This window comes from Anomalospiza imberbis, chromosome 26 (assembly GCF_031753505.1).
Source record: "Anomalospiza imberbis isolate Cuckoo-Finch-1a 21T00152 chromosome 26, ASM3175350v1, whole genome shotgun sequence".
NCBI classification, from domain to species: Eukaryota; Metazoa; Chordata; class Aves; order Passeriformes; family Viduidae; genus Anomalospiza; species Anomalospiza imberbis.
The window spans coordinates 5,190,919-5,292,521 of record NC_089706.1 but is presented as its reverse complement, the minus strand read 5'-3'; the positions used below and the strand labels follow the sequence as shown (position 1 = coordinate 5,292,521).

Sequence of the window (101,603 nt, the reverse complement as noted above, 5' to 3'; positions counted from 1 at the left end):
GACACACGGACACAGACACACGGACACACGGACACAGACACACGGACACACGGACACACGGACACAGAGACACACGGACACACGGACACACAGGGACACACGGACACACGGACATAGACACAGGGACACACGGACACACAGACACACGGACACACGGACACACGGACATAGACACAGGGACACACAGACACACGGACACACGGACACACGGACATAGACACAGGGACACACGGACACACAGACACACGGACACACGGACACAGAGACACACGGACACAGACACACGGACACACGGACACAGAGACACACGGACACAGACACACGGACACACAGACACAGGGACACAGACACACGGACACAGACACACGGACACACGGACACAGACACATGGACACACGGACACAGGGACACACGGACAGGGACACACGGACACAGACACACGGACACACAGACACATGGACACAGACACACGGATAGGGACACACGGACACACAGATAGGGACACACGGACACATGGACACACGGACAGGGACACACGGACACACAGACAGGGACACGGGGACACAGACACAGGGACAGGGACACACAGACAGATAGGGACACATGGACACACGGACAGGGACACACGGACACACAATGGGGACACATGGACACAGACACACGGACACAGGGACACATGGACACACGGACAGGGACACAGGGACAAGAACACATGGACACACAGACACACGGACACAGACACAGGGATACACGGACATACGGACACACGGACACACGGATAGGAACACAGACACACGGACACATGGGCAGGGTCACACGGACACACGGACACACGGACAGGGACACACGGACACAGACACACATACACACAGACAGGGACACACGGACATGGACACACGGATACACGGATACACGGACAGGGACACACGGACAGGGACACACGGGTACAGGGGCATGCGGACAGGGACACGGGGACACGGGGACACACGGACAGGGACACACGGACACCGCTCGCATCCACACTCGCACTCGCCAGCCCCTGCTGCCCTCTGCCGGGTCAGGGCCCCGCTGCCGCCGCTGCGGGATGTTCCGGGGCTGTGCCCGCGCTTCTCCGGGCTGTTCCGAGCGCTGTTCCGGGCTGCACCGCGTGTCTCCCCGGGCTGGCACCACTCCGACACCTCCTTGGCTCCACTGGATCCTCTCCCCTCTGGTGCTGGGGGGTGGCACCATGGAGCAGCAGGATACAGAGCAGGGCAGGGACTGACAGAGCCACCGGGACTGGGGCCTGGCAGCCCTTTGGGCTGTCCGAGGCTGTGGTGAGTCTATCCTAAGAGGACGTGGCATGCCAGGATGGTGTCCGGGTGCCAGAACAGCTCCCCAGCCTTCACAGTCCGTACGGCAGGGCTGGGGTCTGCACAGCAGGCTGGGCACTCGTGCAGCAGAGGGCAGTGCCCACAGAGCTGTGCCCACAGGGCCATTGGCTCCATCCTCGGAGCTGGTCTCGCAGGCTGGGGAGGGAAACACATCCAGAGGCCATCAGAAAGCAGGGCTGGAGACAGACAAGCACTGGGGAGCTGAAGGACTCCCTGTTCTGGCTTTCCTGAGTTGCACTCACGTTGCTGGGGCTGATGGCAGCTGGACACAGCCAGGCCCTGGCTCTGCAGGGGAAAGCATCCTTCAGCAGGGGTGGGACCTACAGGGGACTCCCAGCTCTGCAGGCTGGCGTCAAAGTCAGGGCAAATAGCAACGGAGCACAAGGGCAAACTGAGGCACTCAGAGGTTTCTTTTGAGGAGTCCAGGCTGTATCCTGGGAAAGGGATAGCCAGAACATGCCAGCACTGGTGGCTAGCAGCTGGTGGCCGATGGCTAGTGAGGCAGTGCTGTGCCCAGCACAGAGTCCAGCACCTGCCCTCTGCTCTGCAGTGTGGGTACCTTCACCTCAGCAGCACTGTCCCTTCAGCCCATCCCCATGTTTGCCTCTCCCAAGGCGCCAGGACCACGGGCCATATGTGCACAGGACTCTGCATCCTGCAGGAGCTCCTCAGCTCTGCTGGCATGGGTAAATCCCAGGACACTGTACGCTGGTACAAAATCATGGGGGTCAGCAGGACATGGCCTGTCTGGCTTCCTGCAAGGATGTGAGGAGCTGGTATTCCTCTTTCTTTGTCCCACACCTGCAAGGACACCTGGTGCATGGTGCAGGTCCCACCTGACCTGATGGCTTTCCTGAGGCTGGACTCTTCCCCACTGAAGATCCAGGCAGAGAGGGGCAGTGACTGTGCCATGATGTTTCTCTCTTCCTACTCCCACCCACATGCCAGCTATACCACAAATCACACCTGTCCCCAGTTCAGCTAGGACCAGCTTAAGAAAGACACACCACACATCTGACAGATGGAGCAAATCATCCCCTGTGCAGCCCCAGACAGCAGCAGAGGGTGCAGAGCACCCACCACAGTGCTGTTGTCCCCACCACAGTGTCACCCTTTATGTTTAGAGCCTCCAATGACCACCCCCGTGTCTTGGCAAGTCCTGCAGTCTTGCATCTCCCTAAATGCAGTCCTGCATCTCCCTAAACCCACCAGGAGACCACGACCACTCACCCCGTGGTGTCCTTGACATCCCCTGGCAGAGCAGCTGAACTGCCAGCTCTGTGCACCTCCACCAGTGTGTGTGTGTGAGGGTGAGAATGTCAAGGGGTAGCTCCTGCCCCAGGGCAAAGGAGCAAGAGATGCAGCAGTTTCCCCCACATAATCCATCCCTGCTGGCTGCATGCTGTGGGGAAAGCTGTGCTGCCACGGGCAGGCACCAGACGGGCTCTGGTGCTCAGGCTGCAGCTGGAACTCAGGCAGTTCCCTTCAGTGAGGCAATAAAAGCCATGCTGGGGAGCAGGCTGGCTCATTGATCGGCTCCTCCCCTGGGAGCCATCCACTCTCTGCATTTTAATATATATTAGGTGATCAAGAGCCCCCCAGTTCCCAGTTAGGCTGGGCTGGGGGCCCTGGGGAGCCAGATCCCACTGAAGAGCTGGGCTGGGAGATGGGGCTGCCCCAGAGCTCAGCACCCCAATCCCATGGGGGGCACTGTGAGGAACAACCTCGGCTGCTGCTCAGCACCAGCGCAGGCAGTGCTGGGAGCACGGCAGAAACAGCTCCACACCTGCCTGGCCCGTGCCCCACTGAGCTGTGGGATGGATGTGATGGGCTGAACGAGGCCTTCCCTGGGACTGGGATGGATGCCTGACCCCAAGAGCGCAGTGTGGAGATAGTGGAAGGGGCAGAAATGGCATCACAGTATCCAGCTCTCCTCTTGGCCAGCCCCAGGGCTGCTGCCTCAGCCTGAACATGCTTTCACACCTCTGCCCCATCCCCAGTTTCACACACAGTTGGGACAGGGAGCCAAGAAGGCCCCAGGCCCCATTCTGCTGCCCAGCCCCCGCACATCTCTTCACAGGCCAGAGTTAGCTGCAGGCAGGAGGCTGCAGGCTCCAGCAGAGACATGAGGATGCAGGGTCCAGCTGCTGGGATTTCAGGAGATCCCCAGAGCCTGGCAACCTCAAAATGACTGGACTGGAGGCTGCCACGTGAATCACTTCCAGCTCTGGTTACACCCTGGCTGTGCAGGCAGGGTGGCAGAGGAAGGACGGCAGGGACACCCAGAGTCACACAGCAGGAACACTTTAATGACCTGTCCAGCTCTTGCAAGACCCCACTGGAACAGCATTGTCCTGGTCTGCACCAGCATCCCAGAGACCTGTCCCAAAAGTAATGCCACAGCTGGCCAGAGTACCTCAGGACCCCGGGCAGAAGCAGGAACAGTGTGGCTCTGCTCCTGCAGCCCCTGTGACAGAACCCTGGGCACTGCAGTGGGCAGCTCAAAGGCGAGTGGCAGTGATGCTCTTCCGTGAGGGAGCTGCACCGAGCCCTGGGGATCTGCCCGGTGGCACAGCTGAGCTGTCCAGAGGGGCAGAGCCAGTTTTTGTGCCCTGCAGTGTTTCTCTTCCCTTTAGCAGCTCCACGGCTGCTTTCTCCACTTCATCCATCTCCAGCTGGCTGCTGGCCGCCATCTCATCCCTGGTCACGGCTAGGAACGACGAGTCCTGGGCCAGAGCCCCGAGGCCTCCGGAGATCAGAGCCTGTGCAGAGGATGAGAGTGCAGCCTGGGTGCTCAGCCTGGGGAGCTGCCCTGGCTGCAGGCACCCACCCACCCTCTTCTCCTCCCTTCTGCCCTCTGTGCTGGCACACACCTGCTGCTTGTCCTGGTGGCTAAGCTGTGCCCCCCAGTCTCCAATCATGGCACAGGCATGGTATCCCTGGAACTTCCTGCCATCCCTGCTGTCCCCTCTGCCAAGCTGTGCCCTTGCCTTACCTCCTGAATGAGGAAGGTGATGGCTGGGGTGGAGGATGTTCCTGGCTCACCAGTTTCTCTCTGCTGGAACCTTGAGCTGGATGCTGTTCCTGTCACAGTGCCATCCTCCATGGGCAGCTGGGTGAGAGTAGCACAGAGGTGCAACATGTGCTGGGACAGTGCCCAGGGAAGATCTCTCCCATGTTAGTGTGGGGGCTGCAGGTTCTGTCCCCTGTCCAGTGCCTGGACAGGCAATGCCATCCTGCTGGAGCTCCTGGGTCCAGGGCACCCCCAAAATGGGACCAGCAGGGCCACGTGAACAGAGAGCTGGGAACCAGCCCTGGCCCCCCACCCTGGCACGTGCCAGGCAAAGGGCAGCAAAGGGAGCATGGGGGCAAATCTGATGCACCCCTTCTGCCTGCCCTGGCTCTGGAGGCAGATGGGCAGCCAGAGGAATGTGCTTCCAGCTGTTCCAGCTTCGAGGAGCTCCCCATGGCTGTTACAGCAGCAGGGTGGGAGCCCAGCTCCACCTCCAGGCTGATCCAAGAGAAAAGCTCCAGCAAGGCTGGATTCACACAATGAGCCTGGAGAGGGGCTCCTTCCCAGCACGGCTGTGCCAGGATGGCAGGGAGGATTCCCAGGATGGGAGGGAGGTTCACCTGTGTTCCCCACATTACACTGTGTCCCCTCTGACATGCACTGTCCCTTTTACCTGCTGGGGGAGGAGTGGCCCTGGTGATGAGAGACCCCCAGAGGAGGCCCCTCGCCTCCTGTTCAGCCTCTCCATGGGTATGGGGCGGTTGTGCTCTGTGGGAGAAAAAGGTAGGGACATCACAGAATTCACAGAATTCACAGAATCTCTGGGTTGGAAGAGACCTTCAAGATCATCGAGTCCAACCCAGCCCCAACACCTCAACTCAACCCTGGCACCCAGTGCCACATCCAGTCTGTTTTAAACACACCCAGGGATGGTGACTCCACCACCTTCCCAGGCAGCCATTCCAGAACTTTATCACCCTTTCTGTAAAAAACTTTTTCCTAATATCCAACCTTAGCATAGCTTGAGACTGTGTCCTGTGGTTCTGTCAGTTCCTGGAGACAAAGCCCAACCCCACCTGGCCACAGCCACCTTTCAGGAGCTGTAGAGAGTGATGAGGTCACCCCTGAGTCTCCTTTTCTCCAGGCTGAGCACCCCCAGGTCCCTCAGTCATTCCTCACAGGGCTCGTGTTCCAAACACCCCTCATCAGCCCTGTTGTGCTCCTCTGGACTCACTCAAGCAGCTCAACATCCATCAGATGGGTACAAGAGCAAGGACACCATCTCTGCCAAACAGAGATGGGACCGGGCTTGCTGGACTGGGGGAAACAGGATTTAGGAGTTCAGCAGCACCCAAGGTCCCTTTTTAAGGAAATTAACATGGTCTTGTGGCCCTGGTGCCCTGGGATGGCCAGTGCTCCCCTAACCTGAGGCACTGTCTCCATGTTTCATCACCTCAAAGGGTGGAAGGAGGGAGAAGGGTCTCCTGGAGCTTTCCAGAGAGATCCTGCTGTGCTCAGTGCTCTCAGCAAACCTCCAACTTACTGGGGCCAGCATCTCCTCCTTCCACCCACCACCATCAGCCCTTTCCCCTGCCCTGATCCCTGGGCTGGTCCCAGTCCCCCAGAAGAACCACAAAGCCCAGACTCACCCCATGCCGGGCGCCTGTGTGCTGCTGGTAGCGTCCTCCTCAGCACCTCATCCTCATACTGCACCCTGGCAAGGGCAGGCAGGTGGGTCAGCCTGGCTGGGGACCACACACAGAGCCCAGCTCCTCCTGGGGGTGCAGCCCTCCTCCCCTTCCCCAGCCTGGGGGGACAGACTTGTAGGATGGATGAACAGGGTGGAGACCCCAAGAAGCAGGACTAAGTACCTCCTCTTACACTGGTAATTTTTGTCCCTTCTACCTGTGCCCAGGCACGTGCTGGTGGCCCCAACCTGGGCCTTGGCCCTCAGAGATTGACAGGTGAGGGGGAGGGGAGATTCCTGCAATCCCTGGAGCCCTGCTGCCCACCTCCATGCTCATGGCACTGAGATGAAGGATGATGGGATGGGAGCCCTGGGTGCAGCCAGCTGCCAGGACAGCCCCAGGGCAGAGAGTGGCAGGTCCAGCAGTGCCCTCCTCGCCTGCACACCGAGGCTGAGCGCCCTTACCCCTGCAGCCAGCTGCTGCTGTTGGCATTGTTGATGTTGGTGTTGCCTTCCTGGGGGAAGTCATCAAGGAACACAGGAGAGTCGAGGTCCTCACTGCCCACCTCGGTGAACTGCAGGGGCCTCTGGCTGGCCACCTGGGGCTGCAGTGGGCTGCTGGGCTCCATGAAGCTGTCCACCTGGCCAAACAAGCCACCTGTTCTCTGCAACCAACAGGGAGGGCATCAGGGGAAGCCTGGAGCTCCAGGCTGCTCTGGGGCCATTCCCATATCAAAACAGTGATTGCTCTGCTCAGGCCTTGCAGACCACGTGGTCCTAAAAGCTCCACTGCCCAGGTGGGGAAACTGAGGCACTGAGGGTTAATGGCCATGCAGCAGTTTCTTAGGTGGGAAATGGGGGTGTGCATTCTATTCCCACCTGTCAGAGGTGGGGCAGGTATCTGCTGTTCATTGGGACTTTTCTTTATCTCTCTCACAGCCAATCCTCCCTCCAGGAGATCTCTGCTGGTCATGGCCAGTGAGTGTCCCTGCATGGCTGAGAAAATTCCATCATCCCATGGGGAGAGGCTCCGCCCAGGGGAGGAGCCAAGCATTCCTACCTGGATACAATCTGAGATCTTGGGACACCACAGCAGCCTTTGCCCACTGCATTCCCAGAGGAGCAGCTTTCTTCCCCACTGCATTCCCAGAGGAAGCCCAGGCCCATCTCCAGCAGCCCTGGAGCTTCAGAGGAAAACTCCACCCTTTTCCAGGATCCCTGCACCAGCAGAGCCACAGCTGGCACTGCAGGAGGGCTGAGCCACCATGGGATGGGACTGCTGCCACCTCCCTGACCCACAGGCTGCCAGGGCCTGCTCTGACTCTGGCACTGGTTTGTTTTGGTTTTTTTTTTTTTTTTTTTTTGTACTATTGCATTTGAATTTTTTTATTTTCCTAGTAAATAACTGTTATTCCTATTCCCATATCTTTGCATGAGCGCCCCTAATTTCAAAATTATAATAATTTGGAGGGAAGGGGATTGCATTTTCCATTTCAGGGGAGGCTCCTGCCTTCCTTAGCAGACACCTGGCTTTTCCAATCAAGACAAGCAGCACTGGGATAAGCCATCCCATGACAAATCCTGTCATCTCTGTGGGACAGCCTGAGGTGGTGGCACCTCTGGACACAGAAGGAACTCTGCAACCCCTCAGGTTGCCCAGGCTGTCTCTGAGGCTCCCAGGGAGTGGGAAGTGAATCAGTTCCTGTGACACCAGAGCTGTCCCGCCTGAGCCTGGCAGAAGGTGTGATTGGGAACCTCCAAAACAGCAGGTAAATATCCAGTACAGCCCTGCCAGCCACATGGGCTGGGTCCTTTCACAGAGGGGAAACTGAGGCAGGGAGCAGCTTGCCCAAGATGACACAACCAGGATGTCCTGATGTTCACAGAAAGGACAGAAGTGCTGCTCATCCTTGTGGCCCATACCCTGCAGACTGTCCCCCAGTGCCAGCAGCCAAGCTGACCTGTCGGAGTCCAGGACATCCCTCTGGCTGCCCTGGCTGTCTCGAGATCCTGGCAGGGGTCTCAGAGACCCTGGCATGAAGTCAAAAGCACCTGTGGCTTTGATTTTAGCCTGTGGAAAAAACTGTCAATTTTGTGTGAGGAATTACAAGCCACAAGGGTTTGAGTAGTGTGGTATTTGAATTAACACAGGATGGAAAAGTAGAATTTTGGGATTTTTGGAATAGGGTTCAAGGGGGTACAAGATGGAGGAATTTGGGCGTGTCCTGACCTTCTTCTCCTTCTTCCTGTCCTCCATGTCTTGGTGTGATGGTGGCACTTTTCTATTGGTTCAAGGTAGAGATTCACAGTCTAACATGGGTGATGGGAATTGGTAATAAACTGTAAACACAGACACGTAGTTTTGAGTATATAAGGTGGGAGCTGCTCGAGGCTCAGGGGCAGATGGCCATGGCTTCCATGCTGGGCAGAGCTCGGCAGGTCAGAGAAAGAATGTTACAGATAAGAAAAAATAAACAATCTTGAAAGCGCTATCAGAAGCATTTTTGGCTCCTTCTTTGGCTGCATTGGGCTAGGGAAGCAAAGACTCTTTACGATCTCTTGGCGTCACCCTGACCTTCAGAACCCCGAGAGAAATCGACACTGACCCACCACCAGCACTCTGAAATCAGGGCTGGTGGGACACCAGACTCTGTTGTGCCCTGAGGGCTGAACTCACCCTGTATATCCCCTCCTCCAGGGCAGCCTCCACCATGGCTCTTTCCAGCTCCTCCTCTGCAGTCAAGTCCCCAGAAATGGCCCGATGGATTTCGGGAGCAGCTTCTTCTTCAATGCTCCTCAGCCCAGCCTGGAGGGGACAGGAAGGCAGGGCTGGGGTGACCACACCACCCTCACCTTGGTCTTTGGAGAGGAAAGCATGGTGAGGCACGCTGCCCCTGCCAGGTGTCCTGCCAAGGACAGGCCACGGGTCACAGCCTGCAGCTGGCTGTGCTTGGTGACACTGCTCCTGAGCTGCTGTCCCACAGTTTCTGGGCTCATGCTGTCCCACAAAAGGGAGTACCCTGATGGAGGGTCGGGCTGGTGACATCCAAGGGCAGGCTGGGCCTCCATCCCTGATCTGGGATCTGGCTCTTTTCCTTGCTTTGCACCTTTGGGGCCTGGTCTTTTATCTCTACAGGTGATTTCCTTCCTACAAAGTCAGGAGAGGCTAGGGACATCCCAGCCTTCTGGCCAGGCACAGAAATCCTCTACCAGCACCCTGTGGGCCTGCTGTGCAGGCTTCTCTGACTGCAGCGGTCCCACTCAAAGTCAGCCACGTTGACCCCACCTCCACCTGCTGCTCTGTAAGGCTGAGAGAACACCTTCACATGGAGCTGTCCAGACACTGCTAAGGGCAGAGGAGGGACAAGACCCTGGGATTGGAGCAGAGCAGGTGGGTAAGGGCTTGGATGAGCAGCATTTGGCACAGACAGTGGTCTGGGGTGGGACTTCCCAGGTGTTAAAACTACTTGGTGAGGCACCAGATCCTGCCAAGTGTAGAGATCCTCTCCCAAGTGCAGATCCTCTACCCAGTGTAGAGAGCTACACTGGAGTGAGTGGAGCAGAGAGTCAAAACCCTCCTCTGCTTTCTGAGTCACCTGCAGCCTGCACACCAAGGTCCCACTCAGTGCTGGGACTCATGGCCAGTTCAGTGCTGGTTTACCTGGGGCACCTCACCTCCAGAGGCCTGAGGCACAGGCTGCCTGCATCTGTCTGAGTCCCCTGGACCCCCCAGGCTGGGGGAAGCCTCTTCCCTTCCCTGCCTGCCTCCAGGAAGAATCTCCCCTCCAGCACCACCCACACACCAACCTGGATCTCCACAGGGTTTTTCTTGGGCCGGTACCCATAATACTCCTCCTGGCGCTTCATGAACTTCCTGAAATGCTCTTGGATCAGGAAAGTAGCGTAGAACTTGCCCACTGTCACCTCATCATCTGGAGGGAGGAAACCAACATGATGGTTCTGTCTGTCACAAGATCCCTGTGGCTGGAGAAGTGGGACCCTGGCCAGGAGCAGCTCTGTGCCTCTGGAAGGGACACCCGGTGACATACCTCCGATAGGTGGGATGACCTGGTCCAAAAGCTTCATACTTGTTCGCTTCCAGATTTTTTTGATAATAGCTCTGAGCTCCTCATTGGCCTGTTCAAAATTACCTGTGGGGAAAGCAGGCAGGACAGAGCAGTTCATTCCCAGGGATGTGAGCAGCAGTGAAGACAAAGCTTGTGAACACCTGGCCAGTCTCCTGGAGGGTGTGACAGCTCTTCTCTGTCTCCCCACCCAAAAAAGATGAGCTTAGTAAGAGCAAGGCTTTGATTTTAGCCAGAACACTTTACAGATTTTGACCTCCCCTTTGGTGCTCCCGCATTCCTGAAATCCCAGTTTACCTCCAAGACCTCCTGTGCTCCTCCCAGGCTGCCATGTTCCCACCCCAGCCGGAGGGAAGCACCATGGCACCCTGCTGGAAGACACTGATCCCAGGAGCCCACCACTGCCTGGCCTTGGCTCCTGCCACAGCTGCCCAGCCCAGAGCTGCTCACAGCACAGGCACAGAACGAAGTGTTGCAGTAAGGTAGAAAAATCATAAAGGCTTCATAAAATCAGGCCTGCTCTCCTGAGATCACTGTCTGGCCTTGTCAGGCTAGCCCTATGCAAGTTCCCATGTGAAAGCAATCCTGGCGTGAGCAGTTCATTAACATAACAGTCAAAAAACAACTGGGTAAAAAGCAACTTTCACCTGTATAAACTGGTTTTACACCGTCAGATAATTTTAATTTTTCTGTCTCTCACAACTAACTTTCCCTGCACACACACCCTGGGGCTTTGAGTGACCAGTCAATACAGAATAACAACTTGTTACTAACCAATAAAAGTAACTGGCAAGAAAGCTCCTGACCAATTGGAGTCCCACACGAGGTGTGTAAAACTGTATAAAAACCAGTTCTGTGAATAAAGAATGGGCTTTTTCCTCCGTGAGGAAAATGGAGTCCCGTGTGATTTATTCCCATAACAAGCTGGAGGGGGGACACCTTCCCACAGCAAAGCTCAGCAAACTATGCTGCTGGCAAGGGAGGGGTAAAGGAAAGCAACTCCTCCCCAGCACAGCTAAATTCAGGGGCCTGCAAGTCCCCTGCAATGAGGGCCCTGGGCAGAGCCAGCCCATCGGTGCCACACCTTTGAAGTAGGAGGTGAGCACAGGTACGTCCTGATCTTCAGGAGATGAACCACCCCAGCTCTGTGCAGGTCAGCAGCACCTCCCCTAAGCCAAATTCAAAGGATGGGAGCTGGACCAGCCCCACTCCTAAGCTGTTCAGGGTGGCACTGGTGGCACTGGTTCACCCCTCAGGGCTGCCACACGTGGGCCATCAGCTGATCACATCCTCCAGGGCCATGCAGGCACCCAGGGGCTCTGGCCCTGGCGTGGGCAATAACAACAGGGTTCGTCCACAGGGTCTGATCCCACAGACAAGTGCCTGAGTCCCCTGGCCAGTGGGGAATGGTGTGTAACCACACCCAGTTATAGAAAGAGGGCTTTTCTAAGTGAAGGAACTGCACCATACCTGCTCCTATACAATAGAGGACAGTTGTAATATTATGGTATTGAGAATTGTAAAAACAAGCTGTGGACAGAGGCAGTAACCACAATTTGTCCTCCCATCTGTTTTAAACCAGAGGTTTTTTCCTGAATCTCAACATCTTTGCTCCCAATACTCAGCTGCTGGAAGAATGAAGCACTCTTTTTAGCTCTTTTATCTAAACATCATTAGATTTCCATTAAAAGGTGTCATGTGGCTGGTTTTCATGCACAGTGGAAAATTTTCATCATGCTCTATCGCTCTGTCCTTCTTTCCAAACCTAATGTGCACTTTCTCCTGTCTGAGGCAACACAAGAATGTTGACACTGAATGTCTTCTATTTGAATTTCATGTCAGATTGCTGCCTGGTCGTTATTCAAGTGGTCCTAGACAACAGCAAAACTCAATCTATGTGAAGGTCAACCAAGGGAAATCCAAGAGGAAGGTTCCCTGTCAGGCTGTAGAGGCAGCCAGGATCACTGCTTACCTTCTGTCTTGATCTTGAGGGCTGTCCTCACCAGGGCAAAGAGGGTGGCATTGAAGGTGACGGTGCCGTCGCTGTTCAGGGGCATGTTCATGCACACCAGGCGCTGCACAGCAAACCAACTCCTGTGACCCAGGGGACAGAGCAGCCCGGCAGCCCCCAGGCTCAGAGCCTGGCCTGGCCAGGGGTCTGCTCAGGGCATGGAGCCCTCCCAGCCCACCCGCCCTGCCCAGCAGTGGCACTGGTGGCACTGGTTCACCCCTCGAGGCTGCCACAGGTGGGCCATCAGCTGATCACATCCTCCAGGCTCGGGCTGAGCAGGGCCATGCAGGCACCCAGGGGCTCTGGCCCAAAGAGATAACAGCAATAACAGCAGGGCTGAGGGGTTGTCCACAGGGTCTGATCCCACAGACAAGTGCCTGAGTTCCCAGGCCTATCAGCCCTGGTACCACAGCTGCCAGAGGCAGTGACATCCCTGGTCCCAACCAGCTGAACCACAGCAAGTGATGGCTAGAGCTGGGGGAAATAACCTACAGGGGCATGGGTGCCATGGGAGAAAATCATGGAATCACGGAATTGTTTAGGTCAGAAGAGAATCATCAGGTCTAGGTTTAGGTGAGATCATCAGGTCTAACCATTCCCCCAGCACTGCTAAGGCCACCAGAAAACCATGTACACAAGCACCCCATCCACATGGCTTTTAAATCCCTCCAGGGTGGAAACCCACCACTGCCTTGGACAGCCTGTCCCAGGGCCCAACCAATCTTTTATTGAAAGTTTTCCCCAATATCCATCCTAAACCCCTCATGGTGCAATTTGAGACTGTTTCCACTTGTTTCTTGAGAGAAGAGACCCACTCCCACCTGGCTTCAGCCTCCTGTCAGGGACTTGTAAGAGAGCAAGGAGGTCCCCCTGAGCCTCCTCTTCTCCAGGCTGAACCCCCCCAGTTGCTTTCAAAGAGAGGGGAGTAATTTTGCATTGCACTCCCCACTCCAAAACATGTCCCAGGCTGCTGTGAGGAGTCTGGGGATCAAATCTCCTGATGTGTATGCCCAAACCCCAGGAGGGATTATACCAGTGCCCGAGCTCCTGCCATGCATGTTACACAAGAGCCTCACACAGGCTCACAGAGATTCGTTCAGAATGAGCTAAGCCAGGAAAAGTGCCTAAGAAAGTTGGGGTTTCCTTCTCCCTAAGCACCATCAGCTCTTGGGAACAAGTCCTACAGCCCAGCTGGCATGGCCACATGCTCAGCCCTGCACTGCCCTCCTGTACCAGCTGCACTGTGGCCTGGAAGTCCCCTGCAATGAGGGCTCTGGGCAGAGCCAGCCCATCCTTTTGAAGAAGGAGGTGAGCACAGGTAAGTCCTGATCTTGAGGAGCTGAACCACCTCAGCTCTGTCAGTAGCACCTCTCCTTGCCCCCCGAATACACCCCCCATTAAAAAGGAGAGGTCAGAGCAGGGTATAAGCTGGCTGGACTGTCACTCTCAGCCTGCCAGGAGGACACAGTGACAGCTTGGGGAAGGTGTCCCTGTGCTCACACACCTTGTCACCACCTTGGCTCTTACCTTACATGCTACACGGTGTGGGCAGAACTTCCCAAAGCCCAGGGGAGGGTTGATACGCCTCAGCAGAGTCACCACATCCAGGTGTTTGATTCTCCCCCTGCACAGGAAACTCCAGCTCAGCAGTGAGGCTGCAGACCTGCCTGACAGTGCCTTGGGGAGCTGCTCTGGGGGTTGATCCCTGGGATCTGCCCCATGCTCCTGTGCTGGGCAAATCCTTACTCTTCCCTCTGCTCCTCCTGGGGAAAGCAGCTGCTCCCCGTGGCCCTGGGGAGCAGGTGAAGGTGTGCAGTGGCATGGGAAGGGTCGGCAGCCTCACTACAGCTGGATGAAGAGGGAACTGAAAGTCTTATGTTCCCAAATCTCCTGATGGCTTTTATCAGACCTGCATCAACTCTGGCAAGTCCACATCGACCTCTGAGATGCTGGAACCTGGCTCGTAGGCAGTGGCACAGCTCACCCTGCTGTGCCTGTGTCCCCCTCCATGGAACACCCTCTCCATGCTGCCCACCCACCCTCACTCCACACTCACTTGGCCTCGGGGTCGTACTCAGCCCAGATCCGCTTGAACTCGTCCAGGTGATGGGGCCCCAGGATGGACCAGTCCCGCGTCAGGTAGTCAAAGTTGTCCATGATGACAGCCACGAAGAGGTTAATGATCTGAGGGCAGAGAAAGGGATGGGAAGGACCCAGGCAGGGGAGAGAGACCAGCACTATGAAAACAGGGGCAGATGTGTTCTGGGATCTCCTGGAGTCAGAGGATGCTGGTGATGTCTTCCCATGCAGAGAGGAGCCTCCTGCTCAAGCGGGTCACACGAAAGGACAAGCACATCAGCATCTTGTCCCTCTCCACCCTTGCCAAGGCCGACACAAACACTCTGGAAGGCAGCGCACAGAGGCTGTGGGAAGAAAGTAAAAGGAGATCCTGGGTCCCCCGGGAGTGCAGTGTCAGTTTACAGCATGGCTGGGTAGGTGGGCAGGGGGTGATGTCCCCAGGAGGAGGTTCAGGGGCTCACCCCATGAGACACACAGCTACCAACACCGTGGCTGCCCAGGCAGGACAGGGGTGCCGAGGGGGCCCTGTGGGAGCCAGCAGACTGTGGGAAATGGGTTTGTAGAGAAATCTCAAAGCTTGACAGAAGGCTCACATAGTGTGTATCTGTATGCGAACCTTGAGATAAGAAATGTAAACCTTGAGATAAGAAATGCTGACTTAGAAATGCCATGGAATAGGACAGACATTGTTGAGAGAGAAATGGAATTAGAAACAAGTTTCAAAGGACGGCCTTGCAAATAAGACTAGATACTTTGGAGAAACAGAACTATGAAAGATGCATACCAGGAAGGCACAGAGCATGTAGAAGCTGATGAAGTAGAAATAGGCAAAGCCAGTGCCACAGGTGTACTCCTCTCCCTCAGCATAGTCGGACTCGGGGTCACAGCGCCGGCCGTAGCTGCAGTCCAGCAGGATCTCCTGCCACGCCTCGCCGGTTGCACACCTGGGAAGAGGGGACACCTGCTGGACCCTGCCTCTTCAGGGCATGCGGGGAGGGCTGAGGCCAGCCCAGCACACAGGGGAATGGGAAACATAAGCTTTTGTAAGGAAATCCAAACCCTCCACTGATGTGATGTACTAAAATTCTCAAAAATCAAGGAAATAAGATTCCCACCTCACCACAACACTAGGTAGAGAGCAGAACTAGTAACTATCAGCTGCTTTTGGTGAAACAATGCCTAAGAATGTCAGTTAAAGTCCAGCTTTGATTCATAACACTGCCCATAAAATGTTCATGTTATCAGAAGCACATGGGCAGCCCCTCGGAGCAAACCAATGGCAGATCCACTCCAGGAAGAGTGGAGGAAGAGCTGCTATCTTGTAAGGGCATGAGGTATCAATGCAACACAAGAACAGCTAGTGCTAGGTGGAGGCCACCCAGGTTTACATTAGTAATTGGTGTATTGACTGAATCACTGCAAAAGGCTGTTTGTGAACAAAAAAAAGGAGCAGTCAGGATTCTGGGGTTGCGGCTACAGGGCCACTGAAAGCTTCAGAAAGTGTCTGGAGTCAAGGAAAGCCTTGGGCTGAGCTCCTGCTTCCCATGAGTTTCCTCACAATTCACAAATTAAAATCCAGTCTGGGAAGGAAATACTGAGAATAGCAACCCCAAAATGCCTTTATCTCCAGCAGCCCAGACACACCAAGAAAACCCACAGCCTCTCCTGAAATGCTCCCACTGCTGCAGGAGATCTTTCTGTGGGACAAAAAAGAAATCAGCTACTGAAATGTTGGTCCTCCCTCACTCCAAGCTGAGCTTTCCCACAGGCTCAGAGCCTTCTGGAGCTGCTGACATGACAGGACAAGACTGACCTGAAGAGCAGCAGCACAGCCTGTGGAAAGGTCTGGAAGTTGTTGTTTCGGTTGATCTGGGTCCCATCCACCATGGCAATCTTCCCAAACATCTGAAAGTTACAGTGGCAGGTCTGCAGTGTGCCATCCTTTCTTTGGCACCAACTACCCTCTGGTGCCTGAGCTCCACTTCCTCTTGTTTATTTGGCTTTGGGCATCCCCAAAAGAGATTGAGATTGGGATTGGGTGCTCTGGGGCTTGGAAGCTACTTGGACATTCCTGCCAGTGCTGAAAGCACCCCTGACTACAACTGCACTTCATCTGGAGACAAGGTCTGAACCAGCACAAGCACTGGTGCCTGTGGGTCTAGGTTGTGCCACTGACTCCCAAAGTGCTCTTTGCCATGTGCCTCAGCTGCCCTGGCTGAAGCCCAGGGACAGGAGGCTGCTGGGGTGTCAAACACCCTTGAAGACCAGGGTAAACAGGTCCCATCATGTGCAAAGTCCCAGAGAGGCTCTAACAGAGGAACCAGTCCCTCCCTGTCCCACCTCCCCAGGTGCCATCAGGCTCAGGGCATCTGATGAAGACCAGTTCCCACCCCCCTGCGCCATTGCCCCTCACCTGCATCCCAATCACAGCATAGATGAAGAAAAGCATCACAATCAGCAGGGCCACGTACGGCAGAGCCTGTGACAAAAGGACCATGGCTTGTGTGAGACACAGCCCAGGGACAGGGCTTGGGCTCTGGAGGTGCTGCAGGAGCCGTACCTGTCCCTGTGTGGGGAGAGGACAGCTTACCTGTTCCTCTCACACCCTCCTGCTGGCCCCTTCTCTGTGGTGCTCACACATGGGAGGCTGATGCCAGCCCCCATGGGAGCACTGGCCTCTGTGGCTGGGGCAGAGGCTCAGCACAGCCCAGGGCAGCCCAGGGCTGAGGGCAGTGCCCCGGGCAGGCTGTGAGCAGATGCTGCAGCATGCCCTGAGGTACCCACCTGGTGCAGATCCCAGCCAGACCAGGACAAATGGGCCCAGCAGGTACTGCCAGCACCTGGCCAGCTCTGACACTCAGTGCTGTCACCTTCCCACCCACGTGGGCCATGTTCTACACACCACAAGCCCCCGGCCCAGCCTGAGGTCAGCAGGGGCACTGGAGCTTTCTCCTCTGCCTGGTGAGGACAGGCTGCACATGCCACCAGCCTGAGGGTCAGCCACTGCTGCCAGCCCTGGGCATGTGTGTGTTTGGGAGGGGAGCAGTGCTCCTGACAGACCTGAAAGGACTTGATGAAGGTCCACAGGAGGGTCCTGACACCTTCCCCCCGGCTCAGCAGCTTCACCAGACGCATCACCCGGAACAGCCGGAAAAAAGTGATGGAGACGCGGGAGTTGTCATCAGAGTCCTGCAGGCAGAGCACAACAGCTGCAGGACAGAGAGTGCTGAAGCCTCCAGGCCTTCAGGGCAGAGGGTCCAGGTCCTGGGGGGAGGAAGGGTAACGAGATCCCACCCCCAGGCATCAGCCACGATGCCCTTGCCTGCCCCCAGGATCAGACTGCAAAGGCATGCTGGCACTTTTCCCCCTGGCTCTTCTCCCCCAGCCTTCCCAGGGATCTCATCTCCCCAGGGGCCCACGCTCACACTTTTGACACTGGGATAATGCAGGAAGGAAGGCATGCTGCCACATGGACTGGGAGAGCTGTGAGGGTCATAGGGCCACCACAGACAGGCTTAGCCCCACCAGGCTTTTGCCCAGCACGTCCTGTATTTGTAGGGTGAGGTGTCGGGTGGGCACCAGGCACAGGAAGGGCTAACGAGAGCTGTTTAAGCAGGGAAGGGCTGTTTTGAGAATGTTACAGCAGGACTTTAACCAAAGGAGGGACTGAAGAGATCAGGAGAGATCTCTGCAGGGTGCTGCCCATGTCACCTGGCCAGGCAGTGATGCCTGCTCTCTGTGGGTATCCCCCTTGAAGGGGTGAACAGCCAGGGGTTCAGGGCAGAGTGGGCAGGCAGGAGGTGAGGCAGGAGGCACAGCTCCTGGCCTGAAAGGACTGGTTTTGTCTGGAAGCCCCTAACAGTGGTGGCTGGAGATGCTTGGGGCTTGGTCACCTGTGCCCTTGATAGCCCCAGCATGGCACAGCCTCAGGCACAGTCTCTGCCACCAGGAGCCATGAACAGACCCTGCTGGCACTGCCTACCTGGACTCCATCACAGCTTGGGATGCTTTTCCCACTGCCCCCTTAGCCTGCCAGAGCTTTACAGCTGGCACTGGATCCCTCTCACTCCCATCACCCAGGCCACTCACTCCCAGCTACTTCAGGGCAACAAAATCCAGCTGTAAATAGCCCTCCCAGCAGATCCACCTTCCTCAGCATCACACTTCCGAGTTCCCAGGGCTGCACTGAAAACTCCATCTCCTCTACCACCTCGTTCTTTTCCACTCTCCCGGTTTCTCATGCCCATCCAGTGAGTGCAGTGGTCAGGAGCACCCCACCAGCCCCAGGGCAGCCCACCCCCATCCCCATGCCCATCCCTGGGCTCTGGGCAGTGGCCTGTGGAGAGCAGCTTGCACTCTGCAGCTCCCAGCACCAGGGCCCCGGGCAGAGGCTCTGGCACGTGGTACCCTGCAGTCAGCTCCCTCCACATTTTCACACCAGCCCAGGCCACCCCACTGCCACTGCACCCCCTTGGTGCTCTGTTGGATCAGGTCTTTTCCTGACTTAGAGATGGGGTAACTGAGAGGTGTTTTAAGAACTTTTATCCTATTTTTAGTCTCACGTGAAGGGTGAGACAATATAGAAGTTATAATTCACACCATCACAATTAGAAGCTATTTTCTAATTACAATTAATTTTAAGCGTTTCTTGGCCTATCAGTTTTAGCTGCACCATGCTGTGAATGAACCTTCTGTCAAGCTTTGAAAATTCTCTACAAATCTATTTCCCACCAGTGCTCTTTGGCCACCAGTGCAGTGCTTGGCCCACTCAGCCTCCCAGGACACTGGGCTGCCCCCAGGTGACACAGCCAGCCCTGGGGGAGAGCACAGGGCAGGGACTGCCCCTCTCACCATTTCTCTGGCTGTCAGAGGCTGCATCCCTTCAGGAATCCCTTCTGGCATCCCTTCAGGCCTTAGGCAGCCAGGGTGATGGGCAGAAGGACCAAGGCCAGCTTTCCTGCCCTACAGCTGGAAAGCTCCTCTGACATGGCAGTTCCAGGGGATGGGGTGGTGAAGGGCAGGGCTGGGCTTTCAGATGGGCCCAGGAGGGCTGGGGAAGAGCCTTGCACCTCTCAGGGTGGGAAGGGGTGTCTGTGTGTGCGGTGTGTCACCCCAAATCCCCCTCAGCGAGGGCAGAGTTACAGCCCAGAGGGAGCAGCGGGTGTGGTGGCCTCGGTGACATGCAGGGCACATGCAGAGGCTGGCCAGAGGCAGGGAGGGATGCAGGCAGGCACACTCAGCTGGTATTTACAGTGCCATCACAGCCCCCGCCGAGGCAGTACAATCCACCACTGGGTGCCAGAATAGTCTGTGGAGAGAACAAGAGAGTCAGCAGAAGGGAGGAGGAGGGACAGGGAGGAACACAAGGAGATAACACAGACACAGAAGAAAGCGTAAGATGGAAGCTGGGGAGAAGAGGAGGGGCATAGGGAATGTCAGGCAGAGCCCTGCCATCCCTTAGGCTCAGGGACAAGGTGATGTGACTGTTAAGAGGCAGAGGCAGCATCTGGGTGAGCAAGGAAGCACACAGACCACGAGACTCCTCCCGGTGCCTGGGATGTGTCCTGGGCATCCCCACCCTCAAGGACACAGACACAGGTAAAAGGACCTAGGAAGCTCAGGCCACAGAGAACATTCCCCAAATTCTGCCTTGCCTTCTGCACAGCCCTGCTGCTGGCAACAGTGCTGCAGCACACAGAGCACAGCGCCTGGGTCAGTCCCTGCCAGCCCTGTCAGGGCACCAGACTCCTCCTGGTGCCTGTGATGCGTCCTGGGCATCCCCACCCTCAAGGACAGCAGGATTTTGGTACGTGTGCCAAGTGATCTCTTGCTACAGAGGGACTGAAAACCACTGTTGAGTCCAGGGCCTTGAGCACGCCTTGAACTTCAGTTCTGAGTGACAGCAGGCTGGGGAAGGACACCCGACAGGCAGTGGGAAACCAAGGCACAGGTGCAGAGAGATGGTGGGCAAGGATGAGGAGGAGCTGACGCCAGATGAAAGCTGTTGGCACTGGCACGAAATCTGGGAGATCAAGAAGGTTGAGAAGCCCAGGGGCCAGAGGATGGCCGCACTGATGGGCAGGGCTGTGCAGAGAGGGACACAGGGCTCTCACAGGAGAGGAAGGTGGGTGGGTTTTGCTCATCCCAGCTCTGTGAGGCATGGAATACCCTACAGAGAAGAAAGTGACTGCTCTCAAGGGTCTCTGGAAACCTCACTTTCCTGCACAGAGAACATGGAAGGTGACCCTGTGCAGGGGTGGTAGAGGCAGCAGCAGTGCCAGAGCCAGCCCTGCAGCGCACAGGAGCTGGCAAGCCCTGACCCTTTGAGGAGACGCTGCCAAGCCACTGGAGAGGGTCAATCCATCATCTCCCCCATTCCACAGCTGCCTCTGGAGCCCCCTCAGGTCTGCTGAACGAAGCACACACCTCCCGCAGCAGGGCCAGACTCAGGTGTGATGTGCCAGGGCTAGGGAAGGCAGGGGCATGCTGACTTCCTAGCACTGCTTTGGAAATGCTCCCAGCAGAGCACTCACCAAACAGGCACTGCCTGAGGCACCAGCCCCACAGCTCACAGCCTGCAGAGCTCCTGCAGGGATGGCTGGAGCTCACACAGGCACACACACCACCAGAGTGTGTGTGTATGTGTAGGGGCTGCTGTGCAAAGGGACACACACAAAGCAAATGTCTGCAAATCTGATGGGTCTGATGGTTCTCCTGGGCCAGCAGAGTCCTGTTGTCCTCCCAGGGGACAGAGAGCTGTGGGAACCCTTTTACTCCCACCTGCATTGATCTGAGGCTGAATGTGTGGATGACTGTCCAGACATGCACAGGGGGAGTGGGGCAGGGGCTGGCACACAGCCTGCTGCTGATTTCCACAGGACTCCAGTGCCTACGGATTCAGGAGACCAGAGGGGAGGGGGCAATGTGACATGCTGGGCAGTTGGGGATGCCTAAATTGTGCTTTAATGCTCAAAGGGCCACAGCTGTGCTCTCCATGAGCTCATGTTATGTGCTGATCCTTGCCTGATCCTTCTCAGAACCAAGCAGAGCAGGGAGAGAGGAGAGGACACCGTCCCCCTGCAGGGCTGGACACATCCCAGCACTCCTGCCCCATGCCAGGGCAGGTCCCAGCGCAGCCTTGGGAGGACAGCGCCGTGCCTGAGCCCCCGACACTTACGTCGATCTCGCTGAGGATGACATCGATGATGCTGCCAATCACTATGAGGAAGTCAAAGACATTCCAGGGGTCTCCGAAGTAGCCCTGTCAGGGAGGAGCCAAAGAAGAGTGAACATGCAAGGGTATATGTCAAGGAGGACACAGAGGCTGGAGCTCAGAGGAAGGGGTACCAGAAGGTTCTTCACTGACTGTGACCTGCAGAAGAAGGGCTGGTGGTCAGAGCTTGCACCCTCTGCTCAGTTATTTGGTCCTGTCTTGCTGTGCAGTGAAGTGAGCAGGGTGGATCAGCATGGCTGGAGCTATGACCCCACTATGGCCATGACACTGAAGATGATGGCCAACTGAACTGGGTGGGATTTGGCTAGCAAGGGTAACCCTGACAAGCAGTAGTCCCTCCAGAAACCCCAAGGTCCTGTGCATGGGGATCCTTAAGGGTCTTGTAAGGAGAAGTTCTGTGGAGCAGCAGGGCTGGGGGTGCTTGTACGCAAGAGATGCCCAGTGCAGGATAAATGGACTCCCTGGTCTGGCCTGCTTTCCATGCTGATCATGCTCTTCTCTCACCTTGGCTTTGAAAGCCATGAGCTTGAGGACCATCTCCAGGGTGAAGAGGATGGTGAAGGCCACGTTGAGGATGTCTGAGATATGGTTCATTTCTGCAGACTGGTTGTAATGCTGAGGATAAGGCAGAAGGAGCCATTAGCTGATGGCAGATCCAGCCTCCACTGTGAGCTGGAGATGTGGCAGAGCCCCCTCCCACAGCCAGGCCTATGGCTCAGCACAAAGGAAATTTCCCCCCTGCAGCCCCATCTCTGGGCTCCCCACATCCCACCAGTCCCGTTTTGGTCAAGAGGCCCTGACCCAGACATCATTCCATAAGCAAACACCCCCTATCCAGAGTCTCTCTTGGGGATGGCAGGGCTGAGCCAGCCTGGGCACTCCCACAGACACCCCTCCACCAGCCCTGTGCCCTCACCTGCATGCCCAGGCAGATGGTGTTCAGCAGGATCAGGAAGAACATGAGGTACTCGAAGTAGGAGGAGGTGACCACGTACCAGATCTGGTACTGGTAGGGGTTCTTGGGGATGTAGCGGCGCAGTGGACGAGCCTTCAGTGCGTACTGCACGCACTGGCGCTGGGGAGGCAGGGAGGGCAGGTGTGACCCCACTGCAGGGCTCACACTCAGCACCACCAGCCTCACTGCACATCCCCACAGGCCTGGGCTGGAGCGCCCTTCTCTCCCAGCCCAACCACAGAGGCCAGGCACAGCAGTGGGGAATGGAACCGCTGTGCTTCCTGCGCAAACACCCTAGAGCACCCACGTGGGACAAGCTTCCAAAGTCAACTTTAGCCTCCAAAGATGGCCATGCTGCCCTTGGCCTGACCCCTCCAGCCCAGAGCCTGCCTGCTTGACCCAGCACTTCCCCAGGCTCTCTCAGGACCAGCTTAGAGCACCCTGACGGTGTGGTTGGGCAGTGCCCAGGCAGAAAGGGACCTGGGGGTACTGGTCAACAGCCAGCTGAACATGAGCCAGCAGTGTGCCCTGGCGGCCAAGGACGCCAATAGCTCCTGGCCTGAATCAGGAATGGTGTGGCCAGCAGGAGCAGGGAGCTCATTCTGCCCCTGTACTCGGCACTGGTGACGGCACACCTTGAGTGCTGTGTCCAGTTCTGAGCTCTCAGTTTAGGAAGGACATTGAGACGCTTGAATGTGTCCAGAGGAGGCAACGAGACCGGTGAGTGGCTTGGAACACAAACCCTGTGAGGAACCACTGAGGGAGCTGGGGGTGCTCAGCCTGGAGAAAAGGAGACCCAGGGTGACCTCATCACTCTCCACAGCTCCTGAAAGGTGGCTGTGGCCAGGTGGGGTTGGGCTTTGTCTCCAGGCAGCACTGACAGAACCAGAGGACACAGTCTCAAGCTGCATCAAGGGAAATTTAGGTTGGATATTAGGAAAAAGTTTTTCATGGAAAGAGAAATAAAGTTCTGGAATGGCTGCCCAGGGAGGTGGTGCAATCACCATCCTGGATATGTTTAAAACAAGCCTGGATGTGGCACTGGGTGCCAGGGTTTAGTTGAGGTGTTGGGGCTCGATGATCTTTCAACCCAGTAATTCCAACCCAGGTCTCTTCCAACCCAGTAATTCCATGAATTCTGTGAAAACACTACATGAACCAGGAGTGAAGGGGGCACTGAGATGGCTGCACAGGCCTGTGCCTCCCCAGCAGCCCAGGGCCATCTCTGCTGGGTTTCTGTGTGGTTCACATCACCCTGGCACCCCCAGCTTGAGCTGCCTGTGCTGCCTCAGTGCAGAAGTATGACAGCACTCTGGGGCCAGCAGTTGGCCCTGGTTGCCCCAGTGTCTTCCCCAGCATGTCCCACATCCTCTGCCAATGCTTCTGCTGCCTTCAGCCTTGCTGTCCCCGACCAGAATGACAGCATGACAGCATCACAGAACGGCTGGTTTAGTCACAGTTTCCTGCCCAAAGCAGGGCCAACTGGAGCATGCTGCCCCGGGCAGTTGGCTTTTGAAAAGCTCCAAAGAAGGAGGCTTCACAGCCACTCTGGGCAACATGTTCCAGTGCTTGGCCACCATCACCATTAAAAAAAAAAAAAAAAAAAAAAAAAAAAACCCCACAAAAACGCTTTTTTAATATTTAAATGGAATTTCTTGTTTTCTTCAGTTCGTGTCCACTGCATTTTTCCTGTCACTGGACACAACTGAAAAGAGCCTAGCTCGGTCTCCTCTATGCCTTCCCATTGCTGTCTATACACATAGGTCAGATTCCTATGAGCCTTCTCTTCTCACCACCAGACTTGACTCCCAGACCCTCCACCATCTCAGTGGCCCTTTGCTGGACTCACTCCAGTAAATCCATGTTGCTTTTATACTGGGGATCCCAGAGCTGGGCACAGCCCTCTGCTCCAGCTCACTCTGGGCACCCCAGCTGTCCAGGGAGGCCCACTCCCTGTTCCTGGTCCCCTCTCCCCTTCCCTCAGGCTTGTTTTGTGCCAGACATGGGTCAAGCTGGCCCTGCCCCAGCAGCAAACAGGCCTGGGGCAGGTTCAACTCATCTGTGTCAGCAGTGTCACCACAAAGAAGGGCTGATCCAAATCAGCCAGCCCCAGCAGTGCCAGATGCAGGGCTGGTCCTCCTTGTCCTGTCCCAGCAGCCCCATTACCTGATTCTTGTCCAGCTCACAGTTCTTGTATTCATTCTCCCCTTGCTCCTGGAAGGTGACGATGACAAAGCCCACAAAGATGTTCATCATGAAGAAGGCAATGAGGATGATGTAGATGATGAAGAACATTGCAATCTCCACCCGGTAGTTGTAGATAGGGCCTGCATCCTCAGCATTGGTGTCAATGGCCATGTACAGCAGCCTACAGGAGGGAAATCGAGGCAACAGAAACCCTAATTGGGGTGGAAAGACATGTCTCCTCTTGAAAGTTACAGAGAGCTTTGGGGACATCCAACAACAGTGGGACAGGACTGCCTGGGTAACCTTGCCAGCTCCACAGCCACTGCCAGGGTGATTGGTCCTGCTTCTCACCCTGGATAGCTCTTCTTTCTTTACCCTGGCCAAGGCCCATGTGTCTCAGGTTAGCTGGGGGTGTGCATTCTATCCCCACCTGTCAGAGCTGGGGCAGTTCTCTGCTGTTCATTGGGACTTTTCTTTATCTCTCCCACAGCCAATCCTCCCTCCAGGAGATCTCTGCTGGTCATGGCCAGTGAGTGTCCCTGCATGGCTGAGAAAATTCCATCACCCCATGGGGAGAGGCTCCGCCCAGGGGAGGAGCCAAGCATTCCTACCTGGATACAATCTGACCTTGGAACACCACAGCAGCCTTTGCCCTCTGCATTCCCAGAGGAGCAGCTTTCTTCCCCACTGCATTCCCAGAGGAGCAGCTTTCTTCCCCACTGCATTCCCAGAGGAAGCCCAGGCCCATCTCCACCAGCCCTGGAGCTTCAGAGGAAAACTCCACCCTTGTCCAGGATCCCTGCTCCAGCAGAGCCACAGCTGGCACTGCAGGAGGGCTGAGCCACCATGGGATGGGACTGCTGCCACCTCCCTGACCCACAGGCTGCCAGGGCCTGCTCTGACTCTGGCAGCGTTGTTTTGTGTTACTGCATTTTTAAATTTTATTTTTATTTTCTTCTCTAGTAAAGAACTGTTATTCGTACTCCCATATTTTTGCCTGAAAGCCCCTTAATTTCAAAATTATAATAATTTGTGAGGAGCGGGTTTACATTTTCCATTTCAGGGGAGGCTCCTGCCCTCCTTAGCAGACCCCTGGCTTTTCAAACCAAGACACCACAGCAGTGCCCTGCTCCCAGCACAGACCTTCCCTCAGCAAAGACTCACTCTGGCCAGCCCTCGAAGGTGGAGACGGTGAAGAGTGACATCATGGCTGAGAAGACATTGTTGAAGTGGAAGTCGCTGTGCAGCCAGACACGGTCCTGGACCTCAATCTGCGTGGGGTCTGCGTCCACGTAGTTGATGAACTGACCCCTGCAGCAGAGGGGACACAGAGCTCACAGGCAGGGCCCCCTCAGCCTACAGGCTGCAGCACTGGCCCGGCCCTCCTTGGTCCCTGGGAGGGGAGCACAGCCCTGTGCTTGTTCCTGATTTACCCCAGGGAGAACAGGATGACACCTCAGGTCCACATTTTGGATGCAACATTCCCACACAGGAACACAAGCGTTCCCCACCACATCCCCCAGCTCCCATCCCTGGCCACTGCCCAGCTGGGAGCTGCAGAGAGCTCTTACCTGCACTCCTTCTCCGTCAGCTTGGATGGGTCTGTGCACCTGTAGAACTTGCCCTGCATTCAACAGACACCAGAAGTGGCCATGGCATTGCTTTGACCTTAGAAGCCCTGGGGAGTTTTGACTTTTCCCAGCCCTCGGTCAGTCCTCCCCTCACCACCTCGATGCAGACTCTGGCCCTGGCCTCCCCACCGTGCCTGCCAACACCAGCCAGTTCACAAGGCATTTCCAGAGTCAGGGCAGACCTGGGGTCAGTCCCAGGCTGAGACCAAGAAACACTGCCTGGAGATGGGAACAAACCTTCCACCACCCTGAGCTGAGGCCTGCCTTGCTCACCCTATCTGGGAGTCAACTATCTGGAAAATAGGGAAGAAAGCAGTACCCAGAGAATTAACTAAAAGCTAAGGTATGCTGACAGGTCTGCTCAGTCTGCTGGGTGTCCTGAAAGCTCTTCCCACATCAGCTCAGAGTTTAAGCTCAGTTATTAGAACAAAACTGAGCTCAGCCAGGGCCAGCTCTGCCTTAGAGCATCCAAGGCCCAGAGAGCAGGAGCGGTGCTGTGAGAAAGGAAACCCTTCACAATCAAAGCACAGAGGAAATCAGTCAGAAGTGCCTCCTGCCTTAGAAAGAGGAAACCGAGCATGAAGGGAGGCGAGGCAGTCCTTTACAGGTGCTGTCTGGACCCGGGTGCTTCCTGCCCTCCTCTCACTGCAGGCTCTTCTGTGGCTCCTCTCGCAGACCATGGAGAGCACAGCCTGTGCTGACCCCTGCACTGGTAGGCACCATGCCCAAGGTGATGTCCAGGAGAGCCTGGCCAGGATGTGCTTGAGCAGAAGGTCCCTCCTGCCCACCTGAGCTCACCTTGAAGAGCTGAACTCCGATGCAGGCAAACATGAACTGCAGCAATGTCGTGACAACCACAATGTTACCAATGGTCTTGATGGCCACGAACACGCACTGGACCACGTGCTGCAGAGGTGGAGGACAATGCAGATGTGACCACAGCTGGGGCAAGCCCCTGCTCTCTGTCCCACACCCTCCCACTCCAGGAAGGGTGGGAAGAGCAGCTTTGGTTGTGACTTTTGTCCACAGGTTTTCACTGCTTTCTCTTTGTCTCTTTTTCTTACTGATGTGTCAGAATAAAAATGCCAGTGCCATGGCTGATGCGTCCCCATGTCCCACTCCAGGAAGAGTGGGAGCCTGCCAAGAGCAGAGGGATTGGGCAGACCCCTTTCCACAGATGGGTGGTGGGAACTGGGCACAGGGCACAATGCCTGCCACACAATCTCCTGGTAGGACTGCTGTGGGAGGAGGTCCCCCTGTGCCAGCCTCTCACTTACCTTCAGCCCCTTCGCCCTGTTTATGGCTCGCAGAGGCCTCAGCACCCTCAGTACCCGCAGGATCTTCACCACAGAGATCGTACTGGACCTGGGCAGGAAGGCACAGCTGAGGTGGGGCCACTTCCCTGCCCAGCTAGGCTGGCACCCACCAAGCAGCCAAGGGGGGCAGGCTGGGGCCAGCAGCAAGGGACAGGGGATGGCAGAGACACGCAGATGGACATCACCACACATAAGGCCAAGTGACACTGGCAGCTGGAGAAAGCAGATCCAAACTGAATTTCTACCCAAAGATGTTTGACACTCAAGGAGTGCCCTTTGACCTCCTTGACCAGTTTGTGGGCATGCCTCCCAGTTTTCCATGCCCATGTCCCCCAAACATGACATGATGGACACATGGGCAGCCATTGGGCTGGCTGCTCCTCCTCCACCCACCATCCCCAGCTGCCCCACCAGCCTGAACAGCCTAGAGCCCACTCTGTGGCACATGGAGGTGCTTACTCAAATCCCATGGAGATGAGGGAGACAGCGACCACCAGTAAGTCAAGGATATTGAAGGAGTTCCTGCAGAAGGAGCCTTTGTGCAGGAAAGCACCGTAGGTTGTCATCTGGGGAGCAGAAGGAGTTAGGAAAGAGGCTGGGCAGGGCTCAGGGGAATGGTTCTTCCATAGGGGGAAGGGTGGACTAGGCACAAGGGACTTCTCTCAGCTCCATGGCCTGGGGACCCTGTCCTGCTCAGACCTCTGCAGCCAAGCAGGAAGCCGGCTTCAGGTGGAAATCCTCTGTGCAGCACTGGCTGGAGACAAAACTCTCCCAGTCAGTCAGCAAATTAAAGAAGAGAACAGTAAAGACCCTTGGAGTGGAACACGTGGCAGCAGCTTGGGTTGTGACTTTTGTCCACAGATTTTCACTGCTTTCTCTTTGTCTCTTTTTCTTACTGGTGTGTCAGAATAAAAATGCCAGTGCCACAGCTGATGTGTCCCCATGTCACAGCACAGCTGGCTTAGCTGTCTGACCTCACTGGAGAGGACACACCGCCTCTGGGACAGGTCACCACCCAGATGGCATGAATGAACTCTCCAGGAGGATCAGCTGGAAGTTTCTCCTCACTGAGACCTTCAGGAGCATGAATGCCTAAGGACTGTGAGTGTCCATGGCCACCAAAGTCTAGACCTGTCGCTGTTGAGTTAGGAATGGTTGAAGAAAGGCGACATTGACTCTTATGATTAGAAGGTATAAAGTGAGATTTAATATGAACTTTACATATTTATCGGTAGGATTGTTCATTTAGAACTTGATTGGTTTATAAATAACACTTTTATACTATTAGTTAATTAGGAATAGGACTTTTTGGTAAAGTATATTTTTATAAACACCACGTATAAATATTCTACGTGTTCACAAACACTAGGTGTAGAGATTAAGATAAGAATTGTTTTAATTCTTTTTCTGAGTGTTTCCTAGGATAATGCCTGGGAAACACAGGCATTTCACAACTTTCCTAGGATAATGCCTGGGAAAGTTATCTATTTCTCTCTCTGACTAACCTGTCACATCCACATAGACCAATGTGCTAGGCCATGCTCATGGCAAGACCATAGACTCACCTTCAAGACGATTTCTACTGTGAAGACGGAGGTGAAACCAATGTCAAAGTATCCAAGAATCTGGGGACAGAGACACCAGTACAGGATGAGTCTTGGGTGACACAGGAAATGCTTCAGGGTGCTCAGACATCCTGAAGTTGTCCACTCAGTGGACCGGGGAGGCCATCTAGCTCAACAGTCTCTAAACCCAGTACCAAGAAGACTCCTGAACTTTCCCCAGCTTTGTTGATTTTCTCCAGTGCATGATCCAGCCTGCAGCTGGGACAAAGCTCTCCCTTGCCAGGTGAGTTCCACCTGAAAGCATCTGATCCCCAAAAACCCCAACTGCCCTGGGAAGCTGTCTCATGTGAGATCCCCCAGGCCCTGCCAGACCCACTGGGACCTTGAAGGACAGGAGCTGTGGCTCCCATGGCTGCATGCCAGCAGCATTCCAGGGCAATGCACATGCCAGAGGTCCAGTCTGCTGCCTCACATCATGTCTCCTTCCCCAGTAAGCCACCACAGTTTCAAACCAAATTAATCTTGCACACCCTGTCAGGTGGATCTTTTCACTCAGAAGTAAACTGAGGCATGGAGCAGTAAAACTTTGTCCCAGCTGCACCCTGGATGAAAAGCACATCCAGCACCTCCTGCTAGAGTGCACTGCCCTCCCAGAGGCAGGGCTGGCATCCCAGCTGAGGAAAAGCACCTGGCAAGTAAATCCCTGCTTAATGGGGAGCTGGGAGTCTCCACGAGGTCTCCCCCACCCATCCCAAAGCTCCACATCTCTGCGGGCACCTGGTTGCGGAAGGACTCGGCCCGGATGGGATCTTCAGCTGCCAGGGAAATGCTGCTGAGCAGGATGAAGAGCAGGATGAAGTTGGTGAACCAGGTGGCATTAACAGTTCTGTGGCACAGGACCCGAAACCTGCCAGGGACAGAAATGCCATGGGATGCTGCAAGGGGCCAGAGGGGCATCAGACAGGGTAGTGGCAGCCTGGCAGAGGGCTATGGCTAAACCCTGAGGACAGGAAGGCCCTTGGCATGGAAGGATGTTTGTACCAGTCCTTCCACACAGAAGGCTTTTCCCCCTGAGCTGGTTCCCTTCAGAACTGGTTGTCATGCTCAAACAAGACCCTGATGTGAACAGCTGGTGCCAAAGACACCTGGGCCATGCCTGGCCCTACAGGGCAGGGAGAAGGGGCAGTGCCTACTTGTTGGTTGGGCTGAAGATGAAGAATGAGCTGGCTTCAGGCATAGGCACGGCTTTCTCCTTCAGCTGTAGCTCTGCAAGGGGACGTGGCCGAGGACTCAGGGGGATTTCAGGCTCATCTTCCTCATCATCACCTGCAGAGTGACCACAAAAAGGGAAAAGAAAATAATCATCCAAAGGGGAAGAGGGAATATGACCTTATGGACAATCTTCCAATCCCATGACCCTGATTTGGCATGCAAGCCAGAAGGACCTCAGCACCCCAAGGCTGGTGAAAGTTCACTGCATCCTTTGCTCCTCACACACCATCCCTCTGCAGTGTCTCCTCAGCCTTCCTGCTGCCCTGCCAGGCACAGGCCTTACCTGGGAAATCTGCAGAAGGGTAGGGGTCTTTGATCTCATTGACATTGGATTCAAATTCGTCCACTTTCAACTGAAACAAGGAGAGACAGAGAGGAGGATGTGCAGCTGCATGTGCCAGTTGGGCAGAGCTTCTCATCTTGGAAGCCACGTGGGACAAGCAGCATCTCTGCATTGGGCCCATAGAGCAGCAAGCACATGGAGTGCTGGCCCAGGTTGGAACCTGGTGAGGGGATGCTGCAATTGAAGCAAAGAGGATGGGAAATAGGAATGTGCCCTGGGCAAGAGCCTGGAGCCATGCCAGGGTGGGGAATAAGATAGGGGGAAACTCCTGAGTTTCTAAAAGCACCTCTGGAAAGTGGATAGGAATGTAGCTGCTGGCCAGAGGCTTCTCAGAGGCAGCTCAGCACAGCCAGCACAGCTGAACAGAGGGGTTTGCACGTGGGAGGTGCTGGTGTGGACATAAGGGAGATCTGGGATGCTGCTGACTTGCTTTGCTCCACTCCACACTGGTGTGCACCAGACCATGTCAGCCACTGGCAAATGGCTGTGGCCAAGGAAATGAACTGGAGAAAAAGGATCCCCAGCAATGGGGCTGTTTCAACATGTCCTGCCTGCCCCAGAGAGCCCCCGTCACCGAGAGCACCCATCACCAGTGGATGCTACAGCAAGCAGTGATTCTGGTCAAGAGGCCAGACCCAGACTGGCTCCAAGCCTTTGTCTCTCCTGGCTGGTGAGAGGAGGAGCCAGGGCACCCCCAGGAGCTCTCCAAGGCTCACCTCCACCAGAACTGACCTTGGCTGTTGTGGGAATCCCTTCTCCCTTTACTTTCTGCTCCAGTTTCTTTGCCAGCATCTGCTTCTCCTCTTCAGTCTTCTCTGGGTAACCTCTAAGCAGAGAGGAGGGCAGAGCAGGAACTGAAGTCTGGGCAGGGGCCATGGGAAAGGTCACTGCATCCCCTCACACCCAAACAGCTCGTTTGGGAGCTGCCATGGGCAGGGATGGCAGCACTCACCTGGACATCTTCCGCCGTTTGCGCTCCTCTGCTTTGGCCTTCTGGGCCAAAGTCAGGCTCTCAGCCTCGGCCAGGTTATCGACTGCGATGGCCAGGAACACATTGAGGAGGATATCTGGGGGAACAGTGCTAAGGACACGGACGTGATTTCTGTCTGGAGCCATCCATAGTCTCCAGAGTGCCCTCAGAAACCTTCCTGAAGCTTAGCCCTTGTGATAACCCTGACCAGCATCCATCCCTTGTGAGCACTGAGCTCTGAGCTGGCTGCCCTGTCTGGCTGAATCTCTGCCTGCCACACATCCAGACCTGCTCCAGATAAGCTTTCCTCCAGTCCCCAGCCTTCAGCTACCACCAGTGCAAGCCCTGAAGCCCGTGGTTTATTCCTCTGCTCTTCACAACTGAAAAGCTTAAGGCAAGCACTGAAACACTGAGGGGAGCCCCTGCTTCCCCCCTGCCCAGTCCTATGCAGTTGGTGCTATGGGGGCCTGGGCCTGGCTTTGCAGGCAGAGGATACAGTTCCCACAGACAAAGAGGATGATGAAGTAGATGCAGACCAGCATGCCAGGAAAGGATGGGCCCCCATAGGCCATGATCCCATCATACATGATTGAATTCCAGTCCTCTCCCGTCAGGATCTGGGAGCAGAGCAGTAATAAAGACTTAGGAGATCCACAGCAGAGCATGACAGAACCCTACAGACTGATTCTACCCTTCTGGCTCCAGCCCCATGGTCAAATCCTGCTTTCCGCTCAGCCCTGAACCTGAACTACTGCTCACGACTCCAGTTGCATTTCCCTGTTCCTGTCTCAAACCCCCACAAACACACATCCCCTTGAGACCTAACACCTGCCTGGAGACCTACAGCCCAGGTGAGACTCCCAGCCCCCACTGCCCTTCCCACAGCCCCAAACCTGGAAGACACTGATGAGGGCCTGGGGAAAGTTGTCGAATGTGCTGCGCCGCACTTTCATGTCCTCGAAATCAAACTTGCCCCCAAAGAGCTGCATGCCCAGCAGGGCAAAAACTATGATGAAGAGGAAGAGGAGGAGGAGCAGAGAGGCAATGGAGCGGACTGAGTTGAGCAGAGAGGCCACCAGGTTGCTCAAAGATGTCCAGTACCTGGGAAAAGGAGAGACAGAGGCATGTGGGAGGTGAAAGAGTGGGGAAGGCTGTGGGCAGGACCAGGAAGGCACAAGGAACCTAGCCAAACAGACCAAGGTGATGTGCCAGCAGCCCAAAAAGGGGGACTCTGGACCCAGGCTGGGCTCTGGGACTGCTCCAGGCAGGCTCCAGGAGGAAGAAATGAAGCTGCAGGCATGGTGTGACAAGTAAGATAACACTGCTGCCTGCACAGAGCACCAGCAAGCAGGATGGGGAAGAGGGGTGAACACACAGTGGGTTGGGGCCACAAAGAAGAGCTAGGAGTCCTGGCCCACAGCAGCCCCATCCACAACATCCTAGAGCCCAGAGCTAGAGTGGGGCCTCAGCTCTGTCCCACTCTCCACTCCCAGCCAAACCACATCCTGGAGACAAACCCCCAGCTTGGCCCTATTGCTCTGCCCAGCAGCTCCCAGCTCTGTCCATGCTGCAGCCTCTCCTGGGGACAGGGCCAGCGATGCCCCAGAACTGTGAGCGATGCCCGGGCACCCTGAGCTGCCAGCACCCACACAGCTCCCTCCCCAACCTGGTGATCTTGAAGATGCGGAGGAGGCGGATGCAGCGCAGCACGGAGATGCCCAGAGGGGACAAGGTGCCCAGCTCCACGAGGATGGTCTCCAGGATCCCCGAGCACACCACGAAGCAGTCAAAGCGGTTGAAGAGCGACATGAAGTACTGGCGCAGCCCCAGCGCGTACATCTTCAGCAGCATCTCGGCCACAAAGAGGGCGAGCAGCAGCCGGTTGGCATTGTCTGGGGTGGGAGATGCAGCCTGTCAGAGCAGTGACCTCGATCCCAGCACGGCTGGGCAGCCAGGGAACAGGGCAGTGCTGCTCACCCTCCTCTGAACCCTGAGCTGCTGGTTTTTGGGGACCACACAGGGGAGGAAGATGAGAGGGTGATGTGCAGCCGCATGCTTGTGTGTGTGAGCACACACCTGTATGGTGCACACGAGTGCATGCAGGGTGGGCACGTGGGCTGTGTGTGGGTATGAGGGGCTGAGCTGTCTGTGTGCACACCTATGGGCTCCGTGTGCCTCTCCGTGTGTGTGTGCACACCTGTGCTCCGTGTGCCTCTGAGTGTGAGGGGTGTGTCTGTGTGCACACCTGTGCTCCCTGTTCCTCTCAGTGTCTGTGTGCACACCTGTGCTCCGTGTGCCTCTGACTGTGAGGGGTGTGTCTGTGTGCACACCTATGGGCTCCGTGTGCCTCTGAGTGAGTGTGGGTGTGGGTGTGTATGTGGGTGTGGGTGTGTGGGCGTGCACACCTGTGTCTCTGGGGGTGTGTGTGGGTGTGTGGAGGTGCAGTCACTGGGGCTGCATGCACAAATTGTGGCTGCACAGCTTGAGTGCGTGCCACGTGTGCAGGGATGCCAATGGACACACTCTGTGTGTGTTCACCATGCAAGATCGTGTCCCTGAGCGTACAGAGCGTGGTCAGTGTGAGTTGGATGACAACAAGGATCACACACACACTCAGTGCAGGCCCTGTGTGCCGTGCCAGCGTGGCTGTGCACTCGCGGCAGGAGCTCACACAGCTCTCTGGGGCAGCAGGGTGTCCTGGGCCCTCCTCTCTCAGGCTCTTTGCTCACCTTGCACCTGTGTCAGCCATTCTGGCTGGAAGTGGTGCTCAGAGGCAATGGAGAGGGTGTTCAGTGCCACCATCAGGATGACAAGCCAGTAGAAGAACTTGGACTTCACCACATCCCTGCACTTCCTACGAAACATTCGGTTCCAACGCCTCCACTGACGGCTGGAGAGATGGCAAAAGATCAGCAGAGCTGGCCAGTGGGGCCAACCCAGGCCCTAGGGCTGTGCCCACAGGGCAAAGCCACCCCGTTCCCTCCCTGAAAAGGGACGAGGACCATAACCTGCCCCTGGAACTCAGTCCATTCGCTCAGGCACTGCAGCTCATTCGCCCTCCTGGCTCAATTTTGGCCTCCGGCCCCTCTCTAAGGGGGCTTGCAGGCACAGCTCCTCAATTACACACCGTGCTGCACAGGCCATGGGAGCATGCTGGGAGCCTGGTCCCACAGCAAAGACATTGTTCACCATGAGCAGCTTTTTGCCAGTACCATAGCCAAATTGCCTGTCTGCTGCCCCAATGTTTGCATCTTCCCCCAGGCACCAGTCCCTGTCTCTGCCAAAAACTAGACCAGGAAAGCCTGGCCTAGTTGGGCCAGCAAGTGAGAGACAGTGAAAACCCACGTGCAAGCAGATGGTTCAGTCAGAACATACTTACAAGAAGAGAATCCACTTGTTCATGCCCTCAATTTCATACAAGCTCTCTGTCTCTGACCCTCCTTCATCCGATGGCATCATACCTAGAAGGAATGACATTACAGGCTTTTCTTGGAGCCCTTGGGAAGAACATGTGGGAGGCAGCCTCATCAGAGCTTTCCCATCAGAAGTGAATAATCCCCACCAAGCAATGCCATCCCAGGGAGTCAGCAGCCAAAGTTTGGGCAGAAGGCTTTGAGGGTCAGGTGCAAACCAAGCACGAGGCATGAGAAACTCCTGCCCTGCAGGAGGAGCAGCAGCAGCCCAGAAAGGGACAGCAGCAAGTACCCCAGCATGGAGAAAACTGGGGCCAGTTGGGATCTGAGCAAAGGCCGAACAGAACATGGGCCACAGCTCTGGAAGAGGCGTTTTGTCTGTCCCACTGCTTCCCAAGGCTTTTTGCACACATGCATCACTCAGTTTGAGGCATCAAAAGTGCTTTCACCAGGCAGGGTGGCACAGCAAACCCTGTGGCTCTGTGGTAGAACTCCCCAGACTTTGCTGAGCTTCTGGCTAGATACCTGTACATGTACCTCCTTCCCTGAGCCACTTCTAATCCCTTGAAATTGTCAAATGATGGCAAGAAATTCATGCATCTGCTAGTGTGAGAGCTTGTGGCCCTGCACTGTATCCCTGCACACCAAGGGCACATGCTCCTCATGCCTTTTCAGCCCCTCTTGCCAAAGGAGACTCAGCCTTGCTTGTTGTCTGCAAATATTAAACACTGTGGTTGAAGTGGAGATTTACCATCAGGGATAAATTATTGCTAGTTTGGGTCAGATTCAACCAAATTATTCAGGAAATGTAAAAAAAAAAAAAAAAAAAAAAAAAAAAAGAGGAAGGAAATTGCCAAAGCATTTTGTTTCATGGGTTTTCATGCACAGTGAGTCTTTGTGACTTCTTCAAAGATTCCCACCTTGCCTCTCTAGGTGGTCAGCATTAGGAACCCAACCCTCAGGCTAAGGGTCTGTGAGCAAGCAGAGCTGGTACCTTCTCCCCTGGCCCGATCACTGTCCATGACCTCTGCATGGGTGATCCAGTCCATGTAGCCCTTCAGATCCTCCTCCAGCTGCTGCTTCTCCCGCAGCTTCTGGAAGGTGCCCCGCGACTTGGCCTTCTCGCGCTCCTTGGTGAACTCCCTGGGACAAGGCAAGCAGCAGAGACTCAGGGATGGCCCTGAGGAACTCGGGAACTCTCAGGAACCACAGCTCTGTGCCAGGCCAGGTCTTGAAGGAAATCCCTGAAATACCCTGCCACCATGTCTTAGGTGGGAAATGGGGGTGTGCATTCTATCCCCACCTGTCAGAGCTGGGGCAGTTCTCTGCTGTTCACTGACAGTTTTCTTTATCTCTCCCACAGCCAATCCTCCCTCCAGGAGATCTCTGCTGGTCATGGCCAGTGAGTGTCCCTGCACGGCTGAGAAAATTCCATCATCCCATGGGGAGAGGCTCCGCCCAGGGGAGGAGCCAAGCATTCCTACCTGGATACAATCTGACCTTGGAACACCACAGCAGCCTTTGCTCACTGCATTCCCAGAGGAGCAGCTTTCTTCTCCACTGCATTCCCAGAGGAAGCCCAGGCCCATCCACACCAGCCCTGGAGCTTCAGAGGAAAACTCCACCCTTCTCCAGGATCCTGCTCCAGCAGAGCCACAGCTGGCACTGCAGGAGGGCTGAGCCACCATGGGATGGGACTGCTGCCACCTCCCTGACCCACAGGCTGCCAGGGCCTGCTCTGACTCTGGCAGTGGTTTATTTTCTTTTTTGTACTGTTGCATTTGTATTTTTAATTTTCCTAGTAAAGAACTGTTATTCCTACTCCCATATCTTTGCCTGAGAGCCCCTTAATTTAAAAATTATAATAATTCAGAGGGAGAGGGTTTACATTTTCCATTTCAGGGGAGGCTCCTGCCTTCCTTAAGTAGACCCCTGGCTTTTCAAACCAAGACACACCAGCACTGCCACTACACTGCTCCAGTGACTTTCCTCCTTTTTGGCAAGATCTTGGGGCCCACCACCTGATGCCCGACGGCAGGCAGGACTCCTTCCCCACCACTGCTGCTCTTTGGGAGCTTCTCACTGCAGGGTGCTCCAGCTGGACAGGCCAACTGACACCTGGCCAGGACAGTTCCCCATCAGAGTGGGGTCTCACCCACCTGGGGAGCAAAAACCTGCCCCTAGCTGTCCATATGGAAAAGGTGAGCTCATCACATGGCAGGTAAATGGGACATTCTTTTCATGGTAACACGGAATGGACAGGTCTGCCATTGTCCTTGCCCACTTTTCCTGCTCTCTTTCAACTAATTTATTTTCTCCTCTGGTGTCTGTCAGGACTACAGACCTGCTGCCCAGCCATGCTGGTGTCGCCATGTGTTAATAACAGGTCTCAGACACTACAACAATAATTTTCCTGATCTCAAACAGAATTTAGTTGTATTTGCAAAAATATATCAGAACATTTACTGTGCCAGCAACTTACTCCATGATCAGATGACTATAGTTCAGCTTGTCCTGCAGTTACAGTCAGCTCTACACAAGTGTCAGGTTCCTGTAGTTTATCTTGTGCTTTTAAACTTGTTTTAGTTCTAGTAACACCCAATTTGTTTTAATGCTACAGTGGCATGGTTCTTGTCATAAAAGAGCCCTAAAAAATCCAAGTAATTAGGGTAGGACTAACCCTGTGAACTAATAGAGGTGATGAGTGTGATCCACTTGCACAAACAAGGACTGAAACATATAAGAAAGAACCTAACCCTACACAGACCTGAGGAGAAAAGCCCCCCTCACTTCTCAGGACAACACATATTTCCCAGCAACAAAAGTGGGACGGTAGCAGTCCCACAGCAATGCATGGTAGGTTGAGTGTAACATCTCAGGTTTTAACTGTACTACTGGGGGAATTAACACTAATTGAATTTGGCCTAGACTGTCATAACAGACTGATGACAGCTCATTGGTGTACTTGGATGAGATTGCTGAGGCAGTAATTAGACTAACAATCCTTCCCTTGGATCCCTTGCACTCATCAAAGATGTTCTTGGGCTGGCCGTGAGAAAACTGTGTGCGCTCACAGCAGGAGGGCAGCTGGAGGTACCCGTGAGGAGTGCCCAGACCCACAGCCGAGCTCCCTGCTCCCTGCTCAGCTCCATCTGCTGTGAGTCCAGACAGAAGACACCATAACCCCTGTGCTGCAGGGCTGGGCTTGCTCACAGCTGCTTGTGCCTCAGGGAAGAGACTGATGCGTTGAGAGTTGGGCTAAAACCTCAGAAAGCCATGGACACTAACACAAAAAGTAACTCACAGATCAGTGCTTCTAAGCATGCAAAACAAAAAGGGTGAGGAATGAGAGAGGGAAAAGAACAGAACTTTTCCAGGCTTTTTTTCTTGTATAGTTGAAACCAGTTAAAATTCCTCTGCTGGCAGAAAGAATAGGGTGGCACTTACCCACTGAGCACCCCCAGCACCAGGTTAAGCACAAAGAAGGAGCCAAGTAAGATAAGGCTGACAAAGTAGATCCAGGGCCATTCATTCCCCATGGCATCATTTACCTGGCAAGGAGAGATGCAGGTGAAATATTCTGAAGGCACTGTCCTCCATCTGTTTCCCCTTAGAGCCCGTCAACAGTCTCTGGGATCTTTACCCCCTCCGAAAGAGTGCTTGGGATGGTGGCATAAAAACCTGGCTCCAAGCCCTGGCTGCCTAGAACTCTGTCTGGTTTACATCCAGACCCAAATATTTTGGGAGCAGATTTAAACATCAGCCCCAAGCTTAAGCTTCAGCATGACTGTCTCCCAAGGACTGAAAAACGTGGGCTTTGCCAGAGGAGCATCCACCAGTCATTGTTATGTCTGGCCCATACCCCTTCCCAGGGTGGGAGCTGGAGCAATCTCCTGTTGTCTTAGGCTGGAAATGGGGGTGTGCATTCTATTGCCACCTGTCAGAGGTGGGGCAGGTATCTGCTGTTCATTGGGACTTTTCTTTATCTCTCCCACAGCCAATCCTCCCTCCAGGAGATCTCTGCTGGTCATGGCCAGTGAGTGTCCCTGCATGGCTGAGAAAATTCCATCATCCCATGGGGAGAGGCTCCGCCCAGGGCAGGAGCCAAGCATTCCTACCTGGATACAATCTGACCTTGGAACACCACAGCAGCCTTTGCCCTCTGCATTCCCAGAGGAGCAGCTTTCTTCCCCACTGCATTCCCAGAGGAGCAGCTTTCTTCCCCACTGCATTCCCAGAGGAAGCCCAGGCCCATCTCCAGCAGCCCTGGAGCTTCAGAGGAAAACTCCACCCTTCTCCAGGATCCTGCTCCAGCAGAGACACAGCTGGCACTGCAGGAGGGCTGAGCCACCATGGGATGGGACTGCTGCCACCTCCCTGACCCACAGGCTGCCAGGGCCTGCTCTGACTCTGGCAGTGGTTTATTTTCTTTTTTGTACTGTTGCATTTGTATTTTTAATTTTCCTAGTGAAGAACTGTTATTCCTACTCCCATATCTTTGCCTGGGAGCCCTTTAATTTAAAAATCATAATAATTTGGAGGGAGGGGGTTTACATTTTCTGTTTCAAGGGAAGCTCCACCTTCCTTAGCAGACACCTGGCTGTTCAAGCCCAGACACATACCCAGTAGAGAACCTCAGTCCAGCCCTCCATGGTGATGCACTGGTAGACGGTGAGCATGGCAAAGCCGAAGTTGTCAAAGTGGGTGATGCCGTTGTTGGGCCCGGGCCAGCCGCCGCGGCACTCGCTGCCGTTGATGCTGCAGTGCCGCCCGTGGCCCGAGCTGGTGCACGGGGCTGGCTTCTCCGAGCCCACCGTGGCAATCACATCTGAGGAGCAAAGCCACGGTGTGAGCAGCAGGTCAGGCCGAGCACAGCAGCCCACACTTCCTCCCCCTCCAAACTGCTCCCTGATCTGCTCCATCTGCTGTGAATGCAGGCAGAAGACACCACCACCCATGTGCTGCAGGGCTGGGCTTGCTCACAGCTGCTTGTGCCTCAGGGAAGAGACTGATGTGTTGAGAGTTGGGCTAAAACCTCAGACAGCCATGGACACTAACACAAAAAGTAACTCACACATCAGCGTTTCTAAGCGCGCAAAACCAAAAAAAAAAAAAAAAAAAAAAAAAGGGGGTGAGGAATGAGAGAGGGGGAAAAAAAAATTATTCCAGGCATTTTTCTTGCATAGTTCAAACCAATTAAAGGGGCCCAAATGGCCCCTTACACCAGCCCTCACACCCAGCTGGGTGCTGTTTCAGACATCCCTCAGTCGTGCCACACTCCCAGGCCTGATGCTGCCCAGACCACACTTTCTGCCAAACACAGAGTCCCCGCGGTCCCACAGCACCACACAGAGACAGCTCTGCTGCCCCGCTCCCACCACAGCTCCACCTGTCCCGAGGTAGTAGCAGGTCTTGTGCATCCTGCCCTTGAAGAGCTCCTGCCCCACGATGGCGTAGATGATGATCATGAAGAGTACCAGCAGGGCGATGTGGAGCAGGGGCACCATGGCCTTGATGATGGAGTTCAGGACGACCTGAAGGCCTGCACAAAGGTGAAGAGAGAGGAGGTCAACCACCTCCTAAACAGCTTTGGGTGCACCTTGTATCCCTGCCAGCCCATCAACAAGCAGCCTTTGAAATGCCCCTTGCCAAGGGAAGAGGGGCACAGGTGGGGCAGGACTGAGATCTCTGAAGCAGGAAATCCCTTCTTCTACCCACCAGGAAAGCATGCGGAAGAGCACAACAGAGCCAGGCAGTGCTGAAGGCTGCTTCATGCCTCTCCCTTTGTTCTGGTGCTCTCACCCTGGCTGTATTAATGAGTTACAGAAGAAGAAGATCCCTGCTCTGAGAAACTAGAGCGAGTTCCTGGCCCCCTTCACACTGGCCACCCAAAGGTACTGCCACTGAGCTACAGAGGCAGCCAGCTGTGTGCCAACCTGCAGCTCCCCAGGGCTGACAACCACTGTATTATCTATCTGAGCCAGGCCTTATAGGCTCTCACAGACAAAACATTATACCCTTGATAGCTCAGCTACCTCAGGTGGCATAAAGTAGCAGGATGGCTCCTGTGACAGTGTTGGAAACAAAAAGGTTTTATTAAAAGGCAAAATAAAAAAGCTCTTTACAGAGAAAAACCGAGCCAGGGCAAGAGGTTCTTGCTCCTGCTAAAACACTTCACAAAAGCGATTAACTTCTTTTGTTCTCTTCTTTTTCTAGTGAATTGCTTAGGTGGGACTTTTTGGCTCCTGTCCAATTGGCTATCCAAGGTCATATGAGGTTTCTTTTAAGCAAATTGAGCAGAGAAACTTCTAGGCTTTTGTCCTTTTTAAGGAGACAAAAGGGAACTTGTTTACTCCGTCAACAGAGGGCACATTCCTACAAACCACCAGCTGGAGGAACAAGCAAGAACCCGTGCCTCCTCTACACCTACTTCGTGGCTGGGCTTGATCCAGCAACAACAAGAAACCCGTCCCATGGCTCCCCACCCTGGCCAGGCCCAGAGGCTCCGTGCAGCCACCAGGCCTGGCTGACAGCAGGGCACCCAGCACCCACTTGGCACTCCGGACACCAGACGCAGGGGTCTCAGCACACGGAATGCTCGCAGCGCCTTCACGTCAAAGCCGCCTTTTCCCCCCGAAGGCCCTGCCTGCTTCACGTTGACCTGCTCCAGGGTCATGGTGATGAGCCTGAAAGAGCCAGGGCAGAGCGAGGGAAGGAGGAGAAGCAGAAGGGAGGACAAGGAAAAAGAGAAGGGCGTGAGAATGGAGACTGAGAAATCTGAGCTAAGGATTCAGAGCTCTGCAGGCAGCAAAGCAAGGTCAGGACTGCCAGCCATGCTCAGCCTCGCCCAGGGGGCAGCTCTTGGCAAGGCCAGCTCCTGGGCTCAGCTCCACTGCTGACAGCCAGGGAGCTCCCAGCCCATGTGCAAACCCTGGAGGACCCCACGCCACCCTCTTTCTCCAGGGCAAGGAGATCTACTAGGCATGAAGGAGTCAAGACAGGAAGGAATTAGAGTTAGAGAGGATCCCAGTGGATGTCAGAGCAGGAACAGGGGGCCCATGAACTTAGTCGAGGAGGTGTCCCCAAACACATTGCAATCACCACAAAAACTAGCCCCTGACTGGCTGTGGAAGAGGCCTGGCACAAGCTGAACAGCAGCAGCCCTCCACTTTTCCTTACCCTAGAGTCACGATAGAAAAGTCGAGCACGTTCCAGCCGTTTCGGAGATAGGCATCCGTGTGGAACAGAAAGCCATAGGCAATTATCTTCAGCATGGCCTCAATGGCAAAGAAGATGAGGAAGGCATATTCGATCTTCTCCTGGGGATTGCAAAGGCAAACAGGAGAGAATGCTCCATTAGAACAGACTGTCACCTCCCCTCCTCACCTCCTCTGGACCAGCCCCTGCTGCCACCCCTACACATACCAAGAGGACTCTGGGAACAAGGGTGGCATGCTGAGCCACCACATGCCACTCTCTGGCCTGCAGCATGATCCCCCCAGCCCTTTAATGGCCCCTGCCAGGACCCTGCCCTGAGGCTTTGGTTCCTACAAACTGCTCCAGCAGAGCCACCTGAAGGTGCCTGGCCCCGGGCACTGCTACTCTCTGGCCCTGCTGCTCACCCTCTCATTCCCCCCACAGCCTTCCTCCTACAGGCAGCACTGACCCTTCTCATCCTCTCCAGCTGAGGGCTCGCTGGGTCTGTCCTGGAGTCCCCACACAGTCACTGTGGGACAAGCCCAGCTGTACCATGGCTCCCCTTTTGCCTGGGATGATCAGGAAGCTCCCAGGGAATGGAGGCCTGGGACTCAAGGACTCCTGCTTAATGCCAGACATTTGCCTGGCAAAGTGACCAGCTAGAAATGGGCCTGGGGCTCAGTGGGCAGAGGTGCTGCACCCCCTCCCAGACAGGACCTGGCACCCCACTGCAGGGGCTTGGCACAGCCCTACAGCTGCTGGGCCAGGGCAGCTCATCTGTCCCTGGAGCACAGCCAAGAGCTGCCTGTGCCCAGCTGGCTCTGCCTGTCACTGCCATCATTGCCCTTGCTGACAATGTCCCTTCCAGACTAAAAGCCTCCAGAAGCAGCCAGGTGGACAGGGCTATTTATATTTCTGGTGTTTCCTGGTCCCTCTCCTCAGCCTATATCCCCTGAAGGACAAGGAGCATCACTGCCCAGGATCTCCAGGGAATTGCCCTCAGAAAGGCAGAAATTTCTCTCTGAGGCCAAACTGGAAGTGGATTTCACTGGGGAATACAGTAGTGCTGTGAGCACGCCTTCCTCCCAGGGTCCCCATGCCGTGCCAAATGGAAAATCCTCTCCTTTTACACAGCCAGGGCTAGAGCTCAAGAGAGAAGCATTGCTGGCTCAATTAATGTGTCCAAAAGCAGTGACTGTGCTGAGTGTCCCCACATGACTGTCACCCACACAATGCCATTTCTTGTTGGATCTGAGGGCAGCTAGGGTAAGAGCAGAGATCTTCCTGGCGTTGCCTCTGCCTTCAAGGTTTTAACTACAGCAACTCAACACCGCTCACCTCCCACCCTCAGGGGACAAATGCCCCCCAGACTGTCCCCCAAAACCTGTCCTTGCAATCCCATGCAAATACAACTGCCATGAGGATCACTTCAGGTATGGAGGGGCTGCAGAGCCATGCCAGCAGCCACTGGGGTAGTGGGGTGTCTCCCCAGCTGCAGAGGAAAAACAGGAAAGCCCACTGCAAGCTACAGCAGCCCTGCAGCTGCTGAGGCTGGTGGGTGTTGGGATCCAGCCTGGAGCGGGATGCAGCTGCTGAGGCTGATGTCAGGATCCAGCACTGCAAAAGCCAATTCCATGCCCTGATTTTCCAGCAGAACAGACTCAGTCTCTCACTAGAAGGGATTTTACTCTGAAAATTCCTTGCCCAGCTTCAAAAGGTGATTTGCTATTCCTCACAGGACCCTTTGAGAAGCCCAGAGCAGATGCACGGTGCTGCTTCAAGGGTATCAGTTGCAGCCAGTGAGGAGCAGCAAGATTCAAACCAGGGCCAAGGAAGAGGCAGCAGGCAGTCCGCTGCCCCCAGCCACCCTCCCCCAGCCTGGGAGGGACATAACAGCAAATTCCCAGATTCTCTGGGCAACCTGTGCCAGGGCCTCAACACAAACACTGTATAAATTCTTCTTTTTTTCTTTTTTTTTTTTTTTTAATAACTAATCAAAATCTACCCTCCTTCACTTTAAAACCATCACCCTCTGCAACAGACCCTCTTAAAAAGTTAGTCTCAATCTTTCTCATAAGCCCCTGTCTTAGGTTGCAAGATGTAATTGGGGGTGTTCCATCATCGTCTGTCAGAGCTGGGGCAGTTCTCTGCTGTTCATTGGGACTTTTCTTTATCTCTCCCACAGCCAATCCTCCCTCCAGGAGATCTCTGCTGGTCATGGCCAGTGAGTGTCCCTGCATGTCCCCATCATCCCATGGGGAGAGGCTCCGCCCAGGGCAGGAGCCAAGCATTCCTACCTGGATACAATCTGACCTTGGAACACCACATCAGCCTTTGCCCTCTGCATTCCCAGAGGAGCAGCTTTCTTCCCCACTGCATTCCCAGAGGAGCAGCTTTCTTCCCCACTGCATTCCCAGAGGAAGCCCAGGCCCATCTCCAGCAGCCCTGGAGCTTCAGAGGAAAACTCCACCCTTCTCCAGGATCCCTGCTCCAGCAGAGCCACAGCTGGCACTGCAGGAGGGCTGAGCCACCATGGGATGGGACTGCTGCCACCTCCCTGACCCACAGGCTGCCAGGGCCTGCTCTGAATCTGGCAGTGGTTTGTTTTGTGTTACTGCATTGTTTATTTAATTTTTATTTTCTTCCCTAATAAAGAACTGTTATTCCTACTCCCATATCTTTGCCCGAGAGCCCCTTAATTTCCAAATTATAATAATTCCGAGGGAGGGGGTTTACATTTTCCATTTCAGGGAAGCTACACCTTCCTTAGCAGACACCTGGCTTTTCAGACCAAGAGTCTTCAAGGACTCTTGAAGAGTCATCCATGTCCTTCAAGGACTGGATGGCTGCAATGAGATTTTCTCAGAGCCTTCTCTTCTCCAGATGAACACCCCCAGCTCTCCCAGAGGGGCTCCAGAGCAGAGGGGCTCCAGCCCTTGGAGCATCTTTGTGGACTTCTCTGGATGTCCTCCAGCAGCTCCACATCTTTCCTGTGCTGCGACCCCAGGGCTGGAGGCAGCTCTGCAGGTGGGGTCTCACCTGAGCACAGGCGCAGAATCCCCACCACTTCCTGCTTCCCTCACCTGCTCGGGGGTGAGCCCGGGACATGAGTGGCTTTTTGGGCTGTGATCAAGCACAGTACTGGCAATTAAACTTATGTGGCTACAATGCAATGGCCTGAGCCAGGGCAAACTTAGCAGAGTCTCCTCAGACTGGCAGGAAGCAGCTGAAGGATATTTCATGCTGCCTGACTGTTAGAGATGAGCAAGGAGATGCTTGGCTCTCACAATGAGGGGTGAACATTGTGTGTGTGTTAAGGGAAGTTTTGTACATGCAGAGTTGTGTTACTGTAATGTATCCTCCCCTCATTGTTATCATGGGATGGCCTCGGTACTCGGGGCATTTGGGAGGGTTGGCTCGGTGCTATGGCAGCACCTGAGCTCCAGCTGAGGTGTAAGAAAGTGATCTGCACCCCTGGGCAGCAGGGAAGGAGTCACTGACAGGACTCTAGGAGGGGCTGGAGATAAATCCATTTTGAAGATGAGCACGTGGCTGGTAGTCACGGGGGCTCCCAGTGCTGTAATTTTTCCTTATTTAGTGCTTTGTTGTAGTTTTTTGTTAAAGTTTAATAAAATTTTAAAAAGTGAGCAGTGGTTTCTCACACAGATTTTACCCCCAGTCAAGGACCACTCTGCAGACCCCACTTCCTGCGCCCAGGCTGCTTTGAGAAGGAATCAGCCACGTCCAGCCCTGGTGCTGCCCACGCTGCAGGCCAGCACAGGGACTGCACTCGTGGCCCAGTCACACCCTGTGCCCATGCCAGGAGGGCCACACTGCAGCCCCTGCACGTGCCATGGACAGACACAGCTCTGCCGGCTTCACTGAAGCCCTGGCCAGCTTCTGGCACCTGGGCACCCACTCTGTGCCACTGCCAACCACTGTCCCTTCCTCAGCCCAGAATTCAGACCTGGCTCCCTGTGGACACTGAAAGTCTGGTCAGGGAAAGAGTCAGATAAACTTTCCCAGGCCTCGCTCTGGGAAGTTTTGGGAAAGTTCAGAGAAAGAATTAAAACAATTCTTAATCTTTGCAGCTGCTGTTTTGAATGTGTTGTTTTCTTGTAAGATGTTTACAATAAGGGTGTTGTTCCTAATTAGCCAATGGTGTGAGGAGTGTTGATTAAGAACCAATCAGGTCCAGCTTTATCATAATTTTCTATAAAAGAATGTGTGGTGTCTGATTAACTTTGCATATGCCTTCTGAAGACATTGGAGTCGTGTTGTTTCATTCATCATCCTTAATACAACAGCAACAGCTCCCCACTGTGGGATGCTCAGGGCAGGGCACAGGGCTGGCTGGCACAGCTGGGACAGGGAGTACAAAAAGCCAAAAAGCCACCAGGAAAAGACACAGCTCTGTGTAACATGCAGGGCTTCAGCCATGTCTGGGTGTTGCAGTGAGGTAGAAAAGTTATAAAGAAAAGCCTAATAAAATCAGGCTTGCTCTGCCTGGCCTGTCATTTCTTCTAAGTCAAGCTAGCATTTTGCAGGTTCCCATGTGAAAGCAATCCTGGTTTGAGCAGTTCATTAGCATAACAATCTATTCCTGGGTAAAAAACAACTTGCACCTCTATAAACTGGTTTTACACCGTCAGATAGTTTTAATTTTTCTGTCTCTCACAAACAACTTTTCCTTCACGTACACCCCGGGGGTTTGAGTGGCCAATCAATACAGAATAACAACTTGTTACTAACCAATAAAAGTAATTGGCAAGAAAGCTCCTGACCAATTGAAGTCCCACACGAGGTGTGTAAAACCATATAAAAACCAGTTCTGTGAATAAAGAATGGGCTTTTTCCTCCATGAAGAAAACGGAGTCCCGTGCGATTCATTCCCATGTGTGGGCACACAGGAACCCGAGCCGTGGAGCAGCAGGGTGACTGTGCACCATGCTGATGTGATGAAACGTGGCACAGTCCCAGCCTGCCCAGCATCCTCAGCCCCCAGTGCCCACAGGCACACAGGACTCTCTGCAATGAGCCCCACCTTCATGTCCCTGGTGCTCTCTCCCAGGGAGGAAGGCACGCAGGGTTTGAATGAAGTGTCCCAGATGGGCAAACTGGGGGATAGGTGGTGAGAGCACAGCATGGCCACAACACAGATGGAGATCTACCCCTGCTACATCCACCTGCAATGAGAGCTCACAGCCCTCACACTCCCCCTTGACTGCTCCAAACTGTCCCCAGCCTTCTGCCCTTCCCTGCCTTTTGCTCCTGTACCATCAGCCCTGCACCTCCTCCTGAGCATCCCACTCCCAGCTGGGCCCTGCTCCCCTTTTCTCCTGTAGCTCCAGCCCACCCTAATAAAAACAGTCTTTGTAGGTGTGATTCCTCAGGCTTTTATCTTTTTCAGGTTCTGTGCTGCTTTAGTGTGTGGGTCTGGGCTTCACATTAGGGGATGCTGAGCTCTCTTCACAGAACAGGGAGACAAAACAATTCCTTCTCTAGCTGGGGGCCAAGGACAAGTGATCCAGATCTCAAACCCAAGAGCACAAACAATGTGGGCTGAAGAGAGAAAAACAATCAGGATGGGACTGCATGGGCTAAAGCTGGAATTGGACAATGAACTCCAATGTGCAAATGGAGCAGAACTTATAAAAGTGTGAGACCCTGTGACCAGTCGTGCATTTTGTGACCATTTTGGGTTCACCTGGGGTGTAGCCCTGGCTGGGCACTCGTGCTGCCCAAGGTGGATCCATGGAGGCCTCCTAATAAATCCCTGCTTTATTCTTTAGCTCTGTCCAGCCTCGGCTCCAGGTCAGCCTTCACACGGCATTAGGTGCACCAATGGGTTGACCAGGACACATGCACGGACTGCCAGCACCAGGACATGCAGGGCAGGGAGCTGTGCTGCTGAAGTCTTTCTAAGCCCTTTGTAAACATAAAACATCCCTAAAAGTGTTCCCCAGAGGCTTGCAGCAACCATCCTCTGCAAAACAGAGCAGCTCAGTGTCCTTCTATTCCCCTGAATGGAGGTGAATGAAATCCTACTCTTGTGAGGCAGAGAAGGGGACAGGACAGGTAACGTATGGGAATACATTGACAGCAATCTCCTAGGATCCCCTTCTTTTGGAAAAGAAGATGAAAATGAGGGCTGGAGCCAAGGAAGTTTCCCCTGAGTGGTGGGAAACCCTGGCACTCGGCTTGGGAATGGCACAGTGGGAGGCAAGCAGGGTTGGGACTGCTGCACAGCCAGGAAGAGACACCAAGACAAACAATTCTGCTCTCCACAACGGCCTCTGTCACAGCACAGGAAGTACTTGGGATGAGAAGACATGCAGGAAAGAATTTGGGGGAGTTTTTTTAATTGTTTGCACAGATTTTTTAGAGAAGGTAGTTGGAGTAGATCATCTGTAGAGGTCACTCCACCCCTAGGTGCTCTGCAGTGCTGTGATTTTCCTGCCACATTCTCCAGCCACAGCTCCTCCTTTCCCACAAACAAGAGACACCCCAGGGCTGCAAAGACAAGAACCAAGAAAGCCATAACCCCCTAGAGCAGCCAGGAGAGCACAGAGCGGCCAGGTCCAACAAGTTGTTCTCCATTGCATCTCCCTCACAGGCTGCCCAGAGCTCCTCACTGCTTCACGTCACACCAGCGGTCCCACACCTGTTCCAGACTCTGTGAGACACCTTCTGACATTCCCGAGGGTTCTCCCTGGAATAGATGTCTTATGTCTGCTTGGTTTGAAAAGGCTTTGGTGGGTGCTACCAGCTCAGTCACCAAAAGCAGAAGGATTTGACTGCGGTAGGAACAAGGGCTCGGTGATGCCTGTCAGACCTGGGGTATGGACAGCCCAGCTGGAAGAACAGAAATCTCAAAAAGCTGCAACCAACCCAGCCTTCCCCGGGGCTGGGAGTAGAGGGGCAGCAAAGCCCCTTCCAAGGAAGCCTTGCCGTGGAGCTGGGGACCACAGGGCACCAGGAACACCCTGCGTGATGGAGCAGGGGAAGGAGGCTGCCGTGCTGGGAGTGGCATTCAGGATGAGTCGGGTGAGCTCTGCTGGCCCAGCTGCACGGGGAGATGAGAGGGGCCTGGCTCATCTGCCTACCCAAAACCCCAGGGTGATCACAGAGGTGGCCAAGCCACCAGGCTGGGCAGAGTGCCAGCCCTTGGCAGTGGCCCCAGGCCAGAGTGAGAGGAAGGAGGGTGTCTTAGGTTGAAAGATGTTCATGGGGGTGTGCATTCTATCACCGTCTGTCAGAGCTGGGGCAGGTATCTGCTGTTCATTGGGACTTTTCTTTATCTCTCCCACAGCCAATCCTCCCTCCAGGAGATCTCTGCTGGTCATGGCCAGTGAGTGTCCCTGCATGGCTGAGAAAATTCCATCATCCCATGGGGAGAGGCTCTGCCCAGGGGAGGAGCCAAGCATTCCTACCTGGATACAATCTGACCTTGGAACACCACAGCAGCCTTTGCCCTCTGCATTCCCAGAGGAGCAGCTTTCTTCCCCACTGCATTCCCAGAGAAGCAGCTTTCTTCCCCACTGCATTCCCAGAGGAAGCCCAGGCCATTTCCACACGCCCTGGAGCTTCAGAGGAAAACTCCACCCTTCTCCAGGATCCCTGCTCCAGCAGAGCCACAGCTGGCACTGCAGGAGGGCTGAGCCACCATGGGATGGGACTGCTGCCACCTCCCTGACCCACAGGCTGCCAGGGCCTGCTCTGACTCTGGCACTGGTTTGTTTTGGGTTTTTTTGTACTGTTGCATTTGTATTTTTAATTTTCCTAGTAAAGAACTGTTATTCCTCCTCCCATATCTTTGCATGAGAGCCCCTTCATTTCAAAATTATAATAATTCGGAGGGAGGGGGTTTACATTTTCCATTTCAAGGGAGGCTTCTGCCTTCCTTAGCAGACACTTGGCTTTTCAAACTAAGACAGAGGGAGGCAGGGGTAGCTCACACAGCTGCATGGGCACCTCTCCAGGTGCCAGTACCAGAGCAGCAGCATTTTCTGCAGTTTTATCAAGTCTGTGCATGCAAACATGCAGGAGTGTTGCTCATGATCACAGCTCCTGGAAGGCTCCAGGAGATCCAGGGTGACCCCAAGCTCTAGGAAAGCCACATGCAATCACGACTCTCCTGCAGCAAGTAACCCGTGCCAACCTCCAGGCACAGAGCCCAATAGCTCTTGAAAACCAGCGATGGACAGCAAACTCTGCTCAGGCACTGTGGCACTCCAGTCAGCTGCCCAAAAGCAACTGTTCCAGTGTTGCTGAGATGCCCATGGCACAGCCCTGGGGTGACAGACATCACGCAGGACTCCCAGGTAATTACAGCTCCCCAGAGCAGATGGAAAGCTGGGAGACTCCTGCAACTGCGTCACACACCCACATTCCTGTCGCTGAGGCTTTGGAAACACAGGAATTCCCCAGGACTGAGCCCAGTTCAGGCTTTGGAAACACAGGAATTCCCCAACCCCAGGGCTGAGATGCAACCCAAAATGGTGGGATTTTCAGAAGCATACTCCTTGTGCAAACATCTGTGCTACCTAAAATACCCAAAGCCATTATTTGTGACACCAGCAGCGTGCCTGCACACAGGCCGGTACCCATGCTACTTAAAATTGTCTTCTTGACAGTTTGAGCTCCAGCTCTGTCCCCTACTCCCTAGGCCCCATGTCCTACCTGACATTCCTACAAAGCCCACAGGGCTCAGGACAGCTGCTTTTGGGTGATCTGAAAGGGTGGCCTCCCTCCAAGCAGTCACCCTTGAGTCCCACTGATGGGGAAAACTTTAAACTGAAAAGAGAGTTGGCTTTAAATCGACAGAAAGATCATATAAATATTAGGAAAAAGCTGTTCCCTGTGAGGGTGGGCAGGCCCTGGCACAGGATGCCCAGAGCAGCTGTGGCTGCCCCTGGATCCCTGGCAGTGCCCAAGGCCAGGCTGGATGGGGCTTGGAGCAGCCTGGGACAGTGGAAGATGCCCCTGCCCATGGCAATGGGTAGAATGAGCTTCCTGACCCAAACCATGTTGTAATTCTATGTTTCTATGAAAACCAGGTATTTCAGTGTGTGCATCATGTCAAACACCACCCACTGGAGCAGCAGAAATGGCTCAGCTGCCCTGGGAGATTAACTGTACTCTAAATTTGACTTTATTTCTTCACTGCTCTTAACAGAGGTCAGGCAGCCAAATCACACACAGCCATCTGTATTTTCTGGGGTCAATTTCTGTGAATAACCTGCCTTGCTAAACGCACTCTGAAGCTGCTTGCTCCTGGAGTAAGGTTTCCAGTGAAAAACAGTGGGATTTGAAACTCTGGAAACTCAAGTAAAAGTAAAAAAAAATTGCTGTGAATTACTGAACAAGTTGAAAAGTCAAAAATCATTTTATCAGGGTTGAAGAAAATATTTTGATTCCATTAGAAAAGACAAAATCAGATACAAACAGGATTTAAAAAACCCTTCTGATCAAAGGAAATCTAATATAGAAAGAATAATAATCAAATGTGTTGAAATTAAACAACTGTACTTCTCTCAGGACAAAGCAAAATGGGTTCTTAGAAAATTTATGGTTATGGTTATTTCATTATTTTCATTTTTATGGTATTTCATTTTTTCAGTATTTCATTTTTTCACCCCCGTAAAAACGAGTTCTGATTAACCAAGATTTCATGAGAATAATTCCAAACCTTGTGTAAACTCTGACTGCAATTCTTCCCTGCTGGCCATGGCAACTCAGAGCGTGGCTGCTCTGCAGGCTTTCCCATCTTGCAGGAAGGCAGTGGCAGCAGAGGTCTCCTAGGAATCCTCTCTTCCTGAGACTCTCCTTGTGATGCCTTAAGATTTTCGCTTTTATATTTTTCAACCATTTGTAATCCTGCAGTTCTTTAGTGTGTAACTCTAAACTCCACACCCAGTGTCAGCTGCTGCTTCCCCATTTGGGGCAGACACAATTCCTCTGCAGGCCTGGCAATCAAGGACACCTCACTGCCTCAGGCCAGAGACATGGAAACAAAAGTGAGTTGGGGGAGCAAACCTGGGGTAAATGACTTCATTTCCTGAAGCTGTAACTGGAAGATTAACCCTCAATATGCAAATGGACCAAACTCATAAAAGTGTAAAAACCTGTGACCAGTTGTCCAATTTTGGGTGTAGCCCCTGGGGGGCTTTGTCTGCCTGGAATGTACCTGGAGGCCCTTCAATAAATATTATTTATTATTTTATTCTCTTTATATTAGAATTATATTATTATATTCTATATTATTATTATTATTATTATTATTATTATTATTATTATATTATTCTCTTAATTTCTCTAGCCTCTGTTTTTAGGGAGCCCAAAAAGCTCTCAGTTTTAAAGCTTTTTAGAGTGGCTGTCACTGCTCTGGGCTGCAGGAGCCTTCCCTGGAGGAGGCTGGGGCTGGGCAGGCCCTGCACACCCTCAGCAGTGAGCCCTGACGAGAGGGAACCTCAATCCTGCCTCCACCAATATCATTGTCGCTCCTTTTAAGCAAGGGATGGGACTATTTTGGGGCTAAGAACGATTTATTGCTCAGATAAACATCAGTCTCAGAGGCTGTGAGATTTTAGAGGAGCAAGCAGTCAGCAATAGCTCCAGAGCAGTCATAAGTTTCTTTGTTACAAGGCAATACAGAACTTTCTAACCCAATAGAAAAGGCCACAGGATTTATTTTGTTTTTCTGACCTATGCCCTTTACTCCTGCTGCACTGCAGATACTTTTATCTAATGGGCTTTTAAATCACAAGTTTTAATTTAATGTTTCTATTATAACTTCTAAACTCCCAGCCTACTCCATCCTATTCTATGACTACACTATAAACCTTTCACCATCTTACCCATGCAGTTTCTCACTTAAGGCACGTTCTTACTTACAACTTCAGAAACATAGGTTTATTCTTTTTCTGCTTCATGTCTGTGTATTGTATTTTTACATCAATCCAAGCATCTCCCAAGGCTGCAGATCAAACCCTTCAGTGTCTGGAAGTTTTGGTTTTTCCAATTCCCACACAAAAACAATGTGGGACAATGTCCTCACTGCCCTGACTCAGTCTCCCCTCATACATTTTGCCTTCTCAATAATTTCAACGTCTTTTTATAAACTCAGCCTTCTCCAGAGAGGATTGGGCAATGAAGAGACAGAAAATGGACAGGGAGAGATTAAACACATCACAGCACCTCTCTGCTGCAGGAAAATGCCTCCACAAGCCTTTCTTCACTACCTGCAGGCTGCAGATTGCTTCTTTTCTCTGCCAAGGTCAGGATTAAATGTGTGAGATGGTGTTTCCTGTTGGGACTCAGATGTTTATCAGTTCTCATCTCTGTCACAGTCTCACAAACCCTGAGTCCTACAGCACTTCACTCCAACAAACTAAAGATGGAGCCCCATCTCTCTCTCTACAAAACCTTTTAAGGATAAAATGTCCAATTAAGAAATGACACCTCAATTATTCTTATTTTTAACCCAATAACCAACCACCTGTGCCCACAATGTGAACTCTTTTATCCAATTACAAAATACCACCCAAACCCATGGAGAAGGAGGTGAAGAAGAAGGACCAGACACCACCCTAAAACCTCCATCTTGCTTTATATATTTTACTATATTCTAAAACCTTAAACTCCAAGCTCTCCACCCTGTGATGTTACACACCTCTATTCAAATTCCACACCCACAATTCCAGTTTTGTAATTCCATTTTGGAAGCCTTCTCCACGGCCTCAGGTCAATGCAGTGCTCTCTTGGGGGTCAGTGCCTGCCAGCACAGAAAGTCTCAAATTCTCAGCAGCCAAGGTTGCAACAGCAGGCCTGTGCTAAGCTGGTGCCCCAGGTGATGGGTGTCTGGCTAAATTCTCAGCTGGCTTTGCTCCTAGAAAGCCTCCAGTACATGGTGACAAAGGGACAGCAAGCAGGAATGAAAGAACAGCAGCCTGGGGCTACCTGGCTCTTGATACTTATTGCTGTGGCAACAGGCTGAAACATCCCCCAGTAGGGTATAGCATAAGTAATCCAATATACAAGAAATAAAAATAGATGGAATTTCATTCATGCAATGAATTTACATCACTTGGTCCTTGCCCATGTGCCTCTTGCTCATGGGAAAGCTCCTGGGGCAGCATCAGCCCCTCTGGGAGCCCTGTGAGGCCAGTGCCACTTCACCCCTTATCCCCACACACACCTGGGCTTCCCCCAGCTCTGCCCTCACAGGTCTCAGCCACATCCCAAGCCCTCTCCCAGAGGAAAGCCCCATCCCCAATGTCCCCATCTCCTGCTTCCCATGGTCAACTTCTCCCAGCCTTGCTTTGCCCCTTTTACCTCTCCTCTGAGGTAACTGCACCTACCAAAGCCTGCTCTTCCCCTGGCCAGGGAAGAAAAAACCCAAAACCAGCCCGAGGGGTTAGGGAGGCTGGTCAGACCAGCCAGGAGGCTGAAGGAACACCCCAGGATCTAACCCTCCATGGGCATTTACCCTGAGGAGTCCTGAAACCCCATTTCGTTGAAAGGGGGATTTAGATGTTTTGATTCAGTCATCATAGTAAGTCTCTCAATGGAAATCAATGTGGACTGAACCACAGTGGGGATCTGAAGAGTAGAAAGGCAAGGCAATCTAAAAATAGCATAAACTGTTGATCTGGGTCACATTAAAACATCATATTCCAGGAAAACTGGAGCAACTGTGGAAGAATATGGAATAATGATTGAAAGGAGTAACCCTTCTGCCTAATAGAAACAGGTTTTTTCCCCTCCTAAATAAAAGATAACAAAATTAAAATAGAGTTTTGAAATGAAAGGTCAGAAAAATTTATTCCAAAATGCAGAAACAAACCATTTGAGCCTTTCTGGAACAGAATGTTTCCTTTTGAAATTGTGATTAAACAATCTCAGGAAATTTTTTCTTTCATTGGCATCCATTCTTCCTTTGTGTGTACTCCACACACAACCTGCTGTCTTTGATCTCTACCCAGAGGTGCTTTCAGCCCCTCTGAAAACCCATTTTGCAGCCACTTCTTCCCACTCCTGCCTCCCATTGACTGCAGCAGCTTTGGCTGGACCAACACTGCCTGACTCCCCCCTGGGGCAGCAGATAGCCCCAGAACAGCTCTTGCCACCTTGCAGCAACGTCACCCCAAGACACCAGCCCCACGGAGCCCTCAGGGCTGCGGGAAGAGCTCCAAGTGTTCCTTACCAGGCTGGAGTTGGCGATGTTGGTGTCATCCTCGGGCATGGGCAGGTAGATGGCCAGAGCAACACAGTTGGCAAAGATGGTGAGGAGGATGATGATCTCGAAGGGTCTAAGAGGAAGTGTTAAGGAGTGCAGACAGGAAAGAAAAAGCAGAATAACCCCACCCCTGCCCTGTCCTGCCTGGGTGGGTGTGGAGAAGCAACCCTCCCACGGGGGCAGAGGACAGAGGGAGCAGCCAGACCTCAGCCTCAGCACATCCTTGGGTGCTGCAGGGCCAGGACCCTGGGTCAGCTTTGACACAGGACAAAGGGATAGGAGAGCTGGCAGTGTCCCCCTCCTCATCCTTCAGTGCATCACCCTGAAGGGCCAGGAGCCTGTTCAGAATGGAGGCACTGAACCTGTGGAAGAGATTTTACAGCAACTTCTGTGAGCCAGAGAGAAGTTTGATAAGAGGATCCGTGTTTACCCCTGAAAGAATTTTCTGCCAAGGTTATTGACATAGAAACCTGTCGCCACGGGGCATCCCTGGCCAGGTAATAATTAGCATTTAACTCCATGATTCACAGAAGGCTGATCAATCTCTTTATTATATCATTATTAAGAAACCCATTGTTTTTTATAGACAGTTATAATAGCTCTGGACCTAATTGCTCCTCCAGCCCAAACACCATCACCATTGGCTAATTAAGAAACCACCCTTTGGTAAACAAATCTCCACAGCACATTCCACATGTTCACAATACCAGGTGCAGCAAGTTAAGGTAAGAACTGTTTCTCATTCTTTCCTCTGATCTTCTCACACACTTTCCCAGAATGACGCCTGGGAAAGTGTTTGCTGCTCTCTGTGACCAGAGAGCTGCTGCCACATTTACCCCTGAAAGAATTTTCTACCAAGGTCGTTGACATAGAAACCAAGAAAGAAAGAAGGATAAATAAGAGAAACCTGCAGCTGCCTGTTCCAATGAGCTTTTTGTCTCTTGTGACCAATGAGTAAATTTAGGAGTTTTGCAAGAATGTAGAAAAAGCATGAATGTTAGAATAAAAACTGTTTGAGGCCTTCTGAAAATGGAGTGTTGCTTTGTATTGTCTCTGTCTCAACTACGACATCCCAAGCATCCCCTCCACAGCAGGCAGGTCCAGCTCCCTCTGCACTTGGCATCCCTCAGGGAGACTCCTGCTGCTCGGGTCCCACGGGGGCTCTGTGGCCCAGCTGAAGGTATCTGGGGCAAGGCAGCTCATTCATCCAGGGGCTCCTGTGGCAGGATGTCCTCACAGCCTTGGTGGCCCAGGACAGGCAGCCCTGCTGTGACTGTCCCCAGGAGTGAGCACAGCACTCAGCCTGAGGGCTGTCCCACCCCTTCAAGGTGGAAACTGGGCTATTTGGGCCTTGTGACACCTCAGAATGCCAGGGGTGACTTTATTCTTTCCCCATGAAGACCCTGGGACAGGCACTTGGTCACTCCCAGGCTCTTGCTGCTGTCACTGCTTTGCTGGGCCTTGAAACCTGTTGGACAAACTTCAGCTCTCACCTTCCTGAAGCCTCCAAAGAGCTCAAACTCTGTTTCCAGGGCCTCATTTGCAGCCAGGCTCTCCCTCCAGGGATCCCCACTCTCTGTTTCCCCCAGCATTCTCCCTTGAGGGCTGCTCTGGTGGCCACACCACCATCCAGCCCATTACAGAGCAAGGGCCACCTGGGCAGCATGCCATCCCCACCAGCCTGAGTGCTGTCAGGTGTGTCCTGGGCTCATCACAGGCTTTGTTTCCTTTTCTGAACCCTTCTGCTCCCCTTTGTGTCCAGGTAATGAGGCAGAGCCCAGGGCCTGGAGGCTTCCCTGCCTGCTTGGACAGGGTAAGACAAGCCCTCCTTGAAGGGTGACCTCCACTGGAGCTCCTGTAACTGGAGCTGGAATCCACTTGTTGCCTGTGATTCTGGCACAGTTATGAGGTAGAAATGCAGTGGGACAGATTGAACCAAAAAACAGCCATGTGGATAACTGGGTGCAGTGTGTCTGCCTCCTGCCACGGAGCCTCAGCATCCTCCTCATCTCCTTATCTTGCGATCTAACTTCTGTCCAGCATTCTGCCACCACACAGCATCCAAGGGTCCCCACATCTGCCTTGCAGCAGGAATTAGGCCTCTGTGTCTTGCAGCTCTGTGTTTCTCCAGGGTCCGCAGCGTCCTCACCCATCTGCCTTGAAGTTCTCCTGGCTACAGAATGACCTGAAATACCAGGGTGGTGTCACAAAGCCAGACATGTCCCAACAACTATCAGGCTGTTGGACTGTCTTGCACACAAAACCCAGTAAGCTGCAGAACATTCCATTTCCTTGTTCTAATGAACGCATTTCTTGAGATGTGAGCAAATTTCAGCACAAAACACCCTCTGCCTCAAGTCAGCCTTTCACCCATCCTGGGCTGGGTGGAGTGATGGTCCCCACTCTTCAACTGATGGAAAAAGCCCCTGGCCCACCCCTGTGGCTCAGCTTTGTGCTCTGACAGCAGCAGCCATACAGCAGTGCTGGGCTCAGGGAACAGGAACACACACTGCCTCACGGAACCTACAGCCAGGTACCCCCACACCACAGGGTCACAGCTAATCTCCCCTTGGCAGCCTGCATGTCCCTGCAGACCATAATAACCCCCAGGAACTGGAACGACCCGACCCTGTCACATACCCTGATCCCTGAGTGAGGGCAGCCAGGTGCATCTGGGTATAAATACAGCCGGGCACTGCAGAAACCTGATTCCCTGGATCGTTTGTCCTGCACAGGTCAGAGCCACCTGCACATGCCACCGTCCTGTGGGGCACCCACTCATCCCCCTCCAGAGCACCGAGGTGGGGAAGGCCCTCCCTGTGCTGTGCACTTGCTCTGGCACGTGCTGGCCCAGCAGGAAGAATGTGCTTGAGCATGCTGCAAGATGGAAGTCCTATTTCCAGCTCCTCCCCTGCCACTCAGGCATACACACAAGTTTCCTCCTTTCTCAGCGCCCGTTTAAGACACAGGCACAGTTCCCTTCCATGTGCCCACAGAACCATCATTTTTCTTGCCAGAGACACAGACAATGAGAACTCCTCAGTTTTGGCCTGCTCCCACTCCCTGGAGGACAGAGAGTCCCCTTGCAGTAAAGAAATGAGGTCTCAAACTCCAGCACCACCAGAGCTGTGAGCATGCCCTCATGCCTGCCAAGAGGCTCCCTGGGCTTTGGACAAAGCAGCATCTCTGGGCATGGTTTTGGTATCCCCACAGCAACACAGCCAGCCTAAGGTGGCCAAGCCACCTCCCAGAGTAAAACCTGGCCAGGGCTGGGATCATCTTGCCAAGGCCAGGAACACTCAGATAACGTTCAGCTACTGAAATGAGAAAAGATGTGGTGGAAGAACATAACTCTGTTCCCCGGTCCATCATTTTTGCTACAGCCCAAATGTTTTGCTGAAATCAAAGTGAAAAATTTCATCTCCCACTCTCTTCCTTTACATAAAACATAGGTGAACAAAGTGATAGTTCCTGGATGCACGGCAGGAACATGACATCTTGGTATTTCTGAGCCACAATGCCCCAGTGAAAAGGTGAAAAAGCAACACCCGAACTACAATACTAAGCCAAAGGCACAAAGAAAGACTATCCCTCTGAACAGTATTGCCCACAAAAAAGCCTCCACCGGTGACAGCAGTACCAGGGAGGGATGGCAAAGGGAGCTGAGAGGACAACGGTGTCAGCAAGGATTTGGGGGAGGCCCCCCACCAGGGCAGAGCACAGCTGTGGGATCAGGCAGATTGTGGCACACACAAAGACCCATCCCAAGCAACTCACCATGGTCTTGCTACCCACGCCCAAAACTCCAGGGTATCACATTGTCCCCAGCCTGACCCCGTCCCCACCCCTGGATGGGCACTGTGCCCCCTCCTGGCACACCAAACCCCCTCCCCTCTCAACTGTCTGTCCCCCATTGCTCCCCAGCACACAACACACACAAAACATTCACCTCCCCCAAGCCCTTGCCCCCTGGCTGTCCCTGTCCCATCCCACCAAAGGCCCCATGGCCCGACCCACTCCTCAGCCCCAGCTTTCCCCAGCAGCCCAGGCAGCACAGCCATTGCCTCTGCCAGAGCATCCTGCAGGGCTCCCCGAGCACCTTGCTGAGACAGCACAAGCCTGAAACAGGCTGACAGCTCTCCTGCCCCTGGCAGCCCTGCCATGCTCACAAGCACACACACACTGCTCACAGGCACATATACACTGCTCACAGGCACACACTGCTCACACACACACTGCTCACAGGCACACACTGCTCACACACACACACACACTGCTCAAACACACACACTCACTGCTCACACACACACTGCTCACAGGCACACACACTGCTCACACACACACTCACTGCTCACACACACACTGCTCACAGGCACATACACACTGCTCAAACACACACACTCACTGCTCACACACACACTGCTCACAGGCACACACACTGCTCACACACACACACACTGCTCACACACACACTGCTCACACACACACACACTGCTCACACACACACTGCTCACAGGCACACACACTGCTCACACACACACACACTGCTCACACACACACTGCTCACAGGCACACACACTGCTCACACACACACACACTGCTCACACACACACACACACTGCTCACACACACACACACACTGCTCACAGGCACACACACTGCTCACACACACACACACACTGCTCACACACACACACACACTGCTCACACACACACTGCTCACACACACACTGCTCACACACACACACACTGCTCACACACACACTGCTCACACACACACACTGCTCACACACACACACACTGCTCACAGGCACACACACTGCTCACACACTGCTCACAGGCACACACACTGCTCACACACACACACACTGCTCACACACACACTGCTCACAGGCACACACACTGCTCACACACACACTGCTCACACACACACTGCTCACACACTCACTGCTCACACACACAGACACACTGCTCACAGGCACACACTGCTCACACACACACACACTGCTCACAGGCACATATACACTGCTCACAGGCACACACTGCTCACACACACACTGCTCACAGGCACACACTCACTGCTCACACACTCCTCACACACACACACTGCTCACACACACACACTGCTCACAGGCACACACTGCTCACACACACACACACTGCTCACAGGCACATATACACTGCTCACAGGCACACACTGCTCACACACACACTGCTCATACACACACTGCTCACACACACACACACACTGCTCACACACTGCTCACACACACACACACTGCTCACACACACACTGCTCACACACACACACACTGCTCACAGGCACACACACTGCTCACACACACACACACACTGCTCACACACACACACACTGCTCACACACACACACACACTGCTCACACACACACACACACTGCTCACAGGCACACACACTGCTCACACACACACTGCTCACAGGCACACACACTGCTCACACACTCACTGCTCACACACACACACACACTGCTCACACACTCACTGCTCACAGGCACACACTGCTCACACACTCACTGCTCACACACACACACACTGCTCACACACTCCTCACACACACACACTGCTCACACTCACACACACACACACTGCTCACAGGCACATTGCTCACACACACTCTGCTCACAGGCACACACACTCCTCACAGGCACACACACACTGCTCCCCAGCCCTGCAGCCAGAGGATACTTCCACTCCACGATGCTGATGCACGCCTTCCGCAGGGGGTTCTCCAGGGTTAGGCAGAACAGAGCCCTGGGTGGACGAGGAGCTATTGGTGGTACCGGCTTCTTGGACTTCTCCTTCTGTTGCCTCTTCTTCACGTCACCCTGGGGAGAAGAGGGCTCCATGGTGTTGCTCCCCTAGCTGTCTCTTCCCCTCCTGCCCTGCAGTGGAGCCCCCCTTCCCCAGGTCCCAGCCAGCTGGAGCTCCTCTGGTTCTCTGTCTCCTCCGTGCAGCAGGGGAGGTGGTGGGGGAGTGGGGGCTGGAGCCTGCACTTGCATGTACAAACACACAAAGCATGAGTTTAAATTTAGATCCCGGCCTGACTCTGGGTGCTGTCCCAGCTCCTGAGGCAGCAAAGGGCCCCTGCAGCTGTTCCCTCTTTACCCAGCACATGGGGAGTTGGGCGAGTGCTTGGCGTGCCACTGGCTGGGCTGGGGGTGGGACAGGCTGCCCGGACTGGGCACTGTTTCCACATTTTCCACAGAGCAGCGCCCGTGTCCCAGGTCAGCTCTGTCCCCAGGTCCCCACCTGCACCGGGAAGCAGCCGGGCTGCCCGGGCCAATGTGCATTTGCTGAATCACATCGTGCAGCGTGACGTGGAGAAGCCAGCTCTGGCCAGTTCCCAAGTACAGCTTCCCCCCTCCTCCCCATCCCATCAGCCCCTCCTCTGCAGGATTTCACCTGCAGCTGGTGCATACCTGTGCCCTGGACCGTGTCATACTGGGGCTGTAGGGCCTTCGAGACTGGGTCCATTTCACTGGCTGGACACCCCAATCTCAGAGCTCCAGGGAATCATGGTGAGTCCAAAAAGTGCTCAGGCTTGCTTTTCTGGAGGCACAGAGGAAACCCTTGGCTGGCACTGGTCACTTGAACAACCACTTGCTCAGCCTTTCAGAGGTAAGTCCTGCATGCAGGATGTGGAGGACGTCTGGGGATGCAGGAGCCCAACCAGCCTTGTGATGCCTTGTGAAGGCTGGCCTAGAACAGAGATTAGACAGAGCTAAAGAATAAAGTAGGGATTTGTTAAGAGGTCTCAAATAGATCCACCTTGGACAGCACAACCCAAAATGGTCCTAAAATGCACGACCGCTCATGGGGGCTCTCACTTTGATCAGTTCTGCTCCATTTGCACATTGGAGTTCATTGTCCAATTCCAGCTTTAGCCCATGCAGTCCCATCTTGATTGTTTTCCTCTCTTCAGCCCACGTTGTTTGTGCTCTTGGGTTTGAGATTTGGATCACTTGTCCTTGGCCCCCAGCTAGAGAAGGAATTGTTTTGTCTCCCTGTTCTGTGAAGAGAGCTCACCATCCCCTAATATGAAGTCCAGACCCACACACTAAAGCAGCACAGAACCTGAAAAAGATAAAACCCAAAACCTGAGGCATCACTAGGCTGGATTGTGTCCTGCCAAGCCCTGCTGGGCTTGGGAAAGCCTGGCTGGGTGAATGGTGTGGTAATTCCTGAGCTGAGCTAAGGAGAGAGGCAAGTTATCAGCACCTTCCCCAACAGGGGTGTTATTCATGGGGGTTTTTCTGAGGTTTTCTAGACTGTCAGCAAACTAACTGCAGCTATGTAATGTTCCACAGCACATGGTATCCCTGTTGTACAGATGTTACAGCTGTTAGAGACTGCCCAGTTGTGCCCTGCTCCACCTCGGGCATCCCAGGGAGCTGCTCCACCCAGGGCACTGCACTGCCTTGCTCGCAGCTTCCTCTCCTGGCTTGGTGGGGTCGTTCTAGCGGGGAGGGAAATGCTTGCCAGGTGTGCAGCCAGCTGTGCTGGGGGCCAGAAAGGAGTGACTCGGGAGCCCAGGGTAGGGAGAGCAACTCCTGCAGCTGCTCCAGCCAGTTTTGATGTACTTTGGAGGAGGATGCCCTCGGTTGTGAAGGGGTTCATTGAATCATGGAATGGCTTAGGTTGGAAGGGACCTCATAGACGATCTCGTCCCAGACCCCCTGCCGTGGCCGAGGGCAGCTTCCACTAGGATTAAATTAGCAATCTGCCCCCTTCTACACCGCTCTGCTCTGCAAATCAGAGTCAAATAATTTCTGCTGCGGGGTCCAGCCCCGTTTCCGTGTGAGGCAGATCCCTCTTCTCACTCAGCCGTCATTTTCCCCCTAAACCCTAAGTGCAAGCCGGGAGCCCTATTCCCGCTGCTGCCCGTGCAGAGGAGCCGGTGCAGGGACCGCAGGGCCGCGGGGCCCATCTAGCGGGGATCTCCATGACGAACATCTGCCTGGGACCCACCGGGAACCCGAGGAGGGCGGCCGGGGCTGGGCAGAGCATCCCCGCAGCCTCTCTGGGCTCTGAGCCGCCCCTCGCCCCGCCGGGAGCTGTTGACACGTGTCGGATTAAGCCCTTTTCTGACCCAGAGATGGGGCAACTGAGAGACATTTTTAAAATTCTATTCTATTTTCAGTCTCATTTGAAGGGTGAGACAATACCGATGTTATACTTCATGCCATCACAATCAGAAGCCAACTATTTCCTAATTACAATCCATTATAAGTGTTTCTTGGCCTATCAGCTTTAGCCACACCATGCTGTAAATGCCTTAATGCCAATCATCTAAAATTACCCCTGTGGGTCCTACTACAATGCATCTTTCATAGTTCTATTTCTCCAAAGTATCCAGTCTTTTTTGTAAGGCCGTCCTTTGAAACTTGTTTCAATTTCCATTTCTCTCCCAACAATGTCTGTCCTCTTCCATAGCATTTCTAAATCAGCATTTCTTATCTCAAGGTTTGCATACAGATACACACTATGTGAGCCTTCTCTCAGGTTTTCTAATTTCTTGTGAAAAAAGCATATTTTATGATTGGCTCTTTGCAAATATTAAATTGAATACTGTATGTATCATGGAGAGTTATTTTGTAATATTTTATTAATCCTTTTTAAGTAGTGTGGTAAATATAGCTTTAGATTACAACATCATGTTAAAATAGAAACTCTGCAATGTAAGATTTTTTTTTACTAACTCAAGAAAAGGGATGAGCTAATCATGAAACTCTTTGCACAGAGATAACAGCAACAGGAAACCTGAAGAGTTACGGCCTCCTTATCAGAAAAGACAAACCTTCTTCCACCTTCTGTCCATCTTGATGGAACCACCAGGATTAAGGGGAAGAAGTTGACAAAAACCGGAAAAATTCTTAATTTGCAAGGAATTTATGCATCATGTATGAGATATATGAATATGCAACAGGCTGTTGCTTTTAAGGGTTATTCCTTTGTTCACAAGGCATGTTTTTGGCAGCTCAGTGCCCAAAAACATCCTGACGTCCGTAATTCTTTGCTTTTTATTGTCTCGTAGTGTCCTGATCCTCATTGTCCAAATTTTTATTACTCTAATTTTATTACTATTTTTTTGTAACCATCCTGTTACTAATAAACTTATAAGATTTTAAAAAACAAGTGATTGTTGTTTTTCACATTTCTAATTGGCACGGGGCACCAAACCCGACCCGGCACGGCTCCAGCACACACGGGACAGCGCTCTGCCCGACGGGGCCGCTCCCTACCTGCCTGGCAGAGAGCGGCTCCTTCCTGGTGGAACCTCTTCACAGCCACTCTCCTCTTCTCGCACATTCCTGGGCCTGCATGTCCCTGTCCCGCTCCATCTCCGCACCAGCACAGCCTTGGAAAGCTCCCAAAGAGATGGGCTGTGATGGGGGTCTGACTCCCGCAGGTGCATCTCCTGCCGCCGAGCCGAACCGAGCCGTGCCGAGCCGAACTGAGCCGAGCCGAGCCGAGTCGAGCCGAGCCGAGCTGAGCCAAAAGTTGCCGTCCGCCGCTCTCCGGCCCGTTCTGCCGCTCGTCCGCCGCCGCTGCAGGCCGCACGCCCGCCCCTCTCCAGCCCCGCAGCGTCACCCCGTCCTCTGTGCCGGAGCTGCTGCGGTGCCAGGCGGTTCTGTCCCACACGGGGACTCGCTCCCGGTGGCGGAGCTGGACCTCGGGCCGCCTTTGGGTGCGAGGTGGCAGGGGCAGCGAGCGCCGGTGCTTGCGGTGCCCGCAGCTGGAGAGGTGCTGGGAGAGCTTGCGGGCAGGCAGAGGCTTCTGCATGCCCTGTGTGCACATGGGTCCGCCCGTCTGTGTGTACGCGGACCTACACACCTGTGCGGATGTGTGTGTGTTATAAATGAAAATGCTCCAATTTATTAATTAATGGAAATTTATTAAATGATCCCAACAGAAATTTAGAGAATAAAAACGGAAAAGAAAAAAAGCCGCTATCAAAAAGGGTCAGTGCCGACCCTGGATATCGGCGCTGGGTGAGACACAGCTTCGACCACTGCAGCAGAGATTCCCCTATGTTCACACCGACTGTTCTGTCCGAGCGATTTTTATACGGTTTTTCTTGCCTGAGGCAAAGTCCCTTTCTTCTTTTCTGGGCTGCACCTATTCATGTGGAGTTCTTTCACTGTGGCAAGTTGAACAGAACCCATCCGGAGAGTGATGATCACCCGTGATCGTGTTCCTGGAGTTCAGTATTCAGATGTATCTCCCTGATGGTTCTGGTTATCTCAGTCTCTGATACTTATCACGTGTTTGTCGTCCAGGCGGACCACCTTGATGGATGATCCATCTCCGGGCTGGCCATGTCTATTACTTTTGCAAATGAAGCCCTCCCTCCTTTGTTCAGGTGGTTTCGACCCGCTGTTGCAATCCCCATCTCTGGCTTGTGCATTTAATTTTTTTCTTTCTTAAAAACTTTCATAAGAGTATATTTTAATAATATAAGAGTATATTTTTATACATGACTGTATAAAATATGTGATCAATCTTATTTACATGAATTATCATATACATACATGACAGTGTGTGTGTATTTTTCCGCTCAAGGAATGAGGGATGATTAGCCAGAGGGGAGCAGGATGAGGCTTTGGTGCTGTTGGTGATCCTGTCTTCATCTCTGTGACCAGACACACGTGTGGGTGTGATGGATGAGTAATGTGATGGGTGACTCTCACAATTAAAAGACAAATGTTATGTACATGTTAAGAGAAGTTTTATAGTTATGTTTTAACCCCCCCTTGCATTGTTATCAGGGGTGACCTGGGCAGTCAGGACATTTGGGAGGGTCGACTTGTCACTATGCCAACATCTGACCGCCAATCAAGATTTAAGGAAGTAAACTCCACCACTGAACAGCAAAGAAGGAGTCGATGGACAGAACTTTGGGAGGGGCTAAAGGGTTAAAAGGAGAAACCTCCATTGTGTGGATGAGCACATAGTAGGAAAAATCCTTTGCTCCCGGCGCTGTAATATTTTCTCTTTTCAGTCTTCTGTTGTATTTTTGATAAGGTTTTAATAAACCTTTTTTTTTTTTTTTTTGGAAGTGAGTATCATTTCTCATGTGTGTCTGTACGTGCACACATGTGTGTGTAGTCGTGTGTCCCCACTGGTGTCACCAGTGAATGGTTTGGGCACTTAAAGATACTGGCAAAAAGCAGATTTAAATACAAATTAGTGAAAGTGCAGCTTAAGGGAGTTGAATTATGATGTTCACCCTGTTGCTGACTACATGGCTGTCATATGTGTAGGAAAAACAGATTGGAATCCATTTAGGATGACTTATATGGAGGGGATTTCACCTTTACTGAGGATGCAAAAGGGTCAGGGTACAAAAAAGATAAGGGTGCAAAAGGGTTTAGCAGCACTCAGTCATGGACTGATTTACCAATTAAACATTCAATAGCATTTTTTACATTTTAACAGTGGCTTACTAACAGGCTCATGATAAAAGCATTCATAGCAGAATCAATTCACACACATTCAGAGATGTGTACATCTGTAGTTATCTGTGCAGAGGAACCTGCCAAAAATTCCCCTTAGGTTCAGTGAAATATGTCACATCCCTTAGTGATTCTCAAAGGTGGGGATTGCACCCTGAGGGGTGTTGGGAGTGGGGGATTGATAAGGGAACCAAAGATTGAAAACCAAATGAGCATTGAAGGCAAAGGGGTCAACAACCACTAGGAGATCGAATACTAAGAATTGTGTAATTTAAGACCAATGAAGGAGAATTTCTTTGGGGCTTTGTATGTATAAATATGTGACAAGTCTGCTAAAGAGGCTTGTGTGATGGAATGAATTTCCCTGCACAACCTGGGCACGTGTGGATGAAATAATTTCTGTCGCACATCCTGGCCAGGATTAAAGTAATGCCTAAATTCTCTTTCCTATCACATCTTTCCTATCATTTCCAAGTTTCCATCCTGGCCATAACCCAGGTTGGGAACAATGGTACCATTCTACTCAAGTTAGAACTCAGGTAAATTATTTACCAAGGCTAACAGGGATAACTGTTTCCTTCGTTCTCCATCTTGGTCGGTCACTGAAGACTCCTGTTGGTGGAACCCTGGTTACTGAGAATTTGAGACTTTCTGTGCTGGCAGGCACTGACCCCCAAGAGAGCACTGCATTGACCTGAGGCCGTGGAGAAGGCTTCCAAAATGGAATGACAAAACTGGGATTGTGGGTGTGGAGTTTGAATAGAGGTGTGTAACATCACAGGGTGGAGAGCTTGGAGTTTAAAGTTTTAGAATACAGTAATATTTAAAAGCAAGATGGAGGTTTTAGGGTGGTGTCTGGTCCTTCTTCTTCACCTCCTTCTCCATGGGTTTGGGTGGATTTGTGTAATTGGATAAAAGAGTCCACATTGCAGGGCACAGGTGGTTGGTTATTGGGTTAAAAATAAAAATAATTGAGGTGTCATTTCTTAATTGGACAGTTTATCCTTAAAAGGCCTTGTACAGAGAGAGATGGGGCTCCATTTTTAGTTTGTTGGAGTGAAGTGCTGTAGGACTCAGGGTTTGTGAGACTGTGACAGAGATGAGAACTGATAAACATCTGAGTCCCAACAGGAAACACCATCTCACACATTTAATCCTGACCTTGGCAGAGAAAAAGAAGCAAAGACTCAGCATCCTATTACAGTCAGAATTATTCCCACCTTTACTATGCTCCAGTAGTCAGGGACACTTTACCACCCAACTGGTGGTCAAGTCAAGGGGATGCTTTAAGAACCTATAGATTAAACAACACACACTTTTGAGATAATATTTGTATAGGAGACAATAAAAAAGCTGTTCTTTATTGGAGGCCTCCAGGAGCAGTTATGGAAAAATGTTCACAAAAGCCCACCACCTATGGGGTGAACACAGTTTTATAAGTGTAGCAAATTAGCATAATTGACTAGAATTCCCAATTAGAAGCACAGGTGATGAAATAATTCCCCCTTCTGGTTCAACCCTGTAATGGATTTTCACTGGCTAAACGCCAGCAGCAACAACAGAACCAGAGACCCAGTGACAGCCAGAACCAATGACCCAGAACCACAGACCCACGGATCCAGCCCCACAGTTCCAGTCCCAGTCCCAGTCCCAGTCCCAGTCCCAGTCCCAGTCCCAATCCCATTCCCATTCCCATTCCTAGACCCAGTCCCACAGTCCCATTCCCAGTCCCATTCCCATTCCCATTCCTAGTCCCAGTCCCACAGTCCCATTCCCATTCCCAATCCCAGTCCCACAGTCCCATTCCCATTCCCAATCCAAGTCCCAGTCCCAGTCCCCATCCCACAGTCCCAATCCCCGTCCCACAGTCCCAATCCCTTTCCCATTCCCATTCCCCATCCCAATCCCAGTCCCATTCCCATTCCCAATCCCAGTCCCAATCCCATTTCCATTCCCAATCCCATTCCCAATCCCATTCCCATTCCCATTCCCATTTCCATTCCCAGTCCCATTCCCATTCCCAGTCCCATTCCCATTCCCATTCCCATTCCCATTCCCAATCCCATTCCCATTTCCATTTCCATTCTCAATCCCATTCCCATTCCCGGCTCGGGCTGTTCCCCTCCGCTGCAGTTCCGGGCGCGGCCGCCAGGGGCGCTGCTGGCTCCCGGCCGGGCGGGGAGGGTGCGATGATTCCCCCGCGCCTGCAGGGGGCGCTGTGCCGCGAGCGCGGCCGCGCCTCCCTCAGGCGGTGACGGCGGGCGGGGGAGATGGAGAAGGGATTTCCTCACAAACAGAGCCACGGGGCAGGGCCCGGTGCCCCTCGGGATGGCGGGGGAGATGGAGAAGGGATTTCCTCACAAACAGAGCCACGGGGCAGGGCCCGGTGCCCTCGGGATGGCGGGGGAGATGGAGAAGGGATTTCCTCACAAACAGAGCCGTGGGGCAGGGCCCGGTGCCCCTCGGGATGGCGGGGGAGATGGAGAAGGGATTTCCTCACAAACAGAGGCACGGGGCAGGGCCCGGTGCCCTCGGGATGGCGGGGGAGATGGAGAAGGGATTTCCTCACAAACAGAGGCACGGGGCAGGGCCCGGTGCCCCTCAGGATGGCGGGGGAGATGGAGAAGGGATTTCCTCACAAACAGAGCCGTGGGGCAGGGCCCGGTGCCCTCGGGATGGCGGGGGAGATGGAGAAGGGATTTCCTCACAAACAGAGCCACGGGGCAGGGCCCGGTGCCCTCGGGATGGCGGGGGAGATGGAGAAGGGATTTCCTCACAAACAGAGCCGTGGGGCAGGGCCCGGTGCCCTCGGGATGGCGGGGGAGATGGAGAAGGGATTTCCTCACAAACAGAGCCACGGGGCAGGGCCCGGTGCCCTCGGGATGGCGGGGGAGATGGAGAAGGGATTTCCTCACAAACAGAGGCACGGGGCAGGGCCCGGTGCCCTCGGGATGGCGGGGGAGATGGAGAAGGGATTTCCTCACAAACAGAGCCGTGGGGCAGGGCCCGGTGCCCCTCGGGATGGCGGGGGAGATGGAGAAGGGATTTCCTCACAAACAGAGCCGTGGGGCAGGGCCCGGTGCCCTCGGGATGGCGAGCAGGCTCTGGCAGGAGCCTCGGAGCAGAGGTGGGCACACCCGGGTGGCGAACACAATATAGCAGAAACTCAGAGCCGTAGCAGAGCTGTGGGGTGTCCCAGCAGGCAGGGGCTGCTGGGTTAAAGTGTAGTGAAAAAACCCAGAGCAAGGGCAGAAAACAGCAAGGGCAGCAGCAGACAGGCTTCACAAGCAGCTGCCACATGAAGCTGGGAGATGCTTGCTCTGGGAAGGGAGATGGGGTTGGGGTCCCCTTCCCAGTGAGGCTGGGTGTTGGAAAGGTCCCAGTTCTTCAAGCAAAATCTCACCCAAAGTAAGGAGAAGCAGTGCAGGACAAAATCTGCACAGTGGCAGCAAATCCTCTGAGCAGCAACAGTCCAGCACCAAAACCCCACCTGTCTCCACTGTGATCCCAAGAGAGAGCACGAGAGAGCTGAGCTTCACCCCAGTTCCCCAGGCAAAATCTCACAGCATCACTGCCCTTCCCAAGAGAAACCCCCCAGCTAAGAGACTGTAGCAAACTGCGCCCCTTCCCTGGCCACTTTGTCCACATCTTTTGTCTCTCTTGGATATCTGTGTCTCAGTTTGAGAGTTACCCCAGGACAATCTCTGCTCCTATCTCTTAGGCCACAAATGGGAGAAAAATTCCATGAGAGAAAGAAAATAAAAAGATAAAATCCTAACCTCCAACACTGGGGAAAAGGAGAAGAGGGACTTCTGGCAAGGCTTACTTTCAGCTTTTTTTTTTTTTTTTTTTAAAGATGCAGCCATCTAAAGAAACGTGCCTTTAATGGCTGGTTTATACATTCACACAAGACACGAGTTTAAGCATCCCTTTATTGCATAAGCACCAAAGAAGTCATTGCTCCCCTAGCAGCAGCAGAAAGCACATGAAGAAATAAACATGATTTTTCAGTGTTACCACCTTTCATTCATGCACTGTTTCTGAATCCAGCTTTCATTTGGAAAAAGGACTTGTAAACTAAACAGCAAAACATTTCCCCTCCCTAACAGCCTTTCCAACCCATCGTTTCCTCACAGAGATGCTGCCTGCACTCTCGGCTGTGTTTGATTGAATTCCTCCAAGAAAGATGAGAAACGCTGCGTTCCCTCAGGCCAGGTGCCCATATGTTTCAGTGCCCTATCCCTCATACCAGCCGGGAGCAGATGCTCAGATAAATTTAAGGAGCAATGTCACGTTTCAGCATAGTTTTCTCTCTCTGTCAATGATCTGTCTCAATCAGTGACTGTCTTAGTCATAAGGCAACATAATTCTGCACATCTTACACAGTGTTCATGAAATTTTTGTATTTCCTCACTACAGACACTCCAATAAGAAGGGACAAAACATAAAGGGGAGGGAGGAGAGGAGGAAGGGAGGGATGAAGAAGAACAGAGAAAGATACAAAAGGAGAGAGAAACCCTTAATGTTGCTAAGCCCTGGTAGGGCAACAATATCTTGAGTCGGGATTATGCAAGTAAATCAAGGCTGAAACTCCACCAGCAGTGGCTTGTTGCTACACCAGTTTTTATTAAGCTGTGAGCTGTAAGTTCTCTGTTTGCATTACAGCAGTGTGAAGGCCTCCAGAGTTAGCACTAGACAGTAGCGACTCTATCTTATCTGGCTTATACTGCTTTTAATTCCCCACACCCATGCATTTCCCTGGCCTCTCCAAACGCTGTCATTCTTCGCCTCTGGTGATCCTGAGGAAACCATCGACACCTGTAGAGCGATTTAGCAGCCCCTGACAAAGGAACTCAGGTCTCTGCCCCGGCAATGGTTTTTCCAGCCATACCTGAAAAAGCAAATACATTGTGTAATCTGAGGAGTTCGATTATGATTGAATTGGTTATGAAAACGGACTTGGTTAATCTTTGAGAGTCTTGGGTGAAGACTCTCAAAGATCTCTCTGAAAGATACTAATAAATGAAAATTATTATGAGCTCAATCTAAGCGAGCTGGGGGAAGGGGAAGAGAACAAAAAAGGAGAGCTCTGGGAGAGGAGGGAATTTTAGGGAATTAGAGCAGGCGCTGCAAGACAGAATTCCTATCTTCTCCTTTCAGCTTTAGGAGAAGGACTGTGCTAAACTCCACCATATCCAGCTTCCCATCCATTGATGCCCCTGCCTCCCTCAGTCAATAGCAGGACTCTCTTTGATCTCCTCTGCCCACTCTTCCCTAGTGTCCATTGCAAATATCCTTACCAGGGACTGAGGCCATGAGCCTCCCGGGCAATCTTCTTGGCACACCGAATATCATCCTCAATATTATCGTCTTGGAATTCTGTAGAGAAGGCAGAAAAGATCAGTGTGGAGGGAAGCGGGGCAGAAGAAGAGCAGGGACAGACTGGCAGAAGGAAAGGTGTCCATCAGGAAGGGTAGGTGGGACACTGAGAAGGTGGGTGGAAGAAGGACAGATAGAAATGCCCAGAGCAGCTGCTAGGCAGGTGTCATGGACAGAGCAGGTGCTTTCATGGAATGAACAAAGAAAGGTTCTTTGTTCTGTCCTGCCACTTACTTGAGCAACTGATGCGGCAGGCATTCTTGGATCCAGAGGTCCTGCCATCATTGCACCAGTACTTGCTGTTGATCTGGAAGATGCCGTAGTCCCTGCTTGGACCATTGTCATTGTATGCTTTCGTGTTATAGCTACTCTCATATTTCACCAGGCACATCCCTGCAGGAGGAAGAGAGATCCCAGAGGAGAACATTAGGGTTTCTTGAGGGTAAATAAGAGGAAAGATATGACAGTATTCAGGATGAATGAAGTGCTGGAGAAGTAATTAAACTGGTGCTATCATAACCTTGAGAACTGAATGGGTAAATTCTTGGAAGGACAAAGCTCTAGATGAGTATTTGTTCTGTGAACTATGGAAGGGAGCAAGGAAAGGGATGAGGAAAAGATGAAGTCAAAGAAATGGAGGGGCAGAATAGTACTGCTGGAAGATCAAAAAGAAGTTGAGAGGGACAAAGGTGGTACAGGCAGAGAGGTGCAGTGGCAGCTCATTATACTCACAGTCAGCAACAGTTGTGCCCTCGAAGCCCTGAAAGCCATTCTGACGCAGCATCTTCACCATCTCACATCTGGAAAATATTTTTCCCTGGGTGCCTGGCAGAGCCAGCCCAAGGAAAACTAGAAGAAAGCCAAGGAAGAGCATTGAATTTCTCATCTTGCAGTCCACAGCAAGATGTGCCAAAGCAGCTTGAGCTGCCTGTCTGCCAGGACTGCCGGCAGTGCCAGCCTTTTATTCCTGCTCCCAGGGGGAGGATCAGCTGGTTAAGCAAGCATATCTGGGAAGTATGGGCAGTCTTTACAGTAACAAGCCAATAAGGAAGTGGGCCAAACTCCAAAACAAATTCCTGGAAGGTGCCGGTACCTATTTCCCTGGTCCTTCAAGGCTGGGGTATAGGTTTTCCCCAGACAACCCAGCAGTCCTCAGCTGGATATTATCCCAAATGTCATGGATCAAAGGCTGTAGTTCCCTTTGTGTGAGTGTCATGGATTAACCCCTGCAGTCTGATAGGTCACTCAATCTCTCCCACCCTAGTGGGATGGGAAAGGTAAAAGTTAGAAAACTTGTAGGTTGAGATGCAGACAGATTAATGGGGAAAGAAAAAACCACACATGCAAGAAAAAGCAAAATAGAGAGGTAACACACTCCGTCCCATCAGCAGGAAGATGTTCAGCCACCTCCAGGAAACCAGGCTCCACCACATTAACAGAGGTTCAGGAAAACAAACACCATCACTCCAAATGTCCCCTACCTTCCTTCTTCTTCCTTCAGGTTCATACTTCGAGCAGGACACTATGTGTGATCTGGGATAAGCTGTGGTCAGTGGGGGTCAGCTGTCTTGGCTGCATTCCCCATCATGGTTTAGGAATAATATTCCCCAGTTTAGTACTCCCATTAAAAAGTCTACAAGCTGCTCCCCTCACCTTCTCCGATCCCACATTGAGATAAAAAGAATTTACTGGGAACAGCAATCAGTTAAGAATAGACCATGAAAAATGTCCTTGAATAGAACCTCCTGTGAAGGAGGTGAAGAAGTAGCCAACTTTATGTTCTTAATTCATCTTCCTACTATCCCTTGTAAAACATTTCTGAACAATAAACTACATGCAATAGAAAGAAACCTGATTTAATATGTTTTTGTTTGCATGGACTGTTTATTACAAGCCATGGCTGATCACTGGACATTAACTTCATTAGTCACCACCTCAAGATGGCTGCCTTTGACATCAGTTTTCTTTCTCCTCCTGTATGCATCAAAAAGCTCAAGAAAATAAGGATAGGAAAAAGATCTTGTAAAAGCAAAATGAGGCAATGGTTTTCAAAGACATAATGCTAAGGAGATATGGCACAGCTGAGTAGCAGGAGTCTCTCATATTGATGTGTCTGATGAAGAAATAGCAAAAGGTGACGGTGCTGGGTGTGGCTGAGGGAATTTCCCTCCCAGTGGCTGCCATGGGGGTGTATTTTGGATTTGTGCTGAATGTAGGGATGATAATGGAGATGTTTTTGTTGTTGCTGAGTGTCACCCTTGCTCCAAGAATGACACAAGAACAGATGAAAGACCGAATTGCAAGAGGAGAAAAAGAAGCCTTAATACAAAGGGTTCTCCGGCTTATATAGACCAATACGATACATTCTACTGGATTGGCTAGTTAATAAAAACATCTTTCTCATACACCCTCCTTGAGAAGAACAGAAAAACAAGGTGGAAAAACACCACCTGCAGATTATTTATACTAACAAGTTAACACATTCCTACAACTCCCTAAAAATTCTCACAAGTCACTGTGAGAAACGATTGTTGTTTCTCTCTCCCTGACCAGGCTGGCATCCACAGCTGAGCAGTGGTCACACAAAGCCAAGGCCTTTTCTGCTTTTCATACTGCCAGGCTGGCAAGGGGGCTGGGAAGGAGACACAGCTGGGACAGATGACCCAAAGTGATCAAAGGCAGGTTCCAGACCACACGGCATCATGCTCAGTATATAAAGTGGGGGACAGAAGGAAGGAGGGGAGGGATGTTTGGAGTGATGGTGTTTGTCTTCCTAAGTCACTGTTATGTGTCCTGGAACCCTGCTCTCTGTGGGATGGCTGAACACCTGCCTGCCCTGGGAAACAGGGAGTGAATTCCTGGGTTTGCTGTGTTTGCACACGTGGCTTTTGCGTTCCATATTAAACTGCCTTTATCCCAACCCACGAATTTTCCAGCTTTGACCCTTCTGATTCTCTCTCTGTTCCTTCTGGCAAGGGAGCGAGGAAGCGGCTGTGTGGGGCTTGGCGGCTAAACCAGGACACTGGCTGACAAACTCAGGATGCAGGAATTATATTCCCTCTACATGTTTTCAGGCTTCTCAGTCCTTGAAAGTGTCCTCTATGGTTTATTTACTCCTCTAGCTCCAAAGCAAGCTCTTTATCCTTTCATGCTATCAATGCTGCCATACAGCTTTGAAGAAGGAAGGATTGAGGGTTAACAGAGTATTTTGGGAAGGGGTTTTGGATGAGGTGTTGAATAGAAGAGCTTCTTTTTTCTTCTCTAGCAGTCACAGAGGACATTGGCAGGAGAAATCATTTCACTGGTTTCTTTATGTATTTTTTTATCAACCGCCATCACACCAAAGTTGGAGGAAATTGTTCCAAGTCTTCACTTTTGCCATGAATTCCAGGGAAAAAAGGAGTCCATGTTTCTACAACCCTCTAGCTCAGTGAGGTGCTTATGGGGGTCCTCTTGTTGGAAATTATAACAAGTTTAAAATTTTTTGTATAACTTTAGTCAGGGGTTTTGTTTGCCTTTGCCCAAATGGAAGTTTCTTTTCAAAAGACCTTTTCACCACTCCAGGCCTGATGAGCTTAACATCTCTGCAGGCTGGGGGTAGCACAGGAGATACACAAAAGATAATAACCATAAACAACCATCAACTCCAAACATGGCACCTGATCTGGGAAAAGATAGATAAGAGATAGATAAGAATGAGGATCTAATTAGCATCGGAGTCCAAGAGATCTGTAACCAATAAGAAAACAAATACTACCAGCTGTGTAACTTGGAACCAATGGATCTCTATGGGTTTTGACTGTATAAAGTTTGCGAAAAATCTGGTAAAATTCCCATGTCATGGATTTTCTCTGCACAACCCGGGCTATGTGGATGAAATTATTTCTGTTGCACATCCTGGCCAGAACAACATCCTGTCCAGGATGAAGGAATGCATTGATTCCCTAACACTAAAAATGTTGTTGGAGAGTTTTTGTTTTTCCCACAGTTTCAGTGACGACTGTGATTTATTCTAGGCAAGTTTTTATTGTTTCTGGGAAAGGGATCTCCTTTGCTAAGGCGCTTTTAGAACGTGTTGCCTGGAGACAGTTTGTTTAGTGTAAAATTTCAGTGCTTGTCTTTACACTTGAGTAAATGGTTCTGAAATGAATGACAGGTATTATAAAATTTGAAAATAACTGTGAAATATGTATTTGTTATTTTATTTATCCTTGCATAGTCCAGAATTTGTTTCCAAGACCCACTATGTATAATAGGTTGGACTTTTTAAACAAAGTTTCGCACAACTTTGTGACTTGAGATTCAGCTGTCAGATAAGAATTAAACTTGAAATCTTCTAGGAAATGGGAAAAAAAGAGCCTCACATTCACAACAATAGCTTTAGGAAAGCTATTTGAAGGAACAGTGGGAATTCTTTGGGGAAATGTAACACCTGTAGTTTGTAGTTGCAGCAGGGTTCACTGCTCAGCTGTTCACTGCTCATTCTGTGCCATAGTTTGAAGTTGGCTTCCTTACTAGTTGCTGGTGCTTCCATGTAGGATTGCTTTATTTGTCTGATTCATAAGGGAGGGGACAGTGACACTTGTTAGAGCTTTTGCTGCCAGGGGATTCCCTAGCAACTTGAAGCTCAGCTGGGTAGAGTGAGCTACTTCCATTTGGTCATGTGGAAGAATATTTTTTCCCTGAGTTTTTTTTTTTTTTTTGCATGGGAATACTAAAAATTTTATTACCTCAGTTAAAAGTTCTTCCTTTTTTCATTTGAAACTCTGGGTTAAGGGGAAGAATAAAGATAATGCCATAAATAAAATTGTTACCAGATGATAAATGGCCTATACCTGGTGAGCTAACACAAAGCTTGTTCCAGAATGACTGGCCTATGGAAACTGCACAATGCCTGTTGTGTAAGAAGGGGAACTGGAAATTCACCAGCCTCAGTGTCCTGCCAACTCAGCCAGGTCACCTGGAACCTTGGGGTCCACAACTACCAGGGACCACCAGAGAGACCCTGAGGGCAGAAGAATGAATGCGTAAAGGAGAGGGGAAATATGGTAATGATTTTGGGGAAATCATACGTATGTATAAAAAAATATACGTCTAAAAATCATATGTATCATATGATTATCCAGGAGTTGGACTTGATGATCCTTGTGTGTCCCTTTCAACAGAGGGGATTAAATGATTCTATAATTCCTAATATCTTACCTAAAACTTACCTGACACAGTCCCACATGCATCCTCTAAAATCAACACTGCGCTGCCACATCATTCCCCCCATTTCCCTCTTCCCCCTGCCCTTTCTTCTTCTTTTGTGTTTTCTGCTTTATTTATCTTGGCCCTGGGTTGAGGCTTTCTGGTTTTCCATCTTTCTGTGAACCTTCACTCGGTAAATGCAGGTATACCACGGGTTTCCCCAGTTGCTCTTCACAAGAAGTTTGACATGTGAAAAGGCTCTGGGGAGCAGCATGTTCTGTGAAGAGGGAAAAGGAGGGTGTTAAAATCAACAGTGAAATCAACATGTCTTACCCTGCCAGCCCTTTTTCTGCTCAGGAACAAGCTCCCAAAAGAAGCTGGGAGAAGCAATAGAGATCTGAAGCTCACTGCTGGTACTAGGGCTGCTGGGGAGGCTGGGGGCAAGGGAAGCACTTGGCATCCTCTGCAGGCTGGCCCAGCTGGGGCTGCTCCTCCTTTCCCTCTGTCCTTTGCTCTGTGCTGACACAGGGGCTGGGGACGTGCTCCTGTGCATGGGGCTGGTGTGTCACCCACTGGTGTGTCACCCACTGGTGTGTCACCCCACTGAGCCCCTGCCATGCCCTCTGCCTGCCTTCCTCCTGGCAGACTGAGAGCAACAGGAGAGAAGGGGCATTCTGTGCTTGGGGTGGCACTGTCCAGCTTGTCAGCAGGGCACAGGGTGGAACAACAGTGATGCCTGATGGCTTTTGCCACCACGTGTCCCCATTTCTTCATGGCACAAGGTCTGCTTGATGTTTGGGTGGTTGGGCTGCTTATGCATCTGCCTTTTCTGAAGGCAGTGGCTGCAGCTAGAGATCTCTTGGGAGCTGTGTTGCCATGGGCCTGACCCTGTCCTTCAGCCACCACAGTCACGTGCTACTCTGCCCTCCAAGCCCCACCAGGTCTCTTTCAGCAGCCATCCAGGACTCTCTGCCCAGGGAGGAAACATTTGCACCTTCCCTGCAATGGACTTGCAAGAAAACCTGTTTTGCTCCCTGGCACCTGGTCCCCACGTGCTGAGCATACCTTCAGAGGGAAAGTCTGTGTGGGGTTTTTTTTCCACATTGTAGGTGAACACCCCCAGGAGAGTTTCCTCTTCTCTGTCTGCATCCACTCCCTTGGAAGCAAAGCAAGGAGAGCAAGTCAGGCTTATCCCAACAAAGAGGGAATGCACAGGCTGGACCAGCCCTCATATGTACCCAGCCTCTCCCAAGGCTCTGGCGTTGGTTAGGGTAGAGCTCAGTCTCTGCCTTGCGTTTTGGTCAAGAACCCTTAGGTGCTTGGCCAGAAGGAGTCTTAAGAAGAATGGACCTCTCAAGCACAGCAGTGCTCAGGAGAGTGCAGGACACAAAGCTCAGAGGATGCACAAAAGCAAGCAAGACTTCGCCCTGAGCTCCCGCTCGGGCCAGACCCCCACCAGAAGTGCCCAGCAGACTTACAAAGATAGCAATGTCTTTGGGGACACTGATGATGGTCTCACTTGGAGAGGCATCTTTGGGGATGTGCTGCACTGTGATGGCAGTCAGGTAGACTCGTGCTGGCAACTTGATGACAACCTGGCCCTGATGCCCTTTGAAAGCCCAGCAGTTTCCTGGGAAAACATTTGGCTGCAACAGAATGCAAGAGCAGTGATGTGTGGGGCAACACAGCTGCCCATGTAGCTTGAAGCATTGGAGCTGACAAGTCTGTGGGCTCTATTTCAGCTTGAAAATAAGGGGCATGTTAGGAAATGGACAGAAGCAGAAGGACTTCCCTGCCTGCCAAAGTGGGCTCAGCATGGCAGAACAGAGAGTACTGGTTACAAAACCATCCTACTCAGGGACCAGCAGAAACACCTCTGCCCAGGGACTCTGTAGGGCATCCCTCCTCCTCCCGCCTCCCACCCTGGAATGCAGTTCTTAGGGTTGACAGTGGAGACAGCGTGACCAGGTAGAAAGAAATCCTTTCACCCAGCTATGGCCAAGGACTGTGGGCAGAATGCAGCAGTACAGCTCAGTTTGGCTCCACTCCCCTCTGGAGAGGAACCACTGCTTCTCAGCAATCCCAGCCCCGTGTTCCAGCTCTGGTTTCAGGAATCCAATCTTCTGTGGGCTTCATCAGTACCACTGGGCTGAGGGGAGAGCCCCCAAGAATGGTTCCCAAATTCACAGGAGAGAAGAAAACCGTTGATTTCTGCTAAGATACCTGCAGAATAGTATCAGGAAAGCTGGCAGTCCAGAAGAAGCATAAAATCCTGCAGAGACAACTCTCAGAGACAACTCCCTTTGCAGTCGTAGGTCTGGGAAGTTCTTTGTGTGTCAGTAGGGGTTCCTGTAAGGAAGGGAGGGCAAATGGCTGCAAGCAGCTACAGACTGGCAGGGCTTGATGCTCAGGCACCATTTCTGGTGCCACTGGGCAGCTCCATGTCCTGTCTGCACCACCCTGCCCTGGGAGGCAATGACAGCAGCCACATGCCTGGTGACTGCCTCTCCCACAGGGCTAAGAGAGCTGGGAGGAAGCAAAGCACAAGCCAGCCATTCCTTCCTCAGGTGCAGTGGGGAGGAAGAGAGCCCCTCCATCCACACAGGAACATCGTCATTTCTGTGCCATGCCCCCAGGAGCGTGTGTGGAGGCAACCCCAGTCATCCTTGTGGAGGCTGTGGGCAGGACACAGACAAGCACAAGGCAAGGAGACCGGGCTGCTCGTGTCCTTACCAGAGCTCTTCAGGGCCCAGTCCGTCTTGACACAGGGTTCCAAAGCCATCTGGCTCAATTCCTGGGAAAGCCATGAGCAAACAGGAAAGGAACATGTCAGTGGACAGTTCGGCACGCTGCCAGCACCCACAGAGGCAGAGGTCAGTGTCAGCCATGCATGGCCAGCCATGCCACAGAGCTGGCAAACTCTGCGCTGCTGACAGGAGCCATGAGGAACAGGGTCTGTGGCCACAATGTTCTGACCCCACCAACAATACCAAGGAGAGCTTTCTTGGGGGTCCTGCCCAGCCAAGCCTCTTTCCCCTGAATGGCAGAGTCACCTTCAAACTACTGCTCTCCACCCTCAGTTGAGTGGCCTCTTCCAGCAGATTCTGCAACTTTTGGGTTTCAATCAAAGTGTGTGAATTCTTGGAGGAACAGAAGAGCAGATCTTGTCAAAGCAGCCCATTCCTTTTGTGAAGCACCTGAGCTCAGTGAAGAGAGACAGTGCTTTCCCTGCTTTGCCAGTGCTTCTTTCCAGCCCAAGCCGAGCAAAAGGCCAAGGCAGGACAGGAGTACAGGAGCCGTTGCAGTTTGGAAACTGAGCACAGGTAGCACAAGGTCAGCTGACACTTCTGCACAGACACGGTTCCAGTTCAGGAAATCTCTCTTACCAGAAGGTTTTTAGTCCTGCTGGAAATACCCTTTGCAGCTTCCGAAAGAGAAAAATCTCATTTAGAACATCTACTGCAGAGCCACCGTGGCTTGCCAGGGCAGACTACACAATCTGCTTCTTCTTTGGGTCATGCTGTGTAGAAGCAGAAGAGCTTCAGATTTATCCAGCCACCATGAGCAACACTCCCTTGCAGGAGGTGCCTGTCCCACAACCTCCACGAGTCCCTTTGTCCATGGTGACCATTCTGACAGGGCAGTCCCGCAGAAAGCACCTGCAGTTCACATCACCAGGCAGTCTTGAGTGGGGTTTGCAGCAAACCTCGAGGGCCCCTTGTCTGCTCCCTGCTGCCTTGGGGGTCAGGCAGCAGGTTAGCTGAGGGGTTGGAACGTGGAGTGCAGAGAGAGGATGTGCCTCTGACTGAGGGCCGTCAGCCCAGGCTTCAGGGGACATGGCAGCACGGCCTGCGGTTGTGCTTGTTGCCCCAGTTCTACTCCCTGTTTCCACTCACTTTAGCCAGCACCAGACCAGGCTGTAGGGGCTGGGAGAGGTACCTGCCCACCCCTCCCCTTGCACTGCCCCTCCCAGTTCAGCTTTGGAAATAACCTATGCCCTTCTCTCTCAACCTTGCAGCAAGCCCTTCAGTCCAGCGGCCAGAGCAGTAGCATGGCTGTGAGACTACCTGGGAGTCTTACTGGTGGTCCAAAAGTCAGTCAAGGGCACCCTCAGGAAGCACTTGGGCCACAGGAATTTCCACACAAAATGGCCCCGAAGGAAAGCTGGTATCCAGCTCAGCCAGGCTGTCACTCTCAGTTGTTTGCACATGAAAACTCACCAAGAGCCACTGAGAGCAACACAATGAAGCCTATAAAGCTCTTCTTCAGCTGCACCATCTTTTCCCTGAAAGAGAGGGAGTCCTGGGGCTGTCAATTACCAACACTTAGGCAAACCCCTCCACAGCAAGGAAGCACAGGAGCTTTGCCTGACTTTGATCCCAGAGCTCTGCCACACCTGCACTGTCTCTTGCCAGAGGTGGGGAAAACCCTTCCCCTGCAGATGCTTGGCTCTCCCCTGAGTGTTTGGCTACGCGGCAGTTCGTCCTTCTGCAGCCAAAGCTGGAGGCTCAGGCTCTGGTGTGCCAGTGACACCACCAAGAGGCTTTGCTCTTGGCTCTGCCTGAGACTGGCCATGGCACAAGCAGTGCTCAAGCTTCATCATCCAAGTGAGAGCCCTGGGCGGCTGATTAGGGAACACCCTCTGCTCTTCCCTCTGCTTGTACTGGCCCTCAGACATTCCCATCCTGCCCCCTGTCCACAGTAGAAACATGTAGTGTGCACTCTGTGAGGATGGCATGGGCTCAGAAAATTTCAGAGGCACCTGCCAAATAATCCTGAAGAACATCTCTTGGAAAAGAAACAAGAGAAAAGTTATGCCTGTCTCTTGAGTCTCTTCTCTTCTTCAGCTGGGACCTGTGTCCACAGGAAGGGGACTTCACACATCATGGGGCTGGTCTTCAGAAAACCTTTCAGCTTCCCCATGCTGCTCCAACCCCACTGACAACCACATCCATCGTACTGTTCCAGCCTGACACCCTGGGCAGGAGCAGCCCACTTCATAGCAGCTCATTGGGCAGTTGCTGAGCTCCTCAGTCACCTCTGCCAGGGGTTTGGAAGACTCCAGTGGTTTGGAAGACTCCAGTGGTTTGTCTGGTGAGCCTTTCTCCTCCCCTTCCCTCTGCGCTCAGCTCTGCCTCCTCAGCCGCAGCAGGATGTGATGTCTGCCCAGTGTGACAGCTACACAGCCCTCTGGGTTCTGTCCCCATGGCACAGGGCTGTGCCGGCAGCTGCTCTGGCCTCACAGCCATGGTGGCTCTGCTTTGACAGTTGGGGTGCCCAGGGTGATAGCCACGTGGCAACTGTGCATCTGTGCGTCCCCATTTTGGTTTGCAAAAGGCCGTGCTGGGAGGTCTGCTGTTGTAGATGTTGGCAAACCCAATGGGAAGAAATGCTGATGTCTGACTTATTTCAGAAGGCTGAATGATTTCTTTATCATAATTATGCTATAATACATTAATATACTATATAAAAGAAGATACTAAAAACTACATGCTACTCTCTCTAACTATCATATCTGACTACCCACAACTCGTGACCCTGTTCTCCAGAGTCCAGACACAGGTAGATCCGATTGGCCATCAGGCCCAAACAATCCATCATGATCCAACCAAGCAATCACCCCAGGTAAACAATTCTCCAAACACATTCCACAAGAGAAAAACAAGGAGCAGAAATATAAATTGTTTTCTCTTTCATTTCTCTCTGTGTACCTCTATGAAAAATCCTGAAAGAGAGAGAAATGTGCTTGCCACAGTCTGCCTTAGGGTTAGATGATTCATCCCACCACCTAACTAGTAAGTTATCTATAAACAAGCAAAGGATGCTTGTAGACAGCCAGGAATCATAGATTCGTCCTGCAATTACAGGATGGTTTGGATTGTGTGATAGATGAGTAATGCTGTGGTTGACTGTCACAATTAAAAAGCAAATGTCATGTATCTATGTTAGGAGAGGTTTTATAGATTTATGTTTTACCCCTCCTTGTGTTGTTATCAGGGTTTGGGACATTTGGGAGGGTGGGATTGTTACTATGGCAACAGCTGACCCCCAGTCAGGATGTCAGGAAGTGATCTCCACCACTGGTCAGTGAAGAAGGAGTCGATGGACAGAACTTTGGGAGGGGCTAAAGGGTTAAAAGGTGAAAGCTCCATTGTGTGGACGAGCACATGGTGGGAAAGATCCTCTGCTCCCAGCGCTGTAATATTTTCTCTATTCAGTCGTCTCTTGTATTTTTGATAAGGTTTTAATAAACCTTTTTTTTTTTTTTTGGAAGTGAGTATCATTTCTCACAGATTGGAAGGATGCTGCAGGGCTACACATGTCTGAACTCTGGGAGTTATTACAATTCAGCCTCAGCAGCACCAGTGTCACCAGGTTCTTCTTCCCTGGGCTGGCACAGGAAGGGAGGCTGCCCCTGAGGCCACGAGCTGGGCCCTATTCACCTTACAGTAAAGGAACCACACACCCTGGAACCCTGTGTGAAGCCCAGTTTCTTACAGATTTGTGTGTGAAAGACAGACTTTTGTTGCCCAGTGACTAACTCGGAGGTGATTTTCTGATTAGAACAACCATACCTTTCCTATCCATTTCTGTTATCCATAAAAGTTTATTGCTGTGACTTTGCTGGCCAGAAGTATTAACTTGAGCTTGTTTCCTCTACCCAGTTGTTCCCACTATGCTCCAAGACTGTGGGAAAATTGTTATCTGCAGGACTTCTAACTTCTGCCAAACTGGGTCTGATCATAGTGCTGAAATAATTACCAGAGAGAGTGGATGCACTAATAGTGCCATTGCATTCATCTTGTTTCCTGCAACAACAAAATATTGTTAATATCTCATTTCTTCTCCTTTTCCTCCTCCCAGCTTACCCTCAGTTGCATTGAGTGGTTTTTCCCTTCTGGTTTATAGCCTGGGCAATACCACCCTGTTCAGACCTGCATTGCATGCAAGATCCCCTTTGTTCTCCAAGAAAAGGGAACCACAAAGACATGGCCTCTGTTGCCTCCCTTTCCCTTGCAAGTTACTGTAATCTGCTCTAGAAGGGATTGTGGTGATGGAGGGCAAAGCCCCTGGTACCCTCAGCACCTGATGGGTCACATGGTGCTGCTGTAAGGAAAGCCAAAAATGCCTGATGGACAAGCAAAGGAGACGTGCAGAAGGGCTGCAAGAAAGGAGTTCCCTTCACCCAGCTTCAGGCCTCCTACTGATACTCCTGTGGTGAGAAAGTGAGAGGACCAGGCTTTGCCAAACACAACCACAGCAGCTGGAACAGCCCCATCTGGCATTTCTGATGGGCCATCCAAGAAAACATGCTCATGTATGCACCACAGTCTCACATAACTGAAGAAAGGACCAAAAAGCCAGGTGGAAACCCAAGTCCTTTGCCTAAAGCCAATAAGAGCTGTCATTTCTGCTTAGTAACTCCAGCTGCTGCTTGGAGACCAGTGTGGCAGGACTTCCCCCCAGCACAGAAGAGCTGGTCTGTTCTGTCCATCAGCTGGTGCCATAGCTCTGGGCATTGTCCTCCCATCACAGGAACTGATGAGCTAACCCAGGCTGGCCCGTCTGACTGGTGAGCTGTCCCTGGCTGCTGAGTTGTGGGAATCCAGGGCATCCCTGTGGCTGCCCTGGAAGGTCTGGGACCCTGGCAGGGGGTCAGGAGCCCCCCTGTACAGAGCCCCAAAAGACACTGTCTCTGATCTCTGTCCATGCAAAAGAGTTTTCAGTCTTTCAGGATGAATTACAAGCTCTGAGTGTTTGATATAAGTAGTAATTAGTGTGGCACGGGTGCAAAAGTAGAATTTTAGCATTCTAGGTAAGGGGTTCAAAGGAGGCAAGATGGAGGAAACTGGGCATGCCTTGTGCTTTTTCTTCTTCATGCCCTCCACGTTTCACAGTGGTGTTGGCATTTTTCTGTTGGTTTGGGCTGGGGACACACTGTTCAACATGGGTGATAGGTACTGGCACATTATTGTAAATATACCACACGTAGTTTTTGGTATATAATGTTTGTAACATCCCACCGAGGGGCAGAGCCCCGCACACTGTCCTGCAAGACAGACCTGCTACAGAAAGAAAATATTTTAGATAAGAAGAAATAAACAACCTTGAAAACCAGCACAGACAAATTATGACTCCTTCTTTGGCAGGGGGGCTGAAAGAGACTTTCTACAATCTGGGAGCATCTAAATATCACAGATCCCAACACTGAGTTCTCTCTCTCTCTCTGGCACCAGGGGTGGAACTCCCAGTGTACAATGAACAAGAGAACAAGATGTGGGGATATAAGCTGGAATTTCTGACTGACAGACACTTCACTTTACAAACTATAAAAGCTACACAAACTTTCATGGAGGCAGAAGTCTGTTGCCCTGATTTTTAAAAGTGTTAAGTTTTCTTTTATAGTTCTTTTTAAAGTTCTCATGAAACTTCTTTAACCTCCTAATAATGTTTACATATTTCTACTAGAATTCTCATGCACTGTTCATGTAAATAATGATTGTTTGTAAATAATGATTCTTGTTTATGGGAGGAGAGAATTGATGGACTGTTGGTTTAACCAGTGTAGTTGGAGAGGTGGCAATTTCATCCTTCAATCCACTGTCACTTTTAGAATTCTATATATTAAAATTAGCTTATTTTCTCTCTTAAACTCACCAAGCTTCTGTGTACTCATTTCATGTCCAATAGCAACAGAAGTCTCGTACACACACCTTGGAAATGTGAAGGACTTCTCCCCAGAGTTTGGACACAAATTCCACAGATATTTTCCCCAGGAATTGAGTTGAAAGGACCTTATGTGTACTCCATCATCAATTCCATACTAAGTTATATTGACTCCTAATCTATACTATTTCTTCACTAGCTGTAATATAGGTACCTTTTTATCTACTAGCGGTTGGTTTTGTTTCCTCCTGTGTAGTAACCAGTCTGTTTAAAGTCCTAAGTCTGTTAATCTTGTGTCTATCAATAAATAATTCATTTTGTAATAGACCTAATTGGCCATTCTTAAGAACTTGCAAGTCAGAGACATTTGGGATGCAAGCCACATCAAACAGAGCTACTGCCAGAAATCTGAGTCAAAGGCAGGACCTGTCTAAGCTCTCGTCTTCATTTGTCAAAAACCAGTCATGTGCTGACATTGAATTTTGTAATTAGAAGAAAACTCTCCTGTCTATTAAAAAAAAAGTTGCAAGTATAGGAACATAACCAATGACAGAAAGAGATGGCAACTGAGGCCCCAAGGCAGTTTTATAAATATTGCTGTGGTGCCTCTTATGGATACACTTGACCCTCAGCTGTACTTTGGATCAGGCCAGCAATGGAGCAACGGGCCCCACGCCCTGTGATGGATTTGTGAGCTGGAATGGTCCTGGCTTAGGTACAAGGAAGTGAAGCTGCCTTGTAAAAATATTTTTAAAGGTGGTTTCAAAGCCCAAAAGTGGAAAATAACTAAGGTACAGAAGAAGATAGCTAAAACAAAGACATCTATCTTCTCTAAACTACTGACTAGCAGCCAACTACTTCACTCTAATAAATATTGCCATCAGGGAAAGGTAAATTTGAGCTGCCCCTGAGTGGCAGCTGGACTGCATACCAGTGACTCTCCCCTTGAACTGGAGCACCACTCGAGGTTTCAGATCCCTTGTCTGAAAATAAGAGGTCCTTCCATGCCCAAGGCAGAGAGATTTCTTAGTTGCAACAGATCCTCAGCAAGTGACTGGTGGCATGCTGAATTAAAAAAAAAAATCCATGTAGCTGTTCAGTATTAACTATTATAAATTTTGTATAGATAATTCCATTAAACATAAACCATTGTCATAATTTGAGGCTAAGATTAGACCTAGCTGAATCCAGGCTTTGTGTGGAGGTTAGAAAGCACGGGGGTCCACTCTGAACCTCATTGCAACAGTCTTCCTCACCCTCTGAACCTTCCTTAGGGAGCTGGGCTCCTGTGCTTCCCTTTCCTCTTCTCCCTCCTCAGCTTTGGCCAGCTGAAGAACATAAACCAGAACCCCAGAATAATTTGGGTTGGAAGAGACCCGGAGACTGTCGGATTATGCCTTTTTCTGACCCAGAGATGGGGTAACTGAGAGGTGTTTTAAAAACTTTTATTCCATTTTCAATCTCATGAGAAGGGTGAGACAATACAGATGTTGTAATTCATGCCATCACAATCAGAAGCCAACCATTTCCTAATTACAAAACATTATAAGCATTTCTTGGCCTATCAGCTTTTGCTGCACCATGCTGTAAATGCTTTAAAGCAAATAATCTAAAATTACCCCTCATGGGTACTCCTACAATGCATCTTTCATAGTTCTGTTTCTCCAAAGTATCTAGTCTTATTTGAAACTAGTTCCATTTCTCTCTCAGCAATGTCTGTCTTATTCCATGTGAGCCTTCTGTCAGGCTTTGAGAATTCTCTATAAATCCATTTCCCACAGGAGACCATCTTGTTCCACCCCTGCCATGGGCAGGAACACCTTCCACTGTCCCAGGCTGCTCCCATCTGTCCAGCCTGGCCTTGGGCACTGCCAGGGATCCAGGGGCAGCCACAGCTGCTCTGGGCACCCTGTGCCAGGGCCTCACCTCTCTCACAGGGAGGAATTTCATACTAATATCCTGTGAGTTTGCAGGCCCCAAGTTGGGCAACTCCCTGGGGGCTCCCCTGGCAGGGGAGAGCAGTTCTCTGTCAGGAATGAGACACACATTGGACTTTTTCAGTCTTCAGCTTCTGTTTATTGTTATCTTATCAAAACTTCAGCACACTGTCTGCACCAGACTCTGCGTGCAGGAAAAGCAGCACAAAAATGGCCAACAATCTCTTGTGACAAGGCCTTTTAAGTCCAATAAAAAACTGAGCTACCCAGTTAAGAAGTGACACCTAAATGATTTTCCTTTCTAACCCAATAACTGAGCCCTAAAGACCCGCAGTGCAGATTTTTCTACCCAATTACAAGATACCACCCAAACCCAAGAAGAAAGAGGAAGAAGAAAGGAACTTAAGACAACACCCCATATCCTCCGTCTTGAACCCATCTATAACATACTAAAAATCCTAAAACCTAAATTTCTCACCCATGTGACATACTACACCACTCTCTACAATCTCTACAATCTAATTCACACTTTTGTGGTTTCTAGTTTACCTCGAGGCTTTGGAAGTTTTCTCCATGAATGAGGGTCAAACTCAGTGCTCCCCTGGGGATCAGGACACCCCAGAGCAGACAAAGAAATATTTCTGGTGCCCTGGGTTTCCACATATCCAATTTAAATCTACCATCTTTCAGCTTAAAGCTGTTCCCCCTTGTCCACTCAGTCCTTGTCCAAAGTCCAGCTCTCTTGTAGGCTTCCTTCTCCTAACAGTTTTCTTGGTTATCTCATATTTCTGCCTTTCAGGTAAGCAGATTATCTTAAATGGATAAGCATGACACTGATAAGCAAATATTTAAACTGTCACTTTACAGATACAAATTAAGAGGGAGGGGGGAAATGACGGCTAAATGGAAGGTAAAACTTTAATTTAGTGCTTAAACAACTTGAGTCCTTATGCTGTACCTGCAGCAGAGGGCTGACACTTGTATAACAGATCATGAAAAATCCAAAAATCCTTCTGCTAATCTTTGAAATGAAGAGATAACTTCATCTGAAGGAAAACAAAATCTATATATGCAAACACTGCCATATGTTTATAGGGCCCTCTCAGCACAAAGTTTCTGTTATGGCACCAAGAATTTGCTGGTATGGAAAATGACACATTTTCAGTGCTATTTTAAAGTAATTTACAGTTGAATCAACAGAAGTAAGAAAACAGTCAAGAATTTGACTTGCAGAATGGGATATGATTCATGACTTTCTCAGAAACTTTTACTCTGGTTGAAGTTTACACCTATTTGGGAACGACATCCTTGTATTTGGCTGGTCAGACACACAGTTGGCTGGCTTGGTCAGCCTTGCAGTTCTTCAGCCAGAGGAGAGAAGGAACTGAGGAAGAACTAAGGAAAAGAAGGCCAGCAGGTGTAGGTTCCAGCTGACTTTCACCTCAGTGCAGAATTAAGCTTCTACCAAAAAAAATCATAACAAAAAAAATTAAAATTAATTTTAAAAAATTACAAAAATTAAAATTGCATCTCTACCAAGATATTGGCTATTCTAGGAAATGTCTTTCTTCCACCCTCTGCTTCACCTCTGCTGCAGAACCAGGAAATATTGGGAATTTTGCACAATTGCATAGGAAAGTGCCCCTCATCCCTGCAGCTGTGAGGGGAGATGCTGCAATGCCACGTTCACCTGTACCTGCAGCTGTCCTTGCTCACACCCCAAGAGATCACAGCTGAGCCATGTCAGGAGAAAAATTTTCCACTAAGGTTTCTCCTCTATGTCATAATTATACAGCATGGACACCTAAAAAAATGATCATATTGCACTGGTCCCTCAGAGCCAGGAGCGATTTGCACTGCTGGAATTTTCATACCACTCAACAGGCAAAAGAGAAGCCCTCTTATTGCTTTTTATTCTTTCACACTTGTTCCATGAAACCTTTTTTCCACTCCAGCTCAACATCTCTTTAAGTAGAAAAGTCCTGTCTGCCACACACTTGTCATAAACTAGGAAGGATATGACTTGAGTTTCAGATACATCTGTATTTATTAAATGACACACTTTTAAATGCAAAAACAAAAGAAAAAAGTGTTAGTGAAGAAGATTATTCTCTATCTTGACTGCTAGGCTCTTGAGCTGCCTGTGTTTAATATTAATGTCTCTGTATTTCTAGGCCTTGATTGCAACAGCTCTGCTAATTGTGGATATCAGTGAGAGATTATCTGACTTTCACCAGATCAGGTGCTCCACCTACACTTAGTCACAGTCAAAGATTTGTTTTGCTTTTTTTTTTTAATGTTTAAAAGGTTAACATCCACCGCTCCAAGCTATAATGGGCAAAAGAGCACATTTTAAGTGAAATTAAACCATGCTTCTCTCAATTTAAATAGAAAAAGTTAGCTCTGCTGGTACATTCTTCACAAGAATAGTAGCACCTGCAACTTCATAGACATCCATAAAATATTTTTGTAAACATCAAATTACTAATCATAGTACAACACCCTATGCAATCAATCAACATTTTCCTTTCTTACTACAAAATTTATGTCTCGTAAACCTGAACTAATAATCAATCAAATCTGGAGCCCAGGTTGTGGTCCCAGGGAATGGGCACAGCCCCAAGGCTGCCAGGGCTCCAGGAGAGTTCGGACAGTGCTCTCAGGGATTCCCAGGGTGGGATTGCTGGGGTGTCTGTGCAGGGCAGGGGTTGGACTGGATGATCCCTGTGGGCCCCTTCCAGCTCAGGAGATTCTATGATTTTATTATTTCCTTCTCAAGCTATCAGCTGGCACTTGCTACCTAGCAGGAATAAAAACAATTCCATTTACACAAAGCACAGCAGTGTGTGAATCTTCTCTGTGAAGTCCTGTATTCACAGAAACAGCTGTAGGTAATGACAATCTGCGGGGCTGGCCGCCCTAGGGAGATGCTGTGTTTTCTGCACAGGGCTTATGCTGAAATCTGCAAACTGAGCACTGCAACATCTCTCGTCCCTGTTCCCTTACCCTCAGTTTGGTGTGTGTTTGGGTTTGAAAGCAAAACCAGTGAGAGACTCCAAATCAGAAACACAATTTATTGGGAAAAGGGAAAACAAATAAAATACATGCAATAATAGAAAAGGAAAACCACTGACAGAGTCAGAATACAACCTGACACCCTGTTGGTCAGGGTGTTGGTAGCTGTCCAATTTGGAATGGCTGCAGTCCTCCTGGAGTGGCAGACGTGGTTCTGTGGGAGCAGTGAGCCTGTAGAAGGGTGTAGTCTTCCTCTGAAGACGCAGTGGAAAACCCCAGCTGTTTCCTCTTGGGAACCTGTGGAAAGGTGGATTCTGATGTCCCAAAATCTCAGATTATATCCAGGTAGGAATGCTAGGCTCCTCCTTCTGGGCGAAGCATCTCACAGTGGGATGGTTTAGTTCTTATCAGTCACCAGTGACATTCAATAGCCCGTTATCAGCAGATGTCTACCCCAGGGAAGGACTGGTTGTGGAAGAGATAAGGAAAACTGTTCACTTAACAGAAGACAACTGCTGCACAGATGGCAATAGAAAACATCTTGCTTCTCAGTCTGGGACAGTGTGACAGATCATTTCACCAGAAAGGGTGAACCACAAAAGTAGCCTCACACAGGGAAAGGCAGAGGAGAGGATAGGGGAAGAGGTGAAAAGCAAACACACAGAGCAGCAGCTCTGCCTTCAATCCTGAGAGCTGCAGCCCACTTGAAAACCACATTTCCAGCCTTCAGAGTGAAAAGCACGGAATCACCGGCAATAAATCATAGAATCAGACTGGTTTGGGCTGGAAGGCACCACAAACACCATGTCCTTCCACCCCCTGCCATGGGCACAGACTCACTGGTTAGAGATGAGCAAGGAGATGCTTGGTTCTCACAACGAGGGGTGAACATTGTGTGTGTGTTAAGGGAAGTTTTGTACATGCAGAGTTGTGTTACTGTAATGTATCCTCCCCTCATTGTTATCATGGGATGGCCTCGGTACTCCGGGCATTTGGGAGGGTTGGCTCAGTACTATGGCAGCACCTGAGCTCCAGCCGAGGTGTAAGAAAGTGATCTGCACCCCTGGGCAGCAGGGAAGGAGTCACTGACAGGACTCTAGGAGGGGCTGGAGATAAATCCATTTTGAAGATGAGCACGTGGCTGGTAGTCACAGGGTCTCCCAGTGCTGTAATTTTTCCTTATTCAGTCCTTTTGTTGTATTTTTGTTAAATTTAATAAACTTTAACATTTTAAAAGTGAGGGTCGTTTCTCACAAAGTGTTCCAGGGTGCTCCAAGCCCTGTCCAAGCCACCCTTTCCTTTGACATTTCCAGGGATGGGGCAGCAACAGCTCTGGGCGATCTGTGCCAGGGCGTCTACACTCTCATGGGGAAGAATTCCTTCCAAATATCTGATCTAACCCCGCCCTCTCTCAGTGGGAAGCCATTCTCTCCTTGTCCTGTCACTCCAAGCCTCTGTCCAAAGCCCCTCTACAATTTTCTTTTTCTTTAGACACTGGAAGGGCCTCTAAGGTGTCTCCAGAGCTTTCTCTTCTCCAGGCTGAACAGCACCATCTCTCAGTCTGTCCCAGAGCAGAGGGGTTTCAGCCCTCTGACCATTCCAACAGGTCAACATCATCCTGTGTTGGCAGGCCCAGCGCTGGACAGAGACACCAGGTGGGAAAAATTCACACTGAAGCAGGGAATAGAACTCTCCAAGTAGTTAGTTACAAAGTTATGTTTATTGGCAGTGTTGGACACATGAGGAGTCGCCTCCCAAAGATGTGCAAAATCACAAAGCCCCAGCTCCCTTATTGTAGGAAATGGAGTTGTAGAAAATTGTCAAAACCTGACAGAAGGCTCACATAGTGTGAGCCTCACATCTGTGTGCAAACTTCGAGATAAGAAATGCTGACTTAGAAATGCCATGGAATAGGACAGACATTGTCAAGAGAGAAATGGAAATAGAAACAAGTTTCAATGGACGGCCTTACAAAAAAGACTGGATACTTTGGAGAAATAGAACTATGAAAGATGCATTGTAGTAGGACCCACAGGGGTAATTTTAGATGATTGGCTTTAAGGCATTTACAGCATGGTGTGGCTAAAGCTGATAGGCCAAGAAACACTTATAATGGATTGTAATTAGGAAATAGTTGGCTTCTGATTGTGATGGTGTGAATTATAACACCTGCATTGTCTCACCCTTCTCATGACACTGAAAATAAAATAAAAGTTTTTAAAATGTCTCTCTGTTGCCCCATCTCTGGGTCAGAAAAGGGCTTAATCCGACACATTATTTACCAAAAAAAGTCTTACGTATTCATATAATTTTCTGGAATGCCTATACATATTCATTACCTAGCCCTGCCTACCCCCACTTCATATTAAAATGTATTTAAATGAGTTCAAAGTTCCTTCACACCCAGTTCTTCAAACGGTAGGTGGGTTTAGAAATGGAGAGTGGTCTTCTTAAGATGAAGGCAAAGACATCTTCCTCGATTTGACCTTTTCACTTTTGTGTGTGTCAGGCTTTCTGACCCCTGGGCTACAGTCCAAGCTCCCCCACTTGGTCTTAGCTCGTTTCAGGTGCAAGCCACAGTTTCTTCATTTTCACAATAGCTCCAAATTTTTATTCTGCTTCTTCAAACACAGTAAGACAAGTAAGTGATTTATATCTTAGCCTCAACTACTCCATCTGCTAATAATTAACTATTCCCCATTACTTCTACCCTTCTTGGTATACTTTTAATAATTTTAAGTTGTTCCTATCCTCCTAACTAAATCTAGCTAAACGTTTTAATTATTTTCGTTTCTTTATAACCTTGATTCAATACCAGCATCACTGAGTTTCAAATACGTCTGTATTTATTAAATAAATAAATGTATTTATTAAAGCATCACTGCTTTGGGTAATCTTTGGTTCTGCAGAGGGATTTGATAAACCCAAGCTGCCCATGCAATGTGAACCAGATGGCCTCCTGCAAGGTCAGGCAGCAGGAAGCTTTTCCTTGGTTTCCAACAAGAGCAGTGCCAATCTGGTGGGGTGATAATGGCATTTCTCCTCTGCAAAGCCAAGAAGCAAACATTAACACACCCCACAAAGGAGGGAGCAAACTGAGGGAGGACAACCCATCCGCCCCTTTCAGAGTTTCAACACTCAGGATAAACAGGGGGCGAAGGAAAAGTAAATTTTAACAGTGGCCAGAGGCAGTTTTATAAGATGCATATAGGGGCTTGAGCCAAACCTCAGAAAAACTTTCAGTGTTGATATACTTGACTATTAGACCAAAGCCCAAACTTAAGGGATGGATTCTTCTTGCCAAATTGTGAGAATATCACTTAAATGGGATACACGGGAATGAGAAAACACCCAAGGAAAGAGAGGAGGTTGCTGGTTTCCTCCAGCCAGCCTTAAGGTGGCTCCAAAGTCACTTAGAAAAATAACAAAATCCTTATCCTGAAATGTAAAGACACCACCGTGATTCTCACACAGGGCAGTGGAGATGGCCCAGCGGGATCATGTGCTGTCATTCCAGGTCAAAGAAAGGTGCAAGATACGTTTATGGGACTGGTTTGAGGTATCCCCTCCGTCATTTGACAGCCCGGGAAAGGATGTGGTGGCACCTGAAGTTAAAACAGGTGCTGAACATCACTGTGACTTCTGAATTGCTTTCATCACTAAAATAAAAAGGAAAAGAAATTGCTTTCTCCACTGTGGAGGGAGCAGGATCTCACAGGTGGATTCCAGCCACACCTCAAGGAGGGCAGCTGGCAGGTGCTTGACTTTAAATGTGTGCTTACATCCTGCCAAAGAGCTGTTACAGGTCATGTGAATCCGAGATCTAACAAAGAATATCTCCAGGAAACACTGCACTCCCTTTTTCTCTCCTGAAGGGCACCACGTTCACGTTTCACTTTAGGGCAGTGTTGACGGGCTTGGCAGCTGCTCTGCAGGGCAGACAACTGAGCTAACAGAAGAAGAAATTGATAAAATACGAGTTTATCCAGAACAAGGAAGAAAGCAAGGCTGTTAGCATGGAAATCAATAAAATAGACACATAGGGGACACATTATAGACACATGGACACATTATAGACACATAGGCACATTGTTTGCAGTCAGAGAATACGTGCCTTAATAATTTGTTGTAAACTCTTGCCAATTAATTATTGTGAAAAACACCAATCACTTGGTTTTAGAATTTCAAAAAGTTTAATATTAATAAAATGGTTATAAAAATAGTAATACAATTAGAGTAATAAAATTTAGAGTTAGGGCAATTACAAGACAATAAAAAACAAAGAATTACGGACGTCCGGATGCTCTTGGACACTAAGCCATGACAAGCATGCTTTGTGAACAAAGGGATAACCCTTAAAACAATACACTGTTGCATATTCATACGTACTTCATGGTGATGCATACATTCTATTTAAAATAAGAAACTCTCTCTGGAATATTTAAATGCCTTCTTTTAATCCCCACGGCATCTTCAAGTCTGAGCAAGGCCTGAAGAAATTAGCTTCTTCTGATAAGAAAACCAAAAATTCCTCTTCTCTGGAAGATTTAGGTGTTCTGTGACTGTTATCTCGAAGCAAACATCTCATTCCTTAAAAAAAACCCACATATATAGTTTCGATTTTAACTACTAAAGCTTCCTTTTAACTACAAAACTACATTTACCATACTATTAAAATGTTAATACAGCACTTCTAATCAATATAACATAATACATATAGTATTCAATTAAATATTTGTGAAAAGCCAATCATAAAATATGCATTTTTCACAACTATTGACATTAATTGCTTTGTACCAATAAAATACAATAAGCTGTTGTTTTTTCCAATTAATTTAATGAGCTGTTTTGATGTAACTAATGACTTAAGATCAAGTTTTGTTAAGAAGTATAAAACTTGAGAACGACTTGTAATAAAAAAGAAGCCATTGCTGTCACTGCACAAGTGTGTGTGTGTGTGGTGTGTCCATCTCTACAGCGACAGGCCCACACCCTGGAGCTTCTCCGACTCCAGATCAGAATTTGGAACATTGTCCTGCCCCAAGAGGCTGCCAGAGCCGTGGCACAGCCGGGACAGCAGCTCCAGCCAGGACAGCTGCACCCATCAACCCACCCAGCGCTGTTCCTGGACCACAGCAGCCAGGACTCCTCAGGAAACAATCATTCTCTGACAGACCTCAGTTTTGAAAAAAAAACAGTCGATTCTGTTATGGATGCATATTATAATATTGGCTTTTTGCAGATATTAAAATGGATTTTATAAGTGTGGTGTTAGAGTAACTTTGTTATTAAGATATGGTTTTTATTTCTGTCGTTAATTAAGCTTAGACATAGTAGTGAAATAGCTGATATAAGTGTGCTTGTGTTAAATTGCCTGTTTGGATGTGTGAAAAATGTGTATTTTATGATTGGGTCTTCGCAAATATTAAATTGAATACTGAATGTATTATGGAGAGCTATTTTGTAATACTGTATTAATCCTTTTTAAGTAGTGTGGTAAACATAGCTTTAGGTTACAACATCATGTTAAAATAGAAACTCTGTGATGTAAGATTTTTTTTACTGGCTCAAGAAAAGGGATGAGCTAATCATGAAACTCTTCGCACAGAGATAACAGCAACATGAAACCTGAAGAGTTACGGCCTCCTTATCAGAAAAGACAAACCTTCTTCCACCTCTGTCCGTCTTGATGAAACCACCAGGATTAAGGGGAAGAAGTTGACAAAAACCGGAAAAATTCTTAATTTGCAAGGAATTTATGCATCATGTATGAGATATATGAATATGCAACAGGCTGTTGCTTTTAAGGGTTATTCCTTTGTTCACAAGGCATGTTTTTGGCAGCTCAGTGCCCAAAAACATCTGGATGTCCATAATTCTTTGCTTTTTATTGTCTCATAGTGTCCTGATCCTCATTGTCCAAATTTTTATTACTCTAATTTTATTACTATTTTTTTGTAACCATTCTGTTACTAATAAACTTATAAGATTTTAAAAAACAAGTGATTGGTGGTTTTCACAGATGGGATAACATCCAATGAACATGGGGTGAGGACACCTGTGCAGATCTGCCAACCACCAGCACTCACCGTCTGAAGGCAGTGTGGACCAAGGTCCAAAACTGAAGATGATGATAAAAAAGGACTAAAACCACAACCAAGGAATACGCATGCTCTAAAAAAGTGGATCCAAGGAGGAGCCATGCAAAACAGTGATTGAAGTATGTATCCTTCCTTGCCTTGCCATTCCTACCCAGCCCTGAATTCCCATGTAATTTCTGATCATCGCTTCCTTTGCCTTTCTTACCCCTCAATGTCCTTTTCTTTCCCTTCCTTCACTCAATTGCCTTGCATTGACTTGCCCACCCATCCTCCCCCTTGACTTCCCCATCCCATTTTTCCAGTTCTTGCCTTGTTGCCTGCTCCTCACATTTCCTCGGTACAGCCCCAGGGGTTCGGGAGTAGATTACACACGAGCCACGAGAGGCGAAGGCAAGCCAGACCTGTCTGTCCCGGCAGCTTTTGTCTGGGAGCAGCAGCACGATGGAGCTCTCACTTGCCTTGCTTTGCCCTGCTGAGCCTCCCCTGCCTCACATTCCCTTGCATGTCCATGCTCCACCCTTCACCTGTTTTCCTGGTTGCCAAAGTGTGGCAAGACAGCTCTGCCTGGCTGGACTCACCTTCCTACGCCCAGCCTTGCCTACAGCTTCTGAACCTTCTCTCACCCAACATTCCTCTCGCTTTCCCCTCACTGGGCTTGTCTTCCCTTCCTCTCCCTTGCCTTGCCTAGAATTGCCTAAATTTTGACTGCTTTGCATTGCCTGATGGAAGGCAGGGCAGGACAAGGCAAAGCAAAAGAGCTGCAGAAAAAGCAAAGAAATGCAAGGAAATTGTAGGCAGGGCAGGGCAAGGGAAAGGAAAGCAAGGGTAGGCTGGGCAAAGCCAGACAATGGTGCTGAAGGCAAGGCAAGGCCAAATGACTCAGAGTGCCTGGAAATATTTCACACTGGAGGTGCTCCCCAGCTTTCAGCTGGTAAGTTCCTGAATGAGGACAGCAGTGCTTTTGCATGGGAAGGAAAGCACAGAATCCCAGTGTTTCGGTGTCTTAGGCTGGAAATGGGGGTGTGCATTCTATTGCCATCTGTCAGAGCTGGGGCAGGTATCTGCTGTTCATTGGGACTTTTCTTTATCTCTCCCACAGCCAATCCTCCCTCCAGGAGATCTCTGCTGGTCATGGCCAGTGAGTGTCCCTGCATGGCTGAGAAAATTCCATCATCCCATGGGGAGAGGCTCCGCCCAGGGGAGGAGCCAAGCATTCCTACCTGGATACATTCTGACCTTGGAACACCACAGCAGCCTTTGCCCTCTGCATTCCCAGAGGAGCAGCTTTCTTCCCCACTGTATTCCCAGAGGAAGCCCAGGCCCATCTCCAGCAGCCCTGGAGCTTCAGAGGAAAACTCCAGCCTTCTCCAGGATCCCTGCTCCAGCAGAGCCACAGCTGGCACTGCAGGAGGGCTGAGCCACCATGGGATGGGACTGCTGCCACCTCCCTGACCCACAGGCTGCCAGGGCCTGCTCTGACTCTGGCAGCGTTGTTTTGTGTTACTGCATTTCTATTTCGTTTCTCTAATAAATAACTGTTATTCCTATTCCCATATCTTTGCCTGAGAGCCCCTTAATTTCAAAACTATAATAATTCTGAGGGAGGGGGTTTACATTTTCCATTTCAGGGGAGGCTCCTGCCTTCCTTGGCAGACACCTGGCTTTTCAAACCATGACATTCAGATAAGAAGCTGCCTAGTGGAAGTAAAGGATGTCATCAGCTTTCCACTGTATGGAAGCATCCCGGCAGCTTGTACAGTGATGGAGTTGGTATCTGTATTTGAGGTGGCCTGCTGAAAGATTCAATTTGGCATGTCATTTCCACTTCTCAGAGTGGGGGTCTTCTGAAATTTCTAGCAATACCTGGCTTTTGGGCAATCCTCATTCTTGCTGTGCATTTGATACAGTGCCCAGGGAAAGTACTGCAACAGTGTGAGAGTGTTCTGGCACCTTTGAATGGGATCAATTCACAGGAGTTTTCTCTTTTGGAGGAAGCAATCCAATTTCTTTTGAGATGGGCTCATAGCTCCATTCTTTGGCAAAGAAAACAATTTTGGATCCGCACATTGGGTGGTCTTGATGACATTAATTGCTTTTCCTAGTACACAGTTGTATTGGTTAGAGCTCCTGAACTGTTACAGCGAGAATGTAAAAGCCAAAAACTATTGAGCTTTTTGTCCTGCTGACTTTAGTGTCTGAGCAGTGAGGGGTGGTGCTCGGTTTTGGATCCTGTGAGACAGAAGGATTATGATGGTGAAGCTGAGAAGGCAGGTGCAGCTGGCAGGGGGAGTGCACTTCGATGGATGCAGTTGAAATTGTGGGCAGCAAGAGCTTTCTCAGCTGGCACTTTTGTGAGCTAGGTTTTTGACAAACGTTTTCAAGTTTGTAGTGTCGTTCTGCAATAATGAAAAAAAAATATCAGTGGAAATAAGTTTGTGTTGCCATTTGAATGTGGTGCAAAGAAAGGATTTGCACTTTGAAGGGGAAGATTAGCAAAATAATGTTGTTCTGGCAGAGTAGATTTGAGAGCAGGAACATCCTGGCTTTGCCCTCGGGGTGCTTCCGAGCTGGGCTGGGCTGGTTTCCTCCTTTTGCCAGTCGGCAGCGGCATCGTGTGGTTATCGTGATGAGCTCTGACAGTGCCCAGGAAAAAAGGGAAGCGCTTTCCTGCGCCGTTCCTGCAGGGGGGCAGCTCCGCTGTGGATCCCGGCGCTTGGGCACTGGCAGAATGTGATGGTGAGCAGAGCTGGGAGGGAAGACAAAGGGTTTCATTGCTGGCTCTGCCCTTTATCGGCTGCAAAGGGAAAGGGAATTCCAGCACGGCCTCTTTCTTCCAGAAGCTTTTCTGTGGGACCAGCGGCTGGGTGTTCTCGGGTTTGTGACTGGGTTCTGTGAGACTGGAAGTTCAGAGGGTGCACAGAGCTGGGCACGCACACCTGTGTGTGTAGGGTGCAAGGGGAAAGTGAATGTTTGCTTTTTTCCTAGGACTTTCGGTGTGTGAATTGCTGGATGGGGTAAGTTTTGAAGCTGGGCTCTGCCAGAGTGAAAGAATGTGATTGTACATTTAGTTTGAATAGAAAGCTCCAGTTTGCACGACGAACATGAAGCCTGTGGGAAAAGAATTTGTAGAAAATTCATAAAGTCTGATATTATATTTATATAATATGCATTTGTGTGTAAACTTTGAGATAAGAAATGTTGATTTAGAAATGTTATAGGATAAGGTAGATATTATTCAGATTATTTCTATTTCTAGAAATAAGAAAAAAGTTTTAAAATATAGTCATAACAAGTTTTGAAAGATAGTCATGACAAAGAATAGATATTTTAGAAAAATAGAATTATAAAAGATATCTTGTAGTAAGATTTATGAAGAGTAATTTTAAACTCTTAACTTTAAAACAGTTATAATATAATGTAGTAAAAGTTGATAGGTTAAGAAATGTTTATAATGTATTGTAATTAAGAAATTATTAGGTTTTGATTGCAATGGTATAAATTATAATATTATAATCCAACAGAAACCCACAGATGAAATGAAGAGCATAACACCAATGTGAGTCATGCAGTTTAAGACTGCAGAGGAAAAGTGATGCCCAGCATCATCTCAGTTTTCTAGGAACTCTTTTTTTAAGCAGTGGATCTTGAAGGTCTCTATGCAAGACTGGAAGGAGAGGATTCAACATGCAGCTTAGAAGAAACTTCAGCTTCCTTTTAAAACGCCTGATTCTCACCTCAGTCAAGGGACAATACAAATTACCATGCCAGAGTTCAGCCAGCTGAGTCTCACAGAGAAGTGTCAGGACAGAGTGACTGCTGGAACCTGGTTAGTGACAATTTCAGACTTTCTGTGCTGGCAGGCACTGACCCCCAAGAGAACACTGCATTGACCTGAGGCCGTGGAGAAGCTTCCAAAATGGAATGACAAAACTGGGATTGTGGGGGTGGAGTTTGAATAGAAGTGTGTAACATCACAGCGTGGAAAACTCAGAATGAAAGGTTTTAGAATATAGTAATATTTATAAAGCAAGATGGAGGTTTTAGGGTGGTGTCTGGTCCTTCTTCTTCACCTTCTTCTCCATGGGTTTGGGTGGTTTTGTGTAACTGGATAAAAAAGTTCACATTGCAGGGCACCAGTGGTTGGTTATTGGGTTAAAATAAGAATAATTGAGGTGTCATTTCTTAATTGGACATTTTATCCTTAAAAGGCCTTGTACAGAGAGAGATGGGGCTCCATTTTTAGTTTGTTAA

The 101,603-nt window shown here is 50.9% G+C and overlaps 2 protein-coding genes and 1 long non-coding RNA gene across 6 annotated transcripts; all 3 read right to left on the bottom strand.

Moving 5' to 3' along the window:
- Positions 1 to 3,661: 3,661 nt before the first annotated feature.
- CACNA1S (calcium voltage-gated channel subunit alpha1 S) lies at positions 3,662 to 62,177 on the bottom strand. 3 transcript variants are annotated; one of them, XM_068173604.1, is made up of 45 exons: positions 62,027 to 62,177; positions 61,293 to 61,432; positions 55,539 to 55,644; positions 42,314 to 42,453; positions 41,687 to 41,820; positions 40,524 to 40,676; positions 39,757 to 39,962; positions 38,582 to 38,685; positions 36,129 to 36,277; positions 35,101 to 35,182; positions 34,451 to 34,611; positions 33,388 to 33,613; positions 32,615 to 32,822; positions 32,218 to 32,338; positions 31,704 to 31,818; positions 31,484 to 31,577; positions 30,692 to 30,761; positions 30,330 to 30,462; positions 29,914 to 30,043; positions 29,137 to 29,196; positions 28,031 to 28,137; positions 27,533 to 27,620; positions 27,054 to 27,161; positions 26,196 to 26,248; positions 25,789 to 25,935; positions 24,604 to 24,805; positions 22,399 to 22,557; positions 21,987 to 22,097; positions 21,426 to 21,509; positions 19,500 to 19,556; positions 17,309 to 17,437; positions 16,662 to 16,727; positions 16,062 to 16,153; positions 15,033 to 15,192; positions 14,226 to 14,353; positions 13,697 to 13,793; positions 12,131 to 12,233; positions 10,123 to 10,224; positions 9,881 to 10,005; positions 8,751 to 8,879; positions 6,539 to 6,738; positions 6,036 to 6,100; positions 5,060 to 5,154; positions 4,369 to 4,485; positions 3,662 to 4,135 (listed from the first exon to the last, which is right to left on the bottom strand). In XM_068173604.1, the coding sequence occupies exons 1-45, from the start codon at positions 62,045 to 62,047 to the stop codon at positions 3,875 to 3,877; spliced, it is 5,538 nt and encodes a 1,845-aa protein (XP_068029705.1). In that variant the 5' UTR covers positions 62,048 to 62,177; the 3' UTR covers positions 3,662 to 3,874. The 3 variants fall into 3 exon arrangements, with proteins under 3 accessions (XP_068029705.1, XP_068029704.1, XP_068029706.1); XM_068173603.1 differs by lacking the exon at positions 62,027 to 62,177 and having other exon boundaries at positions 61,293 to 61,538; XM_068173605.1 differs by lacking the exons at positions 19,500 to 19,556; positions 62,027 to 62,177 and having other exon boundaries at positions 61,293 to 61,538.
- Positions 62,178 to 71,663: 9,486 nt separating this feature from the next.
- Positions 71,664 to 73,412, bottom strand: LYZ (lysozyme). Its single transcript, XM_068173109.1, has 4 exons — positions 73,175 to 73,412; positions 72,677 to 72,835; positions 72,364 to 72,442; positions 71,664 to 71,954 (listed from the first exon to the last, which is right to left on the bottom strand). The coding sequence occupies exons 1-4, from the start codon at positions 73,326 to 73,328 to the stop codon at positions 71,894 to 71,896; spliced, it is 453 nt and encodes a 150-aa protein (XP_068029210.1). The 5' UTR covers positions 73,329 to 73,412; the 3' UTR covers positions 71,664 to 71,893.
- A 4,377-nt stretch (positions 73,413 to 77,789) lies between these two features.
- Positions 77,790 to 82,704, bottom strand: LOC137462666 (uncharacterized). Of its 2 annotated transcripts, XR_010993748.1 has the most exons (9): positions 82,629 to 82,704; positions 81,853 to 81,910; positions 81,230 to 81,291; positions 80,686 to 81,056; positions 80,366 to 80,426; positions 79,856 to 79,981; positions 79,111 to 79,278; positions 78,698 to 78,788; positions 77,790 to 77,909 (listed from the first exon to the last, which is right to left on the bottom strand). It is a non-coding gene; the product is annotated as an uncharacterized lncRNA (long non-coding RNA). The 2 variants fall into 2 exon arrangements; XR_010993747.1 differs by lacking the exon at positions 82,629 to 82,704 and having other exon boundaries at positions 81,853 to 81,968.
- Between the last annotated feature and the right edge of the window lie 18,899 nt (positions 82,705 to 101,603).

Excerpts from the sequence above, each read along its gene's own strand:
- LYZ (XM_068173109.1), bottom strand. The coding sequence starts at position 73,328 with ATGAGAAATTCAATGCTCTTCCTTGGCTTTCTTCTAGTTTTCCTTGGG. Across the intron at positions 72,836-73,174 it reads GGGCACAACTGTTGCTGACT|GGATGTGCCTGGTGAAATAT; the intron begins GTGAGTATAATG and ends TTCCTCCTGCAG. Across the intron at positions 71,955-72,363 it reads GCTCATGGCCTCAGTCCCTG|GTATGGCTGGAAAAACCATT; the intron begins GTAAGGATATTT and ends TTGCTTTTTCAG.
- CACNA1S (XM_068173604.1), bottom strand. The coding sequence starts at position 62,047 with ATGACACGGTCCAGGGCACAG. Across the intron at positions 12,234-13,696 it reads CACACCGTGTAGCATGTAAG|CGCCTGGTGTGCATGAACAT; the intron begins GTAAGAGCCAAG and ends TTTGCTGTGCAG. Across the intron at positions 6,739-8,750 it reads TGGAGGAGGGGATATACAGG|AGAACAGGTGGCTTGTTTGG; the intron begins GTGAGTTCAGCC and ends TGTTGGTTGCAG.